Source organism: Bactrocera neohumeralis, unplaced genomic scaffold, assembly GCF_024586455.1.
Source record: "Bactrocera neohumeralis isolate Rockhampton unplaced genomic scaffold, APGP_CSIRO_Bneo_wtdbg2-racon-allhic-juicebox.fasta_v2 cluster09, whole genome shotgun sequence".
NCBI lineage: Eukaryota > Metazoa > Arthropoda > Insecta > Diptera > Tephritidae > Bactrocera > Bactrocera neohumeralis.
In genome coordinates, this window is record NW_026089622.1 from 8232418 (window position 1) to 8376596 (window position 144179).

At 38.4% G+C, this 144179-nt stretch overlaps 1 protein-coding gene, 1 long non-coding RNA gene, 1 other non-coding gene and 2 pseudogenes across 4 annotated transcripts; 4 read left to right on the forward strand and 1 right to left on the reverse strand.

Moving 5' to 3' along the window:
- Positions 1 to 37636: 37636 nt before the first annotated feature.
- Positions 37637 to 41629, forward strand: LOC126764521 (uncharacterized). The gene is made up of 3 exons (XR_007668038.1): positions 37637 to 39060; positions 39302 to 39531; positions 40255 to 41629. It is a non-coding gene; the product is annotated as an uncharacterized LOC126764521 (long non-coding RNA).
- Positions 41630 to 54563: 12934 nt separating this feature from the next.
- LOC126764482 (uncharacterized) lies at positions 54564 to 101675 on the forward strand. Of its 2 annotated transcripts, none has more exons than XR_007668011.1 (3): positions 54564 to 56276; positions 56341 to 56555; positions 61033 to 61751. XR_007668011.1 is itself a non-coding variant. In XM_050482189.1 (3 exons), the coding sequence occupies exon 3, from the start codon at positions 99028 to 99030 to the stop codon at positions 100534 to 100536; it is 1509 nt and encodes a 502-aa protein (XP_050338146.1). In that variant the 5' UTR covers positions 54564 to 56276; positions 56341 to 56555; position 99027; the 3' UTR covers positions 100537 to 101675. The 2 variants fall into 2 exon arrangements, 1 of the variants encoding a protein (XP_050338146.1); XM_050482189.1 differs by lacking the exon at positions 61033 to 61751 and adding an exon at positions 99027 to 101675.
- On the reverse strand, positions 80716 to 82867 carry LOC126764589 (uncharacterized; annotated as a pseudogene).
- Positions 101676 to 126120: 24445 nt separating the features above from the next.
- On the forward strand, positions 126121 to 126329 carry LOC126764752 (small nucleolar RNA U3). Its single transcript, XR_007668095.1, has one exon. It is a non-coding gene; the product is annotated as a small nucleolar RNA U3 (small nucleolar RNA).
- A 13528-nt stretch (positions 126330 to 139857) lies between these two features.
- Positions 139858 to 140060, forward strand: LOC126764762 (small nucleolar RNA U3; annotated as a pseudogene).
- Positions 140061 to 144179: the final 4119 nt, after the last annotated feature.

A 144179-nucleotide genomic window follows, 5' to 3' on the forward strand; every position in this document is an offset into this window, starting at 1 on the left:
TCGTACTCACGCATTTCGGCCTCTTTCTTCTTCTGTCTGCAAATGCGTCTCGCTTCCCTCTTCAACTCTCGGTATCTATCCCATCCCGCACGTGTAGTGGTCGATCGTAACGTTGCGAGGTAGGCAGCCTGTTTTCTCTCCGCTGCGACACGGCACTCCTCGTCGTACCAGCTGTTCTTTTGCACTTTCCGAAAACCAATGGTTTCGGTTGCAGCTGTACGTAAGGAATTTGAAATGCCGTCCCACAGTTCCCTTATACCGAGTTGTTGACGAGTGCTCTCAGAGAGCAGGAGTGCAAGCCGAGTAGAAAATCGTTCGGCTGTCTGTTGTGATTGCAGCTTCTCGACGTCGAACCTTCCTTGTGTTTGTTGACGTGCGTTTTTTGCTGCACAGAGGCGGGTGCGTATCTTGGCTGCAACAAGATAGTGATCCGAGTCGATGTTAGGACCTCGGAGCGTACGCACGTCTAGAACACTGGAGACGTGTCTTCCGTCTATCACAACATGATCGATCTGGTTGGTGGCTTTTCGATCCGGAGACTGCCAGGTAGCTTGATGTATCTTCTTGTGCTGGAATCTAGTACCACAGATAACCATATTTCGGGCCCCGGCGAAGTCGATCAGCCTCAACCCATTTGGGGATGTTTCGTCGTGGAGGCTGAATTTACCGACCGTAGTGCCAAATATACCTTCTTTGCCCACCCTGGCGTTAAAGTCGCCAAGCACGATTTTGACATCGTGGCGGGGGCAGCTCTCATAAGCGCGCTCCAAGCGCTCATAGAAGGCATCTTTGGTCACATCGTCCTTCTCTTCCGTCGGGGCGTGGGCGCAAATCAGCGATATGTTGAAGAATCTCGCTTTGATGCGGATTGTGGCTAGACGTTCATTCACCGGAGTGAATGATAGTACTCGGCGACGGAGTCTCTCTCCCACCACGAATCCAACACCAAACTTGCGCTCCTTTATATGGCCACTGTAGTAAATGTCACAAGGACCTACTCTTCTCTGTCCTTGTCCCGTCCATCGCATTTCTTGGACGGCGGTGATGTCAGCCTTTATTTTCGCGAGGACATCAACCAGCTGGGCAGCGGCACCTTCCCAATTAAGGGTCCGGACATTCCAGGTGCATGCCCTTATCTCGTAGTCCTTATTTCGTTTGCGAGGCTGTCGCTTTCTTTTCATTGCCATGGGTGTTTTTTACGTGGCGGGTCCCAAACTCCCTCCAGCGCACAACCTTTTTGACTAAGCTTTAATTTTTATTACGTATAAGCAAACTGATTTGTATCCGTTTCGTACAAAAACTAATGTAAATGATCCGTTATTTTTTAAGACGCACATTGTTAAAGTCACAATAAATATATTCTCTGAAGGATTTTTTTCAATATAAGGATACTCAATAGAAACTATTTAAAGTAAACGAAAACATACTTTTAAAAATATTTCGTTACTTATAAAATACTTTTTATAAGATTTTTTAAATTACAATATAAATTGATGCAATTTTAAGTTAAAAGTTTTATAATTGGCTTTACTACAGCATTGAGGTTTCTATAATCATTTTAATTTGTACATAAGTATTACAGTTTAAAGATAAATTGACTTTTTATAAGTTAACCAACTTCTATATATCTAAAATTGAGGAAAATTCATAGCTTTAATGAATATGAATTCATCACAGCCGCAATTTTTTATGTTCCACGGTGAATGCTATTTTGTCACAGTCGCAATTTTTTATGTGATACTGTGACTGCTACTTTGTTCGTTAATTCCTGTCACTGCTACTTTAGGAAACTTGTCACAACTGTGACCAGTGATTTTTAAGTAGCAGTGACAAAATCACAGGTACTCAAATATTTGCCATCTCTACTCTCAATTGCACAAAACATAAGTACCTTCATAAGCACATACATACGTACACACAAGTCCAAGTATTAGGGTGAACCGAAATACTAACATAAGGACGTAAAAGGTGTTTATAAATTGAAAGTGCGGATATCTGCAAACTTAAAACTAAAATAAAATAATTAAATAATATTATTTTGCAAATAAATAGAAACGGTAATAATAAAACGAAATAACATATTCGTTTGTCAGCAAACTAAACTAAAAAATAAAAACATCTACCTAAAAAAAAGGTTCAATACAATTTCCTTATTCAAATCAGTTTACTCTGAGGAAAATTTAATTCGTTTAAGAAATATTTTAATACACAATATATTAAAAATGAACAATAACAAAAATCAAAGTACACCTGGAGCTACGCGCTCAAAGCAGGTTGCCACAAAAAGACAGTCAAAAGGCAAGTTCAGGCATCCATCTCGAGGTGCCCGCATGTGACACAGAAACATTCTACGGAGGTTATCAAGTATGGCCGTTTACATCAACCAACCAGAACTATCAAAAGCACAAAAATTGTATCACATCCGATACAAGACAAAAGGTCAAGCAGGCGTCATAGTAAAACAGTTCACTCTTAATGACGATAATTTCAATTTGGCTTGGGAAGCTCTAAAAGCGAGATATGAAAACGAAAGAATACTGGTCGATAAGCAAGTAACGACACTAATGAACTTTCCAAAAATTAAAAAAGGAACAAGTGTAGAATTCATCAAACTAGGATCCACTGTTTCTAATTGCTTGTCGATTTTATCGACACAGAATATTCCCACAGATAATTGGGACTCCATTCTGGTAAATATATGCACAGCTGCATTACCAGAAAAATTGTTACTTTTGTGGGAGCAATCGCTCTCATCACGTGCCCAACGTGGCAACAAATGAAAGATTTTCTGACTACCCAATACGAAATTGCGGAAAGGGTAGAGGAAAAAATAGTCAAAAATAAGAACATTAAACACGACCTCAATGTAAGCTTCAATAGACCCCAAGCTAGAAGCAAAAACAAATCAAACATAATTTTTAACAAAACACAATCGTTCACATCCCAACAAAGAAAACATACGTCATGCGAACTATGCACAAGAGGGTATAAGCCTAAACCTTGCTGTAAGTTTAAAAAATTAAACATTAACGAAAGGAACAACTTTGTCAGATCAAAAAGACTCTGTACAAACTGCTTGTCCCATACACACAAAACTTAAAGAAACCTCCCCCCCTAACTACTCGATCAAATAATGGCCGGTACGTCGTACGACAACCACTAGAGCCACAATTTTCCAATAACCCACATAAAGGTAAAAAAAGCACGGTCAGATTCCCTCTGACAACCTCATATAAAAACACAAATATACTTGTATGTTCGTAACCTTTCGACCCCGCAGGATGGCTTTCGCTAATAACGATACAAAAATCCTGCTTAAAAAATCTCACACTATGTGGCGCGGTACTAAACGTCAAATTAGAGCATACGCACTTACACATAAAATATAACAAAAGTATCTCAAAAAGTCAAAAAACAAAAAAAAAAAAGGACACTTTTCATACAATATTCCCCCACAGAGGCTTAAATTTTCAAATAAACAAAATTTCAAAAGCAAGTTAAGGTATCACCATACTCCTAATGCGATACAGTGACGCACCTTCTCTTACAAATAGCTATTATTGCATCTTTCCAAGCGCTCCTCAAATGAGTGGGTTATAGTAATCAGCTATAGAAAGCATCAACTTAATTATGAAGAATTCTCTACTGTACGAATCAAAGCCGTTCTATATTCGCGGCAACTCTCTCTCCCCCCTTATGTTATATCCCTAACTCCAGGGCTAAGGAGTACCCATTCTGGCCTCATCTGAGCCAGGCGTGGAGTTACTATCCTCCATAAGCCGATAACACAAAAAAAGCAACTAATAAACAGCTAGTTTACCAAGCTGATGACAAAAAAATTTTAAATAAAACTACAAATAATAAAACGATCAGAGAAATAACCGATAATATAATAACTAGTAGTTACAAACTCATAAATCCGCAAAAATATAGTTCTTATTGCTATGTTTAAAACCAAATCCGTTTTCGACATTTACCTATAGCATGTGTTCTGCGTCCTCGGCTACTCTACAAGTAGTACGCCGATATACATGCAACAGCATAAAAACGTAGTACTAGGCAAAATATTCGCCTAGGGGGCCCAGGATGTTTAAATGAATTAAGAATCCACCCACTCTACCCGGGAAAAACTAGGCCACCTTAATAAGACAGCTTAGTTCACCACTACTGAGAACACCACAACACAACTCACCATGCCTATACACTAGGGCCTAAAATCGTGAAATTGTCTACCTAGCGCCTGAAATACGCATCTACTGGCGAAATGTATAAAAAAAAAGTTATTTGTCACGTCATTTGCTACCGAAATGGTATACGTGATCATGGCCGTTGGACGAACCGTTCCCGAGATACGAGCGAAAAGGCGACGCGCCACAGCGCAAGGTGAAGATTGTTGCAGCTCTCAGCTAACCTGTATTGGTCACCCAGAACCCACCGCGTGGAGGTGGCTGCTCTTTGGGTTCCTCCCAAGCCCAACCCAACCAACCAATCATATATCAGGCTTGTTTTAGTCTGAATCTGTGTCAAATTTATTGATAAAATCAGATTTCGTACTAAACTTTGGCACTTGTTGCCTAGATTTCAGTGTAGAGCGTATAAAACGATCACGAGATTGGGGGCCAATAACTTTAGAAGATGCCTCTGTCACCAGTTTGACGGTTCTCTACTGCCACGGTGTGAGAGGGGAATTCACTACATTTCCATACCTCTGCAGTGTCTCCCGACCGCCCTTTTATGAGTTCTTCGTTAGAAACTGAACAAAGAGCTGGAGGAACAGTCAAGGTAATAGTCTTCCAGTTAATCATATCGTAATAATTATTAGCTTTGAAATTCAGCTTTGGCACTTTATTACATCTAACCCTTCCATTTACAGTGTCAGACTCTGCTTCTCTGGCTGCCAGAAGACGATCAAGGGCCAACTTTCTGACTTCTATCCGTTCGTCAGTCATCATACTAAGGAGAATGTTTTCTGGAAGAGCAAAGAAAGCATTCTGTCGAATGGATGAATCGACAACCTTGCGCAGTTTAGCAGGTAAGTATCTCGACCTTTGAATTGCAGCATAGAGATGGCGCGAGCCATCTTTGATTGAACTGTTGAATCTTATTGAGAACCACAAAGGTGAGTAAACTGTAAGTATGTACTTGACCAAAATCTTTATTTCCTTTGTTGGTTTGTCAGTAGAAATGTATAATCTCAGAATTGTATTTGCACATGTTACCTGGATGCATCGACGCTAAATCTGAGGAACATTGACCGGAAATAACACCTTCTGATATTTTACAGAGATAAGCTTGGTCTGTGCTAAGTTGGGTCGGATTAATAACCTCAGAAGGTAATTGGCAGGATGGAAAATTTGACAACAGGCAACTTCTCACAATCAGGAAGCAGTTTACATATGTCGCCAGAGAATGTATTTGGACTCTTTGAGACACCATCTATGTGTTCGAAAAGAGCACGAAATAGAAGTTCGTTGAAATGCAGAAGACAAACAACACACTGTAATGGCCTACCTATTCTTTCTTCTAGTTGCCGAATGATTCCACCTTTCCAACCTGTGTTCGTGTTGGTGCCATCAGCACCGACAACTTCTAGATATTCCACATCAACTTTTTTTTTTTTTTTTTTTTTTTTTTTATAGTAGGGGGAAGCATCGAAAGCCGGAGTGCGGAACTTTAATCCGCTAAACCTAACCTACTCCCAACTCAAGACTCTCCCACGGAACCACCGGTTAAGTATTACTTCGTGGGAGGGACAAGACATTTAAGTCTCCTCTATTGCGCGGACTGACGGACGCCTAGTCTGTTGAAGGGATCTCAGTTCGCTCATTATGAATGCTGACGCTTCGCTGACAGCTTTCCATTTATCAGTCGATTGGCACATGAGTGTCGTTAAATTATCGACCGTAAAACTACCACCGAGTGCGGTTTTTAGCTTTTCCCTTGTATTCGAAAATCGAGGGCAATAAAATAATACATGTTCAGAGTCTTCTATATACTCTGCACACGTCGGACAGTTCGGACTAATGTCGTTGTGGAATCTGAAAAGATAGCTTCTAAAGCATCCATGTCCACTAAGTATTTGGGTCAGATGAAAGTCTAGGTCCCCATGTCGTCTGTCTATCCATGAGTGGATGTCTGGTATAAGTCGGTGAGTCCATCGCCCTTTGGATGAGGAATTCCACCGCTCCTGCCACATTTTAGTGCTCTTGTTTCTCTCATCTGTCCTTGCCGATACTGTTTTAGGCGTTGATAGCTGATATAGACGCTCGAGTTCGTCTCCCTGGATGTCAATAGGCGGCATGCTGGCTAATACTTCAGCAGCGTCGGTTGATATAGTCCGGAAAGCACTTATTACTCGAATTGCAGAAAGCCTATGCACTGCAATTATTTGTTTAGCATACGCTTTTGTATCCATTGCCTGTATCCATACTGGCGCCGCATACAGTATTACGGAACTCATTGCTTTCGCTATTAAGAATCGCCGGCTGGAACGCACACAGCCTCTATTGGTCATCATTCTCGATAGGGCATTATAAATTTTGTTTGCCTTCGCGGAAGAATACTCCAGGTGCTCTTTAAATTTTAATTTGGAATCCAATATTACTCCCAGATACTTCAGTTGAGGCTGCGAAGTAATCTCGCACTCCCCTACAGTGAGCTCTATTCGTTCTTCTATCTTCCTAGTGCTTATGAGTAAAACTTCTGTTTTTTCCTCCGCCAGTTTCAGACTCACAGAAGAGAACCATTGGCGTAGACCATTTATGCACTCATTACATTTATTTCTCAGGTCGGCTAATTGTTTGGCCACTGCTACGACCATGAGATCATCCGCATAAGCTACTAGTTTAACGTCTTCTGGTTGATGTCTTCTTAGCACCCCGTCATACATAAGGTTCCATAATAGTGGGCCTAACACTGACCCTTGGGGTACTCCACTCGAGATAGAGTAGCTCTTGGTGCCTTCGTCCGTATCAAAAATCAGCCTTCTGTTTTTAAAATAGCTCATTATTATGTTTATGAGGTATTCATTCCACATCAACTGAATTGTCTTGTAAATGTTGCCATATAGCTTGCGGCTCATCCTCAGCTGACCCGGAAGGAGATGTGACGTGGCCAAAGTAATGACAACCAGGTTCCGCTATAAGAGAAATATGTTCCTCTTTGACAGTGTCGCGGTAGAACTTTTCACCTTCGCTGACTTGTGTAAGTGTATTGTCTTTGCGGCCGTCAAAATACAGCCCATATACAGAGTCAATACTTTCGGTGTTTTAGAGCTTAACTCCAACACTTTTTTCTCTCTCTATCACTTACTCCAAATCTTTGGGCAGCTAAAGCAGTGTGTTCTAATACTAGTGTGTTTTGTTTGGTTTTAGAGGATGGAAGAGAAAATTCATCATCAGCATCGTTTTTGGAAGAATCCATGTGCGACGCACCTACATTGTTGTCGTCTGTATGAGAGTCTGGCTGATCTGAATGGTCACGTGTTCTAGCTGATACTTTTCTGGTAAGTGCTGATGTTGAATGACGTTTTGAAAGCTTTTCTTTACGTTCATTTTTCTTTGTAATCTTTTTTGTTTCAGGTAGATCAACACTTCCAATGCGACCAATTCTTCTAGTTCTCTGGTCCAAGAGAAATGGTGGTTCATTGATAGGAACTTTCCTTTCCTTTGGACAAGTGCAAGAAGAAAAATAAATGCATTTACAAGCAGCGATGTCAAATATTTTTCCGGCCGAAGAGACAAAGTCGTCTCTTTTAGAGCTCAAACCTATTGGGTTCCTTAAAAACATTTGTTTAAGAGTCAGAAATTTCTTATGGTATGTGGTAAGCATTTGTACAACTCTGGTGTGTGAAACTATCGGAATAGATGACTTTTTGAAAGTATTTTCAACCTTTTTTGCAACTATTTCTGTAACCTCTTTACTTCAAGGTTCATAGTTGTCGCCTTGGAGTCGCCCTATACGAAATCTTTCAAACTGATAACACAAAAGAACCTCCTGGTAAGTAGGTAACTGGGACTAAGAGAGATTGTACGGATATATGCCAAACACAGGACATTTCTGTCTAAATTTAAATTTAGATACAGACATTTTGAGTTCGGTGTTCTGTTGAGAGAATATAAGTGATAGAACTCGGCGAAATCACCGACAAGAGTGAAGGAAATCGATGAAAAATATTTGTGTGGAGACCTATCCGAACGTTTCCTTTAGCGTACGTGAATGAATGTGAGTGATAGCACTCGGCGAAATCAACGTCAAGAAGTGTGGCCGCAAACCGATTTTCACCTTGTGCTGTGGCGCGCCACCTTTTCGCTCGTATCTCGGGAACGGTTCGTCCTACGGCCATGATCACGTATACCTTTTCGGTAGCAAATGACGTGACAAATAACTTTTGTTTTATACATTTTGCCATGAGATGCGTATTTCAGGCTCTAGGTAGACAATTTCCCGATTTTAGGCGAATTTCCGAAATTTCAAGGCCGGAGTTGGGGTTGAAGATGCAATCCGATCTCAAAACAAAAAGTTGCATTGGAATCAGGAAGTACTAAGGCAACTTTTCTGCACTATTAGAAATCCCGAATCGAAAACAGTCCGGAATCGACCCACCCTACTATACACCAAAAAACCAATCAAAAAGAATGGAAAACGGGAAAGCAGACACATTACGGTACACATCTCATCAACACTACTTCAACTTTCGCTTTGCGACACCTAACCCACGCACAGCATTTAAGTTGTAATAAAAACGTTCGATATCGTCACCACCCATTTTAGCCGCGCTACAGCTGTACACTTCGATCGCCGTCTATCCTGCGCGCATCGCTCAGCTTTTGATTCTAAAGCAGACGGATACTCATATAGTGTCTCTTTAATGTTCCGTATTATACAATTCGACCACGATCCGAAGCAACTCGATCGCCAGCACCGGCATCATATTTATTAACTTGTTAAAATACCGACTTGATGCTTTAATTAAAATTGTTAAATAAAAACCTAATATACAGATATTTTCATTTCAATCAAAGCAGTGGTGTGTGTTCCCCAATAAATTGGGTATATATTTAAGGAACTGGATTTAGTCAGGAGAGCCGCCTGGCTATCCGTGTAATTGTTACTTTATGTATCCTCTCGTAATTATTTAATAGAGCTTTGCAGGTCTTCTCTATGCCAAGTACTTCGGCTGGGAAGATGCTAGCCGAGTTCGGTAGACGGATAGAAACAGAAAAATCCATATTGTCGTAATATACTACTACGCAGTTCATTTTGGACCCGTCGGTATAGACTGAGATGGTATCTTCCTCCCTTATGATGCCCGTCTAGAGGCTATCCTCACCTGAAAGTTACTATAGAAATCCAATTTTGGGAGAATGTAGTCTGATTTATTGACGTTTACTCTGAGTTGGCTAAAGATATCACAATGTCCATAGTTCTTCTGATTCCAACCGCCTAATTATTTGATTCTTATTGCAGAATATGCTGCTATTTGTGAATATAGATGTCTATGGGTAGTTGATGCAGGATCACATTAAGCACATCAGTCGGACATGACTTCATTGCACCAGTAACACCTGCACATGCTGCTCTTTGTATTCCATTTAATTTTCTGATGTTGAAGATTTAACGTGGAATCCCAGTGCAAATGATTTAAGGCAAAAATCTCCATATGGACTTGATAACTAGGGTTCCAAACCACAGAAGCATACCCTAATATAGGCCTCACCAAAGATGTAAAAAGCACATGGTTTTACATTTTTTATGGCTCAATGGTATATCATTTCTAACACACCAAGAAACTAGGTTGTTTAAGTAATAAAACTCTTGAATACTTAATAACAGATGGTATATCATCAATAAATAACAAGAACAGAATTGGACCAAGATGGCTATTTTTAGGAAAGCCTGAAGGAACATTGATTATGTCAGAAAAAGTATCGTTAAATATAACTTGTTGAGTTCTAATACTAAGATAAGAAGCAACTCATTTTAGAACAAGAAAAAACGTTAACTTCGGTTGCACCGAAGCTATGTAAATACGCTTCATAGGTGCATTTCTCTTAGTAACTATGTGTTCAGTTTGTATGGAAGCTATATGCTATAGTAATTCGTTCTGAACAATTTTTTTGGAAATTATATTGTTACCTTAAGCAGTATTCCATGCCAAATTTCGTGAAGATACCACGTCAAATGCGAAATTTTTCCAAACAAGCCCTTGATTCCGATCGTTCGGTTTGTATAGTAGCTATATGCTATAGTAATCCGATCCGAGCAATTTCTTTTGATATTACGCTATTTCTATAAACAATAACTCACACCAAATTTCGTGAAGATATATCGTCAAATGAGAAAGTTTCCCATGCAAGCATTTGATTCCGATCATTCAGTTTGTATGGCAGCTATATGCTATAGTTAACCGATCTGAACAATTTCTTCGGAGATTACATTGTTGTCCTAGAAAATAATCCATAAAAAATTTCGTGTATATATCTTGTCAAATGTAAAAGTTTTCCATACAAAAACTTCATTACGATCATTCAATTTGTATGGCAGCTATATGCTATAGTCAACCGATCTGAACAATTTCTTCGCAGATTACATTGCTGTCTTAATCTATACCAAATTTCGTGAAGATACATTTTCAAATGTGAAAGTTTTCCATACAAGCCCTTGATTCCGATCGTTCAGTTTATATGGCAGCTATACTTATGTTGTAGTAGTCCGATATCGGCACTTCCGAGAAATGAGCAGCTTCTTGAAGAGAAAATGACGTTTGCAAAGTTTCAAAACGATATTTTAAAAACTGAGGCACTAGTTCGTATATATACAGACAGACGAACAGACAGAGGGACATGGCTAAATCGACTCAGCTCGACATACTGATCATTTATATAAGTTAACACAATATAAATTCATATAAATTCGCCGACAACAATGTCTGCACAATTAGGAGTCAAGTTACAGTTGAGACTCCTATTGCAATCTTAGCTCAATGGAATGCGCTACACGCGCATCCGTTCTCCCAATTATTAGGTAGGTGAGCGAAACATGCGCAAACCTAATTTTGATGACTAGGCACTTATAGGGCTCGAGCTAAGCTTGATGGTGGCTTGCAATAGAATTAAGTTTGCAGTTTGAAATAAAAGCTCAAAGTAAGCACATAGTGCTGCCAAGAAAACTCATCGTTTTATTTTATGTGGCGCCCGAGCAGGGACCGCGAAAGTTAAAAATCGTTCACTGATTTATATTCGCGGCTTCTAAATAAAAAAAAAAACTTCTGGTAGTTGGCCCCGTAGTAAGAGCGCAACACGTGTTCACGAAAAGGACGGTCCGTACGGATCCGCCAACCGGAAGATTAACATAGTCAACAAGAATAAAAAAAAACAACTTTTTACATTTTTCAAGAAAAAATAAATTAAAATTTTTAAAAAAATTTTAAAGAATACTAAAATTAAACGAACTTAAAAGGCTAAAATCATCTAATAACGAAATCAACAAATAAAGCTAAGTGCAAAAGAGACAAAAAAAGGTGCAACAACATTCATCAACCCAGGAAGAGAAAAAAAGGGTGCAACAACATTCATCAACTTACTATTAACCAGCAATCAACCATCTAAGGACATAATGCAGTGGCTAGGATCAATGTAAGTTTGTCTAAATAAAATATTTGTTACTAAATATATAATATAAGGAAAAAATTATTAAAAATAAATTTTTTACATACTAGAAATAATATTAATAAATTATAAAGGAAAGGTTCATATTTTTAATTTTTAAAATGTAAAAGAAAGGTAGTGAATCAAAATGAGTCAGGAAGAACAAATAGCATCGACATTGTCGAGATTAAATCTGCACTCATCCAGCACTAACGTTTCCCCTCCTAACATCCCTTCCACTTTCACTCCTAATCAAAAAAGAGAACTCGTTTCGTTAAGATCGGAAACAGTTCCGACCATACTACACCCACAAACCGAAGAAGAAGTTGAACATCCTGTAAATTTTAGCATTAACGTGGACGCATCCGAAAGAGTTCCGGATGTGGTAAAATGTTTAAGAGAATTTTCGCGTAAGAATGGAGAATTCAGTTCATGGCGGAAATCGGTAGATAGAATATTATTAATGTACGGACAGAATAAGAACATCCCAAAATATTTGCTATCCGCCATACAATAAGACACAAGATAGTTGGCGAAGCCAAAACTTACCCCTATCCAATGCCTTTAAAAAAAGAAATAGACAAACAAATTGAGGAATTACTTAAAGATGGCATTATTCGACCATCGAAATCTCCTTACAATTCTCCGGTATGGGTCGTACCGAAGAAAGAAGACGCCTCAGGATTAAAAAAAATCCGTATGGTTACGGACTATCGTAAATTGAACGAGGATATCATACCAGATAAATATCCCATTCCAGATGTTACCACCATTCTAACTAATCTAGGATCAAATAAGTATTTTTCTACAATTGACCTTAAGAGTGGATTCCATCAGATTGCTCTCAACGAAGCAGATATTGAGAAGACCGCCTTCTCTATTGCCAATGGGAAATTCGAATTTACTCGACTTCCATTCGGCTTAAGAAATGCGCCTGCCATTTTCCAACGCACTTTGGATGATGTGCTACGGAAACACATCGGCGTTCGGTGCTACGTTTATGTTGACGACATAATTATCTTTAGCAAAAGTAAAGAAGATCAATTTAGAAATCTTGCAATTATATTTGACACTCTCGAAAAAGCGCATTTAAAGGTACAGTTCGATAAATGTGAATTTATCAAAAAGGAAATCGAGTTCCTCGGTATAATAGTTGGCCAAAATGGAATTCGCACTACACAAAAAAAGATAGAAGCTATAATAAATTTTCCACGGCCCAAAACTGTCCATGATTTACGCTCCTTTTTAGGAATGACCGGACATTATCGCAGATTTATAAAGGCGTACGCACAAATTGCAAAACCCCTGACTGAAATACTGAGAGGAGAGCTTGGAAGAGTTTCCAAGAATCAGTCTAAAAGGACACTTTTAAATCTAACAGCACAACAAGTAGAAGCTTTTAAAGACCTGAAAAATTGCTTGACGTCAGACGATGTTATACTTCACTATCCAGATTTCGAAAAAGCTTTTGAGCTTACCACGGATGCTTCAAATTACGCTCTAGGAGCCGTACTCTCCCAAGACGGTAGGCCAATATCCTTTCTGTCCAGAACTCTAAGCAGAGCAGAGGAAACTTTTGCCGCCAATGAAAAAGAAATGTTGGCAATAATTTGGGCACTACAGTCCCTGAAATGCTTCCTATACGGATCAAAAAAGGTTAAGATTTACATTGATCACCAACCATTGACCTTTGCTCTCAGCAACAAAAATACTAATGCAAAAATGAAAAGATGGAAGGCACAATTGGAAGAATATAACCACGAAATCATTTATAAACCAGGCAACACAAACATCGTCGCAGACCTACTCTTACGACCACCAATCGCTAACTTAAATTCAATGACTGTCCACAGCAATGACAGCTCTTCCGAAAATTTAATTTCTTCAGTAGAAATACCCATTAACGTCTTCAAAAACCAAGTTTTCATATCAGAAGATTCCAAAATTTCATACAAATTCGAAATAGTTTTCCCTACGTACCATAGGCACTTAATAACTGAAACAACCTACAATGAAGAATCGCTAAAATCGCTTTTAAAGAAATGTCTTAATCCATCGGTAATCAATGGTATAAAAACCACAGAGCCCATTATGCTAAAAATCCAATCAATCTACCCTCTACATTTCGCAAATTACAAAATTCGTTTCACACAAATAGTAGTTGAAGATATTACTAAGACCGAGACCCAAGATAAAATAATAATCGAGGAACATAACCGTGCTCACAGAAATGAAAAAGAAAATAAGCTACAGAATTTGGAAAAATATTATTTCGCCGCTGTGTCGAAAAAAATAAAAAAAATCGCAAAATTATGCAAAGTTTGTAAAGAAAATAAATATGATCGCCACCCAAACAATGCAAAATTAGGAGCTACACCCTTACCAGAATATCCAGGTCATACTATTCACATAGACATTTTCTCAACAGAAAAACATAAAGTACTGACTTCTATTGACAAGTTTTCCAAATTAGCCATTATAAAGAAAATAGATGGAAAAAGTATAGACAGTATAAAAAAACCCTTAAGAGAAATAATATTTTATTTTGGAATTCCGAAGGCTATTGTTTTCGATAACGAAAAGACATTTAATTCTCAACCAATAAAATTCAAAACCACAACCAATAAAATAGAAAACGAATTCAATATAAAAATATTCACTGCACCACCCTATAAAAGCGAGGTGAATGGACAAATAGAACGGTTTCATTCAACAATGTCAGAAATTATGAGATTCTTAAAACAGGAACACTCTGATAAAAATTTCGACGAATTAATGGAATGGTCTGTAAACGAATACAACCATTCTGTTCATTCTGTTACAGAAAAACAACCGTTGACATATTCTTCGGTAGACCTACCTCAAATGCCACTAATAGAAGAATCATTAAACTTTGCAAATATTCAAATAGCTATGAAACAAAATTTACTAATTTATGTAATAAAAGTACCAAAAACAAGGAATGAAATTTGTAACTGCATTTTAATAAAACCAATAAGCAAAAATGGAACAATTTTGAAATTAAAATTTGAAAACGTTTTGAAATGTAATGAAAATTACTATGGAATAGAAAATGATTGTAAACAAATAAATAATGTAAAAATATGTATTAAAAATCTGATAGAAAACAAACCTTATGATTTTATTATTACAAATACTGAACATGTAAGAAACATTGAAGAACTAAAAGCAGGATTATTTTACTAAATAACTTTCAAGGAAATTTAACTATAAGTAATAATGTAACGAGGCATTTAAATGGATCATTTATTTTAAAATTTTTTAATGAAACAATAAAAATTAACAATTTAAATTTTACTGCCATCGAAGCTCACAGCCTGAGACCATTGCCAGCATTAACCCATAATTCAAATTCTCGATCCGAGTACGAAGAAGTACTATCTCTAAAGTTTACGAGAGAGCTTAATATTAAAAATATAAAAAAAATTAGCTCTCTAAATTTACTAGTCAAGTCTAGTATGCTAACTCATTTCGGTATTTTGGTCGTTGTTATAATCATAATTATAACTCTTAAAATTCGGACACGGAAAATTGCCGAAATCACTATTCAAAACGCGGAAGCAATTCATATGCCGACAAGAAAAGTAGCAAAATATAAAAGTCTTAACGACATACCATACTTTTAAAGACCAATCGGGGACGATTGGAATTTCGGAGGGAGGAGTTAACACAATATAAATTCAAATAAATTCGCTGACAACAATGTCTGCACAATTAGGAGTCAAGTTACAGTTGAGACTCCTATTGCAATCTTAGCTCAATGGAATGCGCTACACGCGCATCCGTTCTCCCAATTATTAGGTAGGTGAGCGAAACACGCGCAAACCTAATTTTGATGACTAGGCACTTATAGGGCTCGAGCTAAGCTTGATGGTGGCTTGCAATAGAATTAAGTTTTCAGTTTGAAATAAAAGCTCAAAGTAAGCACATAGTGCTGCCAAGAAAACTCATCGTTTTATTTTATGTTATATATACTTTATAAGGTCTCCGACCCTTCCTTCTGGGTGTTACAAACTTCGTAACAAACTTAATATACCCTGTTCAGGGTATAAAAATATTGGTTGAAAAACAAGAAGCTTTACTAAAATCTGTGTATATAACATCAGTATGCTTATTCTCCCTAAAGCCTGTTAATACATGTGATACAAATTCTTGCAAATTAGTTACTTTAGATTTCCCTTTACGAAACAATCCATGTAGCGAACAGTTTGTACTGTGACATACAAAAAGTAAGAAACTGGCAAACAACTGTGAACAAAGATAGAAAAGGAATAAAAACAAGAAGGAAATTTAACTAAGCAATAAAAATAAACTTTAAAAATTGCACTATTTATAATTGTAGCAACCAAAATAAATTGAAAATGATTCGGTGAAATAAATTAAAATTAGCGAACACACAATTAATGTAAATTTCAATTGCTTCAATAGTACAATAAGACAATGATACTTATCTTAACAGATCACTTAATCTAACTATTTTCATAATAAAGTTTTAAAATTAAATTAAATTAATTAAACAAATTTGCAAGAACACGAAATTTCACAGCTAAGCACGAGAAGGATTGCCAGATGTTGTAAGTATTGGTCAAATAACAGCCATTTACATCCATATTATTATACTTGGTTTTAAGCCCCAATTCCTGGTGGCGATTCTCTTGCAAGTGTAGTAGCCCATACAGGCTTATTTGGTTCTTTTTCAATATTCATTTTCCAGTTAAGTTTGGTGTCAATCTCCACCCCCAAGTATTCAGCTGTGGGATAGTGTTGTACCATTTACTACGGGTAGATGAAACTGAGGAATTTTGGCTCTGCTTGTGAATAGCATCAGTTCTGTATTAGGTTAGGTTAGGTTTGATGGCTGATCATAGATCGCACGTGGACTAGATGTACATAGTCCTTTGTGAAGCCATTAAAAATAAAAATCCCATGTTCGGACTTAAAGATCTGCGAAACGCTTCGTAGCCTATACAAATTTGCAAAGGCGCTTAATTTCTACACCCGCCAGTTCGGTAGGATGTCTGAAGGTATGCGCCCCCAAGTGTCTGAGTCTTGATCTCCCGAAAGCGGGGCAGTCAAGAAGGAAGAGATGGCTAGTTTCAACCGCATCTTCTTCCAAATAGCTTCTGCATGCGGCGTCCGGTAGAATTCCCAGTCTTAGAGCATGTATGCCAATAGGGCAGTGGCCCGTCAAGAGCCCCATCACTAACGAGAGGCTGGCCTTACTGAGGGCAAAGAGATCATTAGACCTCCTGCGATCTATACTGGGCCAGAAGGCTTTTGCGACCGCGCAGGTACCAATGCTGGCCCAGTGTTGACCAAGAAGCCGCGAGGCCCAGCTATCCAGTAGTAGAGCACAGGAGGATGCGGGAGCACCGACCCGTTTCCATTCTACCGATAACGATTCTAGGGTGCCTTTCCTTGCTAGCACATCAGCTTTGCAGTTACCTGCGATTCCGCTGTGGCCCGGCACCCATACAAGTCTTATAGTAAAAGCTCTAGCCGCCAGAGACAGTCATGCCAGACACTCTTCGACCAGCCCTGAACGCACCGTGAATAAGTTCAAGGCTAGTATCGCCGCTCTGCTATCTGAGTGAATGGTCACTTCTCCGAAGGAAGACGCTCTCCAGAGGAGCAAATCTGTTGCCACCTTGATGACTGCGACCTCCGCCTGGAAGACACTGCAGTAGTCGGGAAGCCTGACGCTGGATTTAATGCAAAGTTCCCGACAGTAGACTCCTCCACCAACCTTCCCGCCAAGCTTTGACCCGTCCGTAAAGAAGCTTATGGCCACTCTCCTCCAATGGCTTCTTCCCTCCTAAACCTCCCTCGTCGGTATATGGGTAGTGAAGGAGCCGCCGGAGTTCGAAATGGCGACTCCATGATCCAGATTATCCGGTATGAAGTCAAAGCTTGTGAGGATATCCGCGTGTTCAGATACATGCTGCATTAGGAACCCAGATTCCCTGAGCCTGATGGCCACTTTTGTGGCCATACAACTTCCGGAAAATTATGTTTAGAATTGCATTGAGTGCAATGGTTGGGGTGGACCTTAATGCACCGCACATACTGATGAGCGCGGTCCACTGAACGCTCTCAAGTTTCTTTGCAAATAAAGACTCCATAGAACATTATGGGCTTGACTATGGTGTCATAGAGCCAGAGGACCACCTTCGGCGAGAGTCCCCACCTCTTGCGAATAGCTCCTCTACTGCAGTATGGGGCAATCGATGCCTTCCTGGCTCTTTCCTCGATATTCGGCTTCCATGAAAGCTTCTTATCCAGGATGAGCCCTAAATACATCACTGTATCTACCGGTTGCAGGCGAACACCTCCCATTTGCGGCAAAGGTGCAATAGGGATCTTGTATCTTCTACTAAATAAAACCATTTCTGTTTTATTTGGATTGAAGGCGAGTCCACTTCCGACCGCCCATTTTGTTACCACGCTGAGATATCCCTGCGTCAACTCATATACGGTGCAAAGAAACTTTCCTTTCACCATAAATGCTAAATCGTCTGCATAGGCAATCACCCGACAGCTAAGATCCGTAACGTCGTTAACGACTAGGATCCATAAAAGAGGAGAGACAACCCCCCCCTGAGGGGTTCCTCTGCTCACATTCCGCCACGCGCTTGCGTTGCCCCATTCTGTTTCGACCACTCCGTCGCACAAAAGAGTGAAGATGAGGTGCTTGAGATTCGATTCAACCCCAAGACCGTCTATAGCAGTTACGACTGCCTCCGGCAGGACATTGTTGAAAGCTCCCTCAATATCAAGGAAGGTCCCAACAGCAAAGTCCTTAGCCTTAATTGCTTCCTCAAGCCATGACACAATAGTGTGCAGGGCAGTGTCAACTGACCTCCCTTTACGATACGCATGCTGCGATCCTGATAGATAGTCTCTCGGAATACGCCGTTTTAGATTCCAGTCCAACAGTCTCTTCAACGTTTTTAGTAAAAAGGAGGAGAGGCTGATGGGCCTGAAATCCTTGGCTGTGACGTGTGAGCCCCTGCCAGCCTTCGGGATGAACGTAACTCCGACTCGTCTCCAGGCTCATGGGATGTAACTTATCTGATGCAGTTCGCATAGTTCGGTACTAACCAGCCGCATGACACCTTAACAGCCTGCTGCAGCTGCGCAGGTATGATGGCGTCCGGTCCCGAGGACTTGAAAGGTTTGAACGAGTTGATCGCACGTCAAGTGAAGCTCATCCAGAAGATCGACAAAGGCCGCGCAGTCAGCATGCTGCGGTCCGAGAGATACCTCCGCATAGGACCTGTTACTAGGGAAGTGAGCATCAAGGAGCATCTGAAGTGTCTCTTCACTGCTCAGCGCTCCCTTCCCACTTACGTCCTTGAGATACCCCAGGGATACATGGTTTTTTGCGAGGATACGCCTAAATCTAGAGGACTCGTGACAGCCTTCCACTTTTTCGCAGAAGCTCTTCCACGAGGTCCTCTTAGCCCTTCGTAGCTCGGACTTGTATATCGAGAGTCCTGTTTTATACAAGGCCCGGTCGTCAGATAGCCCGCTCCTACGGGCTCAGTTAAATAAGCGTCTACAGGACGCCCTAATTTCCGAGAGTTCCAAGGTCCACCACTGAGGCTTTCCTGTGCCCTTCGGTGTTTTTAGTAGACAGGAGCTCTCCAGTGCATTGTTGCACGCTGAGCTGAAAACTATGACCCACTCATCCACCACTTCGGTGGTGGCCAACTCGTCCATCCTCGGTGCGCGTGGGAGAGTTTTCTGAAGCCTCCTGCGATAACCTTCTCAGTTCGCGTTCCTGGGATTTCTGAAGGATTTTCTTTAGTTCGTTTCTGACCAGGATTTCTGAAGATTTCGTCCTCCATCCAGAGATCCCGTTGCCAGTTAGCCACGGTTCCTGGATCAGGACCCCATCGGCTTCGTCTTGCTCCAGACGAAGCAGTAGATTGGCGGAGGCCGCCTTTGCGTGATGGAGGTTAATCTGGAGAAATTTCATCCTTCAGACTCTCCTCTAGGAGCGCCAGTTCGGTGCTCACGTCATGATCGACCCTCACCTACTCAAACAATTGCTCGAGGCTGAAGACGGAGTCGCCGATTGACGAACCACCTCCAGAAATCGACACGTCCGAGAGGTTTGGGTCGTTTTCCATGGTCGTTTGACCATCCGCGATGCTCTCTGTCTTCTCCCCGCATCTGCAGCTTGGGTGCCATCAGCCATGGTATCCGTCGGGAGTACTTTCAGCGCTACCATTTCGAACCCATAACTTATGGCTCCCTTGGTTTTGCTGAGAGGACCGATGGACTCCGCGTTTTGCATTATCAGCGCCTGCCGATATGGTTCATCGGTTCTCTGAAGCCGTATGACCCTCCAGTCGTGCGCGGGAAGTGAGGGGTTGCAGTATCGAAGGATTTTATCGATCTCCTTCGCAGTGGACGGTTCGGCAGGCAGCCAGACGCGAGCCCTAGGGCGAAGAGGAAGATCCTCTTTGTCCACGGCCTCCAGTCTGGCTCCCCTCCAAACCTCCCCCTCCAGAGAAACTCCTTTTTTATATAAGATGGCCGATCTTTCATCGGCACATCTGGTCAGCTTTTGCAGCCCGTGGTGCCAACCGGCACTTATATATTTTGGGGGTGGCCCAGGGTTTTCCTTTATCACCTTGAGGAAGACTGAAGAGGTAGCCGCAGCTACTCTATTCCACTCTTCATGTGAGATGGCACCGTGGTCCCTGCTGCGGTCGAGCACACCAAGTACTCTTGCGTCGGTACTTTTTGCGATTTCGCTGAAGGTTGTCGGTTTCTTACCAAGGGAGGTTTCTCCCTCATGCGACTTTTGCCGCTTAACCGCTGGTTCAGTTCTCTTTGTCTCGAGTCGTGTCCGATCGGTCTCGGTCTCACTCAGCATCTTCTTGGCCCTGTTTTATTAGGGTTAACACATAGTCCATTGTTCGTAGGCTTAACCTGCTAGTGCTCTTTCAATAATCACACTGATTGTAGAAGGAAACATATGCCTGATACCAACAACACTATATCGCCTGCATATGCTATTGCTTTCACCCCTCTACTGTTTAGTTGGAGTAGTATTTCATTCAGCGCTACAACCCATAGAAGTGGGGAGAGAGGCCCTACTTGAGGAGTCCCCCTACTCACATAACTTGTCTGTATTGCGATTGTATCCATCTACACAGCGTGTCATCTAAGCCGCCATAGTGATTTTTCAGTTACGTTTATCACAATGTGAAGGGCAGTTTCGGTCATGCCTTTATGTATGCATGTTGAGACTTGGTTGATCTTATATATAAATCTATTAGTATTTCTAGTACCTTCATTTTGAAGAATGTCAGGCTTATAGGTCTAAAATGCTGTTTGCATATACATAAATTGCTAATTAATATATGTATATTGTAAGAGCGACTAATCTTTTGTGTTTATACTCTTATTGGAGCTTCCCATAAGGTGTTACTTGCGTTGCCATTACACCTTTTTAGGACATTTTCCTTTTTATTGTCCTCGATTAGTCTTTTGAGTGATGCCGGTGGTACGTCCACGTCATGATCCATGTAGGCTGAGGTCAAAAGGAAATGGTGTTTAGGAGTCCTCTATGCCTCTATGGACTCATCGCATATGGCCACTAGTATTTGTCTGCTGGCTTCGATCGCTTTCTTTTCCTTTATCAGCTGCCACTCATCAATGCCCGGTATAGACTTACATATTTCGCAGCTTGATGCACCTGATTAGTTTTTCGCCTGGCTCCTCTAGAGGGGGCAGCCAAATGCGCGTACGAGGTCTCTTCGGGATGTCCTCTGCCTGGGTTTTCTGGACAGAGTGCTTGGCGGTTCGATGAGTGAGCGATTCCCGTTTTGAGAAATGCTCGGTTTTGAGCACTCGACTTGAGGTTCGGATTGCTTCCTTTTCAGGAAGCTTTCGTAATCCTCCACTGTTTGTTTAAGGCGCTTGATTTCTTCCTCATCAACTAGGGTTCCGTCTGCCTGATCTTTGGAAATCTTTCCTAGTACAAAGACTATCCCCTCTCTTTCTTGTCTGCCATTTCCTATTTCGATTGCTAGTATATAACAAGTTTGTAACTAATTTTTCCGCATCGTTTGACCTGTTAAGTTCGATCTATGGTATAATTGAAACAATCGGAAATTTAAACGTTGTTTATTTTGATAGGTCGAATTTTGTTGGGGTACAAAATTTGGATTCAACAAATACTATTGTCGTTATATTATATTATTATTATACAGTTTCCCGTGAAAAGAATTATTTTATTTACCAAAATTAATGCTAAAACTAATTCTTATTAAAGGGAAAAATTTCTGTTATTCGATTACGAGTGTAATAATTATTATGAAATGATACTTATAAAGGACTTATGTAATATACAAGTATGTTCAGTGGTTTTTAAGTTAACAAGATTTAACTAAGTCAGTTTCTTGAACTGCCAAAACTGCAAAACATGAAAAGAAAAAAAACAGGCTCTCATTTTATTTGGTACAAAGACTCGACAGCAAATCTTTTTTAATGACTGGAACACACTCCTAACATTAGCGGACGTAGTGAATGCCATACATTTCGAATTGTCCGTTTCGGCAAGTATTCCGGATGACTTAGACTCTCCCGGCCACACAATTTTGCCGCTGTAAAAATATGGTAACAGACGTGGTGAATAAAGATGAACAAAAAGAAATAGTAACAACGAAACATAATAGAGCACATAGAGCTGCCCAAGAAAACCAGATTCTACTTGGCTATTACTTTTTGAAGATGGGTAAGATTGCGGCACAAGTTTTTGTAAAATTCAAAGTGTGTGGAAAGGCGAGATATGATAGGCACCCTAAGAGGCAAGAGATGGGTGTTACACCTATGCCCCCGCGGGAAGAAGAGTTAGTCCACGTATACATTTTTTCAACCGCGGGAAAACATTGCCTAACAGCACTAGACAAGTTTACCTGGTTCCGCCAGTGTCATCGCGCATTATTATTGACATAAACACATTGAGAAGTAATAAATATTTTCCCCAAAGTTAAAACCATTTACTGCGATAATGAGTCCATCATTTAGCTTATACACAATTCGGTCATTACTAAAAACCCAGCATAACAGTAACATAGAGAATGCACCACCTCTACACAATACGTCAAAGGGATAGATGGAAAGATTCCACAGTATCCTTATGGAGATCGCTAGATGCGTCAAACTGTTCACAGATTTTCCTTAATATTGTTGCAAGATTAGAAAACGGAAGTAGGAAATAGAACGGTGAAACGCGTATCGCCATACCATTGTATACTGAAGAAAAAGCTTACGCTGATTTAGGAACAACCATTCTTATTAAAAGGGCGGACCACCAAGGACAACCTCAAATAAAAACTTCCGGTACAAGAGTTTTTTTACAGTAACTTCAGGAATTCACCATTCACATTCTCGGATCACCCCTAAAGATTTGCAGGAGCTGATACAGTCGTAATAGGCAAACCGCATTAACTATAGAACTCAAGAACAGATCACCGCTCTCACAAATACAGTCATTGAAATTCTCAACGTAAGTAAAAGAGAAGAAATAGATTCATCGCACCTTTATGAAAGACTTTTGGTTAGAAACAGGATTCTACTAATCAATTAGGTTGCAATTACCCAATTGCGTAGCATACATAGAGTTTAGGTTTTAGGAAATTAGTAAAGAGTTAAAGCAGTAAGTTCGAGGGTAATCGACATCAGAGCCGTTACCATCTATTTAAATGATTTTGATTTTTTATTTAGTTCTTATTAAAAAAATAATAATAAAAGAAAGATTTTTTTTTGGCTGCTAAAAGTGTAATATTCCGAAAAATTGTTAAACATTATTTCTAAATTACTTAAAACTAATAGTTATAAATTAATTAATTTAAAATATTATTGTTAAAAGTAATATGTAAAATTCATTTTGTAATGTACTCTATACAAGGAGGGTTCCAAAGTAAACAGGAGTTTAGAGAAAAACGGAACAAATGGTTTTTTCGGCAAAATCTATTTATTTTATTCAAAATAGTCCCCTTCTGCCTCAATACAGCTTTTGAAACGGTCCAAAAGCATGTCGAATGAGTGATTTAGCACTTTGGCCGGTATGCCCACCAGTATGACGGTGCAAGCCTTTTGAATGGCCTCTACGTCTGCAAAACGCTTTCCTTTCATGGGAAAATGCATTTTTCCAAAAAGGAGGATGTCTCACGGTGCCATATCAGGTGGATACGGGGTGTGGTTAATGGTTAAAAGGTGCTTTTTGGTCATATAATCGGTCACAAGCGTCGATCGATGAGACGGCGTATTATCGTGCAACAAACGCCAACTTTCATCTTCGCGATATTCGGGCCGAACACGTCGAATACGGCGCACCAAACGCTTCAAAATTCCAAGGTAGAATACCGCTATAACGTTTTGGCAGGGTGGAACAAATTCTTTGTGGACAATGCCCTTGGAATTAAAAAAGCTTCAAAAATTTAATTTTTTTTAGGATTCTTTTGGAAGGGAAAGGAGTAATTGATTGAAGCGAAATTTCTAGGGTTTCTAGATATATATATATTTAAACATCATCCGAATTTTTCGGATAAGAAATCTTTGATATGCAGGATGGCAGTATACAGCTTGCAATTTCTATCGGAAACAAAAAATTCAAAGAGATTTTAATTTGTTATTAACTTATCTTCTAGTTAAACTAAGAAAACTCCAAAAAAAGTGTAAAATTCTAAAAATTTTTAACAATTGAAAAGGTGGTTTTTGACCAAAAAAAAGTTTACTTTATGTTATTTACAAATATGTTCAAACTTCAATTTTCTTAGTGTTTTTTTAGTTTAAATAGAAGATAATTTAATGCCAAAGATAATAAACTTTGCCCCAATTTCTTATAACTTTTATTTTTTTTCTATCCTGCCCGCCAATTAAGAAAAATCGTAAAAATTACTACTGTGTCTGATACGCGCACAACCTTTCACTTAAAAGTTTAAACAAGTATGTGATCGGTTTGCATACTGAACTATACACGTTGCTAACCGTCGCAACAACGAGCAGAAAAATTGAAAGATTTTAATTTTGTTCATACTTGTATGCATACCTAGAATTTAATATGCATACCTGCCTATACACGATGCGACGGTATGCAATAATTGACATGTAGTACAGACATGTCTGTGTCTGCAAGTATGTATCCTGCTTTCGGGATAGGTAATCATCGCCATAAACTTGTTTCGTCAATTGAAACATTGCGGTAAAAGTTTTACCAGTTTTTTTTTTGTTAAATACATTTCATTTGCAATCTATTTTAGTAAATAATAAGCAAATTTGATAACAAAACCATAATTTGACTTATACATATTTTTGGTCTCCTATGAGATCAAAAATAATATACAATATAACAATATGTTCTAAATACAAATGTTTATATAAAAATTTTAATTATACATTTAATATCGTAGTAACATATATAGTATAATTAAACATTTACTTAATTCCTAAATGGGAGATCTAGAACATGTTGTCTTTTAAGTCTAATAGTTACATTACTATCATCTAATAACATGACTGCCAAAGGATTCTCATGATAACTTACCCTGTGCAAATATGCTGAACTAAATCTTTTAATTTCAACTTTGACAGAAGGTATATTCAGATCTGAATGAATGGCTTTATTTGTTATGAACCAAGGCGCGTTTGTAATTAATCTTAGAGTTTTCGATTGGTATCTTTGTAGAATTTCAATATTTGAATTATGTACAAGCAGTGAACCAAAGTTGCACACCGTATGTCCATATAGGTTTTAGTAATTTTAAAACAAAATTTAATGTTGGCTCTTTGTTTGAAGCTCATTTCGCACCGATAACGCAAACATACATTTTAAGTGTTAAAACACAATAACTTCACATTCAATAGATGAAATTTCATGAAATTCTCAGTGGAAAATCGATAAAGACAGCAGATTCTAACACACCAGTCGACATATAGATGTTACTTTGGAACGCATCTTGTACAACTGTGATCAAATTGAAAGGCGAATTTTGTCTATTTCATCTTCTTCAAAGTAATCCCCTCCCGCTGCAATACACTTATGCCAACGAATTTTCCAGTCATCATAGCACTTGGAAAAATCTTAAGTCGTGATGGCCATCAGATCTTGCTGACGTTGAGTAATACCGAAAGCTCCGTCAGGATCGGGAAGGACCTCTCCATGCCGTTCGATACCAAACGAAGTTTCAGACAAGGCGACTCTATATTATGCGACTTCTTCAATATGCTGCTGGAGAAAATAATTAGAACAGCAGAACTTAATCGAGCAGGTACAATCTTCTATACACCGTTAGTTCTGCTTTCTTCAGAATGGATAAGGAAGCAAAGCAAATGGGCAGTGAACGAGGGCAAGACGAAATAGCCCCTGTCATCAAACAAGCAGTCATCACCATGAGACCCATGTCTCTGTTGATAGTCATAACTTTGAAGTTGTAGATAATTTCGTCTATCTTGGAACCAGCGTAAAGACCACCAAAAATGTCAGACTAGAAATCCTTCGCAGAGTTACTCTTGCCAACAGGTGCTACTTTGGACTGAGTAGACAATTGAGAAGCAAAGTCCTCTCTCCACGAACAAAAACCAAACTCTATAAGTTATTCATTATTCCCGACCTGCTATATGGTACAGGGGCTTTGACGATGACAACAACTGATGAATCGAATTTGCAAGTTTTCGAGATAAGTGTTCTGCGAAAGATTTATGGTCCTTTGCGCGTTGGCAATGGCGATTATCGCATTCGATGGAACGATGAGCTGTATGAGATAAGTATATGACGACATTGGCATAGTTTAGCGAATTAAACGACAGCGGCTACGGTCGCTAGGTCATATTGTCCGAATGGACAAAAACACTCCTGCTCTGAAAGTATTCGGAGCAGTACCCGCCGGGACAAGCAGACGAAGAGGAAGACCTCCCTTCCATTGGAAAGACCAGGGGAGAAGGAACTGGCTTTGCTCGGAATCTCCACTTGGCGCCATGTAGCGAAAAGAAGAAACGACTGGTGCGCTGTTGTGAACGCAACTGTAATCGCGTAAGCGGTGTCTACGCCAGTAAAGAAGAAAAATAATCATATGCAAAATGTGTTTAAAAAATCATATCCTGCTAGAAATCTTTGACCTAGTGTTTCAAAAAAGTCTTTAAATTCGCTTTCTGTAATTTTAAAACGAGATGGACAGTATGTAGCCGTAAGGTTTAATTCAGAACCGCGATTTTTTAGTGATATTGTTGTAGCTTGTAACTGTGGAGTAGCATGATATTCTAGAGCATAGTGGTTTAAACGATTTCTAATCAACACTGCCATGCCACCATACGCTTTTCCATCCGGATGATTTCTGAGATAGAGTCTAAATGCCGGTATATTGAAGTTATTTTTATTTGTTAAATGAGTTTCTGATATTAGCATTACATCTATATTTTTTTCAGACAGAAATTTAATAATCTCTAATTTATGTTGGTTAACACCGTTAGCATTCCATTTCCTCGAACAGATATTAAGTAAGCTCATTTTTTACTTAATAAATTTTGCAGCATTTGATTTTGTGATTTTATTAAATCTTGAATTATGTTTTGCATGCTAGACATAAATTGTGTCATACACGGTGTAAGATTTATAATCATAGTTTCAATCCTCCATTTGGAGGATTTTGCGGCAGTTGAATTTGCACAGTGTTGGCTTTCGCCACATTTGCATAGCTTTCTAGCATATCATTATTGATAGAAGTAATAGGATTTGAACTTTTCCCTGAGGTTGCTATAATTTCATTACGGGGTGTTTGAAACATTTGGTTACGACGAGCTTGAATGTCCTGTGACAACTTCGATTTCAAATCTTTATATATAGGACAACCCCTGTAGTTAGCAGTGTGATTTCCTCCACAACTACTACATTTTTTATTTAATTCTTCTTTCTTAAGGGTGCATTTAGAAGTGGGATGGAAATCACCACATACCACACAAAGTGCAATATGATTTAGAATGCCCATATTCTTGGCAGTAAGTACATTGAACCGGACCGTTTCTTTTATGTGGTTCTTCAATAGTTACTCTACGATGCACCAAATATTTCAAATTATATATAGGATGGGTCTCATTTTTTTTAAGTTGATTCGAATTCGGCAACAATTCAATTTTAAACATTGGCTGTGGTACTTTGTTTCTACTAAATATATTTACAACAGTTTTAATACATTAGCATTCTTCCAATGCTTCGTTGACTTCACTAGAGCTTACGGCGGACTCTGTACCCTTAATTACAACAACTAGGCCCTTAAAGCTCTTCAATTGATACGAATAATAATTCTTGTTTTTATTTGACAAAAATTTAACGATTTCCATAAAGCTTTTTTCAGTGTAACGACTGTTTTGGTACCCTTCGGAAATGTCGTCTGAACCACTGCTTAGTATGGTAAATCTGCTGCCATTTAAAACTTCCGTTTTATTTTCATTTGAAACTTTTTAGTATTGACCGCTGACTTTGAAGGACTTAATTTTCTTTTTATATTATCGTAGCGGTCAATGCCAGTTTGTACCGACGGGCCTTTTTTATTGGTACACTCTCATCTTGCGTTGTGATTTTCTTCGTAGCCTGCGCGCTTGCTGGCACAGTATATACAGTAGATAACCTTTTCGTCGTATCTTTCTGAGGGGTGAATAGCGGGCATCTTGGATTTTCAGAGGTAGCGAGGCAGTGCTGTATATATTGAGGTAATAAAGGATATATTGAGGTAGGAGGATGGAGTCATGTGTAGAAGTTCACGCAAGTGAGGAAAGTTCTCTGATCGCCATTCACTTGGGAGTGGCCAGAAACGATTCTTTTACACGTGGCTCAAGCAGCTCACTACTTCCGGTCTTTGACCAAGTATCCTCTGGGTAGCCTAAGAACATCCGTTCGAAGGCGAGCTAATGTGAGAAGGCGAAACATTCCCTACATAGGGTTGTGCGCTGGGTTTGGGACCCGCCACGTAAAAAACAATACCAATAAAAAAGTTTAAACAGCCTCGGATGAGAGACCCCCCTTTTGATGACGACGATGGCAAACGGAATAAGGACTACGATTTGAGGGCATGCACCTGGAATGTCCGGACCCTTAATTGGGAAGGTGCCGCTGCCCAGCTGGTTGATGTCCTCGCAAAAATAAAGGCTGACATCACCGCCGTCCAAGAAATGCGATGGACGGGACAAGGACAGAGACGAGTAGGTCCTTGTGACATTTACTACAGTGGCCATTTAAAGGCGCGCAAGTTTGGTGTTGGATTCATGGTGGGAGAGAGACTCCGTCGCCGAGTACTATCATTCACTCCGGTGAATGAACGTCTAGCCACAATCCGCATCAAAGCGAGGTTCTTCAACATATCGCTGATTTGCGCCCACGCCCCGACGGATGAGAAGGACGATGTGACCAAAGATGCCTTCTATGAGCGCATGGAGCGCGCTTATGATAGCTGCCCCCGCCACGATGTCAAAATCGTGCTTGGCGACTTTAACGCCAGGGTGGGCAAAGAAGGTATATTTGGCACTACGGTCGGTAAATTCAGCCTCCACGACGAAACATCCCCAAAGGGGTTGAGGCTGATTGATTTCGCCGGGGCCCGAAATATGGTTATCTGTAGTACTAGATTCCAGCATAATAAGATTCATCAAGCTACCTGGCTGTCTCCGGATCGAAAAACTACCAACCAGATCGATCATGTTGTGATCCACGTCTCCAGAACACAAGGAAGGTTCGACGTCGACAAGCGATGCAATCACAACAGACAGCCGAACGATTTTCTACTCGGCTTGCACTCCTGCCCTCTGAGAGCACTCGTCAACAACTCGGTATAAGGGAACTGTGGGACGGCATTTCAAATTCCTTACGTACAGCTGCAACCGAAACCATTGGTTTTCGAAAAGTGCAAAAGAACAGCTGGTACGACGAGGAGTGCCGTGTCGCAGCGGTGAGAAAACAGGCTGCCTACCTCGCAACGATACGATCGACCACTACACGTGCGGGATGGGATAGATACGAGAGTTGAAGAGGGAAGCGAGAGCGCATTTGTAGACAGAAAAAGAAAAAATGAGGCCGAAAAGCGTTAGTACGAAGGAGATAAGCCTGCTGAATGGCCGACAGGGGTAATCGATGACGATGGATTGCCGGCCGAGCTATTCAAACACGGCGGCCGACGGACTACCGGCCGAGCTATTCAAACACGGCGAGAACATGCATCATCAGCTTCTTTGTAAAATATGGTCGGACGAGAGCATGCCCAACGATTGGAGTTTAAGTCTGCTATGCCCAATCCATAAAAAAGGAGACCCCACAATCTGCGCCAACTACCGTGGGATTAGCCTGCTCAGCATCGCATATAGGGTTCTATCGAGCGTATTGTGTGAAAGATTAAAGCCCACCGTCAACAAACTGATTGGACCTTATCAGTGTGGCTTCAGACCTGGAAAATCAACAACCGACCAGATATTCACCATGCGCCAAATCTTGGAAAAGACCCGTGAAAGGAGAATCGACACACACCACCTCTTCGTCGATTTCAAAGCTGCTTTCGACAGCACGAAAAGGAGCTGCCTTTATGCCGCGATGTCTGAATTTGGTATCCCCGCAAAACTAATACGGCTGTGTAAACTGACGTTGAACAACACGAAAAGCTCTGTCAGGATCGGGAAGGACCTCTCCGAGCCGTTCGATACCAAACGAGGTTTCAGACAAGGCGACTCCCTATCGTGTGACTTCTTCAACCTGCTTCTGGAGAAAATAATTCGAGCTGCAGAACTAAATAGGTAAGGTACCATCTTCTATAAGAGTGTACAGCTGCTGGCGTATGCCGCTGATATTGATATCATCGGCCTCAACACCCGCGCCGTTAGTTCTACTTTCTCTAGGCTGGACAAGGAAGCACAGAAAATGGGTCTGGTAGTGAACGAGGGCAAAACGAAATATCTCCTATCATCAAACAAACAGTCGTCGCACTCGCGACTTTGCTCTCACGTCTTTGTTGACAGTCATAACTTTGAAGTTGTAGATAATTTCGTCTATTTAGGAACCAGCATTAACACCACTAATAATGTCAGCCTGGAAATCCAACGCAGGATTGCTCTTGCCAACAGGTACTACTTCGGACTGAGTAGGCAATTGAAAAGTAAAGTCCTCTCTCGACGAACAAAAACCAAACTCTATAAGTCGCTCATAATTCCCGTCCTGCTATATGGTGCAGAGGCTTGGGCGATGACAGAAACCGATGAGTCGACGTTACGAGTTTTCGAGAGAAAAATTCTGCGAAAGATTTATGGTCCTTTGCGCATTGGCCACGGCGAATATCGCATCCGATGGAACGATGAGCTGTACGAGATATATGACGACATTGACATAGTTCAGCGAATTAAAAGACAGCGGCTACGCTGGCTAGGTCATGTTGTCCGGATGGATGAAAACACTCCAGCTCTGAAAGTATTCGACGCAGTACCAGCCGGGGGAAGCAGAGGAAGAGGAAGACCTCCACTCCGTTGGAAGGACCAAGTGGAGAATGACCTGTCTTCGCTTGGAATATCCAATTGGCGCCACGCAGCGAAAAGAAGAAACGACTGGCGCGCTGTTGTTAACTCGGCTATAATCGCGTAAGCGGTGTCTACGCCAATTAAGAAGAAGAAGAAACGCTATAGTGTGTCATGTTTCGCCCATAAAAATATCATTTACTGATAATCAGATATTCTTTATGTAGTGAGTTCTTATTAATAAAAAGCAGCCCTGTTTTTAGATTTCTCGGTGGTGAGTTTTCTGCTGAATGTATTTGCTTACAATTGACAGACAGAAAACGTAAAACGGTTTGTATTAGTAAGTTTTTTTTTCAAAAAAAAATTTCAAAATTGCTGACATCATAACTCAACGAGATATTGACCAATCGACTTCAAATTGAAACTGAGTATTCTATAGTATATTATTTACTATACATTGACCCACGATCTTTTTGATTGGTTGAAAATTGACAATTTGCCATTAAAAAAACGACAATTTTTTACCTAAAAAAAGACACTTTTTCAGAATTACGCCATATACAGGAAATACCTTCAACTTTAATAACCTTTTAGAATTTTTTTGTATCAGCTACTCATTCGACCGAAATCATGTCAGAATTTGGGGAACTTTTTTTGGCACCTCCGAAGACAGCACATAACTTCGTTATTTTTCATTATTTTTGTAGAAAAAACTTTAAATATAGCCGAAAATATACCTTATTATTTTCAAAGAACTTCGAAATATTCGATCGAGTACTTTCTTTAAAAAAATCACGCAAATCGCCTAATTTTCCATGGGTAACACTGGTATAGCCCCTTAAATATTTCATGAATGTACATATATTTGAATATATATAAAAATTCACCCAAGTATCACTAAAATACCTAACACATATTCCAAAATAAATTCATACCTTGCTAATTCTCGTTCCGATGGGAATTTCTAGAAGGATTCAGTTGCCGCACATCTGCTTAAACTTATTAAAAACTTCGACATATTTCTAATATATTTATACATCTTACCTTAATCTTGCTTTATTTCAGCAACAACACTTATATGATTTTTAATATAAACTTTATTATTAACTCTAATATGTATTCTTATTAAAAAACTTCGACACATCTTTCTTTTCAAACTCAATTTCCAATTGATGTTTTCCTATGACGGCTAACGAGTTGTCATTTTATGTATGTCAAACGACAAATTACCACCCATATTGTATCCTACTGCATGCAAAAATTCAGAAATACTTGAAGCGTGTTTAAAAATTGCACAAAAAACAACTGATTTAACATTAAACAATATCCCAATAAAATTGAACAGATATGCAAAGTAATATAATCACATAAATAACGTAAACACTTGCATTATTTAATATCTTTTTATGTATCGATCATTAAAATTTAAAATTTATATGTACTTTATATGCTAACACAACACCCTGATTACCATGAAAGTAGTAAAAACAGTGTTACACAACACCCTAAGATTTTCTAGAGGTGAGTATATGTATGTAAACAAAGAAAAGCTTTATTACTGTAAATATATATACTGAGCTTGCTGCTACCTGCAGACTGGTTGCTGTCAGGGAATTTGTTGTTGCCCGATTGTTGTTTTCGGCTGCTTCTGCTGGCTGCGTTCTTTGTTGTTTGTTTGATTTTTTGTTTTTTTGTTTTCACTTGTTGATTCGTGCACTATTTCTTTATGTTTATTATTATTAATTTGTGTGCACTGTTTTTAATGATTTTTACAATTTAATAAATTTTTTTTTGTTTTACTTTTTTGCTTGTGGTTAAATGAGCTTCTGCGCCCCCCTCTAATACTAACATAACACACCACATTTTCACACCATCCATATCATCCACACATCATACTCAACACATCTACATACACCATATTCATCATCCACACTTCACACTCAACACACCTGCATCATACACCACACATGAGGACATCGGTCACAATTAACAAAAGGGACCGACGGACGGCGACCGGCCTCTTTTGTTCTTCAACCGCGCGCATACACGCATTCACGCATCACGCATCATCGGTTCCCGTTGGTTTTGGTTCCAGTGGGACCAGGCTTTTCAGCTGAGCTCCAAGCTACCGGGGGGGTTGGCAGGTCGCGGATAGCCGGACGGCCTGTAGTAGCAGGTTAGTTGCGAAATAAGTTATAACGAATAAGCAACCCCCGACGAGGAGCGGCAGGAGTGGAGGATGCGGTATAAAAGCCAGCTAAGCCGATGAAACCCCTGCGACAGAGGCGAGTCGATACCGCCTCTCAAAAATAGGTGTCCCCCCATGCCCATGCATGATGGGTAATACAAAAATCCAGGCGCGACGGACTCACAATGAGCGGCTTCCTGGTCAGCGTCTGTTCACCATGTTAGGTGCGGCTGCGAACATGACCGGTCCATACCGGGGCGCACTGGGAGTCCCACGAAGCACCATCAGGTGTTTCCCACTGATGGTGTGGAGAGGGTGATGTGAGCTTGCTCTTCCGAAGTGTTAGCCACGATGTGAATCAGTAACCAGCCCCTTCGGGCCTTGGTCAGGAAGTGTCCATTGGGCGCAGAACTAGTAGACTGCGTTGCTCCGGGCGAGCGCCGGTTCGTCCGCGTATTCCGGAACCGGTAAAGCGAAGGACAGGCCTCAGGGAACTGGGGTAGGGGCATCGTCCCCGAGGGTACACCCGTTCCTGTCTATTTCGGCCCGCCCCCCTGCACACTATGCGCTGGTAAAACTGATTAATGGAGAAAACAATGGAAAAAAACAACAACGACAACAACAATAGCAGCAACAAAAATATGGAGTACCCAGAGATGGATCCCTTTAAGAAGGTTTCGCGATTGGCCAGATCACCTGTAAATGTGCTATCGCTGGATAGACCTGCACGAGCCAAATCTTCACCCCCGGCGTTGCAGGAAAATACGCCGACATTATTGGGAAGACTAGGCAAGCAAGACCACATGACGGAGCTAGGAGAAATGATACAGAAGCTAGTTGATATGATGCGCCCACCACATCGATCCATCAATAACCCCATGCGGGAGCTACTTAGCTCAATCGCGAAGCTTCACGCAAGGCGACTTAAAGCGTAATGTGTCAAGCCAGACAAAGGTTGTTGAAATAACACCTAAAAGGCCACGTGACGGCAAGCAAATGGGGAGAAGAACACCCCCAAAAAAAAACGAAAACCGCTCATGAAACGCTATCGATGAGAACGGTAGTCGATCTGACAAACGAGGACAAAAGTAGCTATCCTAAAGAAGCTAAAGCGAAACCAGCTACAGACGAAGAATGGGTCACGGTCCAGCGTAAGACCCAAAAAAAAAGGACTCAGAAGATTGCAAACACGACACAACGTCTTCGACCTGATGCTATCGTGATTGCAAAAGTTGGAGAAATGACGTACGCAGACATTCTGCGAACAGTTAAATCAAATGGGAAACTGCAAGAACTTGGCAAAAATGTCACGAGAGTAAAAAAGACAGCCAAAGGAGAGATTCTGCTTGAACTGAAGAAGGAGCAAACAGGAAGCACTGAAGGATATAAAGAAGAGATAAGCAAAATATTGGGCGACCAGGCACAAATCAAAACTCTGAAGCAAGAAACCACAGTGGAGTTGCGGGACCTGGACGATATCACCACAAAAGAAGACATATCGGAGGCAATCCGATCAGAAATTAAAGAACTTTGCCTCTTTAATGTATCAGCAATTAAAACCATCAGAGCGGCTTACGCGGGCACCCAGATAGCAGTGATAAGTCTTCCTGCACAAGAAGCAAAATATTTTGCTACAGGCCCAGAAGATTAAGATCGGCTGGACAATCTGCAGGATAAGGGAGAAAGCTCAACTGAAGAAGTGCTTTAGGTGTCTCGAATATGGACATGTGGCGAAGGCGTGCAGCAACTTGGAAGACAGGAGCAAGTGCTGTATTAAGTGCGGAGAAGAGGGTCACTTTGCGAAATCCTGTACTAATAAACCCCTTTGCATTGCGTGCAAAAAGAGTGGAAAAGCGAACTCCGAACACCAAATAGGAAGCCGAAAATGTCCCATTTACATAGCAGCGTGCAGTAAAAACGTAAGGTGAAGATCCTGCAAATAAACCTGAACCACTGCGAGGCGGCTCAGGAGCTACTAACGCAAACGGCTTATGAATATAGTATTGACGTAGCAATAATTTGTGAACAATACAAAAACAAAACGACTGACAAGTGGATCTCAGATACCACAAAAAAGGTAGCAATATGGGCATGTGGAGACAAAACGTTCCAGCACAAACCATTAACCGAAAGGGCCTATTACGCAAGAGCGAAAATACATGGGATCAACTTCTACAGCTGTTACATACCGCCAAGTATCCCACTTGACGCATATGAAAAAATACTTGACGAACTTGTGAAAGACGCAAAGGCAACTACGCCAAACATAATTGCGGGGGACTTCAATGCCTGGGCGATAGAATGGGGAAGCAAAGCAACTAACCCGAGAGGAAGAGCACTGCTTAAAGCCTTCGTGGTGCTAGACGTTGTCCTGCTGAATACAGGGACAAAGTACACATTTGAAAAGAATGGACGTGGCTCTATTATTGACGAATCCTTTGCTAGCAGAACCTTAATTCGATCAACTGACTGGCACGTAAGCGATATATATACCCAGAGTGATCACCTGGCTATATTAATAAATATAAGGAAACCCTCGCAAGGACTACGCAGAACCACTTGTCGCCAAAGGGTGCAGTCCAAAGGGTGGAGGATCGAAACACTTGACGAGGAACTTTTCCAATTTATGCTGGACGATACCCTGAAGGAAGATACCGATGTGGAACTCCAAGCCAAACTGCTGGTAGAACACATATCCAAAGCATGCGATGCGGCTATGTCCAGAAGGAAGCAAACACCCCATAGAAAGCCGGTATATTGGTGGAACAATGAAATCGCTTTACTGAGAAGCGAGTGCCACAAAGCGAGGCGCCGATTTCAACGTTGCATAGGCAGCAGCGACTGTACGAGGTTGAGAGAAATTTTCAGAGGAAAGCGCAGGGACCTCAAAAAAGCGATAAAGGCGAGCAAAAACTCTTGCTTCAAGATGTTATGCGAAAAAGTAGATGAAAACCCATGGGGAGAGGCGTACAAGATAGTAATGGGAAGGATAGCAGGAGGCAAAGGGCAAGCACCGACCTGTCCCGCTCCGCTCAGAAATGTAGTAGAAACGCTATTTCCTAAGCAAAGCCAAGAAGGTGGAAGTTTACTTCGCGAAAAAGCAGAGCCCACAGATGCAGAACCAGTAAATGACCTTGAAGTGCTACAAGCTGCTGAACGGTTCGGCAATTCCAAAGCACCAGGCCTGGATGGAATCCCGAACAAGGCCCTGAAGCTCGCAGTGAAACATAAAGCAAAACCATTTGTGGAGCTTTTTACACGATGCCTACAAGACGGAATTTTCCCCAAGATATGGAAAATTCAACGTCTAGTTCTGTTGCAGAAGGCAAATAAACCAGCAGGGGAACCGAGCTCTTACCGCCCATTATGCATGATCGACACAATGGGAAAAATGCTGGAGTGGATTATCTGTGTCCGACTGGAAAGTCACCTAGAAGGAGAGGCATCAAATACCCTATCAAATAACCAATACGGCTTCCGCAAAAAACGATCAACTGTCGACGCAATTAAGAAGCTCACAGGTATTGCAGAAAAGGCTATAGAAGGAGAAAGATGGATGTACGGCAAAAAAGAGTACTGCGCGGTCATAACGCTGGATGTGAAAAACGCATTTAACTCGGCGTACTGGCCCCACATATTGCGTGCGCTACAGGCGAAAAAATACCAACCTACTTGCTGAGCATCATACAGAGCTATTTGTCCGAAAGACTGCTGCTCTATGACACAGACGAAGGTCCAAAAGAGTATACGGTAACTGGTGGTGTGCCACAAGGTTCCGTACTGGGTCCAATCTTATGGAATGTCCTGTATGATGGAATATTACGCCTCCCGCTGCCTAAGGAAGTACAGATTATCGGATACGCCGATGATATAGCGGTAACCATAGTGGCCAAAGAACTCCACCAAATTCAGAGGATATGTAGTGAGACGATACCAAAAATAAAACTCTGGCTAAATAGTTCAAAACTACAACTCGCGGAACAAAAAACGGAAGCAGTGCTTATCACAAGCAGAAAAAAACTAGAGAATATCACCCTCAACATTGACGGACACAGCATTACAACACAAGCAGCACTAAAGTACCTTGGTGTAATGATTGACGCAAGACTGAGCTACAAAACTCACATTGAGAAAGCCTGCGAAAAAGCTGCCCGTGTAAATGCGGCCCTAACCAGAATCATGGCCAATATAGGAGGTCCAAAACAAAGCAGCAGAGCACTCTTGGCCAAGGTTAGCCAGTCAATCGTAATGTACGCCGCGCCTGTATGGGGACCAGCGCTTATGCAAAAAATATATGCAGGAATGGCACAATCAGTGTTCCGGCTAAGCGCAATTAGAACTATTAGCGCATTCCGCACGGTATCCCATGAAGCCGCTAGCATTATATCTGGGATAATGCCGCCAGACATAATGGCACGGGAACTGAAGCGGATCTATGACAAAAGCAAAAGTATTGGCAGAAAGCTGACAATGCCAGAGCGAAAAGCGGAAAGACAAGAAAGCATGGAGGAATGGCAAAATCGTTGGGACACAACAACAAAGGGAAGATGGACGCACCGATTAATCGGGAAAGTACAAGAATGGGTGGAACGAAAGCATGGCGAGACAGACTTTTACATGACGCAGTTTCTGACAGGACACGGATGTTTCCGAGAGTACCTACATAGGTATGGTCATGACAATGGCGTTACTTGCTCTTTCTGTGGTAACAGTAGTGAAAATACGGAGCACATATTTTTCTACTGCCCGAGATTTAAGTCAGAGCGCCAGGCCCTGGAGATAGAAGTGGCAGGCCGGGTAACACCTGATAACATAGTGAATCATATGCTGCAAAAAAGACGAGTATGGTATGCCATGGAGAGGACGACAGCTCTGATACTGCAAGAGCTGAGAAGAGCCGAACACCAAAGAAGCAGTGAAGCTAGAGCCGCAAATAGCGAACTAATGACGTGAGCCAATAGGCTAAGCTGGCCCTGCGATGTAATGCCTAGCGGCGGTCCCGCAGGACCTTTCCAAAAAGCTTCAGATGACGGAGTTAAGGGTTTAGTACGTAGGCGTACTGTTCCGCAAGTCCAATATAGTAAGATGTTACTTATTAGGCGTGGTCCCGAATGAGGTGCACCTTTAGCGAGCAGTACGAATCGTGCATGCTGTATACCACTAAGTATCAGTATCTATGAAAGATTCCCCCTTCGAAAAAAAAAAAAAAAAAAAAAAAAAAAAAAAAAAAAACGCATCACGCATCATAACCGGTACACGTTCGCTGTAAGTTCGCAACAAAGGTGAGTGTCGGTCGACTTGTAAAGTATTAAGCGTATCGAGCTTTCTAGCTTGCTTTTATTATTAAGTTTTCCTTGTAAAGATTGAAATCACGGAGCGAATTAAATAACACGTCCGTACACTTTGAACATTCTCATATGAATGTGTATGAATAAAGAATGTTCCGCTTTTGTGGAACTAAAAATATATTTTTTATATTTCGTTGAACCAGAAATAATAATTGTCGCGGGGTACATATGAACGTAGTTTCTCATGAGCCTTTAAACTTGTGAGTTGATTATCGTTAGTGTGTTAAAACATGTCAGTAAAGCAAAAAAAAAATCATTGCAAATCAAATTGAATTTGCATCAAAAAGTTGAGATTTTAAGAAAAATCGATGAAGGTATTCATCGAAATCGATTAGCGTTGGATGAAACAAACGTTTTGAGATTTTGGAGGCAGTGGCAAACATACATGAAGTTGCAACCAAGAAAACTTTACATTAGTCGGAATATCCTGCCCTTGAGGAAAAGTTGTATAAATGTTCCTTAAGCCAAAGTCATCGTAATTGTGGATTGAGTCATCCAAATTCGAGTCTGCCAAATTGCACTCTGGAAAACAATTTCACCTGAATGAAAAATAGCTAAGGAAGGAATCAAATTTATATTGTGTGCGAACGCAGATGGTTCGCATAAGTTGAAACTATTGATAGTGAATTCGCAAATTATCGTTGCTTGAAGGGGTTTGAAAACCTATTGGAATATGCTAACTCGTAAAGTCTTGGATGAGTTCTGAGCTATTCTTCCCCGGTGATAGTTGTTTGCAGCCCATGAATCAAAATCACATAAAACAATGAGACGATGATCAATACGACAGCGAAGCAGTTGAATGCGTCAATACCTTGCAAAAGTGGTATGAAAACAATAATGATTCAAATCAAATATCACATCTTATTAATATAATATATCGGGTGATTTTTTAAGAGCTTGATAACTTTTTTTTTTAAAAAAACGCATAAAATTTGCAAAATCTCATCGGTTCTTTATTTGAAACGTTAGATTGGTTCATGACATTTACTTTTTGAAGATAATTTCATTTAAATGTTGACTCATGTGGTTTCAACAAGATGGCGCTACATGCCACACAGCTCGCGATTCTATGGCCATTTTGAGGGAAAACTTCGGAGAACAATTCATCTCAAGAAATGGACCCGTAAGTTGGCCACCAAGATCATGCGATTTAACGCCTTTAGACTATTTTTTGTGGGGCTACGTCAAGTCTAAAGTCTACAGAAATAAGCCAGCAACTATTCCAGCTTTGGAAGACAACATTTCCGAAGAAATTCGGGCTATTCCGGCCGAAATGCTCGAAAAAGTTGCCCAAAATTGGACTTTCCGAATGGACCACCTAAGACGCAGCCGCGGTCAACATTTAAATGAAATTATCTTCAAAAAGTAAATGTCATGAACCAATCTAACGTTTCAAATAAAGAACCGATGAGATTTTGCAAATTTTATGCGTTTTTTTTAAAAAAAAGTTATCAAGCTCTTAAAAAATCACCCGATATAATATAAGTATTTGTCTATTACAACAAATATGTAACTTACTTTCTTTGTACATTTTAATTTCTTCTAGGTATGAATAAAAAGACATATACATGTGGGATGGCAACATTGGCCGAAAGCAACTCTGGTGGGACAAATCAACACTGACCGAATAGCGTTGACTGACGCTCTGAACACATAGGAGCGACACGACATGACAGCACAACAGTGAACTGTAAATTACGTCGTGAATCCTACTACATGAACATTTGTAAGAAAGCAGCGACATAACAATGGCCGGCATGAACACAAAACAACACAGTTGTCCATTTTGTATGTACACAATTTCGTTGTTTCCATACGAATACCTTTCACCTCAATGAAATTTAAGTATTTTGTTCAAAGTGCAATATTTTATGCAAAAAAGAAGTAAATATGTAGGTAAATATTTTTGTTTTAAATTATCAATTGTTATTACAAATGATATAACAGAGCCATTTTATGCCTTTGTTTGTAAATTAACGTCAGGTTTGTTAGAGCTTTGAATGATTTTACATTTTAAGTATACGTAGCATCACTCCTCTCTACTGTCAACTCTACTGTCGTTGGCAAATATAAGAATATTTTGAAGCTAGCGAAGGCGACAATTGACGGCCTGCAGTCTTGCAGCTGTCAAAATAATATTTTAATATTTGACAGATGTCGCTTGCAATCTGTCGCGCTCAATGTGTTCAGCACATGACGGAGCGAGGTGCGGGAAGTGCGCGGCGCGCGCTGTCAACTGTTGGTTGCTGTTTTATTTTACGACTGAAAACTGCAATGTCTCAGTAAGTATGAGATTTACGCAAATTTACGACAGTTTTTCAAACAATAATTGTTGTTCTAAATAATATTTTCAATGGATTGGCATAGGTTTCATACCTGTACATCAAAAGGTGACATTTGATATACTTCCAAGTTTAGGTATGTTCAAGAGGTTTCATGCTTTTTAATTTTTTTTTTTTTTGTGCAAATTGAAAAATATTTTCAAGTTAGCGAGAGCGACAACTGAGAGCCTGCTGTCGTGTAGTCGTACGAATGTCTGAATAACTGTGTCCATAAGATAATGTGAATTTTAATATTTGACAGATGTCACTTGTAGTCTGTCACGCTAGTTAATTTTTACCAGAAGTAAAAATGAGTCAAAAGAATATATTTTTGAGCTGAACCGAAAAGTGTACTCTTTATTAATACTCTTAAGACTAACTTATTACACAGTTCTTACTTCTATTTATGCTAACTAGTATGCTTACTTAGTATTACTAGTTCTTAATTTGTTTAGATATAATACCATATATTGTTTGTTTAGGTTTGTTTACATGAATCTTAGTGCTACTTATACTATTGAGATGCTGATTGTTTTCTAGTAAATAACTATTTGGGTTGTTATTGTTTGTTGTACTGATAGTGCACTTCTATTGTTCGAAGATAAGGTTATTTTGATGATTTTTCTTTTATGTTGTTCGTTTACTGAAACATAAGGCTGTTTTGATGATTGTTTGCTAAGGATATTTTAAAAAGATACTATTATAAGGAATACGTTCCTTAACTGGCACTATGTGTTCAGCACGTGAAAATCAACATAACGGACAATACAGTAAACGTGTGGATCATTCTATCTGGATGTGTCAAAGTGGATAGAGCTAATATGGAAGCGCCGCGCAGAAAATAATTTGCCATATTTAATATCGGGTGATTTTTTAAGAGCTTGATAACTTTTTTAAAAAAAAAAAACGCATAAAATTTGCAAAATCTCATCGGTTCTTTATTTGAAACGTTAGATTGGTTCATGACATTTACTTTTTGAAGATAATTTCATTTAAATGTTGACCGCGGCTGCGTCTTAGGTGGTCCATTCGGAAAGTCCAATTTTGGGCAACTTTTTCGAGCATTTCGGCCGGAATAGCCCGAATTTCTTCGGAAATGTTGTCTTCCAAAGCTGGAATAGTTGCTGGCTTATTTCTGTAGACTTTAGACTTGACGTAGCCCCACAAAAAATAGTCTAAAGGCGTTAAATCGCATGATCTTGGTGGCCAACTTACGGGTCCATTTCTTGAGATGAATTGTTCTCCGAAGTTTTCCCTCAAAATGGCCATAGAATCGCGAGCTGTGTGGCATGTAGCGCCATCTTGTTGAAACCACATGTCAACCAAGTTCAGTTCTTCCATTTTTGGCAACAAAAATTTTGTTAGCATCTTGGTTGACATGTGGTTTCAACAAGATGGCGCTACATGCCACACAGCTCGCGATTCTATGGCCATTTTTAGGGAAAACTTCGGAGAACAATTCATCTCAAGAAATGGACCCGTAAGTTGGCCACCAAGATCATGCGATTTAACGCCTTTAGACTATTTTTTGTGGGGCTACGTCAAGTCTAAAGTCTACAGAAATAAGCCAGCAACTATTCCAGCTTTGGAAGACAACATTTCCGAAGAAATTCGGGCTATTCCGGCCGAAATGCTCGAAAAAGTTGCCCAAAAATTGGACTTTCCGAATGGACCACCTAAGACGCAGCCGCGGTCAACATTTAAATGAAATTATCTTCAAAAAGTAAATGTCATGAACCAATCTAACGTTTCAAATAAAGAACCGATGAGATTTTGCAAATTTTATGCGTTTTTTTTTTAAAAAAAGTTATCAAGCTCTTAAAAAATCACCCGATATTATAGCACCGAACAATTTTGTAATAGTTTTACTATAATAATTTTTGTGCACCTATTTAAATATAATAAATAAAATATAATATAAATTGAATCGACGTGCAGTACATATAAGAACTTATTACAGTTTGGTGTTCGAAGTGGCGGGACCTACAGAAGTGAAATCGAAAAGAAAACCGAAATAACTGTTAAATCGAAAAAAGTTAACTTGAAAAGCGGTGGTGTCCTACAAATCGATGTTTCGCATACAAGTGGTTGCAGTTGTTAAGAGTTGCATCGCAAAAGTTCTACACAACCAAGTGGTAAAAGTCGTCAGCAGCGGTGGCTGCAAAGCTCAGTTTGCATACAAATGTTTGTAGTGGTAGCTGCTAACAAGTAGTTGTATCAGCGAAAGCTGAAACGTTCAACGCATCCAATGGTAAAGGGTCGCAGCGGAAAAGTTCGACACATCTGTGGAGGCAGATAAGAAAGGAAGCAGCAAGGCGCAGAGCCGGAGTCCATCATACAAATAAGCTGCATATAAATTATAATGTTTACTTTTATTTGGCAAATTGACTAAATTTAAATTTGATACAATAGTAATTATTATTATTATTATTATACGGATGTATAAATAATTCTTTAAAATTAATGCGCATACTAAATATTTCTATTTGAACCTTTCCACCTAAACCTATTGGAACCAAAAATACTTTGGGGCGCGGAAAAACGCATTGTATGGATCTATGTGCTTCTAGAAAGCACAGTGAGGTAAAGCCGTCGCCGGCAGGTACTCACATAAATCACAACAATTTTTGCACTTTGCAGCGACGCGTTTCTGCGAGTGGTGCAAGCTGAAAATGCAGCGTTCGTTAAAGCAGAGTTACGCGATTAAATTCTGTGTGAAACTTGATAAATCTGCGACAGAGACGTTTGATATGATCAAGCAGGCTTAACCAGATGTTAATTTAGTAAGAAGTGGTGTGTTTCGGTGGCACTTGGAGGCCGGGTAGGGGTTGTTGCTGAATGACCAAATCCAAAGGGAAAACAATGCTCATTGTCTTTTCGACTTCAAAGGCATCGTCCACGATGAATAATTTCCTCGTGGACAACCCGTCAATGCCAAGTTTTACGTGGAAGTCCTCAAGAGACTCAGAGCGGCAGAAAAGCGACGTTGTGTTAGGTCGGGTGTCATTGGACATTTAGCGAACACCTGTTCTCAACAGTCTGACATTTTTTTTAAATGTGGACAAAGTGAACACATTGCATCAAAATGCGGATAATCGCATATAGAGGGAAGGTCGAAAGGGCAAATACCGAAACCAACGCAGAATTAGCGATGTTTAATAAACGCGTAATTTTCAAAGAAATTACACTTAATGGGTTCAAATTCTCTGCATTGCTCGACACGATATTTACTTACTCTACTACGATGTGTTAATGATGTTAGGAGACGTAGAGTTAAATAATGATAAAAGCCGGTTGATGGGAATAGGGTAAAGTGAACTTACCACATTGGGTTCATTTTCACGGCAGATTCGCGTCGATGGTTTTGACATCCTTGTTTCATATAGTAGGAGAGAGAGATATTTGTTTTTCGCTAATCATAGGCAACAATATTTTGGGTTAATTTAGATGTGACAAAAAACGGGGCGAAGTTTGTAAAGAAAAAGGAGACCAACCCAAAACGAGGCCAAAAGTGTTGGGGTGGAAATAGCGACTTCGGTTGAAGAATACAGACCGAAAGGTCCGCGTAAATCACATATCGAAATAAAGGTCACTTAAACGGATGACATACCAACTTATCAGTGTCCACGTGGGATGCCTTACGCGGATAAGTATCTTTTAGAACAGCAGATAGGGAAATGGCTGAATGAAGATATCATACAACCTAGTACGTCCAATCCTGCATCGCCCGTAATTCGACTTTCGTTTCCTCTCGTTTGGAATATCAAATTCCCCAGAGGTTTTTTCGAGATTTAGTTTATCGATTTTGAGGGAGATGATCCACGACGGTACATGCGTGGTTTACCTTGTTTGACATTACCATTTCCTCTAAGGCCAAAGATGAAGTCATCCACAAGTTACGTCGAGTTTTGGGGCTAGCAGCAGAGTTTAATTTACAAATAAAATGGAAAAATGTCAGTTTCTCATAAAGACGGTGGGGATACGTAATAGAGAAAGTACTATTAGACGATCAGAAACTAAGCTACGCGCAGTAAAAAATTTTCCCTTCCACGCTATCGTAAGGCCGTGCAGCTTATTTAGAGCTGCCATTATATCTTAGACGTCTTATTGAGGGTAACGCAGGATTAGCTAAACTTTTATCAGACATGCTACGTCTGGGTACGGAATTGTCTATTGGCAATGATTGTAGCTTTCCAGCAATTGAAAGCTTCCCTTTAAAAGTGCACCAGTAGTTCGCCTTTATGACCTGAAGGCAATAACCGAGGTGCACACCGATGCGTCCGTGTATGGATATGGGGGCAGTTTGCTCCAAAACGACCATAGCCAACCAAATATGTCAACCTGTACAATACATGATCCGGAATACAAAACCGCCAGAAGAGAGATACCATGCTTATGAGTTGGAGGTGCCTATAATGGTAATTGGGTTTCACTATGACCATGCAGAAAAAAGACGTGCCTTTAAAGCCTTATGGACGCACTCAGTAGGGTTTTATGCCTGTTGCTTCAGGATACGTTGCATCACTGACTTTAGCAGGCACAGCAAGACGACGATTGGGTCCGAGCAATGATTAAGGCATTGGAATTCGGAGAGTATGAAAATTTTTACAATTTACTCTACAAGGGACCAGTTAAGGAACTTGTGAGAACTAAATATCTATACAGAATTTAGCCCACACAACCCATAAAGGCACACCCTATTGTAAACAACTCAACGGGAAAACCACGCCACTTCTAGAAACACAAGAAGACTGAGAAACCAGACATGCAGATGAAATGACAACAACAATGCATACGCAGCGGTAAAACCACGCCACGCAAGCAATACAGCGGGATACCACGAAGACGGAGAAATCAGACATGCAGATAAAACAACAACAAGCATGCATACGCAGCGGTAAAACCACACCACTGCCAGCAACATACTCCGTCCCAGCAACACACGCCATCCCAACGCAACATGTTGCGAATGTTTTAGCACGCAGCACAGGCTTGCTGGGGAGTTAGGTGACGGATGATCAGGGAGTCAGCACGGGACTGTGACAGCGTACGCACGCTTGGCATCAGACTACGCAATGAGTTTATCCTCTGGCTAGTCTTGATACCCTGACTTGTGAACGCGTCTGTTAAGGGTGAGCTTGGTAGTGAGTTTATCCTCTGACCAACTCAACCTTTAACATCGCGGCCGCTAACACAGTCTTCCGTGATCCGGGATCTCTACGCGGCAAAAGTGGTTAAAAGGACCTCTCCAGCGTAGCAGAGGAGCGTAAACGTGTATACCAGTACAGCGTTATTGAAGCCTACACGAGCGTCGGCAGAAGTAGCCGAACGTAGTCGTTGTAGCACGCGAGTGTCAACGTGTACATCAGGATAGCGTCATCGATGTATACAGGAGCGCCGGCAGAAGTAGTCGAGCGCAGTCGTCGTTGCGGAGGAGCGTCAACGTGTATGCCAGGACACCGTCATTGAAGCCTACACGAGCGTCGGCAGAAATAGCTGAGCATGGTCGTCGTAGCACGGGAACGTCAACGTACGCCGCAGGACACCGTCATTGAAGCCTACACTAGCGTCGGCAAAAGTAGTCGAGCGTGATCGTCGTGGCAGAGAGCAGCCAGTCGTCTAGCACCCAGGAACGCAGCAGAGTGGGAAACGGTATTGCCCTAACGGACCACACAGAACCGATACCCTGACAGCGTCGTCCTCGGGCGACGACAGTACAACGCAGAAGACAATTCTGTAACATAGATCAATATATGTATATTATATTTTACATATTAATATAAGTTGAATGAAATAAAGTACGATTCGCAGAGGAGCCCCAGTATCTACAAATTTTTTGTAACGAACCCTGGACACGGCGAGTATACCTCAGCAATTTATACTTGTAAGGAGCAGGGGCAGAAAAAAGCTTCGTTACAAACTAGTAGTCGTACAAACCTTGAAGGAAAGCGTAGTTATTCGAGTTGCTTATAAATAAGGTCATTTTTTAGGTAAAAACATAATAGATGCGATTAGGAACACATTTTATATCCCATACTTGGCAGCAAAGACCGTAAGAGGTTGCATTGAATGCGTAATAGCAGGACAGTAAGAGTGGTAAGAAAGAAGGGTTTTTGTCACCAATACACAAAGAAGACAGACCTCTCGGAACCTATCAAGCAGACCACGTTGGTCCCATGGAAATCGTATAACTAGATCTTCGTGATAGTCGATGGTGTTTCAAAGATGCGTGGCGAAAATCAAATATCTTGGTACAGGTATTTAGATTGAGTTCATCAAACGGAAAACACACCGCAGAGAAGTACAAGGTTTTCTACTTTTCGCATGCTCACTGGAATCGAAATGCGTGTCAATGCTGTGCCAGCATTGCGCGAGATGCATTATCATGGAGGGCTTAAACACAGAAAGGCTCAACGTAATGAAGCGCAGAAAAATAGAGAAAATCACCGCAGGAAAATAATATGTAGGTATTTTAATAAAAACAGGAAAGAAAGAATTCAATATAAAGTTGGTGAGTTAGTTGCAATTGAGCGTACCTAATATGGTAAAGGAGGATGGAGTCATGTGTAGAAGTTCACGCAAGTGAGTAAAGTTCTCTGATCGCCTTTCACTTGGGAGTGGCCAGAAATGATTCTTTTATCTTTATTTATTCTTTTTTTGAAGGCGAGCTAAAGTGAGAAGGCGAAACATCCCCTACATGGGGTTGTGCGCTGGGTTTGGGACCCGCCACGTAAAAAAAACACCCTCCATGAAAACTAACAACCAGCCTCGGATGAGAGACCCCCATTTTGATGACGACCATGGCAAACGAAATAAAGACTACGAATTAAGGGCATGCACCTGGAATGTCCGGTCCCTTAATTGGGAAGGTGCCACTGCCCAGCTGGTTGATGTCCTCACGAAAATAAAGGCTGACATCACCGCCGTCCAAGAAATGCGATGGACGGGACAAGGACTGAGACGAGTAGGTCCTTGTGGCATTTATTACAGTGGTCATATAAATGGGCGCAAATTTGGTGTTGGATTCGTGGTGGGAGAGAGACTCCGTCGCCTAGTACTATCATTCATACCGGTGAATGAACGTCTAGCCACAATCCGCATTCAAACGAGGTTCTTCAACATATCGCTGATTTGCGCCCACGCCCCGACGAAAGAGAAAGACGATGTGACCAAAGATGCCTTCTATGAGCGCCTAACATATGAGAGCTGCCCCCCCCACGATGTCAACATCGTGCTTGGCGACTTCAACGCCAGGGTTTGCAAAGAAGGTACCTTTGGAACGACGGTTGGTAAATTCAGCCTCCACGACGAAACATCCTTAAATAGGTTGAGGCTGATTGACTTCGCCGGGTCCCAAAATATTGTTATCTGTGGTACTAGATTCCACAAGAAAATACATCAAGCTACCAGGCTGTCTCCGGATTGAAAAGCCACCAACCAAATCGATCATGTTGTGTTAGACGGAAGACACGTCTCCAGTGTTCTAAACGTGCGTACAACGCTCCGAGGTCATAACATCGACTCGGACCACTATCTTGTTGCAGCCAAGATTCGCACCCGCCTATGTGCAGCAAAAAGCGCACGTCAAAAAACACAAGGAAGGTTCGACGTCGAAAAGCTACAATCACAACAGACAGCCGAACGATTTTCTACTCTGCTTGCACTCCTGCTCTCTGAGAGCACTCGTCAACAACTCGGTATAAGGGAACTGTGGGACGGCATTTCAAATTCCTTACGTACAGCTGCAACCTAAACCATTGGTTTTCGGAAAGTGCAGAAGAACAGCTGGTACGATGTGGAGTGCCGTATTGCAGCGGAGAGAAAACAGGCTGCCTACCTCGCAACGATACGATCGACCACAACACGTGCGGGATGGGATAGATACCGAGAGTTGAAGAGGGAAGCGAGACGCATTTGTAGACAGAAAAAGAAAGAGGCCGAAAAGCGTTAGTACGAAGAGATAAGCTGGCCGACAGGGGTTATGCTCGAAAATTCTACGAAAAAATGCGGCGGCTTACAGAAGGTTTCAAGACCGGAGCATACTCTTGTAGGACCCCCAAAGGTGATCTAGTCACTGATGCCCAGCATAGTTAAATTATGGAGGGAACACTTCTCCAGCCTGCTGAATGGCAGTGAACGCACAACACCGATTCCCCAATCGATGACGATGGAGCAGACGTTCCATTACCCGACCATGAAGAAGTTCGAATAGCAATTGCCCGAACTGATAAGGAGCATGCATCAGCTTCTTTGTAAAATATGGTCGGACGAAAGCATGCCCAACGATTGGAATTTAAGTGTGCTATGCCCAATCCATAAAAAAGGAGACTCCACAATCTGCGCCAACTACCGTGGGATTAGCCTCCTCAACATCGCATATAAGGTTCTATCGTGCGTATTGTGTGGAAGATTAAAGCCCACCGTCAACAAACTAATGGGACCTTATCAGTGTGGCTTTAGACTTGGCAAATCAACAACCGACCAGATATTCACCATGCGCCAAATCCTGGAAAAACCCGTGAGAGGAGAAACGATACACACCACCTCTTCGTCGATTTCAAAGCTGCTTTCGACAGCACGAAAATGAGCTGCCTTTATGCCGTTTATGCCGCGATGTCTGAATTTGGTATCCCCGCAAAACTAATACGGCTGTGTAAACTGACGTGGAGCAACAGGAGCTTCTCCGTTAGGATCGTGAAGGACCTCTCCGAGCCGCTCGATACCAAACGAGGTTTCGGACAAGGCGACTCCCTATCGTGCGACTTCTTCAATCTGCTGCTGGAGAAAATAATTCGAGCTGCAGAACTTAATCGAACAGGTACAACCTTTTACAAGAGTGTACATCTGCTGGCGTATGCCGATGATATTGATATAACAAAAAGCAAAACAAATGGGTCTAGCAGTGAACGAGGGCAAGACGAAATATCTCCTATCATCAAACAAACTGCCGTCGCACTCGCGACTTGGCACTGACGTCACTGTTGACAGAATCCAATGTGGTTTAACGTGGGTATCTGCCTAAGGAGGCTCAAATCCACGGTGTTTTCTATTACTAGAAACACACAGATCAAAACAATGCGTTGATCAGCGCCCCAAAGCGTAAGTGTGTGCACCCACACTACACTCTAGAAAAACCAAGGTATGAGTGCCTGCCACACACACATACACTTTGGTTCCAAATTGAAAGGAAGTGGGACTCCCTTTCCACCTTGGTCGGGTGCGAGGCCCATCTAAGACCTCTGCCGTACTCTGGGTCCGGCACCCGGCCGCAGTGCGACTCCACATTGGACTAAGTCCTTCCTGCATTTAGGTTTAAACCACAGCCACCACGAATCTCCCCAAAGGGCCAAGACCCAATGAGCAGACTGGAGCGAACTCCAGGGGCGGCTGCTCATCGTGGTACCATGTTTTAGTCTTTGGTGTGACCTGTAGCCCAAGCTTGCGCTTAAGCTACTGCCAGTCGAGCCCCCAAGAATTCCAAGGAATTCTTAAGAACCCGACTGTATGATGTGTTGTCCGTCAAATCCATTTAGTGTTTGTTATATAATCGCAAACCCATTCAAAGAATATGATAGAATCTCAATATAGCACTTTTCTGACATCTCTGACCATGCCGACATTCAATAAACCAGACATGTGAATGTCGGACATAGTGCATTTGGATTTTAGTCGCCTCATACGACAGGCATGCCTTACCGCGGGAATATTCTTATCTCCCTCCCCGCAGGGAGGTCACTGTTGACAGTCATAACTTTGAAGTTGTATGTAATTTCGTCTATTTTGGAACCAGCGTAAACACCACCAACAATGTCAGCCTGGAAATCCAACGCAGGATTGCTCTTGCCAACAGGTGTTACTTCGGACTGAGTAGGCAATTGAAAAGTAAAGTCCTCTCTCGACGAACAAAAACCAAACTCTATAAGTCACTCATAATTCCCGTCGTGCTATATGGTGCAGAGGCTTTGACGATGACAACAACTGATGAGTCGACGTTGCGAGTTTTCGAGAGAAAGGTTCTGCGAAAGATTTATGGTCCTTGGCGCGTTGGTAACGGCGAATATCGCATTCGATGGGACGATGAGCTGTATGAGATATAAGACGATATTGACATAGTTCAGCGAATTAAAAGACAGCGGCTACGCTGCCTAGGTCATGTTGTCCGAATGGACGAAAACACTCCAGCTTTGAAAGTATTCGACGCAATACCCGCCGGGACAAGCAGATGAAGAGGAAGAGGAAGACCTCCCTTCCATTGGAAAGACCAGGGGAGAAGGAACTGGCTTTCCTCGGAATCTCCACTTGGCGCCATGTAGCGAAAAGAAGAAATGACTGGCGCGCTGTTGTGAACGCAACTGTAATGGCGTAAGCGGTGTCTACGCCAATTAAGAAGAAGAAGAAGGATATGGTAAAGGTTTAAAATTTAGACCAAAATTGTTCGATCCATACCAAGTAAAACAAGTTTTTGAGCACTGACAGGACTAAAAATCAACGTAACGTACAATACAGTAGATCATCTGGATCATTTTGTCGGGATGTGTCGAAGTGGATAGAGCTTATAGCACCGAACGAATTCTTAACTAGATTTAATCAACTTTTTGCACCTATTTAACCAAAGTATATAAAATAAAATATAAATTAAATCGAAGTGCGGTATATATAGCTACTCATTACCCACATGCATATTTATATTTAAACTAAGTAGTAGTAAGTAGGTAGTAAACAATCATTTCTAAAGTTATAATTTTGTACACACTCTTCCACACAAACTTTCCGAGTAAAAGAAGGAAATTCGAAAATGAAAGCATATTTTTTTGTATTATTATTTCTTCTCTTTAAATGTTTGTAAAAAGGCCGATGCTATATATTTTACTTTCTCTGCTCCTAAAAAATAATTTATTGAGTCAGAGCTTCCCTGTAAACTATTACATCAAATTTATTTTGTTAACTTTAAATTATCTGAAGAGTCACCAACTATGTTTTGTTTAAAGCATCTTATGGATATACATACTCGTATTGTTGCTATTCAGTGTGGTTTGTACGTTAATTAAATAAATTTTTAGCATTGACGCTATGGTTGGCCGTAATGATAGCTAATCTGCGTCTGAAATGAAATAGATTTGCAAGAATTGTGGACTTTGGCCTCATGATGGTAAAATACTACCTATTAGATGATACACTTGTCCCTCTATTTTAAAAGAGCAAATCATACTCATGGCTCCGTGTTAAGCATAATCTGTTACTGAAAATTCTCAAGCGTTTTTGAGAAGCGAAAATATAACTTGGGAATGTGCGAATAAAATGAAGAAACCTAATTGCCTGTCGAAAGAAAAAATTGCGCTAAAAAATGAAAATACGTCTGCTCGATTCCACGGTTCAAATACAAAAGAGAGTTCTTTATTTCTTAATCTAATTGCTAAGCCTAAATCTTAAAACTAACGGCTTAAACTAATGGTAATATAAATATGTATTAAACAGGGGTAAGTATAATCATTTTCAACTTTCGTTAAATATTGTAACAGATTATGGTACGTATTAAGGTAAGTAATAGATTGGTATTATGAATGCATTATTAAGGTAAGTATTTTATAATAGATTTTCTTAATTTAATTTTTAATAATTCAATATTTAACGATTCTTATAATTCAATTTTCTTAATTCTAGTTGTAGGTTTAAATATATATATCTTGCCTGACGCAACAGTTACTATTAGCAAAACCTTGATTACGACCTCTAGCCGTTGATGTCGGTTGTCTTTCTCTCATGCTCACGCTCAGAACTTGGCTAATTAGAGCGAGCTTATATATTTATAATATTTTGTTCTTTAAGCCGATGCACATTCTCCGTACTCGACTCTCGAGGGCGATCTTGGGAGGTTCTGAAACTATGTTCAGTAAACCGTTGCGATCGTTCGATACTCGACTCCCGCGCGGGTACTTGAGAAGTCCTTAAATTTTGTTGAGCAAGCCTCTGTGAGCGTTCGATACTCGACTCTCCGGCACGCGATTACGGTGGGTATTTTCTTCGACTTGCAAGACGATTTTCAGTTTCTGATTAAGATTCTCCATCACGGCGTGTTTTTAATTCCCTCGCCTGGGAAGTATTTCTAGAAAGTTGAGATCTAGATGTTTTGTTGATTTTAAAATCAAAAAAGTTAAACTGTACTAAATTATTTTCTTAAAATCTAAACAAATGTAATTGAAAAATAATAACAACTTCTTGAGGCGCAAAGCAGTTTGGATAGTTAAAAGTTACATTATATTATTTACTGTAAAATTAAAAAAATGGATTTGAATAGTTCTGAAAAAAAACTTTGTTTATTTTGAAAAAAAATAAAAATATTTTATTTTGGGTTGAATTACCTGCTATACGAATTTAAACTACGAGTATATATATATAATCAACACTCGTGGCCACGCAAACCTTACCATTCAAAATTTTCAAGTACTGTGCATATTTGACTACATTTTATAGCACTATATTTTTTATTTTTTTAATTTAATTTCATTTTCTCTATATTTTAAATTAATATTTTATTTTATTTTTTTTAATTGAAGCACGAAGTTTAGAAGGTGTATCACTTTAAAAACAATAAAATCAGCCGCTTTTGTATAAGAAAAGAAAAGTTAATTTGTGTTTTACTCATTAAACGTAATAAATTATAAACTATAATTATATTTAGATAATATAATTTAGTTTACTTATGCTTACTAAAAACATAAAAAAAACAAAATTGAAGGAAATGCCGAACGAACGAAAAGTCCGAAAAAAAAATTTAAGAAAGTATAGTGGTAAGGTTTGCGTGGCCACGAGTGTACAGTCAGTATAGACATTGTATATTCTAGTAAAATTTATTTAATTTCGCACACGACTGCTGCTTAGTGGATCTACCGCGCGAATAATATTAAATATTATTTGAAGGTAGGTAGGAATAGTACAAGAAGGTAAATACATACATATGTGCGCATCTGGTATATATGTATGTTTACAGTTAATATTTCAATGAGAATTGTTGGCATGCGTGTAGATATTTTTTACTGAAATTAGTACCCTCAAATAGATTAATGAATATTCTGGAAAAATTATTGAAATCAGTAATCCTATTAAATAATAATATATTTTATGTTAAGTATATTAAAAATACAGTATTTCGAAAAAATAATAATAGCCTAACCTTTTTCATGATCTTCAAATTTTTAAACGGTTTAGGAGATCGAATCTGCACGAAGCCATTTTGAAAATTAAATATTAAATATCAAACGCCCACACAAAGAAACTATAAACTTTTTCCTGCAGAGTTGCTCCGTTATGGTGTCGCCTAATCTAGCAGCTTCAACCGCGACCATGCAACAGTTTTCAAATAATAATAGAATTTTAAACTTGTGATTTCTTTCGAATGGAATGTCCAAATTGAATAATTCAAAAGCTCTATAATAGAATTAAAATACAATTAAATATTAAGTAATTTTTAGGATTAATTCCAAAGTATAAATAAAAAAGCTTTAATAGCGGTGTCATTTATATATGTACATATTTTTTAAAATGATAAAAACACTTATAGTGACAAAACTATAATAGTTATACATATGCTATTGCAATATCTTTTCTAGAAAGTTATAGGATCTGCCATTGCGTAGTACATTAATTTGTTCTATAATCAATCGTTTTCACAGCGCACGCGAATTAAGAACATTTTTTGATCATTTTTTCAAACCTTGGGTAACATTATTGGGGGTTTAGTATGAATCCCCAACTTTTTTGAAAATTTAATATAGCCTATTTTGGGATGTAGGGCAGGTCGCCTCCAAGCTGGTGCATCCTGGGTAACGCTAAATGACCTGCGGCCTTCACGGCCTTACAACTCCTTGGACGACCTTTCGCTTTGGACTGGTTTTTGAGAAACATTTATTTGGATTTGGTAGAACCCTGGGCTGGTGGTGGCGGCATTCTGGCACCTGAGTATGATGAGGGAACACTCATCAGAAATGGCTGTCGGGCTAATGTCGCAACCGCCCCCGTCCCGTTAAAACCCTGGCAGGGCTCCCCTCGTCGTTAAGTTGGAGATGACTCTTTCTTTGCACTGGTCGGCTCTGAACGTATTGCTTAATAAGGGCGTACAACGTACGTCAACCCTCGCCTTGGCCTCGTCACTGAGATAACCTTGGGACCATAAAAGGCGACTACTTTTTCGGGGGCGGATAGCGGCTCTGAGTGGGGAACCTTTTTGAATGGACAATAATACAAACAACAACAACGACGGAAAGACGACGAAGGGCGGTGAAAGACTGTCGAAATCGACACCTAGATCCAACCCAGGTGGGGCTGCTGCTCCTACGGCGACGAAACCGTCGCTGGGCAATTGCAGCAACAGGACAAAGTCTCCAGTTGGTGTCTCATCAGGTAGCAAAATGGGGGAAGCCGGCGCAAGTCCGCCGGCAGGAGAAGTAGCGAAGGGTGGACCTTTCATACGCGGCGGAATTGCTAGCACTAGCAGAGGAACCTCTGCTAGAGTTATGAAAGGATCCACTGGGAGTAGAAGCAAAGCAGATTTAGCGAGAAAGCTAAAGTCGGACCGCTGATTGGCGGCCAAGATCTTGGAACGCTACGGTGACAAGCATGTTGGTCAGGTATCGAGGGCTCGCGTTTGGCTGGCGGCCGAACCTTCCACTGCAAGCGAGATTGACGAAATCCTCAGATATCGCAATCCCTCACTTCCAACGCAGGACTGGAATGTTTTAAGGCTAGAGAGAACCGATGAACCATATCGGCAAGCGCTGATAATGCTAAGTGCGGAATCCATCGGTCCTCTCAGCAAAACAAAGGAAGCCATACTGAAAGTACTTCCATCAGACGCCAGAGCTGATGGCACTCAAGCAGCGGCTGCGGTGGATGTGACAGAGGGCGCTGACGGTCAAGCGACCGTGGAAATCGACCCGAATCTCTCGGACGTGGCGAGTACTGGGGGCGGTTCGTCGATCGGCGACACCGTCTTCAACCTCGAACAACTGTTTAAAGAGGTGCGGGTCGATCACGATTTGGGCGCTGACCTAGAGCTCCTGGAGGAAAGTCTGAAGGATGAAATTCCACCAGATTAACCTCCAGCATGTGAAGGCGGCCTCCGCCAACCTTTTGCTTCGTCTAGAACAAGACGGAGCTGATGTCGTCCTGATCCAGGAACCGTGGCTGACTGGCAACGGGATATCTGGATTGAGGACAAAGAGCCATAGGCTCCTGACGGCCAAGGATGCAGGTAGGAGCAGAGCCTGTATGTCGGTAAGGAATGAATTAACGGTATTTCTTTTACCTAATTTCAGCAACGCCGACATAGGGACAGCGAAGCTGGAGTGTGACACCGGAGATTTCTGGCTTATCTCCGCGTACATGCCACACGATGATGTGGTGGAGCCACCTCCCTTACTGCTGAGGAGGACCTTAGCCGAAGCGTCTAAGAGTGGTAACAGCGTCATCATCGCTTCCGACGCTAACTCGCGACACCAAATCTGGAGTAGCTCGGATACAAATAATAGAGGTGAGTCGCTCTTTGACTTTATTGTTACGGTCCGCCTAGGATATCTTTCAGAAACCCTAGGAACACGGATTGGGATGGTTACCGCAGGAGGCTTCGGCGAACTCTCCCACGCGCACCGGGGGTTGACTCGTTGGCCACTACCAATGCGGTGGAGGAGTGGGTTGAAGTCTTCAGCTCGGCGTGCAATGCTGCGCTGGAGAGGTCCTGTCCATTGAAAACACCGAAGGGCAAAGGGAAACCTCTATGGTGGACTACGGAGCTCTCATATATCAGGGCGTCATGTAGACGTTTATTCAACAGGGCCCGCAGAAGTGGGTTATCTGATGACTGGGCTTTGTATAAAACAGGACTTTCAATATAAAAGTCTGAGTTAAGAAAGGCTAAGAGGACATCGTGGAATAGCTTCTGCGAAAAAGTGAAAGGCTGCCACGAGTCCTCTATATTCAGGCGTATTCTCGTAAAAAACCCACAGTCCCTGGGGTATCTCAAGGACGCAAATGGGAAGTGGGCCGACAGCAGTGAAGAAACACTTCAGATGCTTCTCGACGCTTACTTCCCGAGCAACACGTCCTCTGCGAGGGGATCTCTCGGGGTGCTGGATGACGATTGTGCGGCCTTTGTCGGTATTGTGGATGAGCGACACTTGACGTGGGTGATTAGTTCGGTCAAATCGTTCAAGTCCCCGTGACCAGACGGCATCGTACCAGTGCAGCTGCAACAGGCTGTGAAAGTGTCATGCAGCTGGTTGGCACTTATCTATGCGAGCTGCGTTAGATTAGGTTATATCCCGGGGGCCTGGAGACGACTAAAGGTTACGTTCATACCGAAGGCTGGCAGGAGCTCTCATGTCGCGGCCAAGGATTTCAGGCCAATCAGCCTCTCCTCGTTTTTGATAAAGACTCTGGAGAGGCTGATGGACTGGTATATTAGGAGGCTCATGCCGAGAGACTATCTGTCTGGAGCACAACATGCTTATTGTAAAGGCAGGTCAGTGGATACTGCCTTGCATACTATCGTGTCATGGCTCGAGGAAGCCATTGAAGCCAAGGACTTTGCTGTTGGGGCCTTCCTTGATATCGAGGGAGCTTTCAGCAATGTCCTGCCTGAGGTAGTAGTAACTGCTCTTGACGGTCTTGGGGTTGAATCGAACCTCAAGGACCTCATTCTCAGTCTTCTGTGCGACAGAGTGATCGAAAAAGAATGGGGCAGCGCGCGTGCGAGGCGAAGCGTTAGTAAGGGAACACCACAAGGTGGGGTTCTCTCTCCTCTTCTATGAATCGTAGTCGTTAAAGAATTGCTCAAAAAACTAGAGGATCGCTGCTGTCGGGTGATTGCCTTTGCAGACGATGTAGCTCCTTAGCACCGTGTACGAGTGAACGCAGGGATATCTCAGCCTTCTAACGAAATGGGCGGTCGGAAGTGGACTCGCCATTAACCCAAATAAAACGGAAATGGTTTATTCGGCAGAAAATATAAGATCCCGTGGGCACCGCTGCCGCAAATAGGAGGTATTCGCCTGCAACCGGAGGATACAGTGAAATATTTAAAAGCCGAATATCGAGGAGAGAGCAAAAAAGGCATCTATTGCCTTATACTGCTGTAGAGGAGCTATTGGCAAAAGTTGAGGCCTCCCACCGAAAGTGGTCCTCTGGCTCTATGACACCATAGTCAAGCCCATCTTGTCCTATGGTGGCTTTATATAGTGGAGGGCTTTAGGGAAGACCACACTTGCCAAAAAACTCGAAAGCGTTCAACGGGCTGTGCTAATTAGCATATCCTCTGCATTAAGATCCACCCCAACCATGGCACTAAATGCAATTTTGAACATAACGCCGGTGGACATTGCCGGTAGGTGCATAGCCGCGAAGGTGGCTATCGGACTCAGAGAATCTGGATTCTTAAAAGAACGCGTATCTGGACATTCGAATATCCTCACAAACTTTGACTGCATACCGGATCATCTGGATCATGGAGTCGTCTCATCGAACTCTGGCGGCTCCTTCTTTGCCCATATACCGGCGAGGACGATATGGGTGGGAAGAAGCCGTTAGAGGATGGGGGCAGCAAGCTTCTTCATGGATGGGTCAAAGCTTGGGGGGAAGGTCGGTGGAGGAGTCAACTGTCGGGAGCTCTCAATAAATTTCTGTTTCAGGCTTCCCGACTATTGCAGTGTATTCCAGGCTGAGGTCGCAGCCATCAAGGTAGCAGCAAATTTGCTGCTACGGAGTGCATCCACTTTCAGGGAAGTGACCATTCACTCAGATAGCAGAGCGGCAATACTAACCTTGAACTCATTCACAGTGCGTTCAGGGTTGGTCGAAGAATGTCTAACGTCGCTATTTCTAGCAGCCAGAGTTTTCGTGATTAGACTGGTATGGTTGCCGGGCCACAGCGGAATTGCAGGCAATTGCAAAGCTGATGAGTTAGCAAGGAAGGGCACCCAAGAATCATTATCGGCAGAATGTGAACGGATCGGTGCTCCCGTATCCTCTTGTGTTCTACTGTTAGATAGCTGAGCCACGCGGATGCTTGTCCAACACTGGGCCAGCATCGGGCCTTGTGTGGTTGCGAAGGCCTTTAGGCTCAAGATAGATCGCAAGAGATTTAGTGATCTCTTAGCCCTCAGTAAGACTAGTCTCTCATTTGTAGTGGGACTCTTGACAGGCCACTGTCCTATCGGCATACATGCGGCAAGAATGGATATCTTACCAGACGTTGACTGTAAAAGCTGTTCGGAAGAAGTTGCGGTAGAAACAAGCCAGCATTTCCTGCTTGACTCTCCCGCGTTTGGGAGGTCAAGACTTAGACACTTGGTGGCGCATATCTTCGGGCATCCCACCGAACTGGCGGGAGTTGAAGTTAAGCGTCTGTGTAATTATGTATTGGCTACAAAGCACTTTGCCAATCTGTAAGTCCGAACACGGGAGTTCTTTTTAAATGGTATCACAAAGGACTACATTATGAGTCTACGTGTGATCTTTGATCGGCCATTTAACCTAACCTAACCTAATATAGAATATGTTCACCACAGATATTGTGGCTTCCCAACAGTGAAAGAATTTTTCAAATCGGCCAAGTAGTTTCGGAGCCTATTCAATGCAAAGAAATCTTTCCTCTTTAGAAAAATGTCCAATGTTATCTAAAATTAGTATATCACGCGGCGGTAGCGGGGCACTGTTAGGACGAGATCGTTTCGCAGAAATGTGACTTTCAATGTTACTTCCGGCTCGCTTTCTTTGTAACTGAGCTCCATATAATACAATGATTGACGAAACGTGGCACAGTGCGGCTCAAACAAACTACAACATTAGATGACGCCCATAAGTTCGGTTCATTTTCAAGTGGATTGTCTTCGTTCCCCGAGTAAATTTCAAAATTGTAGCAAAAGCCTGAATCATCGCACATCAAGAGAAATTTGTAGCCCCAAGGGTGGGGCTTGTCTGGCACAAATTTGGTCATCAAAGCAAAGTCGTTCTCTTTTGGGAACCTTATTGAAATTTTTGTTAAGTGCTTCAATCAAAGGCCGTGTTTTGAATAGACGATCAAAGATATTTGCTGACAAGGATTCACGCGATAATAGAATTGTTGCAGCTTGTTGCTCGTCCTCCTGCTGCTCAGTATTACGACAACGAGGCATTTCGATATTGTTGTTGATGTGCAAAATTGTCGAATCTTCTCATGACGGTTTCTTGTCAAAGCTACAATGATACGAGGGCTGCCGTAATCACCCCAATTTATACGCTTTTTGATTACTGAATGAGATAGTTAATACCCATAAATCGTTTAATTTCATCAAGTGTGGTGCTAAGTGGGTGTAATATACCTTGTTGTATAGAATATAAACTACTCTGTACAAAATATGAAAAGAACTGACAGGGCGTGTGCAACGATAATATTTCGGGTGTAAAGCGGTCGCTACCTCGAATCTGAATCCAACTTTGTTTCAATTGCATGTTGCAACTCTTCCGAAGTGGTTTTTTAAACCCTATAAAATCTTTATTTATCGTTGTGCGCCAGAAAAAGGTAGCATATTGTGGCCATCAGTTTCACAGTCACTATTCGACCGATCAAAATCATCAACGAACTTTTGGAGATCTTCCTGATATTTTTATAATTTTATATTCTTCCATATAAATCTACTTATTTGATAAGCACCTGATGATTCTTCAATAGACCATTAAAGTTTAATTTCTGGGTCTTATGAAGAATTTTGTTAAGCCCTGAATAAAGATGGAGAAAGCTTTCAGTATCTAAAGAAAAAATTCCCCCAATCAGTGATGCAATATTAACAGAAGTGGGTCTTTGTGGGTCCCCAAACACGCGAGCCCATGAAGGACATATATTTTAAAATAAAACTGAAAGAGTCCGAAAAAGAGCATGGACTGCTTTCGTCGAAGTGTGCCACAATTTTCTAGGAAACACTACCAGAGTACTGTCACATGTCTTCAAAAATTAATTTTTTTGGACTCTCACTTAGATTTTTACCCACCTAACCTTGGAGCAGTATACGTATCAGATGAACATGGTTCGCGGTTTCATCAAGATTATATGCGCATAGCGAGGCGCTACAATGCAAAATGTTTATTCGTCGCGAAACTCCACTTGAAAATATACAAAGAAAGAATACTATATAGTAAAATACTAATAATAAGTAATAAACATATTGTAATATACATTTTAACATTTTTTCATGGCTTGTATCCAAAATTGTGATAAAAAAATAAATATATGATTAAAATATTAGGTTGTCAAAAAAGTCTTGCGGTATTTTTATTGAATTTTTTTTTTATTGAAATTGAAATGAATTTTTGATGACTCATGCCCAGCTCTTTTTGACGACAGGCCTTCCGGAGTGTGGCGCATCTTCGACCACCTCTACACCAGAACGAAAACGTTGAAACCATCGTTGTGCGGTGGAAATGGAAACTGTATCGGGTCCGTAAACTGCACAAATTTTATTGGCGGCTTGAGATGCATTTTTGCCTTTATCGTAGTAGTACTGTAAAATATGCCGTATTTTCTCTTTATTTTGCTCCATGTTTGCGACGCTATAACTCACGAACGACAATCAATCAAACATGTGTTAGCGCGTGAAATGAGCTTTCCAAAAAGGTATAGCATGACCCGATGCGACGAATAAAACAAAAACTACGCGCTTTCAGCGACAACTAGCGAAAATACCGCAAGACTTTTTTGACAACCTATTATATTGCTAAAAATTAAATTTTATTTAAAAGTTCCATTGTAAAAAAATATTAGTGATAGAATGTTTTTGATACAATATTTCTATTTGGTACTATGGAGGATGTAGTTCACGCAAGTGAGGAAAGTTCTCTGATCGCCATTCACTTGGGAGTGGTCAGAAACGATTCTTTTACACATGGCCCAAGCAGCTCACTACTTCCGGTCTTTGACCAAGTATCCTCTGGGTAGCCTAAGAACATCCGTTCGAAGGCGAACTAATGGGAGAAGGCGAAACATCCCCTACATAGGGTTGTGCGCTGGGTTGGGACCCGCCACGTAAAAAACAATACCAATGAAAAAGTTTAAACAGCCTCGGATGAGAGACCCCCCTTTTGATGACGACCATGGCAAACGAAATAAGGACTACAATTTGAGGGCATGCACCTGGAATCTCCGGATCCTTAATTGGGAAGGTGCCGCTGCCCAGCTGGTTGATGTCCTCGTGAAAATAAAGGCTGACATAACCGCCGTCCAAGACGGGACAAGGACAGAGACAAGTAGGTCCTTGTGACATTTACTACAGTGGCCATATAAAGGAGCGCACGTTTAGTGTTGGATTCGTGGTGGGAGAGAGACTCCGTCGCCGTCCGCATCAAAGCGAGGTTCTTCAACATATCGCTGATATGCGCCCACGCCCCGACGGAAAGAAGGACGAGGTGACCAAAGATGCCTTCTATGAGCGCTTGGAGCGCGCTTATGAGAGCTGCCCCCCACGATGTCAAAATCGTTCTTGGCGACTTTAAGGCCAAGGTGGGAAAAGAAGATGTCTTTGGCACTACGGTCGGTAAATTCAGCCTCCACGACGAAACTTCCCCAAATGGGTTGAGGCTGATTGACTTCGCCGGGGCCCGAAATATGGTTATTTGTAGTACTAGATTCCAGCATAAGAAGATTCATCAAGCTACCTGGCTGTCTCCGGATCGAAAAACTACCAACCAGATCGATCATGTTGTCCAACGAACACAAGGAAGGTTCGACGTCGACAAGCTGCAATCACAACAGACAGCCGAACGATTTTCTACTCGGCTTGCACTCCTGCCCTCTGAGAGCACTCGTCAACAACGCGGTATAAGGGAACTGTGGGACGGCATTTCAAATTCCTTACGTACAGCTGCAACCGAAGCCATTGGTTTTCGAAAAGTGCAAAAGAACAGCTGGTACGACGAGGAGTGCCGTGTCGCAGCGGTGAAAAAACAGGCTGCTTACCTCGCAACGTTACGATCGACCACAACACGTGCGGGATGGGATAGATACCGAGAGTTGAAAGGGAAGCGAGACGCATTTGTAGACAGAAAAAGAAAGAGACTGAAATGCGTGAGTACGAAGAGCTTGGTAAGCTGGCCGACAGGGGTAATGCTCGAGAATTCTACGAAAATATGCGGCGGCTTACAGAAGGTTTCAAGACCGGAGCATACTCTTGTAGAACCCCCAAAGGTGATCTAGTTACTGATGCCCAGAGCATAGTTAAATTATGGAGGGAACACTTCTCCAGCCTGCTGAATGGCAGTGAATGCACAACACCAGGAGAAGGAGAACCCGATTCCCCAATCGATGACGATGGAGCAGGCGTTCCATTGCCCGACCATGAAGAAGTTCGAATAGCAATTGCCCGCCTCAAGAACAACAAAGCGGCAGGGGCCGACGGATTGCCGGCCGAGCTATTCAAACACGTCAGCGAAAAACTGATAAGGAGCATGCATCAGCTTCTTTGTAAAATATGGTCGGACGAAACCATGCCCAACGATTGGAATTTAAGTGTGCTATGCCCAATCCATAAAAAAGGAGACCCCACAATTTGCGCCAACTACTGTGGGATTAGCCTCCCCAACATCGCATATAAGGTTCTATCGAGCGTATTGTGTGAAAGATTAAAGCCCACCGTCAACAAACTGATTGGACCTTATCAGTGTGGCTTCAGACCTGGAAAATCAACAACCGACCAGATATTCACCATGCGCCAAATCTTGGAAAAGACCCGTGAAAGAAGAATCGACACATACCACCTCTTCGTCGATTTCAAAGCTGCTTTCGACAGTACGAAAAGGAGCTGCCTTTATGCCGCGATGTCTGAATTTGGTATTCCCGCAAAACTAATACGGCTGTGTAAACTGACGTTGAGTAACACCAAAAGCTCCGTCAGGATCGTGAAGGACCTCTCCGAGCCGTTCGATACCAAACGAGGTTTCAGACAAGGCGACTCCCTATCGTGCGACTTATTCAACCTGCTTCTGGAGAAAATAATTCGAGCTGCAGAACTAAATAGGGAAGGTACCATCTTCTATAAGAGTGTACAGCTGCTGGCGTATGCCTATGATATTGATGTCATCGGCCCCAACACCCGCGCCGTTAGTTCTGCTTTCTCCAGGCTGGACAAGGAAGAACAGAAAATGGGTCTGGCAGTGAACGAGGGCAAAACGAAATATCTCCTGTCATCAAACAAACAGTCGTCGCACTCGCGACTTGGCTCTTACGTCACTGTTGACAGTCATAACTTTGAAGTTGTAGATAATTTCGTCTATTTAAGAACTAGCATTAACACCACCAACAATGTCAGCCTGGAAATCCAACGCAGGATTGCTCTTGCCAACAGGTGTTACTTCGGACTGAGTAGGCAATTGAAAAGTAAAGTCCTCTCTCGACGAACAAAAGCTAAACTCTATAAGTCGCTCATAATTCCCGTCCTGCTGTATGGTGCAGAGGCTTGGGCGATGACAACAACCGATGAGTCGACGTTACGAGTTTTCGAGAGAAAAATTCTGCGAAAGATTTATGGTCCTTTGCGCATTGGCCACGGCGAATATCGCATTCGATGGAGCGATGAGCTGTACGAGATATACGACGACATTGACATATGTACATAGTTCAGCGAATTAAAAGACAGCGGCTACGCTGGCTAGGTCATGTTGTCCGGATGGATGAAAACACTCCAGCTCTGAAAGTATTCGACGCAGTACCCGCCGGGGGAAGCAGAGGAAGAGGAAGACCTCCACTCCGTTGGAAGGACCAAGTGGAGAAGAACCTGTCTTCGCTTGGAATATCCAATTGGCGCCACGTAGCGAAAAGAAAAAAACGAGTGGTGCGCTGTTGTTAACTCGGCTATAATCGCGTAAGCGGTGTCTACGCCAATTAAGAAGAAGAAGACTATTCAATCAATAATAATAATTCATTGTTATGTAAAGGAAACAAAATTTCTTTGCAGGCCAGTGCTATCAGCTAGTTAGTATAAATAGCAGTTAGATCCGAGTAACAAATTACTCTTTAGAGTCTTAATAAAAAGCGCTCATTTTGGTGCAGCTCATAAATATATCTTTAGACTAAATTTTACTCCATGTTAAAATTAACTCTCTAAAAAAATTGCAAACTATCTAACACAACGCTGAAAACGTTTACCTTTTATAATATATAAAAAAATTTTTGTTTATTCATACCATTCCGAACATATTGAATTTTGTGTCCCCCGTTGCACAGTTTACACCGACCGACGCCCGGTGCGGAAGAACTGACAGTTCTCGTGCATACATGGGTAAATACATTTGTCATTCATGTCGTATGAAGAAGTATAGAGATTCAAATATTCATCAAAGTATAAGTACTATATGTATTTTAGGATGGAGCCCTGTGTACAAGTTCACGCAAGTGAGGAAATGTCTGCCAAAAATCCAATTTTTGGTTTTTTTTATTAAATTAAATACCAATTTTTTTAGATGTAAGGAGTTATCCTGCCAACCCGGGCGCATCTTTTTTCCGAGGGGTCACCGGAAATGGCGTCGCAATGGCCGAGTTTAAAATATTTTTTTTTCCAAAACTATCAGAATTTCTTTGTTAACAGTGTATGTTTGTTATTATAAATAACTGAAATACAATATTTCATTTTTTTACCTGAGAAAAAAGTTTTTGAAAAAGGCTGCTTTTTACTTGAGAAAACCCATGTAACCCCTTAGTATCTTTATTTTGTTTTTATACCAGTTGCTACAGAATATTATAGTTGAGTTCACCTAACGGTTGTATGAATCACCTTAAACTAAGCGAGATGGCTTTGGGGCTATGTTCATACATACTATATGTACATATATATGTACATATGATCAAGATGACGAGAAGAGTTGAAATCCGGGTGGCTGTCTGTCGTCCGTGGAAGCTGTAACTATAGTAAAAATTGAAATATCTTGATTAAGCTTGATGTTACGAATTCATTGATGGGCATAATCGGACAACTGTCGCGCCTCCAAACCGTCATTAACTGAAAACATATCAACTGAGCAGTAAATTAAGAAATAAGAATCTAATTTAGTACAGGGGATTGTAGTAGCATATGCACCTGTGGGCTAATTTATAATTTTCGTTTAATTAAAAATTTTTAAAAAGTGGGAGTGAGCGGGGTTACTCCCACTTTTTCAAAATTATTAATTAAATAGTAGTGTATGGTTGCATCTAGAGTTGGGCATTTGGATTTTATTAGTGAAAACATGGATAAGCATATGTATCTGAACATTTTAAGAAAAAAATTTACATTTTAAGTGTGTTAATTAAATCGGCTGTCAATAGCAGAAAAATCAATTTCCAACTGGATACCGACCCAAAATACACTTTGCATCTTGTACGAGATTGGTTGTTATGGAATTAAAAATAACTCCATAATCCTATTCAAAATATCTGGAACTTTTTGAAAAATCGTATTCGAAAACATCGAATTTCATCAAAAAAAGGCAAAAAACTGGATCATGGACTTAGTGGGTCAAAATATCCGGAAATAATACTAGAAATTGAGTGAGGAGCATACAGCGATGTCTAGGGACAATAATAGCAACAAAATGTAGGCCAAAAACCGCTAAAAATATGTAATTACGTTTGATTTATATAAACAATCATTAGTGTACGTAAACTTTTTATACTCTCGCAACAAAGTTGCTAAGGAGTATATTATAGTTTTGTTCACATAACGGTTGTTTGTATGTCCTAAAACTAAAAGAGTCAGATATAGGGTTATGCTATATACCAAAGTGATCAGGGTGACGAGTAGAGTTGAAATCCGGATGTCTGTCTGTCCGTCCGTCCGTGCAAGCTGTAACTTGAGTGAAAATTGAAATATCATTATAAAACTTGGTACACGTATTTCTTGGCTCCACAAGAAGGTTAAGTTCGAAGATGGGCAAAATCCGCCCACTGCCACGCCCACAAAATGGCGAAAACCGAAAACCTATAAAGTGTCACAACTAAGCCATAAATAAAGATATTAAAGTGAATTTTGGCACAAAGGATCGCATTAGGGAGGGGCATATTTGGACGTAATTTTTTCGGAAAAGTGGGCGTGGCCCCGCCCCCTACTAAGTTCTTTGTACATATCTCGGAAACTACTATAGCTATGTCAACCAAACTCTATAAAGTCGTTTGAAAATGGGCGTAGCGTCGCCAACTTATGGACCAGAAACCATATCTCAGGAACTACTAGACCGATTTCCATGAAATTCGGTATATAATATTTTCTTAACACCCTGATGACATATACGAAATATGGGTGAAATCGGTTTACAACCACTCCTTCTTCCAATAAAACGCTATTTTGAATTCCATCTGATACCTTCTCTGTATAATACATACATTAGGAACCAATGATGATAGCGGAATAAAACTCTACACAAATACGGTATTTGAAAAATATGTAAATGACGGATAGTGAAATCTCGATTATCACTTTATCATGGGAGAGTATAAAATGTTCGGTGACTCCTGAACTTAGCTCTTCCTTACTTGTTTGATATACATCTTGGATGGGCACATTTTTAGCCCGCAAAGTTAGCAAAGTGCGCACGGGGGCTAGATGAGGGGAATATCAGTTTAATGAGGGAAGGGCATAAAATGTTGCGAAAAAAATCAATTACATTCCTCCGTAACTTAATGTTCATCGCAGAGTGGTTGCGGCAATACTGACATTGTACACAAATTAAAGAGCGGAAGTTTACTGCATATCGCAATTGTACAGTTGTGTGAACAAAAAGAGGTAAACATAATTTGCAGGGTTTAGAGCTTCGCATTAAAATTTGTTTTTATTTACCTTTGCATGGTGGGAAATTCTAATCACTGTTAGGAAAAAATATATAAGTTATACTTGTATCTAAAAACAATTTTATTTAATAAGAAAACACCACATTTTAAAACTTCACAACACCTATAGTTGTTCCAATTTTGTTCACACCACTATACATGAGATAGAACAGTTAATGGTGGTGATGCCAGTTGTAAAAATTCATTTTAGCTACAATTGGGAAAACTTTTCTCAAGTTTTGGGCTTTTATATGTACATATCTGCATATATAAAAGAAATATACTTGTGACCAGTATGTATTATATATTTTGTTTAAACATATTGCAGTTCCATTTAATGAAAATGCTTCTATAAATATATGATTTGTGATATTTTCAGCTGAGTTGTTTTATCAAAATATTCAAAGAACTGAGGTTTTTCTATAATTGTTCTGTTAAATTTTAAAAATCTAAGTTGCCTCTGGAAATGTATTAAAATAATAATACGCGCTATAGAAAGGGAACACATATTTTCAAAAATATAAAAAATCTTCAAATAAAAATATATTTGCGCGGTATGGCATTATTGATTGAGAGTGGCTAAGCACACAAATAGAATACAAACGCTATTAGAAGAAAGATCGTATTTCGCTCCTCCCTCCGCCAGAAGCGGCAAGCGTTTTGTTCTCGTTTTCATGCGAACAATGTTGCCATTACTCAATACGCATATGTAGTTTTGCACACATATAACTTTTCAATTACAATTTTTCATAATATAAAATATCAAAACTGAAATCTAACTAGTAAAACTAGTTTATATATTTATAAATAATAGCATTTGATTCTGATTTTGAGTTAGTTTAAAAAAATTTCGAACATATTGAAAACAATTTTTATAATTACTACAGTATTTCGAGCCTGGCAACCCTGCGTTGCAATCAGCAGAGTCGTTTCTATGGGGAAAACCCAAGTCTTTGGAAATTCTAAGGTAAGCGGGCGGAAGAAGGGTTGTTGGGTAATTATTTACGTTGGCGCTCTCATAAGATTCATTTATGTATTTATATGCGTTTGAGGACAGTGGTTCAGAAACTGAAATTATTATAATTTAAATCCGCCGAAATGTTATCAGAGGAAGAAAGCAGTGCCCAAAATTTGAAAAGAAAAATTAATCCATTTAATGTGGAATGGGAAGAAAAGTATTTTTGTCAGGAAAGTTCTGGTAGCATACAATGTCTGCTATGTAAAAAACATGTTCAGATGAAAAAATACAATATTCAAAGGCATTATGAATCGCAGCATAAAGAATATGATAGGTATACAGGTGAATCCCGTACCAATTTTTTTATGAACTTAAAGTCGTTAGGCAACATTAAAGAAGAGGTTTGTAGGTTACTAAGTCATTTCAAATATGGTATTATCTGTAATATTCTACTTTTAGGAGTGTTCTGTTGATAGTAATGTTGCAATCTATTATGTTAGTTATGCGATTGCACTTAAAATGGTGTTAGGTAACCATACATTTTCTGATGGAGATTTCATTAAAGAATGCCTTTTGGAAGCAGCTGGAACTTTAACTAAAGAACATCTTCCGAAATATCAAAAAATCTGCTTATCGCGCCGAACCATTGCACGAAGAATAAAGGATATGGCAAGTGATAGTGAACGGCAATTAAAGAACCGAATTTCCACCTTTACTTCTGCATCTTTGGCTCTAGACGAGAGTACAGATATAAACGATATTGCACAGTTGGCTGTGTTCATTCGGGGCACAGATATTGAGTTCAATATCACAGAAGAGTGCTGGACCTAATACCTATGAAAGGAACTACAACAGGAGAAGACATTTTTAATGCCGTTATGAATTGCGCTGCTGAAAAGGGCACAGACTGGAGCAAAGTGCATAGTGTGGCAACAGATGGTGGTAAATCAATGACGGGTCACAAAAGCGGGTTTATAGGCAGGCTTAGAAGCAAATTTAATCTAGAAAAGTATAACGACTTCATTGCTGTACATTGCTTGGTACATCTGGAAGCCCTATGTGCTAAGTCGTTATCTTTTACACATGTAATGGATGTTGTCGTTGAATGTGTCAATTTAGTGAGATCTCATGGCCTCAATCATCGTCAGTTTAAAGAATTTCTTGAAAGTATGGAGTGTGATTATGGGGACATACCATATTACACAGAAACACGATGGTTAAGTGGTGGGAAAACACTTTCAAGATTTTACGATTTGAGGTTATCAATTTCGAACTTTCTGGTAATGTTTTGTGTACATCGTAAACGGATATATAATAATGTTTTGATTTTATTCTACAGAAATTCAAAAATAAATCATTCGAAATATTGCACGACCCAAAATGGATAGCGGATTTAGCCTTTTTAGCTGATATTACGGAACACCTTAATGATTTAAATTTAATATTGCAAGGAAAGCATAATTTAATTTTCGACATGATTGACGCAATCAAAAGCTTTAAAAGGAAGCTTGAACTTTGGAAAGAGCAATTCGCTGCAAGCAATTTTTATTTTTTCCCTCGTCTAAGGACATTAGGTGAAAATCAAGAGCTCAACGTTGAAAAATATTGTTGTGAGCTTTCAAATTTATTAGTTGAATTCTGTGAAAGATTTACAGTATTAAAAACACTTCAAGAAAGTTTTGACATTTTCGTAGTTCCTTTTACCTTTGATGTTCGCAATGCACCACAGGAGTTACAGCTTGAGCTAATAGATCTGCAGTGATCTACTATTTTAAACAATTAAGGAAGAGCTAAGTTCGAGTGTCACCGAACATTTTATACTCTCGCATGATAAAGTGATAATCGAGATTTCATTATACGTCATTTACATATTTTTCAAATACCGTATTTTTGTATAGTTTTATTCCGCTATCATCATTGGTTTCTAATGTATATACTCGTATTATACAGAAAAGGCATCAGATGGAATTCAAAACAGCGTTATATTGGAAGAAGGCGTGCTTGTGAACCGATTTCACCCATATTTCGTACAAGTCATCAGGATGTTAAGAAAATATTATATATCGAATTTCATTGAAATCGGTATAGTAGTTCCTGAGATATGGTTTTTGGTCCATAATTGGGCGACGCCACGTCCATTTTCAATTTTAAAAAAAGCCTCGGTGCAGCTTCCTTCTGCCATTTCTTCCGTAAAATTTAGTGTTTCTGACGTTTTTTGTTAGTCGGTTAACGCACTTTTAGTGATTTTCAACATAACCATTGTATGGGAGGTGGGCGTGGTTATTATCCGATTTCTTCTATTTTTGAACTGTATATGGAAATGCCTGAAGAAAACGACTGTGTAGAGTTTGGTTGAAATAGCTATAGTAGTTTCCGAGATATGTACAAAAAACTTAGTAGGGGGCGGGGACACGCCCACTTTTCCAAAAAAATTGCGTCCAAATATGCCCCTCCGTAATGCGATCCCTTGTGCCAAATTTCATTTTAATATCTTTATTTATGGCTTAGTTGTGACACTTTATAGGTTTTCGGTTTCCGCCATATTGAGGGCGTGGCAGTAGGCCGATTTTGCCCATCTTCGAACTTAACCTTCTTATGGAATAAAATACGTGTACCAAGTTTCATCATGATATCTCAATTTTTACTCAAGTTACAGCTTGCACGGACGGACAGACGGACGGACGGACAGACAGACATCCGGATTTCGACTCTACTCGTCACCCTGATCACTTTGGTATATATAACCCTATTTCTGACTCTTTCAGTTTTAGGACTTACAAACAACCGTTATGTGAACAAAACTATAATACTCTCCTTAGCAACATTGTTGCGAGATTATAAAAATAAGTTTGCGCAAACTTCAGACAGAATTACTTTTAATAAAGATCTTTGTGTAAAGAAATATCTTTGTTTGAAACTTTTTGCTTCGAAAATTATATCTATGTTTAGAAGCACCTACACTTGTGAACAATTTTTTTCAATAATGAAATTAAACAAACATAAAATAAGAAATACTTTATCTGATATAAATTTTGGTACAATAATGCGCGTAGCTACAGCAAATGAGATTAAACCAAACATAGAATTTATTATGGCAAATAAACCAAATTAAATGCTGTTATAAAGACATAATAAAAAATGATTGCTAAAATAAAATATTTATTATACTTTTTGTTATTTGTTTTATATTTTATAAATTTATAGTAGTTACAAAGAAACTTAAAATTGTTAGGCAATTTTACAGTTATTACCCACAGTGCTACTTCCCATGTATGTATGCGCGCGCTCTCATTTGTAAACATGGTGTGGCAAAATACGTTGCTCTCATTTGTAAATATGGAGTGGTACAATACGTTGCTCTCACTTCCCCCTTCACGTTTGCCCGAGTTAATACATGACTTACACTGAACCCAACTGAGAATAGCTACCACACATATACATCTGCCTAGCAGTAAGCTGACATCACTTACTATAAGATAACACTATCCAAATAACTAAACTAATTGTCATCCACATCAGTACTTTTCCACTTCAGTACTTTTCCACAATAGAATAGAAACCACAAAACTACAACTGATAAACATATTACTTTGAAGCTAAGTTTTTTGTATAAATACAAGCACCCGCTTGTATAAGTTACGCAATCACTTTCGTGAGAGCGAAAAAAAATACAATTTTAGTTTTAGGCGGACAGCGATTCCGCGTTTATTGAGTTTAAATTAACAACTGCCCAACTGATCTAGTTTACAAGTACTTATATTTATATTAAAGCTAGGGCTATGCACTTAATTATTTGCATCACCAGTTTATTGTACTGAGCAGACTGCTGCAATAGCAATATTGTTTCAGCTTGCGCTTTGCGCAAGCTATTCTTTGGAAAGTTAATTTCTGCAATAATGCAATATTATTGATTTCCGTTGCATAAAAATTGGCACAACCAATATTGCAATTAATTCCGGGAATTTGAATGTTAACTATTCTTAAGACACGTGCCGGAAGTTGGCTGTGGGGTTACTAACATCTTTGGTGTTAACTCTTCCCCTCTTAAATCGATTGTCCCCAATCGGTGTTTTTGTAAAATATTCTAAGATATTGCGACTTGTAAAAATGGACCGTTTTTTAAATTTGAAACGTCTTCAGTTTTTCCTTGCGATACTGGTGATACATATAGCTTGTGCTTGTGCTTAATTATGAATACCACTAGTACTATAATAAATACTAGTGCGACATCAGTGCTTAGACTAATTATATGCGTTTTATAGTTTTCATTCACTAAGAGTTTAATGTGATCATCTTGATTTAATTGTTTTAAGTACAAAGATTTCAACTTTAGATTTGGAAAAGATGTATTTTGGTATTTAATTTTTGTTATCATATTTGGCAAAATAAATTGATCGAATGCTTTCATTTTTACATTAGAAAAGGTTTTATTCATTACTCTAATTTCACAGTTCTCAAATTTAATAAGAAAATTTCCTTTAATTTTTATTTTCATTTTATTACAATTGTGTACAATTTCAGAATAGAAATTCTTAAATATTAGTATACCAGGTAAAATTTCGTTTACAACGGTTTCTTCAAAGGTTTGCATATCGCAGTATGCTTCTTCGAAGTTTAGTATATTCTTTAAACAATCATCTACAATTTTTTTCAAATTTTGTTTCAGATTTTCCTTTACATTTACATTAAAAATATTGTTCATATTATCCACTAGTATTTCATAATTTTTCAATATGATTGTTTTATTTTTGGCATTAGGGATAGGCTCGAACAGGATTTTGGATAGGATATCTCGTGAATAGTTAGGAATTTTAAGGATTATGATAATATTCTGTTCTTGTACGGCGACGGAAACTTTGATGTTAGAGTAGCTATCAAAGTCATTAATCAAGTTGAGTTCTGTCTCTGTTAAAATATCGGTGGGAATTATTCCGAGTTTGCTTGAAAATATTATTTTTATGAATTATTCTCCCTGACTTTGTTTTGACTGTAGTGTTATAATTTTGTACTACGATTTCTTTCTTGTATCTAGCTGATAATTTATTTCCTAATCTACGATTTATCTTTACGAAAATCTCATCGCCTTCCGAATATTGTTTCGGTGTCAATCTGTTTTTATTATGGAAAGAAAGGTCGGCGGTTTGCTTGTCTTTTAGTTTTTTAATTATTTCTTGCCTATCAATATCTAGCAGTTTGGGATCGCTACTAACGCGTCTTCCGAAAAATATTTCTATCGGTTTCCTTCCAGTGGTAGAGTGTATAGAATTATTATATTCTTTTACCGATTTTTCTAAAAGTTCATAAAATGTTCGATGCGTTTTTTCGACCTGAAGGCAACGCATTATTTCTTGAAGGGTTGAGTGAAACCGCTCTACCTGTCCATTTGAACAACTCGTATATGGGGGTGTTCGATGTATTTCAATACCAAACTCATTTTCAATCATAAAATTTAGTGTCTCTGAGTTAAAGGATTTTTCGTTGTCCATTACTATTGTTTCCGGTACTAAAGTGAAAAGAATATCCCTCATTGGTTGTCTGATATCTTCTGCTGCTCTAGACCGAATGGGTTTTGCTACTGCATATTTCGAAAATTTGTCTACAGCAGTTAAAATTAGTTCTTTACCGACCAAGAATATGTCTATGTGGACTATTTGTCCTGGAAATTTTGGGATGGGCGTATTTTGTAGTTGGGGTTTGGGTGGGTGTCGTTCGTATTTGTTCTCTTTACAAGTGGCGCATATTTTAATAATTTTCTTGATTTTATTTGCCATTCCGGGAAAGTAGTATTTTTCCAAAATCTGTGTCCTATTCTCTTTGCTGTTTCTATGAGCTCTGTTATGTGTTCTAATTATGAGTTCCTCCTGTTCTTGTTCACTAGTTACATCTTCGACTTCTGCTTGAGTGAATCTAATGCGATACTTACTAAAGTGCAAGGGGTATAGTTCCTGTATTTTCCCCATTGTGGATTCTTCTGTTTTAATACAATTTATTACCGAAGGGTTGAGGTATCTTTTAAGGATTGAAATCAGATTTGCTTGAGAATATTCTGGTTCCGTTATTATATGGCGATGATACGTTGGGAATACTATTTTAAATTGGTAAGTAGAGGTTTCGCATCTCTTTAAGAAGATTTGATTTTTGAAAGCGTTAATAGGGGCTTCGATACTATATATTAAATTATGGAATGAGCTATCATCCGAATTTGTTGCTATAGACAAAGTGTTAATGTGCACCTCATTTGGTGGAATCCTCGATAATGCGTCCGCCACTACGTTTTGATTGCCCGGTTTGTAAAAAAGTTCATATGAGTATTCCTCCAAAGTGGCTTTCCACCTCTTCATTTTTGAATTATTATTTTTATTGCTCAGCGCATATGTTAGCGGCTGGTGATCAGTAAAGATTTGGACCTTGGCAGATCCATACAAATAGTTTCTGAATGAATTTAAAGCCCAAATTATGGCTAGCATTTCCTTTTCGTTGGCTGCATAGTGCTCTTCGGCTTTATTTAATGTCCTTGAGATAAATGCCAGGGGCTTCGAATCTTGGGATAGAACAGCTCCAATAGCGAAATTGGAAGCATCTGTTACCAGCTCAAATTTTTTATTGTAATCGGGGTATGCGAGTACAACATCCTTTGAAGTAAGTGAGCGCTTGATATTATTAAAGGCTTGTATCGCTTCTTTGCTCAAATTTATTTTTACTTGCGAGGATTTGTTTTTGAAATTCTACCCTCTTCCCCTCTTAAAAGGGTTGTTAGGGGTTTCGCTAATTTCGCATAATCCTTGATAAACTTTCGGTAGTATCCTGACATACCGAGGAAACTACGAAGATCTTTCAAAGTTGTGGGCTGTGGGAATTTGTCAATTGCCGCAACTTTTGCAGGATTGGTTTTTACTCCATCCGGGGTGATAACGTAGCCAAGAAATTCTGCTTCTTTTTTAAAAAAAATTACACTTGTCCAACTGGACCTTCATGTTGGCTTCTTCCAAGGTTTTAAATATTATTTTTATGTGATTAAAGTGTTCTTCTTGGGTTTTACTAAAAATGATGATGTCGTCGATATAGACATAACAACATTTTCCAATGTGTTCTCGGAGTATATCATCCAGCGCTCGTTGGAAGATAGATGGGGCGTTTTTTAAGCCAAATGGTAACCTTGTAAACTCATATTTGCCATTGTTAATAGAGAATGCAGTTTTCTCTATATCAGATTTTTTTAGTGGAATCTGGTGAAAACCACTTTTTAAGTCGAGAACAGTAAAGAAATTGCTGTTTCCCAGTTGAGATATAACTTCTGATATCTCAGGTATTGGATATCTGTCCGCGGTTGTGACAGCATTTAGTTTCCTAAAATCTATGACCATGCGGTACTGTTTGTTTCCCGCTGAATCTGCTTTCTTAGGTACAATCCACACAGGGGAGTTGTACGGTGACCTAGAGGGTCTTATAATACCATCCTTTAAAAGTTTTTCTACTTGCGATTCTACCTCACTTTTTAATGATGCTGGATAGGGATAGAATCTCGTGTAAACAGGAGAGTCATTGATAGTCCGGATTTGTCCAACGACTTTAGTCGTATAAGTAAGTTTCTCGTCGGGCTCGGAGAAGAGCTTGGGATGTGTATTCACGATTTTTCTCATAACATCTCTCTGTTTAGGAGACAAATTTTCTTCTTTTATGTTAATAACGTTGACACTTTGCGAAGGAAGCTGTTTAAGGCTAACAGTAAAACCGTTTCTTAATACCATATAATTTTTGTCGGTGTGTATTATTGCTTTTAGTGCTCTAAGCGTATCGTTCCCTAAAATACCATCAAATGTTTTCAATGAAGGCATTAGATAAAATCTTATTTTATCCTCGATTTTGAAAAGTTTCACGTATGTATGCTCGCTGATTTTTATATCACCAATAATAGATCTAGCATAGAAGGGACTCTCGTTTTCTATGCGTTTTTTTACTAATTCGGGCTTAACATAATTTTTAGAAGATCCTGTATCGACTAAAAACTTCAGAATGTTACCGCTCTCCGTCTTCACTTCGAAATAAGGGAGCGAAGAGCTACTCATGCTAAAAAATGGATGTCACTTGGTTCCCCGTATTGAACACTTCCATCTTCGCTTTGCTCGACCGCCGTTGTATCTATGTGGAAAGTCCTCTGATTTTTGTTTGGCTGATAATTAGTGACCGATGGCGGTCTCTTGCCTTGGAGTTGGTTCCGATGTGACCTATTCATATAATTAATTCTACGCGAGTGTATACTCTGGTCAACTTCCATAGGCTCTGGCCTTGGTTGAGGCTTAGGTGGCCTGGGGGGAGCGTTTATATTTGGGATTTGTACAGGCGGTTGTTGCCTGTCCAATTGGTATATTTGTGGCATATGTGCCAATTGAGGGTAAAACTCTTGCCTTTGAGCTTGTATTGGGTACCTTCTTGAAAAGGTTTGATTATTTTGGTACGTTCTTTTTAAGGTATGCGCATGAGTCGTGCGGAAATTTTGGTTGTCCAACTTAAGACATAGGTGAAGGGCCTGGGGCAGGTCAACAGGTTCCCTTATTCCTAGCAGCCTTGGGAGGTCGCCATTCAGCCCTCTTATGAAGGTATCTAATGCTCTGTCCCTGTAGGATTGTGTCATCATCCGCAAGGATTCATTACTCATTTCGAGACAACCTACTTTATCTAAAATTAAGGACAGATGTTTGTAAACTAGCTGGTAAAATTCTGCGACTGTATTTCGTCCCTGTATAAGAGTGGTCATTTGGTATTCTAGTGTGGACAGGTCGCGTTTGTCGGCGTAATGCATGGAAAGACATTTTGTTATAGCAGACCAGTCGAGAGGCGTGTTATAAGATTCTAGCGCCATGTCTGCGTTGCCCACTATTTTATTCCTAACCACGCTAAGAATACCGTAATACTTTGGGGTTCCTCTTAGGGGTTCGTATATTTTTAGGATCCGATCTACGCTTTTCCTCCATGAATTAAATTCGCCTGCGTGACCGGAAAATTCTTTCAAACATTTAACGACGTCGGGTATCCTATCTAAGTCTATTAAATTTGTCCTGTGGGTTTCTTCTATAGTTTGGTCAGTTGCTAAAGACAAACTAGCATTTGGGTTAAGAGCTGACTGTACTATTTGTGGTCCTTGTTGCCTAAAAATGTCTGTTGCTATGTTTCCTATGAGAGTCGTTAAGTCGTCAATGCTCAATTGAGCGTTTCGCGCCGCCTGAGGAGTAGGTGTTGCATTATTTTGGAGAATTGAGGGGCGAACAAGATTGTCTGGATTTGCCATCTTATAATTGTTAATATAATATTGTTACTTTAAAATTTTTCTTACTTTAATATTGATCCTGCTTCCTGGATGCTGATGTTCTTCTCAGGGCTGGTGTCCTCTTGAGATGTTGATTGATGCAATTCTTGGTATAGATATAACGGTTGTAGTCGCTGGGGATAGTACAATTGTTGGCTATAGGTGATTTTAGTACTTTTTATTGTACTAATTTTTTCTCACTGTTTCCCTTAGGAGTTTGATTTTGAAGCCTTTTTTAGCTTTAAATGGTTTGTTTTAGAATGTATTTTAATTGTTTATATTGTTACTTTGCTTGTCGCTTTTCAGGCTTTTTTTTTTTTTTTTTTTTTTTTTTTTTTTTTTTTATGGTGACGATAAATTTAATTAGTTATCTTCGTTATTTTAACTATCAGTTTTAATTTTTTTTTTTTTCCTAGAGTGTAGGCTGGTACATAATACCACCTTTTTGCCGAAGCTACTAAGGGGCCTTCACAACTGCGGTTTTTTGCTTCTTCAGTTTTGGGTAATTTGCTGCAGGGTAGCACTAGCACACTGTCACTAGTTTATCACTTAAAGGTCACAGCACAAAGTTAACGTTTTTACTGTATTTCACTTGATTTTACCACAGATTTTACCACTCGCGCGTTCTATGCTTTACGCGTTACAAAATTTTTTTATACTCTCGCAACAATGTTGCTAAGAGAGAGAGAGAGAGTATTATAGTTTTGTTCACATAACGGTTGTTTGTAAGTCCTAAAACTAAAAGAGTCAGATATAGGGTTATATATACTAAGGGCGACGAGTAGAGTCGGGCCTTCACAACTGATGAAACGGTTTTTCTTCAGTTTTGGGTAATTTGCTGCAGGGTGGCACTAGCACACTGTCACTAGCTTATCACTTAAAGGTCACAGCACAAAGTTAACGTTTTTACGTATTTTCACTCTTGATTTTACACAGATTTTGCCACTCGCGCACTACCGGTACTTTTAGGTATACGACGTTCTATGCTTTACGCGTAACAAATGTTTTTTTTTTTTTTTTGATTTCACGCTTTACGCGGTATATTATACAAAACTTTACGTTTTGTATTTAGCTCGGGCGCCAGTTACGCAATCACTTTCGTGAGAGCGAAAAAAAATACAATTTTAGTTTTAGGCGGACAGCGATTCCGCGTTTATTGAGTTTAAATTAACAACTGCCCAACTGATCTAGTTTACAAGTACTTATATTTATATTAAAGCTAGGGCTATGCACTTAATTATTTGCATCACCAGTTTATTGTACTGAGCAGACTGCTGCAATAGCAATATTGTTTCAGCTTGCGCTTTGCGCAAGCTATTCTTTGGAAAGTTAATATTTCTGCAATAATGCAATATTATTGATTTCCGTTGCATAAAAATTGGCACAACCAATATTGCAATTAATTCCGGGAATTTGAATGTTAACTATTCTTAAGACACGTGCCGGAAGTTGGCTGTGGGGTAAAAATTCGCCGAAGCTGAAATAGGTAATACACCAATAATAGAAGCCTAGGATGAAATCTGTACATACACTAATCCCAAAGAAGTCGACTTAGGACTCTTCAAATCAGCAATAACAGTGTTTAGTGGAGATTTTCACGAATACAGAAATTGGAGAAAACTAGCAATAACTCTAATGAATAATGTGAAAATATTTCGTGGACGAAACATTTACACTGAAGCCCTCATCCTTCTCAGAGGAAAGATCACAGGACGAGCTGCACAAATCCTCATCAACAACAACACAAAGCTAAACTTCGATGAAATCATAGACCCCCTAGACGACTCTTATGCAGATCAACGCCCACTCTATGTACTCGAGGAAGATATGATGAGAATACGACAAGGGGAAAAACCTCTCCACATATACTACGATCACCTGAATCAAGCACTCAACGGAGTATTATCCAAGATAGAAATGTCACACAAAAATGAATTTGTGATAGAAGCTCTATCAAAAGAAGTGCAACGCAACGCCTTAGGGTGCGAACAGAGTGGCCGCTTGTTGCCGAGCCGAGCCGACTGACGCTTATTGCGAGAACTTGTTCATGCGAGAAACAAGTTTGAGTGTGCATAGTGGATGCGAGAATCAGCGCTGATATTTTATCTATTATTTGTGTTTTATGTATGCATTTGGGTTTGTTGTTCATTCGTGTTTGTGAAATTGAAGTGAAAAGATATGGATTCGTCAGATGATGAGTATTTAGCTTCGGCTACTGTTTTAAAGTATTTTATCAATAAAAAATCATTTGGAAAACATCCAATAAATGATAAACGAAGTGAATTTGGAGAATTTCATCACTTATATAGTGATTTAAGAAAATATCCTGCCAAGTTTAAAGTATATACTCGAATGAGTATTGAAACTTTCGACTATATTCTCGAAAATATTGGTGATAAATTAAAAAAGAAGTGGAGTAATTTTATTAAAGTACCAATATGTCCATGTGAACGCTTGATAGTAACTTTCAGGTAAGAAATTTTTTATGTTTTATATATTTGTATTTATTGTATTAAATTCATTTTATATCGTATTAAATTCATGAATACATTTTTTTTATAAATAAAAAGAAAAATTAAACAAAAAAATTAAAAATAAATAATATAAATTAATTAAGATGAATTTAAAGATGAATAAATTACAGTTTCCATTGTATTTTGGTCTGGAACCAATGATGATGAAGTTGGTGGTATATTTGTACTTTCAACTGTGGTAAATGAGATCGGTTGAAAACAAGGAGTTGTGCTAAGGTCTAAAGAATTTATCTGGTAGCTTTCAGAAGAAATGCTGATTGGTGAAGACAAAGGCGCGTATCTTGAAGTTTCATTGGACAGTGTGGGCATATTTTTAACTTTTGCATACACGTATTTATAAAGTACATTTTGCATTTCCATTCGACACAGAAATTTATTCTCTGGGTCCAACTTCCGAATATGCGGCAAAAGAGTTACAAAAAATGCTTCATCTTCATCCAATACAGTCTTTTTTTCCATTTTTATTTTCCAGCAGTGCCAATTTTCTTTTTTCAATTTCCAACAATTGGGCAGTGCTGTTAGAGGTATTTTTTTTTCGATGGAACTTCACAGCTGAACTCGTCATTGTCGCACAGATCTCTTGTTTCTTCGACTTGTGAAGTGTTGATAATATCTTCAATTTCTTCTTCATATTCAACCTCTTCTTGGATAGCTTTTACACTTGACGCTTTTAAATTACCACTTAAATTTCTGTATTTCATTTGGTCCTTTAAAAACAGTAGAGAATTGAAATAAGGCCAACTCGAAGTAATTTGTGATGCGGCATCCCCCGATTGTGGAGTTGGAATTTTGCGTACTTCACATCGAAATTGATCGCGTAAATACTTCCATTTTTTTTAAGTCTTCCTCTGCAAAATCAAATAAAACCATATAATTAAAATATGATAAAAATTATATGCATACATGAATTTAAACAATAAAATACAAAAAATTATACAAATAATATAATATAAATTTAAATAACAATTTTTGTTTTAACTTTCTTATTTAGATTTCTGGCAACTGGAGCATCATTTGCCTCACTAGCTTTTTCGTTTCGGCTAGGCAAGTCAACAGTAGGAGCTATTGTTAAGGAGACAACCCAAGTTCTATGGGATAATATGTTTACTATACATATGCCGCAGCCAAACGAACAATGTTTTCAAGAAATTGCAAAGCAATACTGGAAGCTATGGAACTTCCCAAATTGTATTGGTGCTATCGACGGGAAGCACATACGAATCAAGTGTTATAATTATAAACATGTATTATAATTATAAACACTTTTTTTCTATTGTGTTGCAAGGTATTGCCGATGCCAACTGCAAATTTATTGCGGTTGAAGTTGGTGGATACGGAAAGCAAAGTGATGGTGGCACTTTTAGCTCTTCCAAAATCTTTAATCTTTTAAAAAGTGGAGAACTACCTGTACCAGGAAATACATGTCTGCCAAACAGTGAAGAATTTGTGCCATATGTATTTCTTGGGGATGAGGCTTATCCCCTTTTAGAATGTTTGTTAAGGCCGTATAGCCGAAAGGAGATAACGGAAGACCATGAATATTTTAATGCCCGGCTTTCAAGAGCTAGAAAGTGCATTGAATGCGCCTTTGGGTTATTAAGTGCAAGGTTCAGAATATTATGGAAACCCATTGAAACGGATCCTTTGTTCGCTGAACTCATTGTAAAATGTATATGCCTTCTACACAACATAATTATTGATTTAGAAGGATTAGATGAAAATTTAAAGGAAGAAGTGCAAAAAGAACATTTTGGAAAAATCATAAAAGAATTCAATAAAACAAGTGTCAAAAATGGTATATTAATAAGAGATAAATTTTGTAATTTCGTATGCATGAATAAAATATAATAAATTTCAATGTAACTTACTTGGTATTTTCATTTCTGAAGCAACGGACATCCATAGCTTTTCCACTAAAACACGGTTATGATAACATTTATTTTTCTGATCCCACAAAGCCGGCCGAGAAAAAACTTCACTTATTAATTGTTCTACATTCATTTTAAATAAACCAAAACACACGACTGTACTCAAGAAAAGTTCAACAAGAATGCCATTAAATGATGAATGACAGCATATGATTTTCATGATTTCACTTTTTCCAAAGAATTTTATGTCCAAAACTAGCTTTTCGCAGAATAAACAATGTTGTCGGCGCTGGAATACGCTTTGAAACTGTTTTCTCGCATTCAACCAGCTTTGCGGTCTGACCAGCTCGGCGCCCACTATGACCTGTTCGCGCTTATTTGTACTAATTTGTATAATACCAGTTTTCTCGCATTGGTTCTCGCAATAAGCGTCAGTCGGCTCGGCTCGGCAACAAGCGGCCACTCTGTTCGCACCCTTACGTAAAATGAAAGCTAGAATAGATCTATTTGACTACTCGGCATCATTTGAACAGGAGAGTACTCTACAGAATAGGAATCAAGAAAAAATTAATTATACGATAGGGAATAAAACCTATGAAAAAGAAATACACGAGCTAATGAAGAATAATTATAATAATGAGATATTACCGTGTACAACAACGATACAAGCAGAAATTAGGACAGAGACTAAAGAGCCAGTCTGGGTTCGTCAATATCCATACCCTTATGCAGACCAAGATTTCGTAAAGCAAGAAATAGAAAAATTATTAAAAAACAACATTATTGAAGAAAGCAAGAGTCCATACAACTCACCAATATGGACAGTTTCAAAGAAAGGACTAGATTTGGAATCTGGATTCCACCAAATATTAATTAAACCAGAAGATAGGGAAAAAACAGCCTTCTCGGTAAATGGAGCTAAATATGAGTTCCTTCGATTACCGTTTGGATTAAAGAACGCTCCGGCAACATTTCAGAGATGTGTGGATGATATTCTCCGAACATATATTGGGAAGTGTGCATATGTCTATATCGACGACGTCTTGTTCTACTCTGCTGACCCAGAGCAACATATCAAAGATGTTACAAATATAGTACAAACACTACACTCCGCAAATATGTAGATTTCGGAAGAAAAATCAAATTTTTTTCAAACAACAACTGAATTTCTGGGACACATAATCCATAACGGAAGAATCACCATGGACCCTAGTAAGACAGACGCAATAAATAGATATAAAATTCCTGAAACACTAAAGGAATTACGATCATTTTTAGGACTAGCCTCCTATTATAGGAAATTCGTGAAGAACTTCGCACATATATGAAAGCCATTAACAATTTACCTAAGAGGAGAAAACGGAAATATTTCAAAAAATAAAAGTAAAAACGTAAAGTTACAATTAGATAAAGAAGCACTAAATGCTATAAATGAAATAAAAAATAAATTAAAAGAAAAAGTTGAACTATATCAACCAGATTTTAATAAAGGATTTGACTTAACCACAGATGCTAGTAACTACGCAATAGGAGCAGTACTAAGCCAAGGAAGAAATCCTATATCATTCATATCAAGAACATTGACGAAAACGGAACAAAATTATTCTACAAATGAAAAGGAAATGTTAGCCATAATTTGGGCATTACAGAAATTTAGAAATTATTTATACGGAATAGCAGACCTAACTATATACACAGACCATCAGTCTTTAATATTTTCCATATCAGAAAAAAACCCGAATACTAAATTAAAGAGATGGAAAAATTTGATAGAGGAATACGGTGCCAAGCTAAAATACAAACCAGGGCATGAAAATATTGTAGCAGACGCTTTATCACGACAAATAAACATAATGTCAGATACGTCAATGCACTCAGCTGAATCATCCGCACCAAGAAACATAAAAATGATAGCAAAACCATTAAATTCATTTCAAACCCAAATTATTTTAACACCGTCACAAACAAACGAAAAAACAGCAACAACTATATTTCCGCAACACGAACGATTCGAAATAAAATATAACACTGAAGAATATATGATTCAAACATTAAAACAAATAATGAAACCTAAAATAGTAACAGCATTCCACACTGACTTAGAGACGTGGCATAAACACAAAGAAAAGATAGCAAACATATTTTCAACCTACTACAAAGTATTTACACAAAATAAACTACACGATATAATAGAACAAAAAGATAGGGAAAATATATTAGACTTTACACACAAGAGAGCACACAGAAACGCTCTAAACAACTATAAAGAAATATTAGAAACTTGTTATTGGCCAACACTAAAACGAGACACAGAAAAGATAGTGAAAAATTGTGTCAACTGCATGGAGAATAAATATGAAAGGAAACCAATTAAACAATTATTAGGAAAAAGCCCAGTACCAAATACTCCAGGCACATCAGTACAAATGGACATATTTTATATAAATGGCAAAAGTTATCTCTCTTCTATAGATAGATTTACTAAATACGCATATTTTCGTAAATTAGGAAGTAAACTACATTTTCATGAAATAATAGAAGAAGTGTTATCACAAATTTTTCCGAACTGTACCGAACTCATGACCGATAATGAAAGCATATTCGTCGGCATAGGCACAACCGCATTATTAAATAAATTACAAATTAAACACGAAAAGACAGCAAATAATCATTCAACTTCCAACGCGCAAGTAGAAAGGTTACATTCAACGATATTAGAAATCGCGAGGACTTTAGCTAACGACAGAACTACAACTATGGAAGAAGAAATATTCTCAGCAGTCAAGGAATATAACAGGACTATTCATTAGGTGATAAAGGAAAAACCAGTAGACTTATTTTTAAATCAAAAGGAAATTAACGAAAAAGTGAAAAATTATATAGAAAAAAAACAAGAACGTATGTTAGAATACCATAATAAAAAAAGAAGCCAAAAAGATTTTAAACCAGGACAAATAATTTATGAGAAAAGTAGTAGAAGACAAAAATATAACAAAAGATATATTAAACACATAGTACAAGAAAATAAAGAAAATACGGTGCTTACAACGAAAAATAAACTAATTCACAAAGATAACATACGAAATGTACTACCCGATAATAATATTAATAATTCTAGTGAACAAATCACTACAATACCAAATAACTAATGTGGAAAATAAAAAGTTTATTTTAACCGAGACATATCCGTCATACATTTATAATGAATCAGATTACTTATATCACATGATAAACTTAACAAAAATTTTAGAACATTATGACACACTCTCAACATTAGCTAAAAACTCTCCGGAATTACATAGGGACATAGCCTTAGTCAACAGAATAGAAGTGTTAAAAAATCAGTTAATAATTAGAAGAAAGAAAAGGAGCATAAATTTCTTAGGATCAGCACTTAGTTTTATAACAGGCGTACCAGATCATGACGATATGATAAAAATAAAACAACAAATTAATGATATAGTAAAAAATAATAATAAACAGAGGTTAATCAACACTCACTTCGAAAAACTGTTGGAATCCTTTAATTATAAAACAATTCATCAACAAGTAATGCTACAAGAAATACTCAAAGAACTTGAAGACTTAACTTTAACAATCAATTTCGCTAAAAATAAAAACTTTTACTCTGCATCGTTAAACACGGAAGATATAGAAAAAATTATTAAATTAGAGAATTCAGACATTCCTGTAATAAATATAATGGAATATTCGGATATACACACTTGTAGAATTAATAACACATTTATTATTATATATAAATACCCTATAATTAAACAAAAATGTGAAACATATGATATTACACCAATAGCATATCGACATGGGAAGTTATAATTAGACAATAAAGTATCTAAATATAAAAACGAAATAAAAAGAATTAACAATTGTAAAAATATTTTATCAAAATTTATATGCCAAGAAACTAAAACAGATACTTGTACAATAACAATGTTATTAAACCTCAAAGCACAATGAAATGTAAAAGAAGAATCAAATGAAGAAATAATTGAAATAAATGAAGGAAATATTTTAATAAATGGTAAAAATAAAATAAATAATGAAACTATCACAGGAACATACCTAGTGCAGTTTAAAGAAAATATAAAATTAAATAATATAACATTTCACAATCAAAACGAGGAAATAAAAAAATATATCCTGTCACAAGAAGAAAATAATATTAAAATCCTAGATATATTAGAATCAAACTCAAAATATAAATTTAATAACATTGAAAAACTACATAAATTTATTATACCATACGAAGAACACCCAATACAAAGCATATTTGTAACCCTAATAATTATATGTATACTAGCTACAACAATATACTTAAGTTTTAAATTGTATTATGCCATATTGAAATGTAAAACTCTAAAACTTAAAGAAAATCAACAAAAAAGGTATGAACAAATACTGAAGGCTCACGGATTGGAACATCTCCTAAAGAAAGATGCAATCACAAGCGTATAAAAAGATCAGGAGATCTTTTCAATAAAGGAGGGGGGAGTTAATACATGACTTACACTGAACCCAACTGATAATAGCTACCACACATATATATCTGCCTAGCAGTAAGCTGACATCACTTACTATAAGATAACACTATCCAAATAACTAAACTAATTGTCATCCACATCAGTACTTTTCCACTTCAGTACTTTTCCACAATAGAATAGAAACCACAAAACTACAACTGATAAACATATTACTTTGAAGCTAAGTTTTTTGTATAAACACAAGCACCCGCTTGTATACAACATCTTTTTTTCTGTTCATTAAGTGATTAAATAAAGATCGCTCTACGGAACTAAAAATATATTTTTTTATAAAATAATAAAGTGTAAACTTTAATTCCCGCGACGATCCCCTCACCTAGCCCTCAAAATGTGCACTCGTGCCCGCACGGGCAAAATGCCACTGAGGGCTAATATGCCCATCCCTGGTTTAGGCTATGCATATAGAATACTATTTCCCGTCAAATTGAAGCAATTTTAGTGAGGGCAATCGATTATGTGAACTGCTGATATTTCCAAAAGTTGTTGCGTTGGAAATGCTAGTGTTCAACTCAGAAACGCGGTTTCTGGGGTTGACTAACGAAAGTATTTTAGATTTTGTTGAGATGTACGTTTTTTCAATTTCTGCTCTAGATTGGTCTGACGGGGAAAGAGCTTCAATATTGTTCTGGACGTCACAAATTTGTTGAAAGTAGGACAGTAGGATAGGATACATGCCTATCATTTTTGACTTTTTCACAAGCAATTCGCTGCTTTATATTATGTAGGTTGCGAAGAATCGTTGAACGCGTTTGAATTAGCGAGGACAAAGCCGATTGTTCCTCATCATCCTCGAACCTAGCTACCCGACGCCTTTGCGCAAATGATTATGTTATGATCACAAATGCCCACATACAGATTTGGCAATGGCGATAGCAATACGTTTGACAGTTAGTATAACATAAATTTTATCCTGTCGAGATGCCCCGTAATTATCCGTTAATTAAGGTTGTTGGATACCGCTACACATCTTCTGATGATGAGATGATGTGGCCAAATTCCGTTTGGTTGAACAAACGCAAAGCCAGCTGTTGCCAGCACTACACAAACGAATTATTTAAATTAACTTAGACATTAATTTATTGGCATTTCTTGATCGAAAATAATAAATGTAGAACACATGTCCTGTCACGGTCGCCAAATTATGTAGGAGCCCAATAATAGATTAATGCCAAGTTAATATTTTGATTTTATTTGATTTAAGTTTTATTATGCATTAATTTTATTTCACTCTTAACTATCCTAATGCTGTACTAATAATGTCTTAATATTATGCTAGCAACGGTTATTATCCCTTCTTGCTCTTAATTTTCTTATTAGCTATGTAAGCTTGTGCGTATATGCTTATGAGGGCGTAGGTATGAAAAATGTATGAATATACATACCTGCTTGCAAAGTGCAAGTGAAAATTGAGAACATAAAAAATGCAATTATGTACAAATCATAGAAAACCGTAACATATGTATATGGATGTAAGAATTGATGTACATATGCATAAGCGGTGCTCTCACAAAGGTGAATAGCCTAATTCATGGTCACGGTCATCCGATTTTGCACAGTGACATGCTTCTGACCAAACATTTCTTATACATATATTTCTTAGACACAACATGAAAATGAACGAAATCGGATAACAACCCCGCCTACTTTTCATATAGCACAATTTTAAATTTCACTTAATTCTTTCACTTTCAAGTACAGAAATTCAGAAGTAATTGAAGGAACGGGATAAAACTTTGCACGAATAATGGCTTTAGTGTGTGCCACCATATTACCTAAAAATTTTCAAATCCAATACTAATTCTTCAACCCCCTAGGTACCAGATATTTGGACTCAAGTATCTATTGTTGACTTTTGATTGAAAATATCGGTCAATGTGTGAATATACACTATATGTAATTGAAATTCAAGTATAATTTTTCCCTGGCAATGGTGTGTGTGTGTGCCGAAAATGGGTTGATTCGAGCAAATATTTCCCTTAGCTCCATATATCTAATATAAAAATTTTCGATCTTCCGAGTGACTTTGTACTACATATATCGGCCAATAAGTGTGTTATCTCAATGAAATTTACAGAGGGTGTTTTACTCATAACGGTGTATCTTTGTGCCTAAAAAAGATAAATTTGAAAACTTGACTTCTTCTTCTTCTTAATTGGCGTAGACACCGCTTACGCGATTATAGCCGAGTTAACAACAGCGCGCCAGTCGTTTCTTCTTTTCGCTACGTGGCGCCAATTGGATATTCCAAGCGAAGCCAGGTCCTTCTCCACTTGGTCCTTCCAACGGAGTGGAGGTCTTCCTCTTCCTCTGCTTCCCCCGGCGGGTACTGCGTCGAATACTTTCAGAGCTGGAGTGTTTTCATCCATCCGGACAACATGACCTAGCCAGCGTAGCCGCTGTCTTTTAATTCGCTGAACTATGTCAATGTCGTCGTATATCTCGTACAGCTCATCGTTCCATCGAATGCGATATTCGCCGTGGCCAATGCGCAAAGGACCATAAATCTTTCGCAGAATTTTTCTCTCGAAAACTCGTAACGTCGACTCATCGGTTGCTGTCATCGCCCAAGCCTCTGCACCATATAGCAGGACGGGAATTATGAGGGACTTATAGAGTTTAGTTTTTGTTCGTCGAGAGAGGACTTTACTTTTCAATTGCCTACTCAGTCCGAAGTAGCACCTGTTGGCAAGAGCAATCCTGCGTTGGATTTCCAGGCTGACATTGTTCGTGGTGTTAATACTGGTTCCTAAGTAGACGAAATTATCTACAACTTCAAAGTTATGACTGTCAACAGTGACGTGAGAGCCAAGTCGCGAGTGCGACGACTGTTTGTTTGATGACAGGAGATATTTCGTTTTGCCCTCGTTCACTGCCAGACCCATTTTCTGTGCTTCCTTGTCCAGCCTGGAGAAAGCAGAACTAACGGCGCGGGTGTTGAGGCCGATGATATCAATATCGTCGGCATACGCCAGCAGCTGTACACTCTTATAGAAGATGGTACCTTCTCTGTTTAGTTCTGCAGCTCGAACTATTTTCTCCAGAAGCAGGTTGAAGAAGTCACACGATAGGGAGTCGCCTTGTCTGAAACCTCGTTTGGTATCGAACGGCTCGGAGAGGTCCTTCCCGATCCTGACGGAGCTTTTCGTGTTGCTCAGCGTCAACTTACACAGCCGTATTAGTTTTGCGGGGATACCAAATTCAGACATCGCGGCATAAAGGCAGCTCCTTTTCGTGCTGTCGAAAGCAGCTTTGAAATCGACAAAGAGGTGGTGTGTGTCGATTCTCCTTTCACGGGTCTTTTCCAAGATTTGGCGCATGGTGAATATCTGGTCGGTTGTTGATTTTCCAGGTCTGAAGCCACACTGATAAGGTCCAATCAGTTTGTTGACGGTGGGCTTTAATCTTTCACACAATACGCTCGATAGAACCTTATATGCGATGTTCAGGAGGCTAATCCCACGGTAGTTGGCGCAGATTGTGGGGTCTCCTTTTTTATGGATTGGGCATAGCACACTTAAATTCCAATCGTTGGGCATGCTTTCGTCCGACCATATTTTACAAAGAAGCTGATGCATGCACCCTATTAGTTCTTCGCCGCCGTGTTTGAATAGCTCGGCCGGTAGTCCGTCGGCCCCTGCCGCTTTGTTGTTTTTGAGGCGGGCAATTGCTATTCGAACTTCTTCATGGTCGGGTAATGGAACGTCTGCTCCATCGTCATCGATTGGGGAATCGGGTTCTTCTTCTCCTGGTGTTGTGCGTTCACTGCCATTCAGCAGGCTGGAGAAGTGTTCCCTCCATAATTTAAGTATGCTCTGGGCATCAGTGACTAGATCACCTTTGGGGGTTCTACAAGAGTATGCTCCGGTCTTGAAACCTTCTGTAAGCCGCCGCATTTTTTCGTAGAATTTTCGAGCATTACCCCTGTCGGCCAGCTTATCAAGCTCTTCGTACTCACGCATTTCGGCCTCTTTCTTCTTCTGTCTGCAAATGCGTCTCGCTTCCCTCTTCAACTCTCGGTATCTATCCCATCCCGCACGTGTAGTGGTCGATCGTAACGTTGCGAGGTAGGCAGCCTGTTTTCTCTCCGCTGCGACACGGCACTCCTCGTCGTACCAACTGTTCTTTTGCTCTTTCCGAAAACCAATGGTTTCGGTTGCAGCTGTACGTAAGGAATTTGAAATGCCGTCCCACAGTTCCCTTATACCGAGTTGTTGACGAGTGCTCTCAGAGAGCAGGAGTGCAAGCCGAGTAGAAAATCGTTCGGCTGTCTGTTGTGATTGCAGCTTCTCGACGTCGAACCTTCCTTGTGTTTGTTGACGTGCGTTTTTTGCTGCACAGAGGCGGGTGCGTATCTTGGCTGCAACAAGATAGTGATCCGAGTCGATGTTAGGACCTCGGAGCGCACGCACATCTAAAACACTGGAGACGTGTCTTCCATCTATCACAACATGATCGATCTGGTTGGTAGTTTTTCGATCCGGAGACTGCCAGGTAGCTTGATGTATCTTCTTGTGCTGGAATCTAGTACCACAGATAACCATATTTCGGGCCCCGGCGAAGTCGATCAGCCTCAGCCCATTTGGGGATGTTTCGTAGTGGAGGCTGAATTTACCGACCGTAGTGCCAAATATACCTTCTTTGCCCACCCTGGCGTTAAAGTCGCCAAGCACGATTTTGACATCGTGGCGGGGGCAGCTCTCATAAGTGCGCTCCAAGCGCTCATAGAAGGCATCTTTGGTCACATCGTCCTTCTCTTCCGTCGGGGCGTGGGCGCAAATCAGCGATATGTTGAAGAACCTCGCTTTGATGCGGATTGTGGCTAGACGTTCATTCACCGGAGTGAATGATAGTACCCACTACGAATCCCAACACCAAACTTGCGCTCCTTTATATAGCCACCCTAATAAATGTCACAAGGACCTACTCTTCTCTGTCCTTGTCCCGTCCATCGCATTTCTTGGACGGCGGTGATGTCAGCCTTTATTTTCGCGAGGACATCAACCAGCTGGGCAGCGGCACCTTCCCAATTAAGGGTCCGGACATTCCAGGTGCATGCCCTTATTTCGTAGTCCTTATTTCGTTTGCCATGGTCGTCATCAAAAGGGGGTTTCTCTTCCGAGGCTGTCGCTTTCTTTTCATTGGGGGTGTTTTTTACGTGGCGGGTCCCAAACCCAGCGCACAACCCTAAGCAGGGGATGTTTCGCCTTCTCACATTAGCTCGCCTTCGAACGGATGTTCTTAGGCTACCCAGAGGATACTTGGTCAAAGACCGGAAGTTGTGAGCTGCTTGAGCCATGTGTAAAAGAATCGTTTCTGGCCACTCCCAAGTGAATGGCGATCAGAGAACTTTCCTCACTTGCGTGAACTTCTACACATGGCTCCATCCTCCACTTGACTTAGTCTCTATATAACTAATATCAGAATTTTCGAAATTCCGGGTGACATTACTCTATATGATTGCGTTTTTAATATGTAGCATGTTAATAACGAGTTTTTCAATAAGAGCGCTACAAAAGTTGTTTTAACAAAAACGGTTTGGAATATCAATGAATGTCATTATGTACGGAACTCGATTGCCTTTGCATGGCCAGCACAGGCACGCTTGCTGAAGTCGAACGCTGAACCCAATTTTCGAAGGTTTTCAAGCATAAAACAGCCAATACTGCTGCAATTTCAGCTTCGATATTCGTACGATGTTTATCAAACGTCGCTGGCTTGTTGGCATAGGTCATATCACACGACCAAGGCGGCTAATTGACTGGGCTATTTCGTGAGATAACAACCTTGACGGACGAAAGACCTAATTAGACTAATAGCCTTGACAGACGGCAGCGTTAATCCGGATTAACTGTGCTCTTAATCAGATCCAAATTTGTAGGTGACAGACGGCAGATATGCGAGTTTGAAACTCTCATAAACAGCTCATTGTCCTTTTTATAATATTTTCAATGAAAATTGATGGAAGATAAACATTACGGTTGTTAGCCGACCAATTTTTACCAAACCATTTTTTATTACAAAAGCATATCAACACATTATTTTTAAAACTGCATCATAACATAGAAGTTTTATTGATATTATATTGAGAATTTGATAAACAGCTGTCAGGGTTGCTTGTATTTCATTCACAATAGACGAAAATTAGCAATTTTTAACAATGTTGCCAACGAAAATCTCACAAACTCCTTAAAATTTTGAGAGTTATTTTTGGATTCAGCAACGGAGTTAGCTGTGGTAACTCCTGAATTAATCCCGAAAAATGCAATTAATCTGGTTTAACGCTGCCGTCTGTCAATGCTATAAGCGTGCTTAATTTGTATTAACTTGCGCATTTGGTCCATGTGTAATGCACAAAAATTTCGTGCATTTAGGTGAATTTATTAATTTCGAGTAGGCAACACTGCCCAAAAATGACCGATTTTTGCATAAACCGCACCAAACCATAATTTTTCGGGATACAATGCCAATTATGCATATTTTGCTTATTGACGAAGCCGTTCAGCCAGAAATGAGCCTCATCGCTGAAGATGATTTTTGGATGAAAATCTGGATAATTAAGATGTTTTTGCAAAATTCGATAAAACGACGTCACAGAGATTCCCTAAGTTTAAAAACGACGTGTGAGTGACTGATCTTTCTCAATTGATGCGTTAGCGGCAGCAATATTCTCGACACTACGTGTACTCCTTGGTCTCCCTGACACGGAAAAATTTTGTACTGTACCTGTGGATTAAAATTTTTCCACTAGATAAAACTAGAACTACGCGCTTTCAGCGCCAACTAGCGAAAATACCGCAAGACTTTTTTGACAACCTATTATATAAAGGAAAGTGACGTTAGTTACTACGCTTATAACTGGAGAACGCCTGAACCGATTTCGGTGATTACCACTAATTTGGACAGGTCTCCGCAGAAACAAGGAGAATACTTAAGAAAATTCTGTAAAATTTTTCGAAAAAAAATATGAAGAAAATAAATTTTCAAATACGATTTTAAAAAGGAAATAAAACCGAACATGATTTTAAATGCTGGCGCATAACTCAAAAACGCCTGGACCAATTTTGCCAATGCTTTTTTTAAAATGTTCGTTGAGGCTCAAGGATGGTTTTTATGGTAAAATTCGAATAATTGCCGGAAAACCCCTAAAACGAGCCCTTCCCCCCTTCTTTTTCCCATACAATCGAATGAATGCTGTTAGTAACGCTAATGCTCGAGAACAGCTGAACCAATCTTGATGAAATTTTCAGAGGTTGTTCGCTGTGGATCGAGGAAAGTTTAGAAATAAAAAAACCGTATGCCTTTCGTGAAGTCGGAAAGTTGGACAATTCCAAAAAAATAACTTTTTTTCATACAAACTTTTTTTTTCAACTTTTTTCCTTTTGTTTTTCAATTGTCAAATTTGTCGTTTGCTTTCTTTATTCCAGGTAATTAAAAAAAAAAAATTATTGAAATTTATACCGTGAAAACGTTATGTGTGTTTCACACAAAGTGCTCAATTACAGATTGAAATTTGTTACGATGCCACGATGAGGTCGCGTTCGTTTTGGCATCAACATAAGTATGTATATTGACAGCCCATGGCACATGACAGAGTATTCCCAGGATGCGATGACATACGAATGAAATTATGGATCGCGGGCAATCAGCAAGCGATCGTCACGATGTCAGAGGACAACTTTTCAAACAACAGTTGCGATGTTTTGTCAACTTTATCTTAAAGCAACGTATATGTGGTGCTGTTAGATGCTGGATGTACTCTGTTGAGTGGCAAAAGAGAGGTTTGCCGCACGCATATATTCTTCTTTGGATGGTGGATGGTGGTTACACCAAATCAAATTGATGAAATCATTTCTGCAGAAATTCCTGACCCAGAGATAGAAGCAGAATTATACGAAACCAATACTTCGGTTTGTATGTATGACAATAAATGTGAGAAACACTATCCAGTTGCTTTTCTTTCGGAAACACAAACTAGAAATGATGGATATCCAATACATCAGCGTCGCTCACCAGATGACAATGGCAGAACATTTAGCATTGAATTTAGAGGCGTGAATATCAAAGTTAACAACACATCCAAGTCGACAACATATGGATCGTACCATATTCGCCACTGTTGTCTAATTCACATTCAAAAGTCATGTCAATGTTGCGTATTGCAGTTTGGTGTAATCGATAAAATACGTGTGTAAATACGTCACCAAAGGAAGAAACATGGCGGTTACTGATCTTGAACGATACGGTGGATACGTGAACTACAATAAAGCGCTTTGTGTGATATTTACTTTTGCGATTCATGAACGTTTTCCGACTTTTCCGCGTCTCGCAGTTAATTTGGAGAATGACCATATAGTCTATTTCAGCACAGAGAATACAGTACAGACAGAGAAAACACCCCCAGCAACAAAATTAACATTTACAAGTTTTTTCTCAAATTTTGTCAGTGAACCGTTTGCAAGAACTTGCTCTATTCGGCAATATCTTGATATTATACATACAATTGCAATTACATTTGCTGGAACATGATAATCACTGGAATGAAGTTCGCACACTTTTCGCGATGATCAGCCATCAAATTAGCGTCAATTATGGAATACGAACAAAAATGACATTGCCGAAGACATTTTACATCGTATTCGCTAAGAATTGGAAATGGGTAAATTCCAGTTGATACTTCCGGTGGTTTGATATCAATTCCATCTTCCCTTTACCAATTCACCAAAGATGAACTCATCACGAATATTCGGACATTGGACAAATTATCGTAACTACAATTCCTTAAGTGCACGCGCAATGTTAGCTGCCAAAAATACTGATGTTGTTGACTTAAACTGGAAGATTCAAAGTCAAATTCCGGGAGACTTGCGCTCATACAAATTGATCGATCGTGGAATTTCTAAATTCTTTGAATAGGCTTGGTATGCCACCGCATCATTTGCGTCTCAAAGTTGGATCTGTCGTTATTATGTTCCACAATCTTCAGGCGCCGAAACTGTGTAATGGAACCTGACTGATTGTGACACAGCTATCGAATACAAAGGGGCAGAATGCTTGATTCTACGAATTCCTCTGAGTTCTAACGATTTGCCATTTCAGTTCAAACGTATTCAGTTTCCAGTGAAAATTGCATTTGAGACACAAGGATAGTCGCATAGTGTATGGTATACATTTGGAAATGCTATGTTTTTCACTCGGCCAGATATACGTGGCCTGCTCACGAGTTGGAAAACAATCTTTCCTATACACCGGAACAGAAACCAAAAAATGTTGTTTATCAAGCTGCAGTGCATTGAAAAAAAAGTGAAATGATAAATTCAACTTTTTCATTTCTAAACACATAATTTCACGCAGGGCAACGACTGCGGGGTCAGCTAGTATTTCATAAAAGAGATTACAAATTCCTGCATTGAGTGAAATCGCTTTGAAAAAGTGCAAGATATTTTTTTATAATTTGTTATAAAACATGGCAGAATCAAGTCTAACGTGTGGGCAGCATAAGGTCTTTCAGTGTCCATCTGCTGTTCAAAGTGGCTAGAGGAAGCTTCGCGCCATTTTTGCCAATTAATTTTTGTGTAAAACGACAGGCATTCTAGATATTTTATAAAATGAAACGTAACCGAGCATCGGTGGGTATTTTGACTGATTTCGATGGAGTTTTGATCTGATTCAGCAAATTTGTCGTCTGACAGAAACCCAAATACAGACAATAATGGTAGACATTGTGGATACTGTTGGAAGAATTGCCAGATGGTGAATCTTCTGAAAAGTATGGTACATTGCTAGTGAAGAAGAAGACAGTATTGCTGAAGCTGATATAAGTAACATTCCCGTGTACTTTTCACCGACAGCAACCAATTGCACTAGAGCCTGAACAAAAAATATAATTCGGGGACACCCCGGTTACAGTATATTCAGTTCACCGAATATCAAATATAAAAGAAACATTTGACCTGTGTTAGAGTTCACTAACATCGAGGGCGCTGAAAAATTGGAGAGAAATATAAACCAATTGATGAAATAGAATTTAATGGATTTTTGGGTACTTTGATATTAGGAGGTACTTCAAATGGCGTTGGCTTAATGAGTTAAGCTTCCCGCCCTCACGCGCCACTACACCACACAACACACCACTCACAAGCAACACTGGCACATACACTACACCTGAAGACAGCAGTTTCCCCACACACCACACATCCATTGGAAGCAGCAGAAAACACCACACGCACACCAATACACGCAGCTGCTAATCCACCACCGCCCAATGAGCAAAAAGCTTCGTCCTGGAAGTGAACAGCCAATTCGATCACGATTTTCCACACGTAAACATCGGCGGACGTTATATACTTTTTTCCATATTCGGCACGCAGCTAAAACACCTTTTTTCTCATCTGGCGATATTCGACACGCAGCAAAACATCTTTTTTTTCATCTGGCGATCTTCGGCGCAGCAGTTCGATCAACATATAATTTTCGAGTGTCTCCTTTTCATAATTGTGTAAACCTAGTAATACAGCCTCCACTGGTATCCGACCAGGGAGTCCATCAATTTCATTCCTTTTTTACAAACATTCATACAATCTCACGCCTCCACTGGTATTCGACCAGGGAGATTTTTTATTATAACATTTATAATTTTATCAAATAAAATTGTGATCCCCCTTTTGATAAACCATTGAGTTACGAAAATTTTCCTTCCGGAGTCAGTGAAAAAGTAACTGGTAAATTAAATATGGTCCTTCGAGCCATCCTGAATGGCCCTATAGTGAAAATAAAAAGCTAAAAATATTATATTTTATAAAAATTTTACAATTGGTGACAAAACAAAATGAATAAGTGCGCAAGTGCAAATGTAAGTGAGAAGTGAAACAGTGAAACTACATACATACATATACACACAAACATAGTGACGGAAAAAAAGGGGAACATTAAATTAAAAAAAAAAAGTGCACAAGTGCAAGTGCAGTGAAACAGTGAAATTACATAAATACATACAAACATCGAGGAAAAAAAAATATATATTCATACATATATAAAAAAGGCACAAGTGCGAATATATGCAGTGAAATTGCGGAAAAAGAAGAAAAAAAATAAGCAGTTACTACTACAAAAAAAAACCCCCAAAAGCGCGGGCGCGAAAAAAAAACAGTACAATAAACCAAAAACCAGCGGGCGCGAATATAAAATCATATATGTATGTAACTAATACATATTAATATAAAACGGGCGCGAAGTAAAAACAACAAAAAACCAACAACCATTAGGGAGCCACCGCAGCATTCCAGGACAGGACTTGGATAGCTCATAGGGACAACACACTTGGCCTACCGCAATCCCCAAAATCCCATGACGGATAACAAAGTGAGTCGTATCGATTCCTTTTAGTATAGCATCTTTGATCTCAATTTTTGCATACACGTACATATATGTATGTATGTACATATGTATCATTACGATAAACAAATTTGCGTCAAATTTAATATACATACATCGTCGGCTTAACGTGCAAAGGTGCTAAGTCCACTTATGGTCAAAATTGATATTTTGAAGAGATTCGATAGATAAATATAAAACACATCAGCTACAAAAAAAAATTGGTCTACTTTATTTTAAAGCTATTTTGGGCAGTGGTGTGCAAAAGTGCTAAGTCCGCAACCGTCAGATCGCGCGGGCTAAGTCCACATGACAATGTGATTGCTACCTAAAGTGTGCTTTGTCTTTTTTGCTAGGTAACACAGCATAGCTGCTGTGTTATTCGTCACTTCGCTTAGATGTTTTTTTGTGATACTTGGGGTTGACGAAGCGGCAATCTTGCTCCCGAACGACTAGAAAAATTGGTTAGAAAAAAGTATATAAGCGCGACGAACAAGCTTAAGATTTACGTAAGTGAAATAGTTATAATTATAAAGTGCTAAAGTAGTTATTCAAATAATTTCAATTAAAACTATTTATTTTTTATTTTTAGGATGAATTTCAATTCAATGGATAGTGATAAAAGCAGTAACGAGCAATGCAGCGATTATGGCAATGACGCAGATGATGGAGTTTTAGGACTGGTGCCTTATGGCTTTAATAGCGATTCAGATGAATCACTTGACCTTCCTTCTAAGTCACAAACGCGCAAAGGAAGAGGAAAAGTGGTTAATCCAGCTTGGTTCGCAGCAAAAAATAAAAAACAGAGAGAAAATGGGAAACTTTATCTGGGGAAAAAGAAAGAGAATGGTCTGTGGAATCATCGAAGAGTTAGAAATGCAAAAGTCATTGGAGAGCGATGTAGCTGTAAAAAAGCCACTAGTTCTGCTGCCCTCCACTGTGCAAAAATTACTGAAGACCAAAGACAAGCATTGTTTAAACAATTCTGGCAAATGGACTTGAAAGAGAAACAGACTTATGTAAATACATTGATTCAAGTAACAACTCCTGCAAGAATGCGAAATCGCAAAGATAAACACAAGAGCAGAGGGAGTCGAACATTTCAATACCATGTAAGAGTCGAGCAAAAAAGTGTTAAAGTTTGCAGAAAATTCTTCTTGAACACTCTTAGCATTGGCAGACGTACGGTGCTAAATTGGGTTAAGCAGCCTACGATTTCAAGAAACACTACACAGAACGCACCCCAACAAAATTGTAGCATTGCACGTGAATCTCTAAATTCGTTTTTCAATTCTCTGCCAACCATGGAATCCCATTACTGCCGTGCAACAACTCAAAAAAAATATCTTTTGCCAGAATGGTCGTCAAAAAAACAACTCTTCGAATTTAACGTAGAGGATTGGTTTAATGCACATGGAAAACCCCCACTCTCTATTTCAGCATTTTATAACACCCTTGCGGATCAAAAGCTTTGTCTATTCTTCCCTAAAAAAGATCAGTGTGAAATCTGTGCGCGAAATACTGTGGGAGATATTTTGGATGACGTGTACAATCTTCACCACGCAAAAAAACATGAAGCTAGGGAAGAGAAACAAAAGGACAAAATCGAAGAAGCCTTCGTGTTTACTATTGATCTGCAAGCGGTCTTAATGGCACCAAAAGCCCAAGTAAGCAGCCTTTATTACCGCACGAAGTTGCAAGTCCACAATTTGGTGTTTTACAATTTGATAAATCATGATGCTTATTGCTTCATATGGAACGAAGTAGAAGGTGTATTATCGGCCGAAGAATTTGCTAACATTTGGGTGTTCTTCATCGAGAATAAAATAATTCCAAATCTTACCGAGAATGCAGCTGCTACGAAAATTATTCTTTATAGTGATGGATGTACGTACCAGAATAGGAATGTTTCTATGAGTAACGCTTTGCTCAATACATCTATTAAACATGGCGTAATAATTGAGCAAAAAATACTAGAAACGGGGCACACCCAAATGGAAGCTGACAGCGTACATTCAGTTAGCTCGAAAGAAACCTACACCTTATATGGTAGAGTATTTGGATCATACTTTGTCAAATGTTTCAAGGACATACAATTTTAAAAAACAATTCGTCCTGGTCGCGGAAAGGGTGAAACAAAAGTCACCGATATTCGTGCGATTAAATACACATCGGAAAGGGAAATATTTTATAAATTGCGTTTTCCCGAGCCATGGAGCTATTTACAACAAAGAGTGGACAGAAGTGTTGTGCCAACGGATTGGTCTAATTTGCCACAGCTTCACCAAGAAAGAAGAAAATTAACAGCAAGAAAATACGCAGATTTGCAATATTTAAAAACTTCTTTGCCAAGAGACTACCATCAATATTATGACGACCTGCCACATGAGTGATATCTTCTTATTTTTTAATATATTTTTTTGTTTTGCTTAATTTATAATTTCCAAACAGCAATGAATTAAGACTGAACTGATATATTAACTTTTTGTGATACCTTAAAGTTTAAGGCTTAAATTTAAGTACTTATGTATTCCTTTAAACGACAGCAACGAAGTAAGACTACGCCATTTGCAAAAAAAAATGCAATATTTCTTTTCCGAAAATATGCTAAGTCCAATACATCCAAGTGCAAATAACTCCAGAAAATGTGCTAAGTCCAAAAAAGGCCTATATAAAGGCGCTCATTAATTTTTTTATTATATTTTTTTTGTACTTTAATGAAATATCACAGTTGACAAAACTGCGTTAAAAAAATTTTTGAACTTCAATTTTTATTAATTTTTTTTTTGTTTTATTTAATAATTCAAAAATGGCACTTAGCACCTTTGCACGTTAAGCCGACGACATATTTGCATAGAATAACTCATTAGGTTATTCTCATTTTATTTTATTGTTTTTGCAAGAACACCGGTTGCCAAGCTGTCATAAGAAACTTTCGGTTAAAACGGAATACCGAAAATAAAACGGTTTGGCATAACAGATAATATATATGTAAATATATTTATATATGTACATATAAATTTATATACATATGTACATTTATATTCATATATATTTATGCACATATATATTTATGTATTGTATGTATATGTCCAAATATAATATATAAAGATTGTTTATTGGCCACTAATGCTTACCTTCGTGTATCAAAACACAAAATATCCACAATCATAAAAAAAAAAAATGCAAGGTTTTACTTGCACATATGTCCGGTGATACCCCTTATGCTTGATCAAGCAATAAGCAGAGAAAAAGTATAAAGTATTAAAATATATATTTATATAAATAAACAAATAATTAAATATTACGAAGAATTTAATTTACATATTCAAAGTCTAAATTGGCACATTTTCGGCAATACCCCTTGTTCTTTGGTAAGCAAAAACAAGCAGGATTGCGTACTTATGTACAAAGTGCATTAATCTCTTTTACGAGCACTCATTTGCAAGTACATACAAACGGATTCGTCTATAGGTATACCCTGTAAGACATACAAACACAATACAAATTATAATTAAAAATAAATATTGCAATTTGAATAATTAAATAAATAATAAATAAATTTTTACTATTTTCGAGAACAATAAACAGAATTTTTGATTTAATTCGAAAAAAAACGAAACACGGTATTTGATTTAATTCGAAAAAAAAAACGAAACACGGTATTTGATTTAATTCGGAAAAAAATTATATATTCTATTATTAATAAAAGATTTCGTGGAGAAATAACGAATTTGTTCAAAGTCAATCAGTTTACACTGATAGAAATTTTTTGATAAAATTGAACTTTTCTAAATGAACGCAGATTCTAAAGAATCTAAATCTTCTCAATTACTAAAAGTACTAAAAATGCTTTCGGACGAAAAAAGTCCATGTACACCTGCAGAAACTACACGCTTAAAGCAAGGTGCCAAAAAACCAAAAAGGGGGAAAGACATTATATACAGTAAATTTATTGCTGAAAGTGTAAACACAATGGCTACGACAGACTGCAACGGCACGACAGTGAACTGAAAACGTCGTTGTTCATCTTACTACATGTACATTTTGAAAAGCAACAACTACGCAATGGCCGGCATGTACACAAAACAACGCAGTTGTCCATTTTGCATGTACACAATTTCGTTGTGGCCATACTAATACCTTTCACTTCAATGAAATTTTAATATTTTGTTCAAAGTGAAATTTTTTATGCTGAAATATTTTTGAAATTATCAGTTATTATAAAATACTATAATACAGCATTTGTAAAATAACATTTTCTGTGAATAATTTTACATTTTACGCATCGATTCAATTCTACTGAAAATAATTGTCGTTGGCAAAAATAGAAAATTGAAGTCGGCATTAAGAAGCTGTCAAAATAACACTGCCCAAAAACGTGTGAAATATTTGACAGAAATTTTTGAGAGTGACAGTTTTATAAAATACTGCACTCGATTTTCATCTTCGCCGATTCAAGAGAATTCTGAATCGGCATTAGAAATCAAAAAAGAAAATCTGGACAATTTTTGGATACGTCTCCAAGCTTCTTATGATGCAATAGTAGATGACTCAGATCTACCAGAAAATTTCAAATCCTCGGCTTACGCCAAATATGAAAATTGCTTAGACCAATTTAAAGAAACAAAAGCAATGATTACTGATCAATTGAAACTAATTAAAGCAATTGCACCTGCTCCACTTCCGCGAGTAGAGATGCCACAAGTACAAAGTCAAGAGGCAAGTTCAGGCATCCACCTCAAGGTGCCCGCATGTGACACAGAAATTTTTCATGGGGGTTATGAACAATGGCCGTCCTTCCGGGACATGTTCACAGCCGTTTACATAAACCACCCAAAATTATCTAATGCACAAAAATTGTATCACCTCCGATACAAAACGAAAGGTCAAGCTGGCGTCATAGTAAAACAGTTCGCATTAAATGACGACAATTTTAATATGGCTTGGGAAGCTTTAAAATCAAGATACGAGAATGAACGAATATTGGTCGATAAGCAGATAACAATCTTAATGAACTTGCCAAAAATTCAAAAGGAAACCAGTGAAGAATTTATCAAACTTCAATCCACGGTTTCCAATTGTTTGTCGATTTTATCGACACAAAACATTCCCACAGACAACTGGGATCCTATACTGGTAAATATATGCACAGCAGCATTACCAGAAAAATCTTTATTATTGTGGGAGCAATCGCTCTCATCTCGTAAAAAATGCCCAACGTGGCAACAAATGAAAGATTTTCTCACTACCCAGTACGAAATCGCAGAAAGGGTAGACAAAAAAATAAATACAAGTAAACCAAAAGGTAATCAGCAAGACTTCAATAGAAGCTTCCACAAGCCCCAAGCCAATAGCAACAACAATTTGAATAGAAGCTTCTTCAAAACGCAATCGTTCTCATCTGAACAGAATAAATATAGATCATGCGAACTATGTACAGGAGGGCATAAGCTCAAATCTTGCGAGAGATTTAAAAAATTGAATATTATCGACCGCAACAATTTCGTGAAAACTAAAAGACTTTGTACAAACTGTCTGTCACATGCGCATACCCTCAAAGAGTGCGAAAGCAAATTCAACTGCGTCTATTGTCATAAACGACACCATTCGATGCTTCATATAAATAATTTTTCCAGCTTACCCCCAAACAGCGCAAATATCAAGAGAGCCACGGGTTTAGTTGCAACAACAAATCCCGAAGTGCCAAATCCACAAAATTGCCAAGAAGCACCATGCTGCTCAAAGGCTTTAAAAACTCAAACGCTACACAGCGAAAATCAAAGTAGGGTACTACTACCCACAGCAGTCGTCTCCATCGAACATCGAGGAGAACTGTTTAAGCTCAGAGCCCTAATAGACCAAGGATCACAACGATCTTTCATAGCGTCTAGGGCACAAAATAGGCTAAATCTGCCAACAAAACAAGCCAACTTTGAAATTACGGGAATGGGCGGAAGAGTAGTTCAAAACTCTAATAAAATCTGCCCCATTACCCTATTTTCCCCCCAAGTGGATATAAGAATACAAGCAGAAGCTATAGTCTTACCGCAATTAACCAATATGTTACCAAGCTATCATATAAATAGCAAGCATTGGGAAAAGGTTTCACACCTTAAGTTAGCAGATCCCAACTGCAACACCCCCGCTCAAATAGACCTTCTATTAGGCAGCGATCTCATACCACAAATAATACTCAAAGGTATTGAGAAAATTTCAAACACACTTTTGGCACAAAAGACTATTTTCGGTTGGATCCTAAGTGGACTAGTCACGGAACCAGTCACAACAATGACAACTCAAGTTGAGGAAATCTCAAACGAGTACCTCAATTCACAATTGAGAAAATTTTGGGAGATAGAAGAACTCCCCCCCATTTCAATCACAACTCCCAAAGATCAGTATTGTGAAGACTTTTACAAAGCCACAACTACTAGATCAGATAATGGTCGGTATGTCGTACGACTACCACTAAAACAACAATTTCCCAACACAATCGCCTTAGGTCACTCTCGCACCTCTGCAATACAGCAGTTTCAAAGTATGGAAAGAAACCTACTTAAGAAAGGTGAGCTCAAACCAGAATATGATGGTGTGTTGGAAGAATACCTCCATTTAGATCACATGGAGAAAGTAGCCCCGTGCGAAAAAATCATCAATGGCAAATACTACTCATTTTACTTGCCACATCATGCAGTAGTAAAACCAGATAAAAAAACAACTAAAGTAAGAGTTGACTTCAATGCCTCAAGATCCACTAGCTCGGGGAATTCCCTAAACGATATCCTGTTTACGGGACCCACGCTCCAACCTGCTTTAATGCTGCTTATTTTAAACTGGCGTATATTCAAATACGTATTCAACGGGGACGTCGAAAAAATGTATAGACAAATAGTCGTACATAAAGACGATCAAGATTTTCAGCGAATTGTTTTCCGAAAAACCCCCAGTAGTCCACTACGCGACTTCAAGCTAAAAACAGTGACCTTTGGCGTTAACTGTGCCCCATACTTAGCCATTTGAACACTCCATGAATTGGCTGAAAACACCAAGTCAGAATTTCCTCTGGCAACCCAGGTGTTAAAAACACAAACGTATGTAGACGATATTCTGTCTGGAAGTCACAGTCTTCCGCAAGCATACGAATCATTATCACAGGTAATCCAAGCCCTCAAAACCGCAGGGTTTCCATTAAAAAAGATTACGGCAAATCACCCAACTATATTAAAAAACATACCAAAAGAAAATTTGTTGGACACTAATTTCCTTGTTTTCGAAAAGGAAAGTACAACAAAAACTCTGGGCATCCAATGGAATGCGATATCGGACCAGTTTTCATACACAACTGAGTCCATATCCGCTTTATCCGCCATTATAAAACGCCAAATTCTCTCCTCTGTGGCAAAACTTTTTGATCCCGCAGGATGGCTATCGCCAATTATGATACAAGCCAAAATCCTGATACAAGAATTATGGCTAGATGGGACCGACTGGGACGAGCAAGTAAAACCACTTCGTTTAGAAAAGTGGTCCCAGTTCGCGAGCAATCTAAACGATATCACACAAATACAAATCCCACGATGGGTAAATTATGTCCCAGAGCACAAAGTCGAACTACACGGCTTTTGTGACGCCTCTGAAAAGGCGTATTGCGCCACTATATATGTTCGCACACAAAGCGACAAGGCGACCACAAGCCACTTACTAGTTGCAAAAGCAAAAGTGGCTCCTCAAAAAACAATAAGTCTACCACGACTAGAACTTTGTGGTGCACTACTACTTGCCAAACTAGCATCCATAGTGCAAACGCAACTGAATATGGCAAAAAATAAATTATATCTCTGGTCTGATTCCGAGATTGTATTAGCCTGGTTGGAAAAACCACCACATGCATGGAAGACGTATATCTCCAATCGAACGTCTCAAATTCTTGACCTAGTGGGATCAGCCATTTGGCGACACGTAGCCACTGCTGACAATCCTGCTGATCTTGGTACAAGAGGGTGCAAACCTCTGCACCTTGCCACCACCACCCTCTGGAGGAATGGCCCCCGATGGTTAACAGAATCTCCCGATTCTTGGCCGCAATCGCCCATGCGTAATATTATTGCCCCAGAAAGTCGAAAGATCGACTCCTTTCACACAACATTGGATGATACTGACATCCTGGAGAGATTTTCATCTTACCCCCGAGCCCTCAGGGTAATCGCTTACATGCTCAAATTCATAGAGCGACTCAAACGTAGAATTAAGGGAATACGCACAGTATATCCCCAAGGCGATACAGTGACGCACCTAGACTTACTCAAGCGCGCTACTTCAGCCCAGAGATATTAGTACTGAGAGAATCGAAGCCGATTGATAAAAAGAGCTCACTCCTAGTACTAAATCCATTCATAGATACGAAGGGTCTACTTCGTGCAAATGGTCGGCTTGTCAATTCAAGCCTAACGTATAACGAACGTCATCCCATTGTTATACCAGAGAGATCGCAACTTGCCACATTATATCTCAATTATGTCCACGTACTATTATTACATGCCGAACACCGCCTCATGCAACAAATAGTCCTCCAAGAGTTTTATATCCCAAGACTTAAGCCAAAGATAAAGAAATGAATATTTTCGTGCAAGATATGCACTATGCATAAGCAAAAGATGCGAACGCAGATTATGGCAGCACTTCCACCGGAACGCTGCAACTTTGCTCCGCCCTTCACTATCACAGGTGTCGATTTTGCTGGGCCTTTCCAAATAAAGGCGTCTATGCTAAGGTCTCCCACACTAATGAAAGGCTACGTGGCTGTCTTTGTCTGTTTTACGACAAAAGCAGTACACCTCGAGCTATGTACTAATCTGACAAAAGAGGCTTTTCTTGCGGCATTTGCTCGCTTCGTCGGACGACGTGGTTTTCCGTCAAAACTCATGAGCGACAATGGCAAGACATTTATAGGAGCTCAAAGAGCCACTGAAAAACAGTTTGTGGACTTTATCAAGCAAGTTTCACCTGATATTGTACAAAAGTATGCTCCCCAAGGCATTAACTGGCAGTTCATTCCTCCAAGCGCTCCTCATATGGGTGGTTTATGGGAATCAGCGGTAAAAATCTTTAAATCCCACTTTAAAAAAGTAGCTGGAAACTACAAATTTAACTTTGAAGAATTTACAACATTATTAATTCGTATTGAAGCCGTTCGCAATTCACGGCCATTGACGACACTCTCGCAAGATCACTCAGATCTAACAGCTCTCACACCAGGGTACTTTCTCAAAGGAGCACCCATTCTGGCCATACCTGAGCCAGGCGGGGAGTCGCTTTCCTTACTAAATAGATGGGAAAGAATTAAAATTCTCCATCATGATTTCAGCCGCCGATGGAAGGAGGAGTATATAAAGGACCTTCACAAAAGGTACCGCTGGAAAACTCCCGAAAAGGCGCCAAAGCTTGGAGACTTTGTCCTAATACACGACGATTGTCTCCCCCCTACAGAATGGCAGCTTGGTCGCATAGAGAAGCTTCATCACGGCTCCGACGGTCATATACGAGTAGTTGATCTCCGTACTCAAAACGGAACGCTGACCAGACCGCTCGTTAAACTATGCTTCTTACCAACCGCAGATAATAACAAAAATGCGCATAATAAACAATCCGTACAATAATACCGACACGCAGAAATTGAAAAATCCGTCTAATAACTAAAACCGAAGTCAATCGCATATATGATAAATCATAAAGATACTACAAAATAATGGGCAGATTACTAAACTCTGACAAACCAAATAAAGTTGATTACAACTCGCACCATTTCATAATCTATAGTAATGAGTTGCAACTAAACATGACTTTTTCTTCATACAGGAAAATATGGATGCAGAAAATAGTCGACTGCCAACGCCAGCAATGCGATCGGCCATCAGTGTGCCCCGTCCTGTGGTTGCCCCAACACCGGCGCCTCGAACAACCACCGCAACAACACCGTCAACTTCCGCTCGTAGTATCGTACGAGCCCCAACTACAACACCATCATCACCAGCGGAGCCCCATCCCTTACGTTGTCCCCTTTGTCGCCGCCCCCACCGACTGCAATACTGTGGGCTCTTCAAGGGGTTGTCACCAATACAACGCCAGCAAATAGCACAAGCGCATGGGCATTGCCACAATTGTCTGGCGCCCACGCACGCAACTCAGGAATGTGATTCAGGGGCTTTGTGCCACATCTGTGGCAGGCAGCATCACACGCTGCTCCACCGTACTCCGAGACGTGAGGTCGGTCGGCCACCTGCACCTCGCAGCCGCGGCACAACCAGACCGCAGCCAACTAGCCGTGTGGCACGTCGGCGAAGACCGGCACCTCCCTCTGAGTCCCGTCAATGGCGTCAACGCAATATATCCTCGATAAGGCGTCATCAAAGGCCGCCCCATCGACGTACATCCGGGCTCAGCAACGTTGTGGCAACGTTGCAGCAGCTTCAGCGACCGCTAGGCTGAACATTCGCCTAGGGGGGCCTAGATGGCTAAATGAGTTAAGCTTCCCGCCCTCACGCGCCACTACACCACACAACACACCACTCACAAGCAACACTGGCTCATACACCACACCTGAAGCAGCAGAAAACACCACACACATACCAATACACGCAGCTGCTAATCCACCACCGCCCAACGAGCAAAAAGCTTCGTCCTGGAAGTGAACAGCCACTCCGATCACGATTTTCGATACGTAAACATCGGCGGACGTTATATACTTTTTTCCATATTCGGCACGCAGCTAAAACACCTTTTTTCTCATCTGGCGATATTCGACACGCAGCAAAACATCTTTTTTTTTCATCTGGCGATCTTCGGCGCAGCAGTTCGATCAACATATAATTTTCGAGTGTCTCCTTTTCATAATTGTGTAAACCTAGTAATACAGCCTCCACTGGTATCCGACCAGGGAGTCCATCAATTTCATTCCTTTTTACAAACATACAATCTCGCGCCTCCACTGGTATTCGACCAGGGAGATTTTTTATTATAACATTTATAATTTTATCAAATAAAATTGTGATCCCCCTTTTGATAAACCATTGAGTTACGAAAATTTTCCTTCCGGAGTCAGTGAAAAAGTAAGTGGTAAATTAAATAGGCGTATTTATACAATATGTACTTGCTAACATACACATAATTTAGAAACAGGCGTTTATCGGTCGACTAATGTTTTGCGTTGTAATGTCACTTACAAGGTTTTTGGAAGTAACTTGTTTGCTGAGGTTCGTTAACAGAGATAATCGCAGAGCGAGAGTATACATATGACAAACTTGCTCCAATTCGGGATTTTTACGAGAAAAGGGTAGCTAACATACCACTACTGTTTGTTTCCTATAAAAACGTAACAGTCGATGAGCGTTTAATTTAATTTAGTGGCAGATGCCCATTCTTTCCTTACATACATGCCAAGTAAGCCTAGTAAATACGGGATAAAGGCATGGATAGCTGAGGATATGCGAACAAAATTTTGCCTAAATTTTGAAATATATTTGAGAAAAGATTCAGCAGAACCGGAACGAAACCAAGACCAACGGGTAGGGTTGGATCTAGTAAGTGGGTATGAATGACGGAATATAACAAACAGATAACTTTTTTAAAACTCGACATTTGGCATTTTTTTTGCTGAATAATTATATAATATTGATGGGTACTATGAGAAATAATATGTCGTTTCTTCTTTGATGGATATCATCATTGTTCAATACATTCCTATTGTATACTTGTAAAATGGTACGTGAATTGAGCTCTCTTCATTTTAACAAAAATCTTATTGAAAACCATCCCAAGAAGTTGCCGGAAATAAAAGATTTTTATAATTCTGCAAAATCCGTAGTAGACAATTGACCAATTAGTAGAAACATATACGTGCAAGAGACAAACTAATCGTTGGCCCTTTGCTGTCTTCTCGAATATTATGGATGTTTCGGCGCTAAATGCCTAGGTTTTATAGACAGAAATTCACTCTAATTGGAATGCGTCATATGTTTTTGAAAAACTTGGCCTATACCTTGTTCGTTCAGGGTGAAATAACTCGTAGAAAACGCGTACCTAAAAAACAATTGTCGGCTGGGATTGTCAGGAATGTTAGGACAGAAGCAGCATAGACAAGTACTTCGGCGGATGTTGCTTTTAAAAAGAGAAAAACAATTCAGCGAGCCACCTGCACATTCATTAACATTCAAAAAATCTAAGAAATCTTAAGAACAAAATAAAATTATAATCAGTATAACTATGAAATGTTAAATTCAAACTTAATTCGTAGTCAGTAAAATTAAGAAATATTAGAAAAAAACTAAAATCATAAGGTTTTTATAGGATACCCTTACAAAACTCTGACTAGGTCATTCCGTGACCTTAACATCACATCTGCAACTTTTTATTAACATAACAGAGGGGTATCGCTTATCTTTCCACTATGAAATAGTAAATCTTATGTAATAGAAAAATATGGCGTCGTTTACTGTCTCCATCAGTCAACTATTCTAGCGTCCCCAATTTCCATATACTACAGGGTCCGGCACTCGAGTGTAAGCAATTAAAAAAGCCATAAATTCGGTTTGGAAAATTATTTTTATTTATTTTAAAGTATAAGATGTGTGAGAATAATCATAAATTCAGGACCAATTCACTTTTGCTCGATATGACCACCTTTTGCCTTAACTATGGCCTTGAGACGGTCAAAGCATCTCGAGACTGGCGTATTCTTTACTTCGGACCTTGCTCTACAAAATGGCTCAGAGAGAATAATCCATTGGATTCGCGTCTGGTGAATTCGAGAGCGATTGTGTGGTCGTAATGAAGTTCGGAACGTTGTTTTTCAGCCATTCTTGGTTCACTTGCGCTTTGTGAGACCGTGCTGAATCTTGTTGAATCGTCCGAAATGTTTGTTTGCCCACGGCTTCAAAGCACCCTCCAGAACACTTTTACGATAATATGTCGCATTTACTTTGGCGCCAGGCTTGATGAAAACAATTGGAGAGCGCCCATGTGCGGTGACAGCGGCCCAAACCATTATTTGTGGCGGGTGCTGCCTCCAGGTGGCCAACCGATTACTTAGCTTCTACTATGAACGATCGGTCAAGTAAACACTATCGTTTTGAGAGTTTACGAATTGCTCAATTGGAAAATTTTTTTCGTCAGAAAACACAATGTTTTGAATTTGACCGGCCAAGCGAAGCAACTGCTTCGCTCTCTCAAGTCTTACTTGTTGCTGGTTCGGTGTGAGATCATGGGCCTTTAGGAACTTGTAAGGCTTGACCTTGAGCTCAGTTTTCAATATGCGTCGGAAGCCATTTGATTGGCACTTCGTCGTGGATTTCGCTCAAGTCGCTTCTTCACTTTCCGAACCATCTCACGCGACGTTGCAGTCTTTTGATGGCCACCTCCATGGCGTTTTGCGATGCTACCAGTATCATTGTAACGAGTGGTGGTGCGATAAATAAAAACTGTCTTTACATTAAAATGTTTGAGCTCACGAACAATTGCTGGCTGTGATTTTCCAGCTAAAGATAAAGCAATCACACTATTACGTTCGAATTCCATCGCTGATCACTTTTTTTGCGTTCACTTTTAGCATAACGCTTTTGTACACTTGTGAACAATACTCCGAACTGTCAGTTAGCAAATTTATAAACAGCTGATTCTAGTGCGACAGCTGCGCGAATGGTCTGAAGTCGGTTACACTTGGAGTGCCTGACCCTGTATATAAAATTATGATAACAAACCTTAAGTGTTTGTCTGTGTATGAGTTATATATATAATATGCAAGGAGCGCCCCAAAGTACACAGGACAGGAGTGGTTAATGGTTAAAATGTGATTTTGGTCAAATAATCGGTCAGAATCGTCGATCGATGAAACGGCGTATTATCGTGCAACAAAACGCCAAGTCTCATCTTCGCGTTATTCGGGCCGAACACGTCGAATACGGCGCTCCAAACGCTTAAAAACTCCAAGGTAGAATAGCGCATTGACTTTTTGGGCGGGTGGAACAAATTCTTTGTGGACAATACCCTTGTAATCATAACAAATCAGTGTTGTCTTCACTTTTGACTTCTCCATCTGCGATTTTCGGGTTTTGACTCGTCCGGTGCATCCCATTCAGCACTCTGGCGTTTCGTTTAGGGATCATATTAGAAACACCACGTTTAGTCACCATATTGTAAAGGAAGTTTTTGTCCTTTTTGACCTACCACGCAATTTTTGGTCGTCAGTCAATTTGTGCGGAACAAACCGTGCACACACCTTTCGTAAACCCAAATGTTCGGTCAAAATGGCATAAATCAATGTTTTGGAGATCTTCAATTCCATTTCCATGCATTTCAATGACGATTTCGGCTGATTTTTGATGAATTCACGTACAGTTTCGATGAAATTTCCGGTGATCACGGATTTTGATTGGCTCATATGTTGATCATCATTTATGTCCTTACGACCCTTTAAAAATGGTAAATAGGTAATCATCGTCATAAACTTGTTTCATCAATTGAAACGTCTCGGTAAAAGTTTTACCAATTTTAAAACAAAATTTAGTGTTGGCTCTTTGTTCGAAGCTCATTTTCGCACCGATGACACAAACATACTGACATTTAAAAGGCAACAACTTCACTTCTAATCAATGAAATGTCATGAAAACATTTAAAAGGCAACAACTTCACTTATAAGCAATGAAATGTCATGAAATTCTCACTGAACAATCGATAAGGATAGCAGATTCTAACGCACCAGTCGACATATACGAGTAGATGGCCAGGGGGCGCTAGATTCAAAAAGTACTGTTTACTTTGGAAAGCATCTTGTATAGTTTTGTTCACCTAACGGTTGAGCGTATCATTTAAAACTAATCGAGATAGATATATAATATAATGATCAAGATGACGGGAAAAGTTGAAATCCGGTTGTTTGTCCGCCCGTCCGTAACTGGAGTAAAAATAGAGATATTTCCATGAAACTTGGTACGCAGGTTTCTTAGTACAAAAAAAATTCGAGTTCGTAGATGGGCGTAATCGCCGTTAACCGAAAACACATAAAGAGCCATAACTAAGAACCGAATTAAGATATAAATTTGCAATTTGGTATAGGGGATCACAGTGGCAAGAGGCAACATTTTTTTGAAAAGTGGGCGTGATCTCTTCCTCTAACAAGTTTAACGTACATATCACCTAAACCGCTTAAGCTACAACCACTAAATTTGCTGAGTACAAATCTTAAAGAGTAACCTTGCTTATTCCCCATATAACGGTACTGTTAAAAACTACTAAAAGCGCGATAAATCAATAACTGAATACACCGGAGACATTAAATTTTACCATGGAGATGGTAAAAGAGAGTTTTATGGGAGCCGACGTGAAAATTGGACAAAGGGCGTGACACCACCCACTTTTTGGTGAAATCCCATATCTCGGGACCCTACTAAACCATTTATAACAAAATTTAGTATGTGTCATTATTTTTAAATTCTTATGTCACCTACTTCCCATATAACACAATTTTAAATTCCACTTGATTCGTTCAGTTCCCATTTTGCAAATCAAGAAGCAGTTAATATTACGGGATGAAACTTTTCACGAATAATGCCTTTCGTGTATGCCATCTTATGTCGAAAAATTCTTTAAATCCAATAAAAACTGTTCAAACCCTTAGGTACCGAATATTGGGACCCAGGTACCTAGAGTTGGCTCTTTATCGAAAATGTTGGTCAATGTGATATAAATAAATGAAATTAAGGATAATCCTTCTTTTATAATTGTATGTCTGTATGGGTTGATTCGGACCAATACTTCCCTTAGCCCCTATATACTACTTGAATAAACGGGTACACAATTTATGTAGGATAAAATAAATTTTGTTTGTATTTCGACAATTTGATGAAGGAAATTATAATTTTTTATATTATAAATTTTAACGTAAATGTTAATAAAAAATATACATATGTCGACGAGCGGGGCGGCGAGAATTCTAATACAATTTATTTTCCACTTATCGAGATCACAATGTAGAATCGCGGTAGAGTAGCGTAGGCAGTGTATATGCGAATTTAATATAAATGAAGGTTTGTAACGAAGTGCTTAGAACGAATTGAGTCCCCTGTCCCGTTGTCCATCCTTTTTGTTGAGTGGGTACAGCTGTGGTGAGTTGTGGTGATGTAAGTGGATGGTGCCATCGGATGTGGTGTATTATGCTGTCTTGCTAGGGTGCGCCAGTTTTTCCCAGGTAGAGTGGGAGGATGCTTAACTCATTTAAACATCCTGGGCCCCCTAGGCGAATATTTTGCCTAGTATTGCGTATGAGTTTTTTATGTTTGCTTATTCAAAGTATACATTTGCTTATTATTGGCGAAGTAGCTGAGGTTCCAGAATATAAGCTGTAAAAAGCGATTTTGGTTTTAATATAAATTTGTATTTTATGTATGTATGTAGTGATGCTTGAGGTAGTAATTTCCTTTTGCGTGTTTTGGCGACTTATTATTATAGTAAAAAAATTGTTTGCTTTTATTTATTTTACTAGCGGTTATATACAATTTCTTATTTTTTCGGTTTGGTATACCGGTTGTTTATTGTTCGCCTTTCCTGTATTATCGGCAATTGTATGCATTTTATTTATTCTCGGCTTATGAAGGATAGTAACTCCACGCCTGGCTCAGGTATAGCCAGAATGGGTACTCCTTAGCACTGGAGTTAGAGGGATCTTGCGAGAGAGTGGCCGTGAATGGAGAACGACTTCGACTCGTAGTAGTAGAGAATTCTTCATAATTAATTAATGCTTAGTATAGCTGACTCCCATTAGTAACCAATGTGAGGAGCGCTTATGTAGATGCGAATATGATTCGACCTTTTGGATCATTTTATTATGAGTAATATTTATGTGCGTATGCACTAATTTTGCAAGTAGTAGCCCGCCACCGCTCTAGGATTTGTTCAGAATGGTTTTTTTCTAATTTTTGGCGAAAGCCATCCTGCGGGGCCGAAAGTTGTATGAACTTTTAATATAGGGACCGTCAGAGGTAACTCTGACTTTTTTTTTGTACCAATTTGTGGGGTATTAGAAAATTGTGGCTCTATTGGTTGTCGTACGACATACCGGCCATTATTTGATCGAGTAGTTGTGGCTTTAGAGAAGTGCTCACAATACTGATCTTTTATAATTTTGTTTGTTATTCGGGGAAGTTTCCCTATCTCTTGAAATTTCCTTAATTGTGAATTAAGGCATTGATTTGATTTTTTCTCAACTTGAGTTGGTGTGGTGGTAACTAGTTCTGTAACTAGTCCACTTTGTGTTTGGCTATGCAGCGTTTGAGTTTTTTGTGCCTTTGAGCAACATGGTGTCTCTCGGCAATTTTTACAGTTTTGGGTTTTGGGATTTGCTTTTGCAATTAAACCCGTGGTTTTTTTAATATGCGCCCTTTTTTGGTGTGATAGGGGATATGTGCTATAATGAAGCATTGTATGGTGTCTTTTATGACAATATACGCATTTAAATTTGCTTTTGCAATTTGTAAATGTATGCGCATGTGACAGGCAATTTGTGCAAAGTCTTTTTGACCTGACAAAATTATTTCGTTCGCGGACTTTTAAGTTTTTAAACCTCTCGCAAGATTTAAGTTTATGCCTTCTTTTACATAGTTCGCATGATGTATGTTTTCGTTGTTCAGATGTGAACGATTGCGTTTTGTGAAAGTTTTTGTTTAAATTATTTTTGTTACTAACTTGGGGTCTATTTAAGCTTCCATTTTGGTCGTGTTTGTTCTTAGTTTTGATTATATTTTCTTCTAACCTTTCCGCAATTTCATATTGGGTGGTGAGAAAATCTTTCATTTGTTGCCATGTTGGGCACTTTTTTCGTGATGAGAGCGACTGCTCTCATAGAAGTAATGACTTTTCTGGTAATGCGGCGGTGCAAATGTTTACCAGAATTGGGTCCCAGCTGTCTGTGGGAATATTTAGTGTCGATAGAATCGACAAACAATTTGAAACAGTGGATTCTAGTTTAATGAATTCTGCACTTGTTCCTTTCTTAATTTTTAGCAAATTCATTATTGTCGTTACTTGCTTATCGACCAGTATTCTGTCGTTTTCATATCTAGCTTTTAGAGCTTCCCAAGCCAAATTGAAATTATCGTCATTAAGAGCGAACTGTTTTACTATGACGCCTGCTTGACTTTTTGTCTTGTATCGGAGGTGATACAATTTTTGTGCTTTTGATAATTCTGGATGATTGATGTAAACGGCTGTAAACATGTCCCGGAAGGACGGCCATTCTTCATAACCTCCATAGAATGTTTCTGTGTCACATGCGGGCACCTCGAGATGGATGCCTGAACTTGCCTTTTGACTGTCTATTTGTGGCAGCTCTACTCTACTGTGGAGAGTAGGTGCAATTGTTTTAATGAGCTTTAGTTGATCGGAGATCATAGCTTTTGTTTCTTCGAACTGGTCTAAGCAGTTTTCGTAAGTATCGTAAGCCGACGATTTAAAATTTTGAGGTAGATCTGAATCGTCAGATTCTACTATGGCGTCATGAGCCGCTTGGAGTCGAATCCAAAAATTGTTGAGATTTATATTTTTGATTTCTAGTAAAGATTCCGAGTTTTCGTGAATCGGTGACGAGGCAAATCTAGTGCAGTATCTTGTTAAACTGTCACTTTCTGAAATAAATCTAGCAACCTGTTTTGAGCGTGTAGCTCCAGGTGTACTTTGATTTTTGTTATTGACCATTTTTGTTATATTATTAAAAATATTTATTTGTTATTTTATATATTTATATACAAAATATTTGTCGAAATTAATTAAAATTTTTCGATTTGTAGTATCTAATCGATGCGATATAGTGTAATAAATTATATACTCTTTTAAATAAAAGAAAGAGTTTTTTTCGGATTATATCGGCACAAACGTATATTCTATTAATATCGTTTTGTATTTACTTGCAATGGTATTATTTTATTTATATTTTATTTTGAATTGTTAATTACTATTAAACCGCGTGTTTATATATTAAAATATTTGATGTCCGAATATTTTGTATTTAGGTACACCCTAATACTCGGACTTGTATATACATATGTACTTACGCTTTGTGCGATTGAGAGCTCGTTGAAGAGATCAATGCGCTTTTTACATTAGTATTTGTTTGTATGTATTTATAGTTATGTTTTTATTTTTAAGCAATTGAGAGCTCGTTAGAGAGATCAATTCGCTTTTTGTATGCAATCCTGCTTGTTTTTGTTTGCCAAAGAACAAGAGGTATTGCCGGATATTTGCCAATTCGGACTTTGAAAAGATATGTTTGTGTATATGTATATTTTAATATATGGACATACAGTATGTATGTTTATGTATGTACGTAAGCTTTAATATATATTTTTCACATTAATAATTGTTGTCTACATGAGCGTTTTGTATATTTGAGTTTTAAGTTAAAATAAATTTAGCAGCGTTTAGTTATGCGCTAATAATGACTTTACTTTTTTAGTAAAATATGTAATCAGAATTGTTAATCTGCAGGTATGCTCGCGTGTGCTCGCTTTGTTAATGTATTTGGTATATATTATGTATATAAAGGTACGAAATTTTGCATATATGTATATATGTTTGTTTTTGGTCAGAGGTATTGCTGGAAAGTATGTGCTAATAAACAACTGTTCCTGAGTGTCTCACAAATTTGAGATTATGTCGGCATTCGGAACTATACAATTAATTTGGTATATGTATATCGATATTTACATATGTATATTGTACCAAACTGTTTACGTTTTTTATATGTACATACATATATGCATTTAATAAATTACGACCAAATAGTATGAATACGCTCACTTGGTTACATCAGGGGCTTTGTAGTTGTGTATGTATGTATATGTTTGTGCATTTGGTAAAATGCCTTTGCTCCTCTCCGAATGTTGGTTTGCCTGTTCGCCTTGTTCCAATTCCTGTTCTCCGCCTGGCCACCTCCTTGCGCTGTTGGGTTGTTTGTATGTTTGTATATATGATTTAATGTTCGCGCGCGTTGGTTTCGTTTTGTGTTTGTTTTATTGGTGCTTTAGTTTTTTCGCGCCCGACTGTTTTGATTTTCGCGCCCGATTGTGTGGATTTTTGTTTGTTTATTAACTATGTTTTGGTTTTAGGTTTCGCGCGTTTGTTTTTTTGTTTGCTGGAACTGTTTTGTTTATTTTGTTCTCCCGTGTAATTTGTTTTTGTTTTTGTCACTTTTTGTCTCATTTGTCTATCGTGAATCTTTATACAAGTTAACAAAATAAATATTTTGTTAAACAGTGTACCGTACCATGCAAGCTTAAGAATGCTTAAGAATGCAGGTACACATTTTGGCAAACGCATCACGCCACTTTACCGCTACCCACTAAAAGAGCGCCAAGCTAATATTACGGATTTTAATGACGCTACTAGCACGCTACTAACAATATGCGTCGCTGCCGACGTCTCACTCTGCCGGCGCTTAGGATATTAAGTTGGTCACTTTTAATTTGGCTTTCCTCTAAGTTGGTTGGACATCGCTCCAGCAACTTAGAAATAAACATTAAACAAGTTTATATTTTGTACAGTTGTAAAAAAACGTTTTAAATAAAAAATAAATAAAAAACTTAAAATAAGTTAACTGGCGCCCAACGTGGGGCCCCACCATCAGGGGAACCCCTGATAAAATAAGTTAACTGGCGCCCAACGTGGGGCTCTACACATAAAGCCTGAAAGGAGCTTGCGGTGGAATTGTTTCAATCAACTTAGCCGAATTAATCGTCCATCCGATCTCTTACCCATTCATGAGGAAGAGAAGCGTGCGAGAAAGTGGCCATCGGGGGAACCCTAGTAATGACGAAAAGGATTAAACGGGACACTTCTTCCAGTCATGCACGTTTGTAAGATGTTAGTTTTAAGAATTATAATTATTTTAATCTTAAATTATCTAATTCAATTAACTAAATAAGTGAAAAGTGTTAAAAAGAATATTATCTTTTATTAATAACAAAAAATTTTAATAAGTTGTTCATTTCACAAAAAAGTGTATTTAAAGGTGTATTCCTAGTTGAACACAAAAAATTAATATAATAAAAATGAAAAACGAGGTGAAATTCAGTTATCACTAAAAATTCAAAAAAAACAAAAAAAAGAAGGAAAAAGAGGAAAAAAGTTCCTATTCCTATATACCGTCTTCTAAACAAAGAAAATATTATCTTTTAGCAAAATCGAAAAATTCGAATAAATTGTTCATTTCACAAAAAGTGTATTTAAAGGTATATTCCTAGTTGAACACAAAAAATTAATATAATAAAAATGAAAAACGAGGTAAAACTCAGTTATCACTAAAAATTCAAAAAAACAAAAAAAAAGAAGGAAAAAGAGAAAAAAAGTTTCTATTCTTATATACCGTCTTCTAAACAAAGAAAATATTATCTTTTAGCAAAATCGAAAAATTCGAATAAATTGTTCATTTCACAAAAAGTGTATTTAAAGGTGTATTCCTAGTTGAACACAAGAAATTAATATAATAAAAATGAAAAATGAGGTAAAAGTTAGTTATTACTAAAAATTCAAAAAAGGAAAAAAATTCCTATTCTATACCGTTTTCAAAAAAATTTAAGTAAATAAAAAACGATATAGAAAATATAAATTTTATATATCATATATTTTAGAAATATGCATTCAAAAATTATTTAAAAAAAATGGTAAAATACGTCATGAGCTATAAATCATTATATAATGAAATGATCATTCGAATTTTCGAACTTAAAAAAAAAACAATGAAACAAAACCACTTTAAAAATTAAAATATAGAAAATATTGATAACTAAAATAAAAATTTAAAACATTGTTAAAAATTTAAAACTTAAAAATATTGAAAATTTAAATACAAAATTTAAAAAAAATTATCAAAAATTAAACTAAAAATTGTAAAAAGAAAAAAATTACTACATATGCTTATGTTATTAACGGAGCCAAGGACAATATTATAACTTCATATAAATTAAAAAAGTAAGAAACACTTAGAGTAAAATCACTTGTAAAGATGAAAATGTATCGAAAACCTTTTTCTAATATGTATTTAAATACTTTAGGCAATGAATCATGTAAAATCTGTATGTACATAGTTAAGAAGTACACCGCTTAATTGCGCAAAGGCGAACAAACAGCACCTATCATCAGCCTAAGGAATCAAGCCAATCGTGAATATGATACCAGTGCCAAATACACTACATATGTTACTCAATAAAACATTTTATAAATAAAAGCTTATGGTACGAAAGAGGACTCTAGAGATCAGCTATGGTACCCCTTACATTGAAGTCTCTTAGTTGTCCAAATAAAACTCTACAATCACTGGCTGTCGAACGCGGACGTTCGAAATTAAGAAGGGAGGAGTTAACAAAATAAATATTTTGTTAAACAGTGTACCGTACCATGCAAGCTTAAGAATGCTCAAGAATGCAGGTACACATTTTGGCAAACGCATCACGCCACTTTACCGCTACCCACTAAAAGAGCGCCAAGCTAATATTACGGATTTTAATGACGCTACTAGCACGCTACTAACAATATGCGTCGCTGCCGACGTCTCACTCTGCCGGCGCTTAGGATATTAAGTTGGTGATAGCATAAGATTAGATTTAAGCTTCACTTTTAATTTGGCTTTCCTCTAAGTTGGTTGGACATCGCTCCAGCAACTTAGAAATAAACATTAAACAAGTTTATTTTTTGTACAGTTGTAAAAAAACGTTTTAAATAAAAAATAAATAAAAAACTTAAAATAAGTTAGCTCACATAAGTATTTACATAAAAACACTGCACTGCTCTGCACTTTCGTTTGTTTGTTTTATTTTATTTTATTTTTTTTTTGTTCTGTGTTGAGATTTCGCGCACGTTACTTTTAGTTCGTGAAATCCCTTTTTGTTGTTTTTTGGCACGCACTTTTTAGATGGGTATATATACATACATATGTATATGTTATATGGAAATTATTTGTTTTAATATTTTGCTTAATTGTTCAGCAATATGTGCAGGTAAGTATGTATGTATGTACATATTAATTTTTTTTTCTTTTTGTCACTGCACTGCACCTTTTTTGTGTTTTCACATTTATCACTTTTTGTCACCTCTTTTTAAGTTTTACATACTTATATATTTTCGTGACACTGAACTTTTCCATTTATGAAGTTTTGTTAAAACCAATAGTGCCTTTCTGTAAGGCTCGAAGGACCATGCACAAACGGGTACACAATTTATGTAGGATAAAATAAATTTTGTTTGTATTTCGACAATTTGATGAAGGAAATATATGATGAAGGAAAATAATTTTTTATATTATAAATTTTAACGTAAATGTTAATAAAAAATATACATATGTCGACGAGCGGGGCGGCGAGAATTCTAATACAATTTATTTTCCACTTATCGAGATCACAATGTAGAATCGCGGTAGAGTAGCGTAGGCAGTGTATATGCGAATTTAATATAAATGAAGGTTTGTAACGAAGTGCTTAGAACGAATTGAGTCCCCTGTCCCGTTGTCCATCCTTTTTGTTGAGTGGGTACAGGTGTGGTGAGTTGTGTTGGTGTGGTGTGGTGATGTAAGTGGATGGTGCCATCGGATGTGGTGTATTATGCTGTCTTGCTAGGGTGCGCCAGTTTTTCCCAGGTAGAGTGGGAGGATGCTTAACTCATTTAAACACTACTTAATACAAAGATTTTCGAAATTCCGGTTGACTTTGTACCGCATATATCGGCCAATATGTGAGCTATCCCAAAGAAAATAAGAAAATAATTTAGAGACTTGAGACTGTATCACAGTACAGAAGCTCATTTTCGCACCAATGAAATGTTATGAAACTAGACAATCTATAAAGATAGCAGATACTTTGGAACGCACCTTGTATGTTAAAATAAAATTGCTTTCTTTTGCAAACAAAATAAAAGCAAAATAGTGAAACTCTTTCCAAACTTTGGCAGAAGGGGCTTTAAATTTATTCACATGCAAGTTTTGTCCGATTACAAAATATCTTCGCCCTCAGCTATGTTATTATGCGGCGAAGTGACGAAAAAGATTGTTCAGAACTCAAATTCGGCACAGGAAGTGTGCAGAATATGCGAAGAAAACTATGAATTATGGGGTGTAGATCTACGTCGCAGTTTTTCAACGTTGTCTTTTGACTTTTGCTTCTGTTCCCAATGGGACTACCAGTGATCAAGTTTACCTTTGAGCTTGAAACGTCGTACGACTTTGTCATTATCTAAAAGGCCTTGAATCTATCTATCAAGCAGCCAATATGATTTTTCAATCATTTCGCTTGCAAAGCACATACTTTTTCTGGAAGCAGCAAACTGTTGAAATCCTCTGTTGAATCTCTATAAAAGCGCGTCTTCGAATATTCGCCGATTGTATCCAACAGACCCATGTACAATGAGACCCTATAGTATTCTGCGCAAGTTATCTCGCACAAATTTTCGCGTTTTGTTGGTTGGCCACAGATTTTTGGTTTTTCTTAGTAAACTTTCAGTTCTGACGTAATTTTTTCGTGTCTGCATGATGGATAAGAAATGTTCCTTTTTGTCTTAGATTTCGGAACGCTAAAAGCAGCGTATCTATCATATTTGATGTATTTGTCAGATCGATCGATTCTTTCTGAAGAATCACGCTGAGCGAATGAGTTAGATACAGAATATCACATAGGTAAAAAATCCCAACTACAAATTTAAATTTTCACACGGCTGTAATTAGTACCGTTGCTTCGATTTGGTTTGGAATGGTCTTATATGGAAACACATTCGTTTGTATATAGTCTTAGATAATCTCATAGACGAATAATATTAAACACTCTGACTTAAGACAATATATTGACTAATACGGCTGTGTAAATTGACGTTGAACAAAACCAAAAGCTCCCTAATCAGGTGCTACTTCGGACTGAGTGGGCAATTGAGAAATAAAGTGCTCTTTCGACGAACAAAGTCCAAACTCTGCAAGCCACTCATCATCCTCGTCCTACTATATGGTGCAGAGGATCGAAATTTTTTATATTAAGGATTAGAGGTTTAAGCCAAAATATACATTGATCATATAATACTTTTTAACCAACTTAAAGGGTAGAAATACAGGTAAAACTATGGAAATCATTTTATGAGGTAATTTGAAATTATTCGGGTATACTTGATAACATATTATGAAATGTATATATACAGTGAGTTCAAAAAATGTTCACGTAATGCAAATTTTACTTTTATCATTGATTTTCATCCAAATATGACAATACTTCAAGAAATATTTTTTCCTGTTATGTATACAATATCAACACCCTAGTTTTCAAAGCCGAAGAAAAGCGTAGATTATTAAAAAAGAACATTCAAGAAAATATTAACACACCACCCAAAAAGTTAGGCAGGCCTAAAAAGCCAATCCTGAAACAGAAAGGACTTTAGGGCGTCTTATCATGACTGATGACTTATATCGGGTGATTTTTTAAGAGCTTGATAACTTTTTTAAAAAAAAAAAAACGCATAAAATTTGCAAAATCTCATCGGTTCTTTATTTGAAACGTTAGATTGGTTCATGACATTTACTTTTTGAAGATAATTTCATTTAAATGTTGACCGCGGCTGCGTCTTAGGTGGTCCATTCGGAAAGTCCAATTTTGGGCAACTTTTTCGAGCATTTCGGCCGGAATAGCCCGAATTTCTTCGGAAATGTTGTCTTCCAAAGCTGGAATAGTTGCTGGCTTATTTCTGTAGACTTTAGACTTGACGTAGCCCCACAAAAAATAGTCTAAAGGCGTTAAATCGCATGATCTTGGTGGCCAACTTACGGGTCCATTTCTTGAGATGAATTGTTCTCCGAAGTTTTCCCTCAAAATGGCCATAGAATCGCGAGCTGTGTGGCATGTAGCGCCATCTTGTTGAAACCACATGAGTCAACATTTAAATGAAATTATCTTCAAAAAGTAAATGTCATGAACCAATCTAACGTTTCAAATAAAGAACCGATGAGATTTTGCAAATTTTATGTGTTTTTTTTTTAAAAAAAGTTATCAAGCTCTTAAAAAATCACCCGATATATAGAGAGTAGGCAGAATTATGATCCGATTTCAACCATTTTCACACAGTATGAAGAGGAGTGCAAGGGATTTTAGGCACAAAAAAGGACCGTTATAACAAAGACACGCTCCCTCCATTATATTAAGATGACTTGCACATTTGCCGATATATGCGGTATAAAATTAAGTGGAAGCTCGAAAATCTTTCTATTAAGTAGTGGGGCTTAAGGAATTGCTGATCCGATTAAATCCGTTTTTGACATAAAAGCATACTAAATTGGAGGCTTGATCCACATATTCGGTATCTCGGGACTTTCACAGACTTGCACACTTTTGTCCTGGTTGTTTGCTTTCGTACTGGAACATAGAAATGTTAAGGTAACTTTATTATACCAAATTTTAGATTCTGAGGTTTGGTTTGTCATCGAAGCATGGGCGACATAACGCCCGCCTCCCATTTTTGACCCAGGATACTATTAAGTCGTATTTTACCATCCAGGGAGAAAATTTAATTATTCCTTAGTAAAAACCAATAACTAATTGTTTTAACGCTCTTTGAGTAGTTTTTAACAGAACCGTTTTATGAAGAAGGGGCGGTGTTTTGACCGGATTTCAATTAATTTTACAGTTGTAAATTCGGGTGGTCAATGGGTATATTTTTTCAATTAGTTGGAAGCGAGATTTGATTTTTTCATCTAGTAATAAGAAAAAAATATTGAAAACAGTAAAGCGGAGGACCTTATTTTAAAATAAAGAGCTTATAATTGGAAAAATTTTCGATTTATTTATAACTTAAAAAAATGTGATTTTCTTAAAACTTATGTGCTTATATCACATTAATCATACTAAAAGTGTGGTAAACCTACATAAAAACCTGCATACATACGTTGTTTATGACAGTAAAGTGTAATTTCTGCAAAGTTGGACATTTCGTGGGGTTAATTCTTTTAGAATATTTTTATACATATGTTCATGACATATGTATACATTGTCGAAAAAAATGCGAAATTAAACTTAAGGCGCTATACCAGTGTGACACTTTCAAAAAATTTTTTTTTTGAAGTTATACTTCTTATACGAGTTCGGAAAAGGTTGCGATAGATTCAGGTTGCACAACCTTGCTCAATATGAATCTACGCAACCTTGTCTGTGAAGATGTTCGAGCAGCAAGCGAAGCGGTGACAATCGGCGATCGTTTGTTCGTTTCTTTCGGCACAGCTCGGCTTTTCTACCAACAACACAATGTTGCCATGCTTATGCTGTTGTTGTTTTTGTAGAACAATGTTTTTGGTTGGTGACATATTCAATTAAAAATAAATTCTGTTGGGATTCGAACCTACGTACCAATGTGCTCGTCGTAACTTTTGAAGCGCTTACCACCTAGACCACCATTGACACTTGAATTGCGTTGTCCTAATTATGGTTTGGTTATGCATGAAAGAAATTTACAATGGATCGCCGATTGTTACCTCTTCCCTTGCTGCTGCTGCGCATATGTATGTTTGTATGCTTGTTCATTATTGAAGTTATACTGCTTTTTCTTTCCTTTGTCTTTCATTTCTGCGAATTCTCAACTATTTTATATGCCCTTTTGTTGAAATACCCTGCGTTGGTCTTTGAAAAGTTAAGACTATACTTCACTACAGAAATGATCCTGTGAAGTACGGTCTTCATTTACATTTTCTGGAAATCGACCCACGATGACGAAGTATTTTCGTTTTATCTGACAGCGTGAGGTTAAGAAGTTCATTTCTAATTTTGTCTTGCGGCATATTAGAAATGATGTTTCTTCGAAAATCATTCGCTTACAACGGATAAAACGACTTCCGAGTGGTGATTTTAATGAATGAATTCCTTTTGGTTGAAACACTCTTCGTTGGCCGTTGAAAAGTTAAGACTATACTTCTCAGGATCATTCATTTCTTCAAAGAAATTAATGACATTTAGAAATATGCATATTTGCATTATTTCGTTGTCATATCCATATTCGTAGCAATAGAATTTCTATGGCATAAGTAAAGTAATGGCCGCCGATTGTCACCCCTTGCCGCTGTAGCAGCTTCGCCTATGTGTACGCATATGTATGTTTGTATGCTTGTGCATTATTCGGCAATGTATGCAAATATATGTACATATAAGTATACACTCAGTCCTTTTTTTACGCGATCTCTTTTTACGCTATTTCACTTTAACGCGGTTATTTTTTTTACGCGAATTTTTCACTTTAACGCGATTGCTTTTTTTCGTTTTTTGCTTGTTTACATATTTTTAAGCGTAATAATTTTTGAATATGTCGGCGCACCCTAATAGTGTGTGGATATTGGTATGCGTGTGTGAGTGTATGGGTATACAGTTTCGGGAATTTCGTTAAAAGACTAAAGGCCTAACTATAATAAGGTCTAAAGCTTGCAGCAGAATTGGAAAATTATTTTGTAGCAAATGATACTGATGCCGAACGTGCACGAATTTTTCAAAAAGAATTGAGTCTCTGCATGTTAAGATATAAAGAACTACATCGGAATTTATTGGGTCCAAAAAGAAGCATTCAAACAAAATTAACTGAATTTATGGTGCAAACTCAGTCGCAGATGCTAAGTCAATCAGAACATCAATCCATAGTTCTTACTATTGATTCTGGTACAAATTCTAGTGATATCAGTGCCGGCCATCAAAATAAGCGGCTAAGAATAATTTCCACTACGGATAATGACAGTGATTAAACAGCATTCAACGGTGTTTTCAATAAATCTACCTATTTTCTATTTTCTTCTCCTTTATATATGGTTTTTGTTTTGTATTTTTTATTTTGTTATGAATGAATAAATCATAAGTCTGAAATTTGAAACTTATTGTATTGTTTTTGAATATTTTTTTGCGCGTAAATTTTGTTATACGCGATATTTTTTATATTCGGAACCAATTCGTCAGTTAATATTGGAAAACTAACCATTTTTACGCGATTTTTTTTACGCGATTAGTGGCAGAACCAATAATCGCGTAAAAAAAGGACTGAGTGTATATGAATGTATGGACAAGTCAATGCGCGCACATGTAATAAGTATATTGATAAGTGATGAAAAATTTCTGAACGGGCACATGCGTATACATACACTCATATGAGCATGTGCAGATACACAAGATAGGATAGAAGATGTATGCCTTTTAACATCGTATACTATACAAATAAATATTTTTCTTACTAATAGAAATTAAATTTATCACAGCAATATTATGTATATGTATATTATGTACAGGGTTCTCATTTACTACTCCGTAGCAGCAAAATTTCTAAAATTATAGCTATACTACCGCTACCGCTCTCACTTTGTCGGGAGCCGCAGCATAGCCCTAGCATAACAATGTAAAGTATGTGCTCTACTCTGCTCCGAGTTCTGTTAGGTAAAAAACTATAGCTGGAGCGGGAGCAAAAAATTAAATTCTGCGCTATGCTCTGGCGTAGCGGTAGCACAGCAGAGCAAATGAAAATTTTCATGTGCTACAGCTCCCGAATGTGTTTGTTGTTTTTTTTTCTTTTTTGCTATTTTCTGGCATAATATTTGAATTAATTGAATAATTCAAACAAAACAATGTTATGCAAATCATTTTGGCACTTGTTGCGTCAAGTGCCTTTATAAATCTAAAATCAAATATTTTAAGAAATATATTAATAAAGTGAATTAGATAATAAAATATTTACCAATTTTATATTAGAATCAGTTTGAAATTGTTCGCATATACATACTTCAATGTATATTGCAAAGAATCGAAAAGATTTCTGTATATCTAAAATTATAATAAACCTTTTTATCAACACTCCAATTATTCCGCTTTATCTTTACGTTAGATATCGCGCTTGGTTTTTTATGAATGCATTTGCGTCCTTGACCAATAATCTAGCAAAGTATCCGCTTGACGATGAAAATTCCAATGCCATTTTTTGTTGTGATATTAAATATATCGGACGGGCTCGTCTTAAAAAAAAAACTACCTGGTTAAGAAGCAAAATCAGTATAACCCATATACTAAGCATGTTTGGAAATGAAAATTTTTACTTATTTCTTTCTATTTTTGAATTACTAAAATTTTCAAATGATTCTTACATAAATTTTGAACAAATGCTTATGATTTGAAATATAATTTTTGTATTTATGAGCTGTATTGAATTTTAGCATAAATAGATAAAATGTATCCTATGTCCTTACCCTGCTTCTAAACTACCTCCCACCAATTTTAAGCCAAATCGGTTCAGCCGTTCTTGAGTTATAAACGACTTTCTTTTATATACCAACTTGTACCATACTTGTAAATGCCAGAAAATAGCAAAAAAGAAAAAAAAAACAACAAACACATTCGGGAGCTGTAGCACATGAAAATTTTCATTTGCTCTGCTGTGCTACCGCTCCCAATTTTTTGCTACCGCTACGCCACAGCATAGCGCAGAATTTAATTTTTTGCTCCCGCTCCAGCTATAGTTTTTTACCTAACAAAACTCGGAGCAGAGTAGAGCACATACTTTACATTGTTATGCTAAGGCTATGCTGCGGCTCCCGACAAAGTGAGAGCGGTAGCAAGAGTAAAATGAAATGCTACGAGAGTAGCGTAGTTTTTCAAACGCTGATTATGTATATTGCTGTGATAATATACCGACTTAAGTACGGTTTGGTTATGCATGTACATAAGAAACATACGATGTTTCTAATAATTTTGTTTAAGTATAGAAATATGCTTTTGTAGAATATTTGCTTTCGCAAACATACAGACAAATGTGCAAACGACATAATATATGTATGTATGATTGTTTCGCATTTTGCTTGTTCGGGCGTCACCGAACATTTTATACTCTCGCATGATAAAGTGATAATCGAGATTTCATTATCCGTCATTTACATATTTTTTTATTTTGCTGTAAAATTAATTAGATTAGATCAATTTGTGTACTTTGAGTATTGAATTGTATTTTCATTTATTTTGACTGTATTGAGGACTATGTAAAAAAACAAAAACAATCGTTTTTCGAAGTTAATGCACATTTTATTTCTTACATCAATAAGATTATATAGGTTTGATTTAGAAGTAATAAGTATTATATATTTTAATAATTAAATGTTTTATTTTTAAAACCTAAAGATATGATTTTATAAATAGCAAAATTTATCCTACGTACATTTCATTTATTCTTAAAATATTTACTTCTACTTTATATTTATACAAATTCTTATATATATTACCAAAAATATATATTGTATTTAAAACAATATTTTTTTTTCAAAAAACTGCATTTCTTTTAATATATAATAATGTATATTTTATTATATAATATTAAAATTTTGAAAGATTTGTTAAATTATTTTAATTCTACCTTATGTTTATACAAATTCTTATATACTAACAAATTATACAAATGATTTAAAATTTCTAAGTTTAAATATTTATTTATTAATTCATAATGTCATATTTTTAACCTATTCTAATGCCCTTATGTGTGAAAAAGATACTATTGTACATAGCATTAGTCCGAAATAGAGACACAAATACCATCATGATAGCTATGCACTGTCTCATAAGTGATAGCATCAACATGAGAATGATCCATGTTTGAAAATGCCCAATCAATTTGCCTCCCCGCAGGTGTAGTTGAATATTCTACACTAAGCAGGGAACTAAAGTTTTTATCTTGAAGAAGATTTTTTATTGTAGACCCTGCAGACTTTAAGCAAATGTTAAAATCTCCCACAATTAAGACATTTTGATTGCACAACTCTGTAGTAAGAATTTCTTGAAGTTCTGCAATAAAAAGCCTGAGGGGAAAAGCTGAGTTTCTGTAAAGAACCAGAATATTGTTGTTGAAACATTTAAACAAAACTGCTTCTAAAACTTTGCGGTCTGAATAAATCTTCTTCATAATCTTCGGTTCTATAGAGCTGGCAACACTATGCTTTGCATAAATTATAAGGCCCCGTTTATTTCGGTTGCTTGTCTCAGTGCTATCTATCCTCAGCTCGTTTATAAGAGTAAATCCTGGTATCTCAAAATGTTCAACAGGAGTGCTCCAGGTTTCTACGAAGCATAAAATATCTGAAGATAGCATCAGACAGTCGCCTTTTATATCGTTAATGTGAGCGTGGAGACTCTGAGCATTATGATATAAAATTTGAAGTGCTGATGATCGAGAAATCATAAAATCGAAACTTGTAATCAGGGCTTTAGATGTGCTCAATTCCATCATTTCCCTAAATACTGGATCCGATTCAGAAAATTTATTAGGAGGAATAAAATTTCCGATAATAAAGAGACCTACTGCCGTAGTAGCTCGACTGCAAGCGACATATATCGAAGCTCTAGGCATTCTGGGTCGAGTATGAACGACAACTTTATTATATGTAGCACCCTGACTTTTGTGAATGGTTATTCCCTCAGCTGGAACAACTGGAAACTGATTTCTTTCAATTATAATTTGCTCATTTCTTTTATATTGAAAAGATCTAATAACTTTTTCAATTGGGGTCCAAGAACTTTCTAAAGGATGAGGCTTTTTTGATCGTGCTATCAAACCAACAGAAGGTTCCAAGAATTTAATCCAAAGAATTACTGGATAATCAATTTGCATTAGTTCTCCAGTTGCCCCATTAACTAAACCATCACATGTGTTTATATTCACTGTAATCATGTATTTTGCAGTGGTTTTTAGTGTCAACTGATAAGGAAGTCCCTGTGTTTCAGAAGTTTTGAAAAGTTGAACTCTTTCCAAAATATTCCCTTGTTGATCACCTATACCCATTCCTCTTACAGAGTCTTTGGCAGTTGAAGAAATAGCTTCAGTTGTAATTCGACTGAGCTTAAGGGCATTGAAATTATTTGTCTCTTCGTTTGACCAAAATAAATGGATCGCATCATCGGGGACTTCTTCAGAATTAACTACCCGAGTTTGAATTAATGATATATCATCATTTGTCATAGTGCCAGATGCCATACGATTTAACGCAATAGCAAAAGCTTGATCGTCCCTTTGTCTCATTATTTCTGTTAATTCAAAATATTTGAATAAGTCCCACAAAGGAGAACCAACTAAAGTGCTGTAAGCATCATTAGAGTTAGAAGAAAATATCCACCTATCTCCAACAGGTGAGAGTTGCTTCAAATCTCCAAACACTATAATCGGTATGCCACCAAATGGGTTGTTTGTTTTAAAAATTTGTTTAAGCCTAGCATCAACATAGCTAAACATTCGAGCGCCCACCATTGATATTTCATCAATTATGATTAGTTTTAAATCAGCAAGTTTGGAATACAAAGAGTTAACTATGTCACTGCTTAAGGGCCTCAACTCTCTATTCAGCTGATTTACAGGAAGAGAAAATATTGAGTGAAGTGTCAGTCCACCTATCCCGAATGCTGCTTTACCCGTAGGTGCACAAAGGAGAACTTTTAAAGAACTTGGGATGGATCCAGGTGTAGAATTGAAGCGATGGTTAAGAGCTTGATATATTGCAGATATCAAACGACTTTTTCCAACACCTGCTCCGCCCCCAATGAATTCATAAAATGGTCGACTTGTTTTAATCTGATGCATCAAATGAGTCAAGTATGTTCTTTGCTTAATATTTAAACTTTGAACTAGAGAAAATAATTCCTCAACCGAAATTAAAGGGGTAGTTTAATAAGCCTAATATTGCAATCAGATTCAGTACCATTATCTGTTGTATGTTCGCCATGCAAATCCAGCAAATTAATATTAGGGCTTATTTCTGGAAGTGCTAACACCCGAAACTCATTTTCCACAACAGGTAGTTCATTTTGTACAGCTTCTTCTAAGTCTGTCTCATTATAAAGACTTTCTAAGACACTTTCCAGTTCTCTTTGATCAAAAACATCATATTTTTTTCGATTTCCCTCAATTAAAATACGGTGAGTTATACAAGTTAGCTCATTATCATTTTCAATAAGATCTTCCTGTTCGTTCCGCCATGGATAGAAAAGCATTACCATTTCGCGGAAATACTCAACTTTGGTCACATCAGGACTAAACCTTCTGTACCGAATAATAATTGGTTTGGTACGTTTTTTAACAAAACCGCTGCCGTCTCTAAGTGCAATGGGTACCCCAATATCTGGTACGTTATTATCTTCCCTCTCTTCTTCTTCATGATCACTGTCTTGCACTATTCTATTGGATTTCACAAATTTAAACATAGATGCAAAATCTGCTAAGCAAACAGTTTCTAACTGATCGGGCCGCTGCACATAACGGTCTAAAATACCAGCTACAAATATTTCAGTAGAATCTGAAGGAAGGTTCTGAAGTTCCGCCCTAGGTTTTACCATTCGCACACGTTCCTCTGGTCGTGAGGTATTTATAAATATTTCTCCATTACTAGCTTCCGAAAGATGAAGCCCAATGCAGCAATAAACAGCTTCTTGTGCAGATATTTCCGTGCCTGATATAAATTTATGACCTATATGTTGAAGTTTTTGCTTTATTGTATAATTTCCGGCATTTACTTCTGATATAGCTTCATTTAAGAGCCTAGAAATTCCTCTGTTCGATTTGTTAATATAATTAATTATATAGGAACAGCAAGCATATGCATCCAGTATATATTGGATATCCATATTAGCCCTATGGAGTTCCAAAATAAGAGGATTATAAGCATTTATAAAACGATCTTGCATTTTTCTTTTCAGAAAAATTTTAGGTTTTGATAAGCTTGATCTCAGAGCTAACAAATAGTCATCAAAAGACATGTTTATTCTATTATCGCTCAAGAAATTTTCAAAATTATCTAAATTCGATATATCTTCTGTAGTCAGAGTTGAATTTAAAACATTTTGAATTCTAGAAAAGTTTTCCTTATGCCTTTCCAAATCTTGGGTTGTGTCTGGAAAAGGAAGCAATATTTGTGTGCAAGGCATTGGTGGATATGGTATACCAAAACGACAAAATTGTTGTCCTCTTATTTCTCTAGTACACGACCGACTGTGATTATGCTTTTGATAATCTAAATAATGTTCCAAGTGGCTTACTGAACTATCTGTTGAAACATAAGTGTCAATGAAATCAATGACTTCGGAGAATGTCTCAGGACTTTGAAGGTTGATCTTGGGAGCATTATTAAGCCAATACATGCCATGTATATGCGGGGAACCTCTCTGTTGAAACTCTACTCTCCAGTAATAGTTTTTTACAAAATGTGTTCCAAAAATGCCGGTATTATCTTTAAAAAGTTTAAGGATTTGCCGGTAGCGGTAATCAAAATATCTAGCACAAGTAACCGCATCTGAGCGGATTAAGCGATATCTATCTTGGGTTGATAAAATGTTGGCTTCTTCTTGTGAAATATCTTTTGAATCAACAGTTTTCGACAGAATAACCAACAGCTCAACCCACTGAGATTCAGCAGCCGATAGAGTTATGAAAAAGGTTGGAAGCCCAAATTGGCGAATCATTGCAATTGCTTTTTTTTTCTCAGCTTCCCAGTGAGCAGGAGAGGATCTAACACCTTTCAAAACTTTGTAACCGTCATCATGTTGAATCAAGTTTTGAACAAAGTTTTCATTTAATACATTTTGAGCCGTAACACGGTTACGACCTGAAAACTTTCGGAGGCAAATGGATGTACTATTCTTAATTTGCAGTAGTTCTAATTTTTTATAGTCGTAGAACAACTTCGGAATGGTACACGCTCTGCGGTCAAAGCGGCGAATTTCGGAACGTACTATCTTACTATATGTTTCAGAGCATGTACGTTTTTGCCCAACGTATATTGTTCCAAATGACAATTCTTCCGAATTATTATCTTGAACTATGTCAATTGGCCTTTGCCCTTCCCCTGGCGCTATAACTAAACGGTTATATTCCATGTTTTCTATAGGAATATTGTCTAAAAGAGTCTCTTGACTACCTGGGTTCAGTTCTGCAGGTACGGGTGCTATGGGAATGTCTGTGTGATTATTATGGGAAGTCTGTTCCTCATAAAGAGATTGAACCAATCTATCATCTTCAGCAGATGCAACAAAGGGAACTTCTTCTTGGTTATTAAAGCCTGAAATCCAATTCTCATTTATGTGTATATTATGCTCACGATACAGAGGAGTATTCACTAAGAATCGCAAAGCTTCCATAACCTTCGCAGGCCGTATGGTATCAGTCATATAATCATGATTGTATTCCATACGTCTTCTTAAGTGAATTTGTATCACATGAGTTTGATCAAAAGTCCTCGGTAGAGATGTCACAACATTATTAACAGAAATAGGTATATTGACAACGGCACCTTTAATCGAACTTTGGCCTTGATATCCCAATGGACGAATGGTCATAAAAGGCAATCGAGGCATTATTAGCCTTTCTTCAATAGGGGTTAAATTTTTTAAACAATCTGGTATATCCGGAAAGTCTAGACCATTTAACAAACATATTTTTGGTATGTTATTTTTGGCAATCCCATTTTTGCAAGTTAAGCAAAAATTGTAGTTTCCATCTTCAGAAGGAAACTTTTGCTTTAAAAAGAAAACAGATGTAGCATCTGGGTGAACTTGAGCTATAGTTCCGAAATTTAACTTGCGTACTTGATGTGGAAACCATAATCCCCCACAGCAAATACATATTTCGGTGGGACCTTTCTTTATATTTTCAAAATAAATGCTTCGAAAATCTCTTGAAATGCCACCATTTGCAAAAATATCAGAGACATTATTTTCTCTGTTTAATATATTTCGTTGGGACTGCCTTTCATTTTGAATTTGCCTATTTGTTAAGTTTTCTCTATGAATACGGACCAGATTTTGTTGTTGACGTCTCTGATTTAAAATTTGTTCCCTTGCACCCCTCCTGATAAGCTGTCGTCGTTGCGTTTCTCTATAACGTTCCTCTCTCCTTGTTTCAGGATTTCTTCTTGAACGTTCTCTTTGTATCTGATCACGTATGCGCTCTAAATGTCTATAGTTAGGATTTCTTCTAAGTTCTCGGTGTACTACGGTATTATGAGACTGCTCATTTGACCGAATAATAGGGTTTTGGCGTCGAATTCTATGTTCTTGGGTATTCCTACTTTGCTCTTCAGAGCGAAATTGAGGATTTTGTCGCCGGGTTCTATGCTGATTGGTATCTATGATTTGTTCAGCTAACCTTATTTCGGGATTTTCCCGCCGAGACCTATGCTGAACAGTATTTATACTTTGCTCAGCAGACCGAAGATTTGGGTTCTCCCGGCGGGACCTATGTTCTCTGGTATTCCTACTTTGCTCTTCAGAGCGAAATTGAGGATTTTGTCGCCGGGTTCTATGCTGATTGGTATCTACGATTTGTTCAGCTAACCTTATTTCGGGATTTTCCCGCCGAGACCTATGCTGAACAGTATTTATACTTTGCTCAGCAGACCTAAGCTCTGGGTTTTCCCGCTGAGACCTATGCTGAACAGTATTTATACTTTGCTCAGCAGACCTAAGCTCTGGGTTTTCCCGCCGAGACCTATGCTGAACAGTATTTATACTTTGCTCAGCAGACCGAAGATTTGGGTTCTCCCGGCGGGACCTATGTTCTCGGGTATTCCTACTTTGCTCTTCAGAGCGAAATTGAGGATTTTGTCGCCGGGTTCTATGCTGATTGGTATCTATGATTTGTTCAGCTGACCTTATTTCGGGATTTTCCCGCCGAGACCTATGCTGAACAGTATTTATACTTTGCTCAGCAGACCGAACCTCTTGATTTTGTCGCCTTGTCCTATGTTGAACTGTATTGGTACTTTGTTCTGACAGGCGGACTTCTGGATCTAATCTGCGATTAGCCTGGCTTTGAGTATTATGTGATTGCTCACTAGCTCTATATAATGAGTTAGCCCGAAGAATCTGCATACGTCTTCTATTTTCAAGTCGACTTTGTACAACAGATCTTTTATTTAATCTAGGCATAATTTCTTAAAATTCAATCTTACTAAAGAAAATAAATAATTTAATCTTAATCTATTAAAAAAATAAATAATTTAATCATAATCTATTAAAACAAGTGTGTAAATACTTTCTGATTTTTCTTCCGAATGACTCCTGTGTTCTCTTTTTAGGGTAACTTGCTGGTCTTCTTTCAGTCTTCTTTTCAAGTGGATGATGATATAGATTCGTTCTATATTTTATTATATTGATATGATTTATGATGCTAACACCACTATGGTAAATTTTCACTTAATTAATTAAAACTTCAGCTAAAAATGTAGACTTCACTACTCAAGTTATTTAGTGTAACTGAAAGTATAAACATCTAGCATAATAATATATAAATTATACATATACTCGTATAGTACATACATATATATATCTCTTAGAAATTAGTAATTTGCTTAATAGCCTTGAAAGTATTTACACGGAAAACTCCTACGTAAATTGCTTTTTTTAATGCTTTCTGAAACAAAGGAGTTCATCTTCCGCAAAAGTTCGCTCGTGAAGGCTAAACTATGTAGGTAGAAAATTTGTGAAAACAATTTTTAAGTATACCATATATCAAGGTTGAAAGTTTGAGTTGTTATGAATAGACACAGGTAGGTAAGCCATTTTTGTTTTAAAAATTATTCAATAACATTTGAGTAAGGGGATTTGCAGCCAAATACATTGAAAACAATTTTAAAGAATAAATACTAATTCCCATTAAATATATATGCTAAATATTGTAAATTATTAGGTCTATGTACACATCTGTGTCTTAATACCTAAACCGTCCATAAGCTATCTATGGAGCTTTGTAAATCGCGATTTTTTCGCATAAGCCAAATTAAAACAATTAATACTAATTTGGTCCATCTGAAAAGCAGGTTTTCTAATTGCGTGCCTTTGATACTAGACTACTATTAATTTACGTTAGTATTTCTTACTGACTTTCAAATATAGTTGGATTTTACATGTGCCTAAAAAATTTAATGTATAATATGTGACCTGGTCCACGAAAAAGGAGCTAACTTTCAAACAAGTTATGACTTTTTGGATTCTATCACGTGAAAAAGCATCTCATCTTCCATCCGAACCAACTAAAAAGTGAAAATTAATTTTTTGACACCTAAGCCCCCTTTCCGTTTTCCAGGTCACATATATGTATTCTTATAATATTTTAAAGATATCTTAGGAAGTACGCAATATACATATTCGGCGTAAAGTAAAAAGTAAAGGCAGAAATCGTGTTATTACATATGTATATGGGGCCAACACGTTGACTTAAGTATGAACATATTTCCATGCAAATTTATTAAGGTAATTCAAAATTTGACCAATATATATATTATATATATATATGTGGGGGCAAGAAGAAATATTGGCTTGATTTTGCCCATTTTTGGCACAGACGAACACTGTTGGAAGGAACACATCTCCTATGAATATGTTTAGAATATCTGAGATATTTACCGATATTTTCAATAAAATGGTCTGATCTCGGTGATTTTTATTCGGGCTATGCTACACCAGAAATACAGTATTTGTGAAAAGTTTTGGTCCGTTATCTTCACTCGTGTTGAACTTATATACTTTAACGTGAACGAATCAGATGGACTTCAAAATTGTGGTATATGGGAAGTAGGCGTGGTTGTGAATATATTTCGCCCAATTTCGAACCATAGATGCTACGGAAATATTATACAGAGAAGGCATCAGATGGAACTCAAAATAGCGTTATATTGGAAGAAGGCGTGGTTTAGAACCGATTTCACCCCTATTTTGTACACGTCATCAAGGTGTTAAGAAAACATAATATACCGAATTTCATTGAAATCGGTCTAGTAGCTCCTGAGATATGGTTCTTGGTCCATAAGTGGGCGGCGCCACGCCCATTTTCAATTTTTAAAAAAAGCTTGGGTGCAGCTTCTTTCTGCCATTTTTTCCGTAAAATTTAGTGTTTCTGACGTTTTTTGTTAGTCGGTTAACGCACTTTTAGTGATTTTCAACATAACCTTTGTATGGGAAGTGGGCGTGGTTATTATCCGATTTCTTCCATTTTTGAACTGTTTATGGAAATGCCTTAAAAAAACGGCTCTGTAGAGTTTGGTTGACATAGCTATAGTAGTTTCCGAGATATGTACAAAAAACTTAGTAGGGGGCGGGGCCACACCCACTTTTCCAAAAAAATTACGTCCACATATGCCCCTCCTTAATGCGATCCTTTGTGCCAAATTTCACTTTAATATCTTTATTTATGGCTTAGTTGTGACACTTTATAGGTTTTCGGTTTTCGCCATTTTGTGGGCGTGGCAGTTGGCCGATTTTGCCCATCTTCGAACTTAACCTTCTTATGGAGCCAACAAATACGTGTACCAAGTTTCAGCATGATATCTCAATTTTTACTCAAGTTACAGCTTGCACGGACGGACGGACAGACGGACGGACGGACGGACGGACGGACAGACAGACATCCGGATTTCGACTCTACTCGTCGCCCTGATCGCTTTGGTATATATAACCCCATATCTGACTCTTTTAGTTTTAGGACTTACAAACAACCGTTATGTGAACAAAACTATAATACTCTCCTTAGCAACTTGTTGCGAGAGTATAAAAATTATTAACAATTAAATATAAATGAAAATACATGTAAATTTACTTAATTTTATTGAAATTTCGTTTCGCATTTTTCGGCACTTTCAAATTAATTAATATAAGTTAAATTCACGACTTAACCCGCACACGTCTTATTCGCGCAAAATTTCCAACTGTATGAAAATTGGCGCAGTTATTGACACTTCAATTTTATGTAAAGTTTAAAACATGTTTACATATGAATATATAATATATTTGATTTTGGCGCAATTATTGACACTTGTCTTATAATATACAAAATTGGGCCAAAACGAAACAATGAAATACATAATTACTTTGGCATGTCAATAAGGAAATGCCGACGGCAAAACGCAAAGGCATATATTGCACATACATATGTACATACATACATAAAAGCGATTTCTTGGTTGAAAGCAAAAACTGAAGCATGAGAAATTGAAATGCCGAAGGCAAAACGAAATTGCTTACATTCATACATTGCGTATGAATCATGAAAATATCATCATAATGTTTAGGTAAATCTTTTATATATTTAAAATGAGTTATTATAAAATAAGATCACATATTCAATTAAAAATAAATTCTGTTGGGATTCGAACCTACGTACCTACGTGCTCGTCGTAACTTTTGAAGCTCTTACCACCTAGACCACCATTGACACTTGAATTGCGTTGTCCTAATTATTGGTTTGGTTATGCATGAAAGAAATATACAATGGATCGCCGATTGTTACCTCTTTCCTTGCTGCTGCTGCGCATATGTATGTTTGTATGCTTGTTCATTATTGAAGTTATACTGCTTTTTCTTTCCTTTGTCTTTCATTTCTGCGAAATCTCAACTATTTTATGTGCCCTTTTGTTGAAATACCCTGCGTTGGTCTATTTTTTGGAAATCGACCCGCGATGGCGAGGTATATCGTTTTATCTGACAGCGTGAGGTTTAAAAAGTTCATTTCTAATTTTGTCTTGTGGCATATTAGAAATGATGTTTCTTCGAAAATCGTTCGCTCACAACGGATAAAACGACTTCTGAGTGGTGATTTTAATGAATAAATTCCTTTTGGTTGAAATGCTCTTCGTTTGCCGTTGAAAAGTTAAGACTATACTTCTCAGGATCATTCATTCCTTTCATTTCTTCAAAGAAATTAATGACCTTTAGAAATAAGCATATTTGCATTATTTCGTTGTCATTTCCATATTCGTAGTAATAGAATTTCTATGGCATAAGTAAAGTAATGGCCACCGATTGTCACCCCTTGCCGCTGTAGCAGCTTCGCCTACAAACATGCGTAAATATGTATGTATGTATACGTATGATATGTATTCACGTATCGATTTTTGCGAGAAGCACCAGAAAGTTGTGCAATTTATGATTTTTATACTCTCGCAACAATGTTGCTAACGAGAGTATTATAGTTTTGTTCACATAACGGTTGTTTGTAAGTCCTAAAACTAAAAGAGTCAGATATAGGGTTATATATACCAAAGTGATCAGGGCGACGAGTAGAGTCGAAATCCGGATGTCCGTCTGTCCGTCCGTCTGTCCGTCCGTCCGTGCAAGCTGTAACTTGAGTAAAAATTGAGATATCATGATGAAACTTGGTACACGTATTCCTTGGCTCCATAAGAAGGTTAAGTTCGAAGATGGGCAAAATCGGCCAACTGCCACGCCCACAAAATGGCGGAAACCGAAAACCTATAAAGTGTCATAACTAAGCCATAAATAAAGATATTAAAGTGAAATTTGGCACAAAGGATCGCATTAGGGAGGGGCATATTTGGACCCAATTGTTTTGGAAAAGTGGGCGTGGTCCCGCCCCTACTAAGTTTTTTGTACATATCTCGGAAACTACTATAGCTATGTCAACCAAACTCTACAGAGCCGTTTTTTTAAGGCATTTCCATATACAGTTCAAAAATGGAAGAAATCGGATAATAACCACGCCCACCTCCCATACAAAGGTTATGTTGAAAATCACTAAAAGTGCGTTAACCGACTCATAAAAATCGTCAGAAACACTAAATTTTACGAAAGAAGTGGCAGAAGGAAGCTGCATCCAGGCTTTTTTTAAAAATTGAAAATGGGCGTGGCGCCGCCCACTTATGGACCAAGAACCATATCTCAGGAACTACTAGACCGATTTCAATGAAATTCGGTATATAATGTTTTCTTAACACCCTGATGACATGTACGAAATATGGGTGAAATCGGTTCACAACCACGCCTTCTTCTAATATAAAGCTATTTTGAATTCCATCTGATGCCTTCTCTGTATAATACGAGTATAAACATTAGGAACCAATGATGATAGCGGAATAAAACTTTACAAAAATACGGTATTTGAAAAATATTTAAATGACGAATAATGAAATCTCGATTATCACTTTACCATGCGAGAGTATAAAATGTTCGGTGACACCCGAACTTAGCCCTTCCTTACTTGTTAGCTTTTGCCATCGTCGCGAAAAGACGACTTGTGGGCAAAGGCGTGCTCGGGGAGATAATAAATTATAATCAATTTATAAAATGTGAATTTAAGTTTTCTAGTTTTCTTTCATACAAAATGGTATGCATTTCTTGGAATATCACTAAAAGTATAACTTCAACCGCGCGTAGGGACTCCACGCACCTTTTTTTTTTGCTTTTTCGATAGTTTATATATTCAAAAATATCCTGTGAAATCGGCGAGGTATCTTCAATAGTTTTTGAATGGCAGCGTTCTAAATAGCGACCGCTCAGAGGTGCAAACATATATAACAAATACAATAACAAATTGCTGACATTATAACTCAACGAGAAATTGACCGATCGACTTCAAATTAAAACTGGATATAGTTGAATACATTTGCTACACAATAGACTACGATCTTTTTGATTGGTTGAAAATGGGCAATTTGGCATTAAAAACTCACAATTTTTTTCGTAAAAAACTACTTTTTTTTCCAAAATTACGGCATTTTCTTAATTTTTGATATTTTTCAAAGATCGTAGTTCATTGTATAGAAAATATATTTAAGTTTAATAAACATTTTGAATTTTTTTGATTCAGCTACTCATTCGACCGGAATCATGCCAGCAGTTGAGGCACTTTTTTTTCGGCACTTCCGCAGACAGTACATGACTCCGTTATTTTTCAATATATTTGTAAAAAAAAAAAAATTTCATATAGCTAAAAATATACTTTATTACGTCCATAGCACGTCGAAACATTCAATCTAGTACTTTCTTTAAAAAAAAAATCACGAAAATCGCCTAATTTTTCATGCGTCACACTGGCATAGCCCCTTAAGGTTTTCGACTAAAATTGTGTCTTTTGTGAACCATTTTGGAGACGAGTTTCGCCTAATTATAATATGAAAAATCAATATTACTTCACTTATTTGGTTCAAAAACATATAGATAGCATTTTTAACACAATAAGCGATCGGAAATCTACATATTTATTTGAGAAAATAGTTTAATGTACGCCAATCAAAATAATATACCTAGTTTTGTCCTAAGCACCGAAGAAGTGGAAGGGTTTTTGAGAATTTTCATATTTAGTGCTTATCCCCATTTATAGTGTATCAATAAAAGAAATAAGATGTAGAGCTGAATGTCGTTTTGACAAAAATGATAAGACGATGGATGATAAGTCACAATGGGAATATATTTTGATTTCATAGAGCTCTTAAGAAAAGTACTACGATGGTGTAATATTCGAAAGGAAACAGTGATTTCGAAATAACCAGACTGATTAAAAAGTATAACCAAAGCAAAGTAGGAGTAGACCAAATTTATCAGTCTATTAGCTTACATAGAGTGTTTCTACATCCAGACAACGTTGTCCTTTATATGCCGTATTTGGTTCTCTGTCGAAAAATAACAGCCTTAATGCTTAACTTTAGCGGGCATAAAATCGAGTGCACTTATCAAATTTTTCATCTTGGAGCAAAAGAAAACTGGTTAATCTATTAAGAATACCTACAGAAGTTCATATGAAAACTTGAAATTATTTAATATTAAATTAAACTTTTAGTAAATAATTTAGTAATAAACTGGCCATAAAAAAGTTTAGAAATAATCGAATTTTTAAAACAATTTTCTACCAACAGATCTGATTTAGACGTTAATGGGTTAAACGAAAACGCGGCGACATACTTGATCTGTTAGTAAAGAATCTGTGGCAATTGGTCTTATAATGAAAAAATTGTTGGATTTGGACAAACAGAACATTTCTATGGAACGGGAGCAATTTGTGAATTAAAGGAATATTCCTTATTTTAGAAAACTTTTCAACCCTAGTCGGATCCTCAAAAAACACTGACAAAAAAGGCCCTCATGGGTGAAAAATAACCCGTGTGTATTTTATACCACTAAGTCAAGAAGAATTATTAATTCGATTGACTGCCCGTTTGATATTAATTTTCGGTTATTAATTTAAATTAATAAGAAAAGTGTGGATAATTGTAGTTTTATGTTCGTCGCATATAAATTTTTTGCACGAATAGCAGGAAGAATACGCTTATCGGTCATTTTTCAAATATTTATAGCCCTAATAGCCACAACACGTGCGGGATGGGATAGATACCGAGAGTTGAAGAGGGAAGCGAGACGCATTTGTAGACAGAAGAAGAAAGAGGCCGAAATGCGTGAGTACGAAGAGCTTGATAAGCTGGCCGACAGGGGTAATGCTCGAAAATTCTACGAAAAAATGCGGCGGCTTACAGAAGGTTTCAAGACCGGAGCATACTCTTGTAGAACCTCCAAAGGTGATCTAGTCACTGATGCCCAGAGATTACTTAAATTATGGAGGGAACACTTCTCTCGCCTGCTGAATGGCAGTGAACGCACAACACCAGGAGAAGGAGAACCCGATTCCCCAATCGATGACGATGGAGCAGACGTTCCATTACCCGACCATGAAGAAGTTCGAATAGCAATTGCCCGCCTTAAGGACAACAAAGCGGCAAGGGCCGACGGATTGCCGGCCAAGCTATTCAAACACGGCGGCGAAGAACTGATAAGGAGCATGCATCAGCTTCTTTGTAAAATATGGTCGGACGAAAGCATGCCCAACGATTGGAATTTAAGTGTGCTATGCCCAATCCATAAAAAAGGAGACCCCACAATCTGCGCCAACTACCGTGGGATTAGCTTCCTCAACATCGCATATA

Bases quoted from the DNA above. Each gene is read 5' to 3' on its own strand.
- LOC126764482 (XM_050482189.1), top strand. From the start codon at position 99,028: ATGAATTTCAATTCAATGGATAGTGATAAAAGCAGTAACGAGCAATGC.